Raw genomic sequence first — 144,179 nt, 5'->3', positions numbered from 1 at the left:
TGGAATTGGAGGGTTTTGTTGAGGGTTTGTACAATGAAAGTAAGATATTGTCAGACATAGGTTTGGACATACTTAACATAGGTTTACAGAATTTGATTGAGATGGGTCATGGCGTGTCTTAGCCATTTAGCTATGCTTTATGGCTTAAGGGGGAATAGTCACTCTTTGAGTGGGCTATGAGATGATGTTTATCGGATAGTTTCATGAAAGTTGAGGTATAGGTATTTATTTAATAATTTTAAGCAACATATATCACACCGTGGCCTATATTATCCATTAAATAAAGATTATTGAAACAATGAAAGTTCTAGTAATCCTTGAGTGCATATTTATATATTGTGGATAAGGAAGATACGGTTTGGAGTAAAGGAGTTTAAGACACCATGCTTAAATGGGCGGGCAATGCGGTGGTCACTGTTTTTAAAGGGGCAGGAACTGTGAAAGTCACTGTTAAAGGGGCGGTCACTGTGAAAGTCCCTGTTAAAAGGGCAGTTACTGTGAAAGTCACTTTTAAAAGGGCGGGCGCTAGGAAGGTCCCGGTTAAAGGGGCGGTCACTGTGAAAGTCACTGTTAAAGGGGCGGTCACTGTAAAAGTTTGCGTTAAAGGGGCGGTCAGTGTTAAAGGGGCGGTCACTGTGAAAGTCACTGTTAAAGGGTGGCCACTGTTAAAGGGGCAGTCACTGTAAAAGTCAAAGTCACTGTAAAAGGGGCGGTCACTGTGAAAGTCACTGTTAAAGGGGTGGCCACTGTTAAAGTCACTGTTAAAGGGGCGGTCACTGTTAAAGTCACTGTTAAAGGGGCATTCACTGTGAAAGTCACTGTTAAAGGGGCGGTCACTGTGAAATTCACTGTTAAAGGGGCGGTCACTGTGAAAGTCACTGTTAAAGGGGCGGTCACTGTGAAAGTCACTGTTAAAGGGGCAGTCACTGTAAAAGTCACTTTTAAAGAGGCAGGCACTGTGAAGGTCACTGTTAAAGGGGCAGGCCACTATGAAGGTCACTGTTAAATGGGTGGTCAATGCTAAAGGGATAGTCACTGTTAAAGGGGCGGGCACTGTGGAGGTCACTGATAAAGGGGCAGGCACTGAAGGTCATTGTTAAACGGGGGCACTGTGGAGGTCAATGTTAAAGGGGCAGCCACTGTGGAGATCATTGTTAAAGGGGCGGGTACTGTAAAGGTCACTGTTATGGGGGGAGCTCAATATCTTTTTATGACACACGGAAACATAAAATGAAATAGATGAAATATACCCATGCGAATCCGGGTCCTTCTGCTAGTATTATATAATAACCATACGGAATATACACACAAAATATCCCAAAATAATAACCCTAAATAGTGCTATCACTGGGTTGAATATATACCCTTACAGGCAATATCTAGAACTAACTATTGATATAAACTCCACAGCAAGTATAAAGATGTAGGGCAGAATAAGAAAATATAATGATCAATTACCCATATTGATACGTGGCCTGGTAGATACACCTGTGCAGTCTCTGTTCTGCAGGAATTCAGTGTGGGGCTATTCACATCTTGTCCCCTCTGGGTTTTCACCTTTTTATATTTTGTATTATGATGTGTCAATAAAATATTTCTATATATTTTACACAGTATTTTTTTATTTATTGAGTCAAGGCTACTAGTAAGTTTTATATTTAATGGAGTGCGCTTTAACCTTGTTATTAATGGCTATAAACTTGATAATTCTCACCTCAAATATTTATCCACTAGTAACTTATTAAGGGTGGCATGATTTTGTTAAAATCTGGAGTTTGACTCCTACCTTGACTCTCATGTCAATAGGCTTTTTTTTACAGTTCTGCTCCCATGAATCTGTATGCTTCGCTGCCTGACCGTTTCCTCTTTCATTATTATCTGATATGGTTTGAATAACAGCAATTATATTTTTGGGGTTTCTTTTGCACTGAATTTGACTTAAAGAATTGTATGCAGACAACTACCATTTCTATTGCCTTCTTGATTGATTGCTAGGGTCCATATTGCAGGTTAGGGTCAGTTTCTGTTAGTGTCATTTATTTCTGCCAACCACCTTTCATCCATTTCAAATTTGAATACCATCACCATTTTATTTCCATCAGCTAATCTATAGCCATTTGCACATAATTTATTTACTATCTTCATCTGTCAGTAAGTTTCTACTTTTGTATAATATACAAAATATTTTGCATAATAACTTTGCCTATTTTTGTTCCAGAAGCCAGGCAAAGAGGGGGTAAAGGGCATAGACTGAGAGCTCACCCATGTTAGCTCCCAAGATGGAGCAGAAACACAGGAGGGGGCTTGGCTTCAGACCCAATTAGATGTGTGAATAACTAAACACTTGTTTAAAGGGTTGCGACTACTGTGGTATGAGAAAATCTGTTAACTGCCTGAAGAGTTGTCGCTAAAACACACTTTATTAGAAATAAATTAAAACAAAATGTGATAGTTCATAATGGTACTTCAGGCTTGGCGTTGGATACACTGTGGCGCCAGAACAAACAAATAGCACTAACGCCACTATCAATCCCTACGCCATTGGTATAAACTCTGGTGTATGATCATTCACACCCGAGCTGCCGAACCCCACTCTATACACTTGGAACTCGGAACAAAAGATAATAAATACAGATTGTGCTCATGAGATGCCTAGATATTAGAGTTCAGCGAGCATGCTTGGCCGAATACCACTTCGGCTCAAGCATCGCTATGCTCGGCATATGGGGGTACCCAGCCGAGTACCACATGTGCTCGAGCGCAATACTCGAGTCTCCTCCCCGCATGTTTCACGACTGTTAAGTAGCTAAGAAACGTGCAGGAGCAGCCTATCAAGCATATACAAAGAGGAGTTCCAGAACGTCGTGCTGTCACAAATCAGACGTCTGACGGGCAGGTGCTGTCGACGTCTGATTTGTGACAGCACGACGCTCTGGAACTCCTCCTTGTATATGCTTGATAGGCTGCTCCAGCACGTTTCTTAGCTACTTAACAGTCGTGAAACATGCGGGGAGGAGACTCGAGTATTGCTTTCGAGCACATGTGGTACTCGGCTTGGTACCCCCATATGCCGAGCATAGCGATGCTTGAGCCGAAGTGGTATTTGGCCAAGCATGCTCGCTCAACACTAATATCTAGGCATCTCATGAGCACAATCTGTATTTATTATCTTTTGTTCCGAGTTCCATGTTGGCTAATGGCATTACAATGATTGGCTGGCCGAAACGTGTCATCTGGTGCTATATAACACCCGATTGTGCGTGTTTGGCTCATTCAAAGTCAGGGAGAGCTGAGCATAGGAAGGGACAGACTGTAGGGAGTGAAACTGAATATTATTTTGTTTCAGAGACCCAAAAGTCCTTGCAAGGACTATTGTGTGCGACAGCAGCAATATACACTCACCTAAAGAATTATTAGGATCACCTGTTCTATTTCTCAGGAATACGATAATCTAGTCAACTAATCACATGGCAGTTGCTTCAATGCATGTAGGGTTGTGGTCCTGGTCAAGACAATTTCCTGAACTCCAAACTGAATGTCAGAATGGAAAAGAAAGGTGATTTAAGCAATTTTGAGTGTGGCATGGTTGTTGGTGCCAGACGGGCCAGTCTGAGTATTTCACAATCTGCTCAGTTACTGGGATTTTCACGCACAACCATTTCTAGGGTTTACAAAGAATGGTGTGAAAAGGGAAAAACATCCAGTATGCGGCAGTCCTGTGGGCAAAAATGCTTGTTGAGGTCAGAGGAGAATGGGCCGACTGATTCAAGCTGATAGAAGAGCAACGTTGACTGAAATAACCACTCGTTACAACTGAGGTATGCAGCAAAGCATTTGTGAAGCCACAACATACACAACCTTGAGGCGGATGGGCTACAACAGCAGAAGACCCCACCGGGTACCACTCATCTCCACTACAAATAGGAAAAAGAGGCTACAATTTGCACGAGCTCACCAAAATTGGACTGTTGAAGACTGGAAAAATGTTGCCTGGTCTGATGAGTCTCGATTTCTGTTGAGACATTCAAATGGTAGAGTCCGAATTTTGTGTAAGGCTACTTTCACACTAGCGTTCGATCGGATCCGTTCTGAACGGATCCGATCATATTAATGCAGACGGAGGCTCCGTTCAGTACGGATCCGTCTGCATTAATAACTTAGAAAAAATTCAAAGTGTGAAAGTAGCCTGAGCGGATCCGTTCAGACTTTCAATGTAAAGTCAATGGGGGACGGATCCGCTTGAAGATTGAGCCATATGGTGACATCTTCAAGCGGATCCGTTCCCATTGACTTACATTGTAAGTCTGAACGGATCCGCTCGCCTCCACACGGCCAGGCGGACAGCTGAAAGCTGCAAGCAGCGTTCAGCTGTCCGCCTGTCCGTGCGGAGGCGAGCGGAGCAGAGGCTGAACGCCGCCAGACTGATGCTCCATTCAGACTGCATCAGGGCTGGGCGGAGGCGTTCGGGTCCGCTCGTGAGCTCCTTCAAACGGAGCTCACGAACGGACCTATGAACGCTAGTGTGAAAGTAGCCTAAACAGAATGAGAACATGTATCCATCATGCCTTGTTACCACTGTGCAGGCTGGTGGTGGTGGTGTAATAGCGTGGGGGATGTTTTCTGAGCACACTTTAGGCCCCTTAGTGCCAATTGGCCATCGTTTAAATGCCACGGGCTACCTGAGCATTGTTTCTGACCATGTCCATCCCTTCATGACCACCATGTACCCATCCTCTGATGGCTACTTCCAGCAGGATAATCCACCATGTCACAAAGCTCAAATAATTTCAAATTGCTTTCTTGAACATGACAATGAGTTCACTGTGCTAAAATGGCCCCACAGTCACCAGATCTCAACCCAATAAAGCATCTTCGGGATGTGGTGGAACGGGAGCTTCGTGCCCTGGATGTGCATCCCTCAAATCTCCATCAACTGCAAGATGCTATCCTATCAATATGGGCCAACATTTCTAATGCTATCAGCACCTTGTTGAATCAATGCCACGTAGAATTAAGGCAGTTCTGAAGGCAAAAGGGGGTCCAACACCGTATTAGTATGGTGTTCCTAATAATTCTTTAGGTGAGTGTATGTTGGTAGCGCCACCTGCGCTAAATTGCTCAGTGTTAGGGAGTAGTGTTGATCACGAATATTCAAATTTTAATCGCGAATATCGGCATTTCGAGAATTCGCTAATATTTAGAATATCACAAAATATATTCGTAATTGCGAATATTCAATTTTCTTTTTAAATACCAGTTCATGCAAATTTGTATGCAAATTTTCAGAATAAAGAGAATAATGGCTGAAGATCACAAATTCGCGAATGTTTTAAAATATGGCGAATATTCGCGAAATATCGCAAATTCGAATATTGCCCCTGCCGCTCATCACTATTAGGGATTAGAAATGGCCTTGCGGTTCGCCCGGTGGTCGTTTTGCTGCAAACTTTGCTCGCTCGCGGTTCGCCAAACAGGCGAGCATATGGCGATGTCCGCCTGCGCCATATTATTTTGCATTGTGCAGAACTTTGACCCATGACACATCCATCAGGTGGGTCAGGACAGCCAATGGAGATGTTTTAGCACATGGACACACCCCTACCCTATAAATAAACCTGATCTGGCAGCCATTTTACATTCTGTGTTTTGCCAGTGTAGGGAGAGGTTGCTGTGTGGAGCAGGGACACACTGTTAGGGACACCAAACGCTAGCTAATAGGGCCACAAAAGTCCTTTTAAGGACTGGTATAGGTGTGCTATCGATAGATGTGACATACTGAGGGGTGTTATAACATAGAAAGTATATTATAGTGCATTTGTATTGTGCAGCAGTTGTGTGCGGTTCTGTTGCGATACTGTAGCTAGATAGAGGGACAAAAGCTACTGGAATAACTAATTGCAACTGGTGTGATATACCTGTTTCCCCCCAAAAAAAAACTGATTGAGGGGTGTGATATACCTATAATATACCTTCTAACATAGAAAGTATATTATAGAGCATTTGTATTGTGCAGCAGTTGTGTGCGGTTCTGCTGAGATACTGCAGCTAGAGAGAGGGACAAAAGCTATTGGAATAACTAATTGCAAATGGTGTAATATACCTATTGCCCCCCCCCCCAAAAAAAAAAATTGATTGAGGGATGTGATATAGTTATAATATACCTTCTAACATGGATAGTATATTATAGTGCATTTGTATTGTGCAACAGTTGTGTGTGGTTCTGCTGAGATACCGCAGCTAGATAGAGGGATAAATTCTATTGGAATAACTAATTGCAAATGGTGTGATATACCTGTGGCCCTCACACAAAAAACTGATTGATCGGTGTGATACACCTATAATATAACTTCTAATATAGAAAGTATATTATAGTGCTATTGTATTGTGAAGTAGTTGTGTGTGGTTATGCTGAGATACTGCAGCTATATAGAGAGACAAACGCTATTGGAATAACTAATTGCAAATGGTGTGATATACCTGTTGCCCCCCCCCAAAAACTGATTAAGGTGTGCAATATACCTGCTTCCACAAAATACTGATTAAGGGGTTTGATATGTCTGCTGCCACAAAATACTGATTGAGGGGTGTGATACAGCATCTTCCACAAAATATTGATTGAGGGGTGTGATACACCGGCTTCCACAATATATTGATTGAGACCTGCAGTACACCGACTTCCACCAAATATTGATTATGGGGTTTGATATACCAGCTTCCAGCAAATACTCATTAAGGGGTTCTATATACCTGTTTCCACAAAATACTGATAGAGGGGATTGATATACTGGCTTCCACCAAATATTGATTGAGGCCTGCGATACACCTGCTTCAAGCAAATATTGATTAAGGGGTTTGATATACCTGCTTCCAGCAAATACTCATTAAGGGGTTCTATTGACCTGTTTCCGCAAAATACTGACAGAGGGGATTGATATACCGGCTTCCACCAAATATAGATTGAGGCCTGCCATACACCAGCTTCCACCAAATATTGAATAAGGGGTTTTATATACCAGCTTCCAGCAAATACTCATTGAGGGGTTCTATATACCTGTTTCCACAAAATACTAATAGAGGGGATTGATATACTGGCTTCCACCAAATATAGATTGAGGTCTGCGATACACTGGTTTCCACCAAATATTGATTAAGGGGTTTGATATACCAGCTTCCACCAAATATTGATTGAGACCTGCGATATACCTGCTTCCACAAATACTGCTCTTCTATAAGGAATTTGTCACAGGGTCATTTTGAAAATTACAGGCAGAGGAAGATGCAGGCCATTCTGCAGGGGTGGTAGAGGTCGGGCAGGTGCACCAGGCCGGATCCTAAGTAGGAAGTTGGAGAAGGTGCGTGTGATTACTCAAAGGACGCACAAGAGCTGGTTGAGTCAGCCTTTCGCTTCTGCACCCTCCTCATCCTCTGTATCTGCACCCTCCTCCCTCTCTGCTGTGTGCACCCCCAAAGACACCACCACCACCATAGCCCCTCCACTCTAGTCAGAGGAATTATTTTACCATCCATTTCCAGACCCTACTGATGCTCAGCCATTATTGGCATCGGATCAGTAAAAGAAGGTAGCAACGGCCGCCACCCAGCGGTCTGATGACAGTACCCAGATCAGCCCAAGGACAGAGGTCCCTAATGTTGCTGCCTACTCCTAGATCTCTAATGTCATTGGTGGGGAAGGTGACGATGATGAAGTGTCAATGGATGTCACGTGGGTGTCCACAGGAGAGGAAGAGGAGGGGAGTTCAGAGGGAGAGATAGAGCAGCAGACAGGGGGTGGGTAGAAGGAGGAGAAGCAGGAAGAACTCGAATTGCACAGGAGGAAAAAAGCAGACTGCAAATGTATCTGGAGCGAGCCATCCACCATGCACGGTCACATCTGGCACTCCCAGGAAGCCTGAACATGGCTCCGCAGTGTGGGCTTTTTTTTAACGTGTCACCTGCTGACAATAGTGTTGCCATCTGTAGCCTGTGCTGTCAACGCATAACTCGCGGTAAGACCAACTATCACCTCGGTACGACCGCCTTAAGAAGGCACCTGGCCTCCCATCATGGAGCCCAGTGGGAGCAACACTGTCAGAACCTGCAAAGCCACACTCCCAACGCTCCACGTCCTGCCTTTTCTCCTTCTCCTCTCTCCTCCTATTTGTCCTCCACTCCACCTTCTGCCATGCTGTTGTCACGTTCATCTTGCAAAAGGCAGGCTTCTGTGGCCCAAATGTTTGAACGTAAAAAGTTGATGACGCCGGATAACCCCCTTGCCCAACGGCTGACCGCTGGCTTGTACGAACTGCTTGCCCACCAACTACTGCCATATAAACTGGTGGACTTGGAGGCCTTTAGAAAATTTGTGGCCATTGGCACACCACAATGGAAGCTCCCCAGAAGGAAATATTTCTCCCAGAAGGGTATCCCAGAGCTATATGGCCATGTTTAGCGGCAAGTGAATGTATCTCTGGCACACAGTGTCGGTGCCAAGATACATCTGACCACAGACACGTGGTCTAACAAACACGGGCAGGGAAGGTACATAACTTATACTGCCCACTGGGTGAAACTTCTGCCGGCTGTAAAGCATGTAACCCGTGGCACCCGTGTAGATTTGGTGTTACCGCCACAGATTGCATGCAGGACTGCCTCTTCTTCTCTTCCTCCTACTCCATCCTACAGGGAGTGCAGAATTATTAGGCAAATTAGTATTTTGACCACATCATCCTCTTTATGCATGTTGTCTTACTCCAAGCTGTATAGGCTCGAAAGCCTACTACCAATTAAGCATATTAGGTGATGTGCATCTCTGTAATGAGAAGGGGTCTGGTCTAATGACATCAACACCCTATATCAGGTGTGCATAATTATTAGGCAACTTCCTTTCCTTTGGCAAAATGGGTCAAAAGAAGGACTTGACAGGCTCAGAAAAGTCAAAAATAGTGAGATATCTTGCAGAGGGATGCAGCACTCTTAAAATTGCAAAGCTTCTGAAGCGTGATCATCGAACAATCAAGCGTTTCATTCAAAATAGTCAACAGTGTCGCAAGAAGCATGTGGAAAAACCAAGGCGCAAAATAACTGCCCATGAACTGAGAAAAGTCAAGCGTGCAGCTGCCAAGATGCCACTTGCCACCAGTTTGGCCATATTTCAGAGCTGCAACATCACTGGAGTGCCCAAAAGCACAAGGTGTGCAATATTCAGAGACATGGCCAAGGTAAGAAAGGCTGAAAGACGACCACCACTGAACAAGACACACAAGCTGAATTGTCAAGACTGGGCCAAGAAATATCTCAAGACTGATTTTTCTAAGGTTTTATGGACTGATGAAATGAGAGTGAGTCTTGATGGGCCAGATGGATGGGCCCATGGCTGGATTGGTAAAGGGCAGAGAGCTCCAGTCCGACTCAGACGCCAGCAAGGTGGAGGTGGAGTACTGGTTTGGGCTGGTATCATCAAAGATGAGCTTGTGGGGCCTTTTCAGGTTGAGGATGGAGTCAAGCTCAACTCCCAGTCCTACTGCCAGTTTCTGGAAGACACCTTCTTCAAGCAGTGGTACAGGAAGAAGTCTGCATCCTTCAAGAAAAACATGATTTTCATGCAGGACAATGCTCCATCACACGCGTCCAAGTACTCCACAGCGTGGCTGGCAAGAAAGGGTATAAAAGAAGAAAATCTAATGACATGGCCTCCTTGTTCACCTGATCTGAACCCCATTGAGAACCTGTGGTCCATCATCAAATGTGAGATTTACAAGGAGGGAAAACAGTACACCTCTCTGAACAGTGTCTGGGAGGCTGTGGTTGCTGCTGCACGCAATGTTGATGGTGAACAGATCAAAACACTGACAGAATCCATGGATGGCAGGCTTTTGAGTGTCCTTGCAAAGAAAGGTGGCTATATTGGTCACTGATTTGTTTTTGTTTTGTTTTTGAATGTCAGAAATGTATATTTGTGAATGTTGAGATGTTATATTGGTTTCACTGGTAAAAATAAATAATTGAAATGGGTATACAGTATATTTGTTTTTTGTTAAGTTGCCTAATAATTATGCACAGTAATAGTCACCTGCACACACAGATATCCCCCTAAAATAGCTAAAACTAAAAACAAACTAAAAACTACTTCCAAAAATATTCAGCTTTGATATTAATGAGTTTTTTGGGGTCATTGAGAACATGGTTGTTGTTCAATAATAAAATTAATCCTCAAAAATACAACTTGCCTAATAATTCTGCACTCCCTGTATGTCTCCTCCTCGGCTGACTCCTCCTGTTTCATTGCTACCGCCTCTTCCACTGTGCCCCCAAGCTACCCAGAACCTATTCAACGTGCCCGGTGAGACATTGCCATGCTTTGCTGCAGCTGTTATTCCTGGAAGCCAAGACCCACACCGGTCCTGCACTGCTTTCAGCTCTGCGGTCACAGGTCGATCAGTGGCTAACCCCACTCATTTTAACAGTTGGTAAAGTGGTGTGCGATAACGGTGCCAGCTGAGCATGCTGAAACAGGGCAAAATGACACATGTGCCGTGCATGGCACACGTCCTTAACTTAGTCGTGCCTCGATTTGTTGGCAAATACCGGTCCAGGACGTCTTGCGTCAGGCTAGGAATATCTCTGGCCATTTTAGAAGATCTTACACGGCCATGGCTCGCCTTGCCGACGTACAGCGTCGACAGCACCTGCCCGTCAGACGTCTGATTTGTGACAGCATGACGCTCTGGAACTCCTCCTTGTATATGCTTGATAGGCTGCTCCAGCAGCAACATGCTGTTAATGACTACCTGTACGAACTCTGCGGCAGGACAGGTTCTGGGGAGCTGGATTTCTTTTTACCACGCCAGTGGCTGCTCATGCGCGACGCATGCAGACTTCTGCAGCCATTTGATGAGATCACCAAACTGGTCAGTCACGGCCAGGGCATCATCAGTGACATCGTACCTTGCGCCTTCTTTCTGGAGCGTGCATTGTGTCGTGTCATTGATCAAGCTGTTGAGGTGCAGGAGCTGGAAGATGAGGAAGTCGCATTGCTTAATGAATTCCCACGGGGGCTATTTATTCTTAGACAAGTTAGCAGGAGTCTGAAGAGGAGTCAGAGGAGGATGGTGGCTGGGGAGAGGAGGAGGAGCAAGAAGAGCAGGCTTTGAGGGGGTCTTCAAACTTTTCAGGGATCCATGGTGTTGTCCGTGGCTGGGGGGACAAGACCAAGGATGACATTCTCCTGGGCGATGAGCAGGAGCCAGGGTGCTCCACTGCTTCCAATTTAGTGCAAATGGGGGCCTTTATGCTCCAGTGTTTGAAGAGGGACCCCCGTATAAAAAGCATAAAGGGCAAATACCAGTACTGGGTGGCAACGTAGTTAGACCCCCGGTACAAACACAAAATGGCGGACATGTTACCAGCATCACAGAGGGCTGGCAGAATGGAGCATTTCCAGGCCTTGCTGCGAGAGATGCTGCATTCTGCTGTTGCGGGCGCTGGTAGAGGAATTTCCACCCACAGCTTAACAGGTGCGGGAACCAATCCTACAGCTTCTGCAAAAAGAGGGCAGTTTGAATTTGTGTTGGTCACTATGGATATGAGATCATTCTTGCAGTCAACCCATCGAAAGCCGCCCTCAGGATCCAGCCTCAGGGAACGCCTAGACCGTCAGGGGTCCGACTATATCAGGTTAACGGCCGATGTGGACGCTCTGAGAAGCGAGGAACCCCTGGACTACTGGGTGTGCAGGTTAAACCTGTGGCTAGAGCTGGCACAATTTGCCATGGAACTCTTAGCTTGCCCCTCGTCGAGTGTCCTGTCTGAAACGACATTCAGCACAGCTGGGGGGGATCATGACCGATAAGCGCACTCGCCTAGCTCACGACAGTGTGGACTACCTCACATTTCAAAAAATTCATGGGGCAAGGATCTTGGAGGAATCAACACCTATGACGACCACGTTTAATTGAATTTCCTCATGCCAGCCTACACATATCCGCCAACACCCAGAACAAAGAATGTTCCCTGTCTTATGTAAATACAGTGGCATAAAAGGCCTTTTCTGTCCGGTGAAGGCTACTTTCACAATGGCGTTTTGGTTTCCTTTTGTGAGATCCGTTTCAGGGCTCTCACAAGCGGTCCAAAACAGATCAGTTTTGCCCTAGTGCATTCTGAATGGATAAAGATCAGTTCAGAATGCATCAGTTTGCCTCCGTTCCGCCTCCATTCCGCTCTTGCAGCGTTTTGGTGTCCGCCTGACGATGCGGAGGCAAATGTCCTGACACACAATGTAAGTCAATGGGAACAAATCCGTTTTCACTGACACAATAGAAAACGGATCCGTTCCCCATTGAATTTTAATAGTGTTCAAGATGGATCCGTTTTGGCTATGTTACATATAATACATACGGAAGCGTTTGTACAGATCCATGACGGATCTGCACCAAACGCGAGTGTAAAAGTAGCCTAATGTTTGGGGCCTGTAGTCCACTGGCCTGCAGTAAAATTGACATCCAATGACCATCTAATATACCTCCAGCCACATAATCACTTGATCCTTTCTGTACACTGAATCCTGAGTTGTTGGGGCCTCGGAGGAATTCAACACCTGTGACGACCACTTGTTATCAAATTTCACCTATTATCATTTGGGGTTTATTCAAGAGGGGGGATTTCGTTAGCCATGTTTTTAATCCAATTTTATATTTTTAGTTCTTTTAAACATATGTATTTGACATGTATTTGTTCTGGCCTACAGTAAAATTTGTATCTAGCGACTGCCTAATGTACCTCCAGTCACATAATCACTTGATCTTTTCTGTCCGGTAAATGCCTAATGTTTGGGGCCTGTACTCCACTGACCTGCAGTGAAATTGTTATCCAATAACCATCTAAAATTCCTCCAGCCACATAATCACTTTATCTTTTCTGTCCGGTAAATGCCTAAGGTTTGGGGCCTGTACTCCACTGGCCTGCACTAAAATTGATATCCAATGACCATCTAATATACCTCCAGCCACATAATCACTTGATGTTTTCTGTCCCGTGAATGCCAAATGTTTTGGGTCTGTGCCCCACTGGCCTGCAGTAAAATTGATATCCAATGACCGTCTAATATACCTCCAGCCACATAATCACTTGATCTTTTCTGCACGGTGAATGCCTAATGTTTGGGGCCTGTACTCCGGTGGCCTACAGTTAAATTTTTAACCATTGACCGCATAATGTACCTCGAGCCACATAATCACAATTTATTTTATGCCAGGTGAATGCCAAATTTTTATGGCCTAAAATAAAAAAAAATTAGGCTCCAACAGGACACATTTTTGAGAATTTCCCTTTTTTTTTCAGTTTTAGTATCTTTATTATTTTTCTTAAATAGGAACAATATAAAACGGATATCTGGTCACAGAGAATGAGCACGTATGACAAGTACATTTAAAACAGTGTGTCGCTTCCGTACTAAACAGCATACATGTATACAAAAGCATCTATATCCAGGGTTACCCTAGCTTAATATCAATTCTCTGACACATATATCAAAACCCGAAAGCCCATCCCTCCCCCAAGGCACCAAATGCCCGCCCCCCCCTCATCATCCCCCCACCCATCACACCTGGCCTGGTGCGGACGCCACGAGGGGCGATAGGGCGCTCATGCCCCTCTCTTGGGTATTTCTCAAAACTTTTATAATATCGGATCCGCTTAGTGTGGAGAGTGCTAATAGTATTTATTATTTAAGGATGCGTAGCAATTTATTTGTTTATAATTGGGGCGTAGCCACAGCTAGTGGGAGGTCATCAGTTCCAGTCAGGATGTTTCTTCTCGCCATTTCCCCTCTCTATACGCCCATTTCTGTGGCATAACTCACCCCGCACCGTTTCATGCCCTCAAAGTCTGTTATTCTTGTCATTAAACTTTGCCATTCATTTATTGTTGGTGATCTATCTTTCACCCACTGTCTCAAGATTATCACCTTGGCCAATAGAAATCCCTTCAGCCAATACGCCTGTTCGTTTTTGGTAGTTTTTTTTTATACTCGGGGGGAAAAAGTCCAAGCACAGCTACTTGGATAGTTAAGGGGGGGCTATTCCTACTTTGTACCGCCATTGTCTGAAGTATGCTGCCCCAAAAAGTCTTAATAGCAGGGCAATCCCACAACATGTGTACAAGCCCTGCGGCTACGAGGGAGCATTTCAGACAGCTAAATTCTTGACCCTTGTTGCTATACATTTTGGATAAGAGACTCGGGGTAACATATAAGCGGTGTATTATTTTAAATTGTATCAGTCGGTGTTGTCGTGAGAGGGAAGCCTTCTTGATGTTTTGGTATATTTCCCGCCATTGTGAAGGGTTACATTCCCCTATATCCGCCTTCCATTTATCTACACTTTTAAATTTAGTGACAGTGCTTAGTTCCTCAATGAATCTCCTATATATTAGTGAAATCTTAACTTTATTCCCTACTATGTTATAGCAAAATAACAAAAACCTCTGAGTGGCTATTATCAAAGGTGTTTTTTTAAGCGTGCATACTAATGCGTGTTGTAATTGGCAGTATCTATAGTGTTCTAATGCAGTTATTGGTGTCTGTTGAATCAGTTCCCTTATTGATTTAATTTTCCCTTTCGTGTATATGTGTGAAACTAACGTGATACCTCTTCGGGTCCAATACTTATTTTCATTAAGTGTCAGGAATTCTGTTAACGCAGGATTATCCCATAACGGGGAGAAGTCCAGAATTTGAGGAGCCTGAATCAGTACCTAGATTTTATTCCAGGCCTTCTGTAGCGCGGCCCCAATGGGGCAGGAATAATCCGCGCGCTGGAGAAGCCCGGTTTCCAGTATACTGAATATATTATATATATGCTGTTGTCGTTGCCCTAAAATATGGGATAGTAGTGCTCCATCCCCAGTGTTAACGCACCATTGTAGTTGTGCACACAAATAGTAGATTTGAAAATGGGGTAGGCCTAGGCCTCCATTACTTGCCGCCATTCGCAAATATTGTAATTTAATACGGACCCTTTTTCTGCCCCATATCAGGTCATTTATCAAGCGATCAATCAGATTGAAAACACTATCATCAATCCAGGCAGGGCAAGAGCTAACCGTGTACAATATCCAAGGCAACAGAACCATTTTGATCAGCGCGATCCTATTAATCTGCGAGAGCGGAAGTTTCTGCCAAACCCTTATTTTTTCTTTTATCTTCCCAACTAAAGGGGTAATGTTTAGCTTATTATAATCCCTAATGGTATTGCTAATTTTTATCCCAAGATAGTCTAAATGATCTGTTGGAGCAATAATTCTGACCCTGAGATCGTTCAGGGGAGGCATCCGATTCAGGGGGAAGAGTACAGACTTTGCCCAGTTTATCTCGTATCCGGCAATTCTACCGAATTCCTCTGTTATCCGCATAACATCAGGGACGCTTCTCCATCCATCATTGAGATAGAGTAGTACGTCGTCTGCATATAGACAGATCTTATCATCCGTCCCTCTCCCCCCAAAGCCCACTATACAAGGTTCAGCCCGTATCCTGCAGGCGAAGGGTTCCATAAAAATTGAAAAGAGGAGTGGAGAGAGGGGGCATCCCTGACGTGTCCCCCGCTTTAGGGAAACGGCAGGGGTGAGCACCCCATTAACCTTAATTCTGGCCGTTGCTTCACTATATAGCAATTTGACCCATCCAATAAATTCCTGACCCAGATTCATCCTATGCATAACACGCCAGAGGAAGGACCACTCCACCCGATCGAACGCCTTAGCGGCGTCCAATGACAGGATGGAGCGGTCCTCCCCCCCTCCAATCTGAATATTAAGGATGGTCCGGCGTATATTGGTCTGTATCTGTCGCCCGGGGATAAACCCTGTCTGGTCTACATGGACTAGGCGGGTTATTACTTTTTTTAACCTCTTGGAGAGAACTTTTGCAATTACTTTATAGTCCGCGTTAAGCAGCGATATAGGGCGATAATCCTCAACTTTATTGCCATTTTTCCCTTTCTTAAGGATCAGTGTGACCGTTGCCTCAGTCAAAGACGGGGGCAGCTTTCCACATTTACTAGATTCATTCAGGACCTGCAACAGTCCGGGCAGGAGCACCCCCGCGTGGCACTTGTATATGCCAAACGGGAGTCCATCCGATCCGGGCACCGAGGAGCCCCGGGTCTCTTGCAAAGCCGCCTGTAGCTCTTCCAGAGAAATGGGGGCGCTCAAGGGGGCCGAGTCCGAGTCCGACAGCACCGGGATCTTAACCTGTTCTAGAAAGTCATCTATCTTGGTCCCTGTATTCACCACACCGGAGCGATATAAATTGTCAAAATATTTAAAAAACTCTCCCTCCATCTCCACTCCTCTTTCCAATCTGCGCCCATCACCTGTCAGTATTTGTCTAATTTTTTGAGGGGGCTTTTGATTCGCTATGATAGAAACCAATAGCTTACCCGGGGTGCCTCCCTCGCAGAAGTCTTTATAGCCCATAAAAAATAGTTGATTCTGAACTTTTTTCCTCATAAAGGTAGTATAGTGATCTTTAGTGGATTTTAACTTGGTGCGTGTACTCGCGTCATTCTGTACTCGGAAACAACCCTCCAGGTATGCAATGTTTACCTCCAACTTTTTTTGCTCCTCAAAAAAATCATTTTTTTTCTTTTTTATTCTGGAAAAATATAGCCCGCGCATAAATGCCTTCATGGCATCCCAAACATAGTGGACGTGTGCTGTGCCAATGTTCTCTTGCCAAAATTGTATAAGTTCTTTATCAATCCCTACAGAGTCATTTAATATGGTTAGCCAGTGTTCATTCAATCTGAACGATCTACTAATACCAGCTTGTTGTCCGGTCTTCATCACCAGTAAAATCGGTGAATGGTCGGAGATGCCATGGATCTCATATGTCATTTTTAAGATGGAGTCAAGCATCTCACCATTGGCCAAGGCAATATCAATCCTGGACATAGCACTATACGCTTTACTAAAGCAAGAGAACACCTGTTTGTTACCATAAAGCCATCGCCAGACATCTATTAATCCTACCTCCTCACAAAACCCTCGAAATAGGGTGTGTTTTCCCTGCGCACTTTTCCGGGCAACTGAAATTCTATCCAGCGCCGGGTCCAGCACGCAGTTAAAATCGCCACATATTAATACCGGAGACCGCTCTCTATTATGCATAAAAAGCGCCAGCTGCTTTAGGGCTGTCATTGTAAATGGTGGCGGGATGTACAAGAAAGCAAGGACGCACTTTCTGCCGTTCCATTGAGCATAGAGGAAGATGAATCTCCCGTCTCTATCAATCGACTGGTCCAGCAGGATAAAGTCAATGCTTTGATGTACATACACACTGATCTCTCGGGAGTATGACGAAAAGCCGGAATGGAACTGATGCCCTGCCCATCTCTTTATTAGATATTCTGGGATATTAGGTGTAGCGTGCGTTTCCAGTAGGGCAACTATTGCAGGGAGGTGTCGAATAATCAGATCAAAAGCCACTACCCGTTTCGTTCTATCAGCCAGTCCACGCACATTCCATATCATAACTCTATTATTGGTCATATTATGAGTTATAGAGGAGGCATCCATCGCCCCCCAAAGGCAACCGCAACCAGGCCAGGGTCCACCCCCGCCCACCACCCACCCCCACCCCCCCCCCCCCTTGGCCCCCACCCCATCGTATCCCCCTTACTGGTTCACTGATGCAAAGCATCGTTGTCAACCTCTTGCATTTCGCCCATCCGTCCATGGGCCGCCCCCGCTGTTCCCCCACCCCCTACATTGGGTCAGTCTCCTGCCACATCATCCGAAACCCGACATCTAATCCCTGACAGTATCTAACCATTCTAAGGTTTCTCTAGGTGAATGGAAAAACATTACAGTGTCTCTATACACCACTCTTAGCTTGGCAGGATATAACATAGAATATTTGATGTTTCCATCCCGTAATCTTTTCTTAATATCAAAATACTCCCTGCGCTTATTTTGGGTATCCTTGGAAAAGTCGGGGTATATCTGTATCAAATGGCCATCAAGGGTAGTCTCCGCTAGTTCCTTCTTGCGTCGGAGCACCCAATCTCTGTCACTAGAGGATAATATCCTAATTAAGAGGGCTCGAGGGGGGCCACCCGGCGGAGTCTTTTTTGCAGGGATTCTATGCGCTCTCTCCACACAGAGTGCAGGAGTATCTCCGCAGGATCCCAGCATTTCAATCAGCCATTTTTGCATAAACGCCACGGGGTTCCCCCCCTCTACCCCCTCTGGAAGACCCACTATTCTAAGATTGTTACGGCGTGCTCTATCCTCCATATCGGTTAATCTTGCATTAATCCGTTTATTTTCTTTGTCCAATTCATCTATTTTTTTTGTCATCTGTCGCTGTTCTATTTGGACCTTCGATAACCCGGTTTCTACAAGTGAGATGCCGGCCCTAATTTTGTTCATGTCATCTCTGATGTGAATAAGCTCAGTCTGCAGTGTCTGTGCGGTGGTGGAGACATCTAAAACTGATTGATTGGTGATCTGCACTACCGACAATATGTCCGCCAATTTATTCTCAATTGTGTCAAATCTCATACACTGTTCTGTCTGTACCGGTGGGTCTGCCTGTACTTCCACCGGCTCGGGTATTCCCCCCCCCCCCCCTCTGTTTGGGTGGAGGCGATTTCAGATATTTATCCATTCTCGACTGTAGACTATTACCATCACCCGACCTAGGGGATCCCGTACCCTCAGATCTCCTGTTATATTTAGGAGGCATATTTCAAATCTATCAAACGAGGATACACCGTATAGAGCAAGTGGGGGAGAAATAAGAAAGGTAGACTATTCCAGAGGCGAACGCTCTCGCAGTATCGCCCCCTGTCGCGAATATCCTAGCACCGTTTCAGCATCTGATTTTGTGCTTGTGTCTACCCAGTAACAGAGTGAAATTATATGCATACCCGGCATTGATTTGTCCAAACCCTTCTAGGAGGGATATAGCTATATCAACCTATTTGGGACATATGCATATACAAAAGCAACAGCAGTTATTTACATAGCATAAAAGTCGATAAGTGTCAAAGTCTTGCCCGGCAGCAACATGCGGAAACAAGTGTCAGCAGAGACTAGGCACCTATTCATATCAATGGTACAAGAGGAGTCGGTAATAAAAAAGGGTCGCGGACCCCTTCACCGCTCTCCACGTATACCCCGATTAGGCCTAATAACAGTTTGGACCCCAGATTGAAGTCAGCAGGTAGTGTCCTTCCCTGAGATTCCAGAGTAATGGGAGGTAGTCCCCAATAAAGGTTGTCGCGGGGGCAGTCCAGCCAATCCAGTAAAACTCGGCGCAACTGCATAAGGGGAACCTCTATTAGCTTATTATAGAGGAAAATATCAGGCAATGGACCCCTATAATCCCCTGTAGTTTCACTCTTCTGCAGCCACGTAATCAATGTGCATTCACCGTAGGGGAATATGTATAGGCTTCAGCCATTGAGGGATTAGATCGACAGGGAGTAAGAGAGTCACATAGAATCACATAGAGGCCGACCGCCCAGTTGGCTCACACCCCTGTATCAGAGAGATGTCAGGGTTCCAGCCCTCCTTCACCGACCATCAACTTCACAGGGGATTGTCGCAGGGTCGTCCCGTATTGCCATTTCAACAGAGTATACCGGAGTCATGCCCCCAGCCGACACGACAGCCAGTAGTCAACCAATAGTCAAAAACCGGATCAGGCGGGCGACAACCCTCCATACACGCAGGGTTAAAATGTGAGACGTTGGTTAGTAGGAAGGGGTGACAATGGGTAGCTTGACACAGGAGCGATCTCACCAGTTTTCAGCCAGCCGGCCGTCCATGTATGTCATCGCCTTGCGGTATATGACTCTCCGCCACCGGTCATCTGTAATCAGCAATCCCACCTTGCAGCGGGCGGCTTCCGATGATCTTTTTAGGTCTGTTCCCTCAGTTACGAGCAGGCATCAGACGGGCGTTGTTCCCAGGGCCACGTCAGTCCATAACACAATCTTACCAGGGGCACAACAGAGCTGCCGCCCGGTAGCTTGACAAGCTTTGATAGTTCCCAGCTTCGCAGTTTCAATAGACCGCGCTGGAGAAAGCAAGGCAGGTGAGAGGGCCAAGACGCCGAGACGCCGGGCCGAGGCAGATGAGTACGGGGGCGGTAGCCTACGCAGCTACTCCGCTACGTCATACCGCTACAGCTGTTTTAAGATTCCCTTTAAGATGCATAAAAATGGCCCCTGATTAAAATACTGTACATATTTTTTGTGGGAATTTTTGTCATTGATCCCCCTCTAGTATGTCACTGTCCATGTTGTGGGACTATTTATGCACTTCTAGTAAGTATTTGGTGGCTGCAAATATGACCCAAAGGTTTTTCAGGTTCGCCTGCCATTAAAGTGAATAGGGCCCGCCGCAAACTTGCGCTTCACGAATACTTGATCGCGTTTGTGCGATCACGTTCGCAAATCATCCCAGCCGATGTCCGACGATAACTATTAGGAAGAGCTATGCATAGGAAGGGACAGACAGTGTAGGGAGTGTAATAGGAAGATTTTTATACAAAAAACTTTTCAGAGACCCAAAAGTCCTTTTAAGGAATATTGTGTGTGACAGAAGCGATATATATATTTTTAGTGCATCCTGCGCAAAATACAGTGTAATAGGCCGCTGCGGACAGTTAAATTATCCGTGCCACATCTCCTGCTTAAAGTGTGCACATCCCTAAAATATCAGTGACATCCAGTGCACTTTTCCCGTAGATTGTGTCCCCTGAGAACAGTTAAATTATCCGCACCACATCTTTTGTTTATAGTGTGTGCATCCCTAAAATATCAGTGACATCCAGTGCACTTTTTCCGTAGACGGTTTTCCCTGCAGACAGTTAAGTTATCTGCGTCACATCTCCTGTTTAAAGTGTGCGCATCCCTAAGATATCAGTGACATCCAGTGCACTTTTTCCGTAGACGGTGTTCGCTGCGTACAGTTAAATTATCTGTGTCTCATCTCCTGTTTAAAGTGAGCGCATCCCTAAAATATCAGTGACATCCAGTGCACTTTTTCCATAGACGGCGTTTGCTGCAGACAATTAAATTATCCGCGCCACATCTCCTGTTTAAAGTGCGCGCATCCCTAAAATATCAGTTACATCCAGTATACTTTTTCCGTAGACATTTTTCCCTGCGGACAGTTAAATTATCCTCACCACATCTGCTGTTTAAAGTGTGCTCATCCCTAAGATATCAGTGACATCCAGTGCACTTTTTCTGTAGACGGTGTTCGCTGCAGACAGTTAAATTATCCGTGTCTCATCTCCTGTTTAAAGTGTGCGCATTGCTAAAATATTAGTGACATCCAGTGCACTTTTTTTCCGTAGACAGTTTTCCCTGCGGACACTTAAATTATCCGCGCCACATCTCCTGTTTAAAGTGTGCGCATCCCTAAAATATCAGTGACATCGAGTACACTTTTTCCGTAGACGGTGTCTGCTGTGGACAGTTAAATTATCCGCGCCACATCTCCTGTTTAAAGTGTGCGCATCCCTAAAATATCAGTGACATCTAGTACACTTTTTCCATAGACGGTGTCTGCTGCGGACAGTTAAATTATCCGCGCCACATCTCCTGTTTATAGTGTACACATCTCTAAAATATCAGGGACATCCTGTGCACTTTTTCTGTAGACGGTGTCCGCTGCGGACAGTTAAATTATCCGCACCACATCTCCTGTTTAAAGTATGCGCATCCCTAAAATATCAGTGACATCCAGTGCACTTTTTCTGTGGACACTGCGAACAGTGACATTACCTGTGGTACCTGTCCTGTATAACGTTTCCTCATCACAAATACTTTTGTAAAATTTTTTTGCACATACATCCAAATCCTACGCTACTGTACGTGTGACATACTTTTAAGCATATATCACATTTAAAATGAAGAAGGCGAGCAGTAAGGGACAGGGAAGGGGCTGTGATGCTGATGGTGCATGCAGAGGCCGTGGCCCTGGGCATGGAGAAACTGTGCCTGCTGCCAGAGCACAAGAAAAACAATCATCCAAGATACCTAGCTTCATGTCCCAGTTTGCAGGGCGGCACAGGACACCACTCAGACCATTGAAGTCAGACCATTGCGACCAGGTGGTCAATTGGATTGCAGCAGATAATGCTTCTAGTCGGTTAAGCACCACCCAGTCTTCCACCAAGTACAATCTCAGTAGCCAGCAGTCTGGTTAACACAATTCCCACCCGGATCCTCCTTCCTCCCATCATTTACAGTCTGGCCAAACAAGTGATCCCATACTCGGATATTACGAGGACCTCTTTTCATCGCCATTACTTGATTTGGCCCTCTCGCCAAGCACGCTTGAAGAGGGACATGAGATCTTGTGCCCTGATTCCCAACCTCTTGAGCATCCACAGTCACAAGAACATGACGATGGGGAACACCAATTAGTGTTTAATTAGGTGGATGATGATGAGACACAGTTGCCAATGAGTCAACCGCAATTACTGTCTCAAGAGGTTGATGAAGAGGATGAGACATAGCTGTCAATCACTGAGGTTGTGGATAGGTCAACAAATCATGAGGATGATCAGAGTAAGGAAGAAGAAGAGGAGGTGGTGGACAATAGGGTCACTGATCCAACCTGGGAAGGTGGAAAGCCGAGCAAGGACAATAGTACAGAGGGGGAGGGATCTGCAGCACCTCAGCAGGCTGGAAGAGGCAGTGGGTTGCCAAAAAGGAGAAGGCGGGCCACGCCAAACAGGCCCGCAACTGTTCCATGGAGTACCTCCTTGCGGAAATCTCCCTTGCTAAGGGGTAGAAGTTCTGCAGTATGGCGCTTTTTTGAGGAAAGTGCGGACGACAAAAGAATAGTAGTTTGCAACCTGTGCCATACAAAAATAAGCCGGGGCGTGAACACTAGCAACCTCACCACCACCAGCATGATCTGCCACATGGCATCCAAGCACGTAATAAGTGTAACGAATGCCTGAGTTCACAATCTGTGTCTGCTTGTCACACCACTGCCTCCTCTTCCCCTATGTTACGTTATATTAATCCCCTGTCGAAGGCGCAGGTCAGGATGCCTCCCTCCCTGCACCTGGACCTTTGCAAGCACCATAAGCGACCACATCCACTTCCGCGTCCCAGCACAGCATCAAAATGTCCTTACCCCAGGCCTTTAAACGCAAGTGAAAATACCCAGCCACCCTCCCACAGGCCATTACACTAAATGCGCAGCTTTCCAAATTACTGGCCCTGGAAATGTTGCCATTTAGGCTTGTGGACACTGAGGCCTTCCGCAGCCTGATGTTGGCGGCCGTCCTGTGTTACGAAGTCCCCAGCCGCCACTATTTTTCAAGGTGTGTCGAGCCTGCCTTACACCAACATGTGTCCCGTAACATCACACGTGCCCTGACCAATGCAGTTACTGGGAAGATGCACTTAACCATGGACACATGGACAAGTGCATTCAGCCAGGGACACTACATTTCCCTGACGGCACACTGGGTAAATGTTGTGAAGGCCAGGAGCGAGTTGTACCCTGGGATGCCACAGGTGCTAACGATGCCAAGGATTGCGGGCCCTACGTCGATCAGGGTTTCCACCAGCACCTACATTAGTGACTCCAGCCCCCACTTCTCCTCCGCCTCCACTTCCACCTCCAAATTATCCGCGTTCAGCACCAAATAGTCATCAGTCGGTAGCTGGAAGCAGTGTAGAACTGCAGTAGGAAGCTGATATACTTAGGGGACAAACAGCACACCGCCGCAGAGCTGTGGCAGAGGATAAGAGACCAGACTGAGCGGTGGCTCTCGCCACTCAACCTACAACCAGTCATGATTGTGTCTGATAATGGTTGTAACACATCCCATGCCTAGCCCACGTGTTCAAAATTGTGGTTCAGCGATTTCTCAAAACCTACCCCAATTTGCCTGAGCTACTAGTGAAGGTGCTCCGCATGTGTGCACATTTCCTTAAGTTATCGACAGCTTCAGCTGGTCTGTGAACGCTGCAGTGCAGCAGAGCTTGAAATTGCTAGCTCACCGGCTTCTGTGCAACGTGAGCAGGCGCTGGAACTCCACGTTCCACATGTTGGCCAGGCTTTGTGAGCAGCAGAGGGCAGTAGTGGAATACCATCTGCAACATGATCGTCGCCTTTCCAGTCAGCTTCTGCTATTTACAAGCAAGGAGTGGGCATGGATGTCTGACCTCTGTAAGGGTTTAAGAAACTTTAAGGTATCAACACAGATGGCGAGCCTATGACAGTTTCATGACACCCCGCCAGCACCCTTACCATGATGCATGGCCTACTGTCACAAGGAGGGAAACATTTTGGAAGATGGTGAAGGAGTACATATCAGACTGTGTCAGCGCCCTCAATGATCCCTCAGTGCCTTACAACTACTGGGTGTCCAAGATGGACATGTGGCACGAGTTGGTGCTCTACACCTTGGAGGTGCTAGCCTGCCCTGCCACCAGCGTTTTGTCTGAGCGGGTATTTAGTGCTGCTGGTGGCATTATAACAGATAAGCGAATTCTCCTGTCAACTGGAAATGCTGACAGGTTGAGTCTTATAAAAATGAACATGGATTGACCATGACTTCTCAACCACCAGAGGAAAGCTGATGAACATAAAGGCATTTTAAATGTACCGGTTATAATGTACTGAATACACTGTATTCCCATGCACCCCTTCCACCACAAACATCCTCCTTCTCCTCTTCCATCATATCAACACATGCTTATTCGCTGCATATAAGGCCCTCGCATATATGCCCTTTGCATTTAATGTTTAATAGGGTCAGCTTAGCTGCAGACCCTCGTATATATTTTTTTTTTGGGTCAGCTCACTAGCAGGCCCTCACCTACAATGTTTTACAGAGTCAGCTCACCAGCAGGCCCTTGCATATCATTTTTTAAAGGGTCAGCTCACCAGCAGGCCCTCACCTACAACCTTTTAGAGAGTCAGCTCACCAGCAGGCCCTCGCATATAATTTTTTTGGGTCAGCTCACCAGCAGCCCCTCACATATAATGTTTTACAGGGTCAGCTCACCAGCAAGCCTTCACTTACAATATTTTCAGGGTCAGCTTACCTGAAGGCCTTTGCATATAATTTTTTTTAGGGTCAGCTCACCAGCAGGCCCTCACCTACAACCTTTTAGAGTGTTAGCTCATCATCAAGCCCTCGCATATAATTTTTTAAAGGGTCAGCTCACCAGCAGGCCCTCACATATAATGTTTTACAGGTTCAGCTCACCTAAAGGCCCTTGCATATGTTTTAGAGGGTCAGCTTACCTGCAGACCCTCACCTACACCCTTTTAGAGGGTCATCTCACCAGTAGGCCCGCACCTAAAATCTTTTACAGGGTCAGCTCACCAACAGGCCCGCACCTCAAACCTTTTACAGGGTCAGCTCACCTGAAGGCCTTTGCATATAATTTTTTTGAGGGTCAGCTCACCAGCAGGCCCTCACATATAATGTTTTACAGGGTCAGCTCACCAGCAGGCCCTCGCATATAATTTTTTGCAGGGTTAGCTCACCAGCCGGCCTTCACCTACAATCTTTTACTGGGTCAGATCACCAGCAAGCCCGCACCTAAAATCTTTTACAGGGTCAGCTCACCTGCAGGCCCACACCTAAAATATTTTACAGGGTCAGCTCACATGCAGGCCCATACCTAATTATACCCAGTAGGCAATTTGCGCGCATGATGCCTTGCTTGAATGTGGTAGCCGTAGCCGTTTCTCAGGCTCCCTCTCCGGAATCAAACCCTGATTCCCTGTTACCCGTAGTTACCATGTTATGCGCTGACAATAACATCGAAAGTCCATAGGCCAGACATCCGAATGTATCGTCGCCATCATGGGGACGTGCAATCGGCCCCAGTTTATCTAGAGTCACGAAAGCGGCAGCAAGCCCTCACCCATAATGTTTTAGATAGTCAGATCAACAAGCCCTTGCTCCAAATGTTTGAGGGTCACCAGCAGGCCATCAATCATAACTTTTCAAGGCTGTGTATGATGCCCTCCTTTCTGTGTAACAAAAGGTGTATTGTAGTGCCGGTTCTTTGTAATTTTTGGCAGGCCTTTCACTTAGTGCATAGGCTTTATGAGTGTAGGAGTCCCACTACCTGAACAATTGTACCACAATGTGAATAAGGCCCTCCTTTATGTGATATACAGGTTGTATCGGAGTGCCTCTTCCTTGTAATTTTTGGCAGCACTTGCACTTTATATACAAGTAAATATACAGGAAAGAATGTTTACTAACAATTTTTTCTCTAAAATTGATTTTATCTTCGGTTTTGTGCGTATTATTGTCAGTCTGTAAAATTGGCATACTAATCGGGCAACATCGTTCCCAGCAGAGACCTGGGAGTCCAAGATGCATCCAGACATCCTCCCCATGCTGTTCCCAAACCATTTTGGTATTGTTTCCATCAATTTCTGACCTTTTACTATAAACCAGGCACCCTCCCCTCTTCAGAGCAGGGAGTGCCTGGTTTAATGCTCGGGTTCTACCTTTGACTTCCATTATACTCTGGTGCCATTCTACCATTGACTTTCATTATACTCGGGTGCCATTCCTGTTGGAGAGTTTATTAGAGCTAGAAGGTATTGTACTCATGATGACCTGTTCTCTAGGGAATGTAAAATAATTTTGATGCATTTTATAAATAAAGGGTATCCGCAATGGATGATCACAAGGGCAGAGAAAATAGCTTGTAATAAAAATCACAAAAAGCTACTGTTTGGTGACACCCTTAATAACAGCAGTAATAAAAAGGTCTCTAAAGAACTTCCCACACTGGTTTTAACATACAGCAAACAATTTGAACAGATTCAGCAGGCCATTTCCAATTGTATTTCCATCCTCTACGAGGACAATATTTTGTATGATTTACTTAGAAATGGACATAGGGTAGTTTCTAGACGATCTCCCCACCTTGGCAAACATGCTGTCTCCCTCGTCATTCATCACCTTTCCTAAGGGCAATAAACAAAGCATGTGGTTGAAATACATGGGATTCACACGTTGCGGTAGTCACCCCTTTAGAACATTCAATTTTGTAGTACCAACCAAAACATTTCATGACTCAGACCATACTAACAGTTTTTCTATCAAGACCTATATAAACTGCAATATTACAGGGGTTACTTATATAATAACATGTACACAATGCGACTTACTATACGTCGGTAATACAACGAGAAAACAAAAAAACAGAATCCTGTAACATCTTAATTATGTTACCAATGTATCTTGTACCAATATTTCCAATGCAGCCCGACACTTTATCAATAAACATAATAGGAACTTTCCGTGCATATGGAATCGAAAAGGTGTTCTTCCCCACAAGGGAAGGTGACTTCAAGAGATTAATATTACAAAGAGAGGCAGATTGAAAACCAGATATCCAGCTGGCCTCAATCTGAGAAAAGAGTTGATGTATTTTTATTAGATCTTCTGGATTTGTCATGTTTGATTTTTCATTATTGGTTATGTTCAACCTACTTCATGTCCTATGTGCATATGCTATAGTTATTGCTATTTTCAGGGTAGTGTGCAGACGGTGTGTTTTTTATTGCGTATTTGATTTCTGCCTTTTTAAGGCAAGACAACCGCAACCACATATTTTTCTTATATGGTTAGATTTATATATATTTTTCCAGTCTCACAATTACCCTGAATACTTAACACAGTATTTTTATAAGACGTATTTTGTCTCTATTTTGATTTGTATGTCTGTTATAAGGCTAGCTTTACGGGTGATGCCCGGATCAGCCTAATTAGAGCCTGCACCTGAACTTTTTCCCCTCCCCTTGAAGGGAGGTATAAGATTTTACTCTTTAAGTTCAGTTGTTCGGGCATCTCCTGTTTGTCATGAGTAAGAACAGTTTTGTTCAAAACTCGTAGATCTGGTTGATTACAAGACTATGATGTAGACGCTGCATGAATTTTAGCGCTGAATAAAGGAATGAATAACTCACGATTATCGCTTTGGTGCTGGATCCATCTTCACTTTGCTACATTTATGGAGGTCTTACCTTTGTTATCTATGCACTCAGGAGATAGAAATTAAGGATAAAAAAGCAGGTAAGCTGGACTGCTAATTACTGTTTGCAATCTTGCGGGAACCAATGAAAACGGAGGTGTGTCAGACAGGACACTTCCCCTCCCGCTTTAATACATTGCATGGCGTGCAGGAGGTAAGTATAACATCTTGTACTGTGATCAATCGGTGGTGCCAATAACTCAGTGAAAATATTACTAGACCATTGCTGAGGAGATATCCAGAAATGATCCCCTCTTGTACAGGTGAAACTCTAAAAATTTGAATATCGTACAAATATGTCTGTGAAGGTTCTCATTTATCCAGGTCATGGTATATCTTGATTTATTCTTTACAGATAATATCTTGCAAAGTTAATTTATTTTAATAATGCAACTTAAAAGGTGAAACTAACATATGAGAGAGACTCATTACATGCAAAGCAATATATTTCAAGCCTTCATTTGTTATAATTTGGATGATTACGGCTTATAGCTTATGAAACTTCAAAGTCACAATTTTGAGGTACCCTTTGCTCAGGGGATATGGCTTAATTAGCTGACTAGAGTATGACACTTTGAGCCTAGAATATTCAACCTTTTCACAAAATTCTAATTTTAAGCTGCATTAATGCAATTCCTTTTAATTTGCATTACTGAAATATATGGACTTTTGCACAATAATCAGATTTTTCAATTTTCCCCTGTATATAAAAAGAAGAGGATTCACGAAGCCCTCACATAAATATCTAAGATGACATCATAGATTGATGCCGTGTCCAGACCTGTTAATGTAGATACATCAAGAATACCTCAACGGGGATATACTTCAAAGAAGGGTCTCCTTGTTTAGTGTTGTTAGGAAACCTTTCTAACAACCTTGAGGTATGTAACCTCAGTGACCCCTGACCTACATACACAGGTGAATCCAATTATGATAAAGGGTATTTAAGGGTATTCTAATTTTAAGCTGCATTAATGCAATTCCTTTTAATTTGCATTACTGAAATATATGGACTTTTGCACAATAATCAGATTTTTCAATTTTCCCCTGTATATAAAAAGAAGAGGATTCACGAAGCCCTCACATAAATATCTAAGATGACATCATAGATTGATGCCGTGTCCAGACCTGTTAATGTAGATACATCAAGAATACCTCAACGGGGATATACTTCAAAGAAGGGTCTCCTTGTTTAGTGTTGTTAGGAAACCTTTCTAACAACCTTGAGGTATGTAACCTTATTTACACCATAACAAGGCTCATACACAAACATACTTAGAGCTACTAGATACACGTGGATCCGGTATCCGGTGTTAAAAGTTGGCTAACTCAGCCTTACAATGACAAAACGTTACCCATATTAATGGTCTCAATACAAAAGCCCATTGAAACCATTGGGAAGTGCTTTAGCATAAGATGCTTAGAGATAGCGTGGCCGATTTTAGCACCTCATATGGAGGCCCCCAAATCAGTACCATCTCATTACTATGTTAAAACCGGCCCAGTAAGCTGACACAATTGAAGGGTGTCAATATGGTAGTCTATAGCATCTGTGCCCAATTAACTGGGTGTAGACAGTATCTATCTACAGTGGGATGCGAAAGTTTGGGAAACCTTGTTAATCGTCATGATTTTCCTGTATAAATCATTGGTTGTTACGATTAAAAATGTCAGTTAAATATATCATATAAGAGACACACACAGTGGTATTTGAGAAGTTAAATTAAGTTTATTGGATTTACAGAAAGTGTGCTATAATTGTTTAAACAAAATTAGGCAGGTGCATACATTTGGGCACTGTTGTTATTTTATTGATTCCAAAACCTTTAGAACTAATTATTGGAACTCAAATTGGCTTGGTAAGCTCAGTGACCCCTGACCTACATACACAGGTGAATCCAATTATGATAAAGGGTATTTAAGAGGGTCAATTGTAAGTTTCCCTCCTCTTTTAATTTTCTCTGAAGAGTAGCAACATGGGGGTCTCAAAACAACTCTCAAATAATCTGAAGACAAAGATTGTTCATCATCATGGTTTAGGGAAAGGATACAGAAAGCTGTCTCAGAGATTTCAGCTGTCTGTTTCCAGAGTTAGGAACATATTGAGGAAATAGAAGACCACAGGCTCAGTTCAAGTTAAGGCTCGAAGTGGCAGACCAAGAAAAATCTCGGATAGACAGAAGCAACGAATGGTGAGAACAGTCAGAGTCAACTCGCAGACCAGCACTAAAGACCTACAACATCATCTTGCTGCAGATGGAGTCACTGTGCATCGTTCAACCATTCGGCGCACTTTGCACAAGATGATGCTGTATGTGAGAGTGATGCAGAGGAAGCCTTTTCTCCGCCAACAGCACAAAAAGCGCCGCTTGAGGTGGGCTAAAGCACATTTGGACAAGCCAGCATCATTTTGGAATAAGGTGCTGTGGACTGATGAAACTAAAATTGAGTTATTTGGCCATAACAAGGGGCGTTATGCATGGAGGAAAAAGAACACAGCATTCCAAGAAAAACACCTGCTACCTACAGTAAACTATGGTGGTGGTTCCATCATGCTGTGGGGCTGTGTGGCCAGTGCAGGGACTGGAAATCTTGTCAAAGTTGAGGGACGCATGGATTCCACTCAGTATCAGCAGATTCTGGAGACCAATGTCCAGGAATCAGTGACAAAGCTGAAGCTGCGCCGGGGCTGGATCTTTCAACAAGACAACGACCCTAAACACTGCTCAAAATCCACTAAGGCATTTATGCAGAGGAACAAGTACAATGTTCTGAAATGGCCAGCTCAGTCCCCAGACCTGAATATAATTGAAAATCTGTGACTTAAAGAGAGCTGTCCATGCTTGGAAGCCATCAAAACTGAATGAACTAAAGATGTTTTTTTAAAGAGGAATGGTCCAAAATACCTTCAACCAGAATCCAGACTCTCATTGGAACCTACAGGAAGCGTTTAGAGGCTGTAATTTCTGCAAAAGTAGGATCTACTAAATATTGATTTCATTTCTTTTTTGTGGTGCCCAAATTTATTCACCTGCCTAATTTTGTTTAAACAATTATAGCACACTTTCAGAAAATCCAATAAACTTCATTTCACTTCTCAAATATCACTGTGTTTGTCTCCTATATGATATATTTAACTGACATTTTTTATCGTAACAACCAATGATTTATACAGGAAAATCATGACGATTAACAAGGTTGCCCAAACTTTTGCATCCCACTGTACATACACATATGCCCCGTGGCTACACATGTTTCACAGTAAAAGTAAGAAGCCTGGGAATGTGATATGACCCATAATGCTTTGCAGCCAGTCAATCAGCAGATAGCCATCCCATGTTATGTTGCAACCCTATAAAAGATTCATCCTGCGCCATCATTTCATGTGAACTGAGCATAGGGAGAGATCTTACAAGCTCTAGGGACAGTGTTTTATAAAGCTTTTAATTGTAGAATATTGGGTAGGGACAGTGCAGGGACAGTGTAGGGAGATCATAGGGGGAGCTTAGGGAGGTTGCAGGGACAGTGCAGGCTCAGTATAATTGCCCTGTGCATCTTGTTCACCTGCTGCGCCATTCATTCTTTTTTTTTTTTATATTTAAGTTTTATTGTTTTTTCAACAAGAAACAAAGGGTAACAGGGTACCAAGGTAGAAGCACGCAGGCCTTATCAGAGTCATAGACGGAGACGAGTACATTACATTACATTCCACTTAATAGTATCGCGTTAGTTCAGATTGCATGTTCAGGACAACCATAGGCATTACATTGTCAAGCGATGCAGCCTTATACTGAAGAGTGAGTAGCATATTATTAAATATTATCAACCTAGCTCGACCTGGCTTTGGGGTAACACCTTCGTTTTTGTTAAGGTATGTATAGCACAAAACAGATGGGGTTCAATGTACGGCAGAGGGGGGGAAAAGGGACCAATCCTATGCACGACATACTGACTCACTACATTGGCTCCCACCTCCCTCTGTAGCTAGATTAAAGACTTCCCAAAGGGGAGTCAATTAGTGTATAGGCTAGTCACCTAGATCTGTAGCAAGACGTCGTTGTGTGGGATAGTAGTTCATTTTTGTTCATTTTTGGGGGTTCCTGAAATCTGACCAGAGTACCCATTTCTTTAGGAAAGTGCAATGAGCACGCATTTCCCAAGAGGATAGTTCTTCAAACCTATGGATTTGATCTCATTTTTGGATCCAGTCTTCCACAGTTGGGATGTGGGATTGAAGCCAATGTTTGGGGAGCAAGAGGCGTGCCGCTATAAGCATTTGTGTAAACACATAAGGCAGTTTCCCCCTATGATCAGTTGAGGGGAGAGAAAGAAGAGCCAACTGTGGGGAAAGTTGAATGGAGGTCCCACAAATCTTGTTTGAATGGGCAAATATCTCCGTCCACCATTTGTGAATAATAGGGCAGGTCCACCATATGTGTAAGAATGTACCCCTCTCCCCATGGCACCTCCAGCATACGTCTGAGGCAGAATTGGAATATAAAGATGTTTTATCAGGCGTATTGTACCATCTGGTGAGAATCTTATAATTATTCTCTTGAATCCGAACGCAGCGGGAGGCCCCATGGGGAGAACTCAGGAGACCAGGAAGCCCGCCATACGGAATAACAATATCAAGATCCCTCTCCCATCCCATGATGAATGACGGTTTTACGAGCAAAGGTGGCGAGCGGATCTTACTATGAATCATCAATATAAGTTTCTTGGGAGGGGAGTGAGAAGAGATGATCGATTCAAACCACACTATGGGGCGATAAAGGTCCCCTATCTTTATATGCTGTTTTAGATAAGCTCTGAGGTACATGATGATAAAGGTATCACATGGGCGGGGATTTAGAAGGGCTTTCATCGAGTGATGATCTAACCACTCACCCGAAGGTAGTGTCAGAGCAATTACTTGTAGAGATGTGGATTTGAGCTCTTGAGAGGTAGCAGATCTTAAAGTAGAAGGGGCAGTGTCTATGATGTCCTTTACTGTCAGAAGCGGGGAAGGGAAAGGAACAGAGCTATGTGAGGACAAGAACCATTTCCAGGCCTCTAGCGCTGCTTTTATTAATGGGTAATGGGCAAAATGACTCGGGATAATCGTTTGAGAACCAAAAAGTAAAGCCCTGGGGGATCCTTGTAGAATATCTACTTCCGCTTCCACCAAGAGCGAGTGGGGGGGGGGGCCCGCAACCATGCCACTACTCGGGCTAGAAGGATAGCCCTACCATAATTTTCTGGATTTGGCAGGCCGATCCCTCCCTTATGTCTGGGTCTGGTAAGCAAAGAGTACGACAGCCTTGCCTTTTTGTTGTTCCAAATAAAGGCTCTAAACTTTTTGGCTATTTGCTCATAATAGTGTCTGGGGACCGTGATGGGCAATACCTGTTGTAGATAGGTTAGGCGTGGAAGAATCAGGGATGCGAGGAGGTTTTTGCGACTGAACCACGAGAGAGTTGGGTTGGATTGCGCCAGTTTATCTATAGCTTCGAATATAGACTTCCTTAAGGGGGTTTAGTTAAGGGAAAAAAGATCTTGAATATTAGGGCTGAGTTTGACTCCTAAATATGTGATCGTAGGTGAGGACCAATTAAAGGGTGAGCCTACCATTAGCTGATTCTTTGTAGATTGGGGCACCCCTACACAAAGGACTAGGGATTTGCTCGCGTTGATTTTAAAATCCGAAGCTGCGCTGAAGCAGTTTAGGTGATATTGAATACGTGGTAGGGAAGCTTTAGGGTTGTTTGTCATTATGAGAACATCATCCGCAAATGCAGCAACTTTTTGCTCCCTGCCTCCTAAACATAGACCTGATATCTCCTCATCTCTCCTCACAATAGCCAGAAGGGGTTCTAGCGCCAATATAAATAGGAGGGGTGAGAGGGGGCAACCTTGCCTTGTCCCATTGCTTATCAGGAAAGGGGCAGATAGGCTTCCATTTATTTGTACTCTCGCTGATGCTCGTTCATACATGGCAAAAGTTGCTTTAATGAAGGGACCAGGAAGGCCAAATCTCTGAAGAGTCTGCCGTAGATATTGCCAGTTCACCCTATCAAACGCTTTCTCCGCGTCAGTACTAAGGAGAAGCAAAGGGGAGGAAAGTCTCTTGGCGTGACAGATGACATCTATCACTCTGGACGTGTTATCTTTGCCCTCTCTTGCGCGGATAAAGCCAACCTGGTCTCCATGTATGAGGGTGGGGAGAAGGGAAGCTAGTCGGTTCGCTAACATCTTGGCTAGGAGCTTGAGGTCTATGTTTAGGAGGGATATGGGCCTGTAATTGGAGCAACATTTGGGATCTTTCCCCTCTTTTGGTATAAGGGTAATATGTGCCATGGTCATGTCTCTTGATAGTGGGTTTCCCAACAAGGATTGATTACAGACCTTCAACAGATGGGGTAGGAGAATTCCTTGAAGGGTCTTGTAATAAGTAAGAGGAAGCCCGTCCGGACCTGGGCTTTTTCCGGCTGGCATTTGTAGCATTGCGTTTTTAAGTTCTAAGATGGAAAAAGGGGCTTCTAGCTTTGATTTCTGGTCTGTTGAGATTTGTGGTATTTTGGATGCGTCTAGGAAGCTTCCAATGAGTGAAGTTCGTTTGTCAGTAGAGTCTGTAGGGGAAAGGTTATAGAGGTTACTATAATAATCTCGGAATTGCTCCGCAATTTGGGAAACTGAAAAGATCGACTTGCCATCCGGAGAAGAAAGCTGATGAACATAGTTCGAAGACCTCCTTCCCTTAATCCTGTTTATCAAGAATTTTGAAGCCTTGTCTCCATGAGCAAAAAATTTGTGTTGAGCACTCATAAAAAACTTTGCAGTTTTTGCTGATAGGAGGGATTGGAGTTTCGCCCTATATTCAGAGAGTTCTTTCAGCTGTGACCTTAAAAGGGTAGATTTGTGGCAGGACTCAAGGCTTTGTATCTTTTTAAGGACCTCATCTATTGCCTTCTCTTGCAGTTTCTTTCTAAAGGAGCCCACACTAATAAAGTGACCCCTTATAACTGGTTTATGGGCATCCCACAGTGTATTAACGGAAATATCTGTATTTTCATTCAGTGAGAAATAATCTGCTAAGTGCTTGGAAGCCTGGTCTATCAAGTCTTGGGAGCCCAATAAGGTCTCGTTAAGGCGCCATTTAAAACATGTAGGATTTTTAGAGGGAGCAAGTATCTTAATAAATATAGGGGAGTGGTCTTATATATGGATAGAGCCAATTGATGCTGAGTTGCAGAGGTGGAGGTGTTCTTTAGAGATGAACAGGTAGTCCAGCCTGTGATATGTGTCATGAGCCGGGGAGTAGAAAGAGTAATCAAGGGAGTTGGGATGGAGGGAGCGCCACGAGTCTACCAGGTGGAGATCCCACAGGCTTTTCCTTATGAACTTGAGAGATCTGCCTGAATGGGAAGATCTGCGTGACGACGTATCTAATAGAGGGAATAAGGCCACATTTAGGTCTCCCCCCATAATCACGATCCCTTCCTTGAAAGGGTTGACAATTGGGATAAGAGTAGCTACCCATTGGGGTTGGTTGGCGTTAGGACCATATAGGTTAATGAAGGTATATATTTGCTGGCCAATGGAACCTTAATCAGCAAATATCTCCCTTCTGGGTCCAAAACCTGGTCTAAGAGCTTAAACTGTATTTTCCTATTAAAGCCTATGCTAACCCCACATGAAGCTGAGGAGTTACCCCCTTGGCTTTCCTTAGAATGGCAAAGACCTGACTCCTTTTGGAAGGGGAGTGAAAGCCCTTGACATTATAAGAAGCAATGTGTAAGTCAGCCATACTGTGAAGTGTAGATGCAAGTACCTCTACGCTGGTGGTGCCTCCTCCAAGAGAGCAAAAAGGTGTCAAGCGTTCTCATCTCTAGATCAGCAGCAATCATCAAAGTGCAGCCTCGAACACATGCAGTGGATAGAAGTGTCTCGTACCTTGGGAGAAAAACAGGGTGAGAATACGGAACAAAACAGGAAAAAACAAACAGTAAGAAATTAAGCATACATGTATATGCTACAATCATGAGGGGGAAATGTGGTCTTGTGACCGAGTAAGAGGTCATATAACATCTCAGCTAGGGCCATTAATTTTTCAGAGAGGGAGAGTCTTCCTGAGCATTTCAACGGGAATAAACAGGAATACATAACTAAGCAGCCTTGCCTATAATAACAGGCCATTAAACAAGCGTTCCAGGACCTACTCAAGAGAGAAAAAAGCAATGGGAAAAACAAAAAGAGGTCCCAGACTTATTGAGAAGGAACTCCTGTGTCTTAGGTTAATGGTCCTGGGAAAGGCTTCTTGGAGTAAACTGCAATCCTCTCTTCCTGGATCTGGAATTCTTCGGAGTACGTGGGACCTCAAAAGGAACTACTTTGGGCAGTTCTGGAAGGTCCTTCAGATCTTGATAGAGTTCCCAGTTCTCAATCGGTAATGGGTCAATATTTAGGATGTCGTAGGTGGCGAACAAATCGGTGAAGGAAGCGATGAATACTTTTTTTTCCAGAGAAGGAGAATGAAAGCCCGAATGGATAAGACCAGCAAAAAAGGACTTTATTAGACCGGAGCCAATCGGTCAAGGGCTTCAGTGCTCGGCGTTTCCTCAAGGTAGAAGGGGCCAAATCTTGGTAAATTTCAAGTTTAGAGTCCCCATATGATAAATCTGTGGTGTTGCGGGCAGCCTCTAAAATGGCGGACTTGACCGGAAAATTCAGAAGCTTACAAATGATGTCCCTGGGTGGGTCAGATGGCTTGGGTTTCGGGCGGAGAGCCCTGTGCGCCCGTTCTATGATCACTTCGCGTGTATAATCAGGCCCCAGTAGAGAGCTGAAGATAGTGAGGACAGCTGCCGGTATGTCACCTGGTAGAATCGCTTCTGGTATCCCGCGGATCCTCAGGTTATTGCGGCGCCCTCTGTTTTCTTGATTCTCGATCATATTGTGAAGCCCGTTCAGGTAAGTCGAACACCGGCTTAGGGCATCTGTCGTTGCAGCTTGGTGGTTCAGTGACGCAGATTGGAGCGATTCCACGGCCTCCACCCGATCGCCGATGTGCTTTACCTCCTGCCTGAGCGCGGAGATTTCCAGTAAGGATGGGTTCCATAACCCTGCTCAGGGCTCGATCCAGATATTTTCTGGTGAGGGGAAGATCGGTACTAGCTTGCGGTTCTTCCGTATCACTTTCTCCCTCTGAAAGAGCCGGAGCGCGCTTCTGCGCCTTCGCTTGTGGTGTCGGCGCCATCTTGGCTTCCCTCTGAGTCACCGTAGCGGCAGCTTTTTTGAGGAATTTCTCCATTTCTCCAGGAGGGATTTGAGTTTTAGAAGTGGTGGAATGTTCACCTTGCTTTGAGTTGCCAATCTTGACCATTCTCGCTCAATAAAGCGTCTGGTAGCTGGAGTTATGAGCAAACCTCTCGGGAGAGCTGTGAACTATGCAGCCATCTCCATCCGGCGCTAGCTCCGCCCCCCCGCGCCATTCATTCTTAATATGGTCTGTTATACATAGATTTACTGTGGATCATACTAATTGTCAACTGAAGGTCTAAAATATAGGTGCGTTTATCTAGTTTATCTGCTGCTCTATTTATACTTAATCTGTTCTGTTATACATAAATTTACTGTGTATCAGATTCAGTCTCAACAGGCGATCTAATATATAGGCATGTTTATCTAGTACACTTGCTGCACCATTAATACTTAAATTTGTTCTGTTATACATAGACTTACTGTGCATCAGACTCATTGTCAACAGGCGGTCTAATATATAGGTATGTTTATCTAGTTTATCTGCTGCACCATTCATACTTAATTTGTTCTGTTATATATAGACTTACTGTGCATCAGACTTAGTTTCAACAGTCTGTCTAATATATAGGCGCGTTAATCTAGTACACTTGCTGCACCATTAATACCTAATCTGTCCTGTTATACATAGACTTACTGTGCATCAGACTCAGAATCAACAGGCAGTCTAATATATAGGTGCGTTTATCTAGTTCACCTGTTGCGCTATTCATACTTACAAATGCAGCCAAGCTAAATTTGATGGTTAATGTGTTAAGTAAAAAAATGGCACAAAATGGTCAATGTATTTCAATGACTTTTATTCTGAAGATGGCACAAGATAACACTGAAATGCTACCAGATTTATAACAATTATACAGTAGCTCGGCTACATCTGTAGTTACATATTTACATTACTGATTCAATTACTGTACACTATGGCCAACAAACAGTTACCTGGGCCTTTAAAAGTAATGGGCAATGGGAAAAATGTTGCTGCAGCTGGCACAAATAGCAGCAGCAGAAAGGGTGGTGATAGCAGCAGCCGCAGCAACAGGCCAGAGCTGCCACTGTCAGGAAGCAACTGGTGGTGCTTGGGTTTATAAACACAGCGGCTGGCAGTCAGCATGGAGTGATGGGGGGAAAATGCCATACTCAGCAGTGTGGGAATTTTTTTTTCAAGTGGAGGATGTTAGTTTGCAAGATATGTGGGCAGAAGGTGGAGAGTGGTCAGGGTGATAATGTTGGCACCACGGCCCTACATCAACACATGGAGAGTCACCATAAAATAGCCTGGTTAAACAGTGACACTAATGGAGTGGTTCAGCCTGATGCAGCAACCATTGCATCTCCCAGCGGCCCACACGTCTTCTCCAGCAGTCAGGGCTCCTCAACCTCAGCAGAAAGAAGCTGTCATCCCTTGCCTTCTTCTATTGCTCCTGATGCTCCTCCTCCTACTCCTCATCACATGTTTCTCCAACAATCACTAAGGTGATTGCAAAGAGACAACAGTACGCGTTCACTCATCCAGTAGCACAGAAGCTAAACAGTCAAGTTGATGGTACTACAGTCCCTTCTTTTCCATATCATGGACTCATTTCAGAGAATTTATGGCTTTTGCCCACTCAAGGTGGACAGTCCCAAGCCGTCTTTATCAGCCCTGCACACATATGTTGAGAAGAAGGTGGGCCAGTTTTTAAGCCTGTCAGTGTCTAGTACAGTTCATGCCAGTGCGGGTGTGTGGAGCTGCAACTTTGGTCAAGGACACTATATGTCCTTTAAAGCCCACAGGGTAAATGTGGCAATGTTCACTTCTGCCTCCTCATTTTTTACCTTGTCCGCTGTAGGCACAATTCAGAGTGGTCCTCTAGCATACCATCTATGCAAAGCACGGCGTGGTCATTTGGTTCTGCACCTGGTCAGCCTGGGCGAACTGAGTCACACCGGGGGAAAACTGTTCCACGTCATCAACCAAGAAATCAAATCTTGGCTATCTCCTTGCCAACTGGAGATAGGAACCATAGTCACCAATAACAGTAAGAAAATTCTGTCTGTGCTGCATCAGGGAGGGCTGACCCATGCGCTTTGTACGACATGTGTTTTCAATCTGGTTGTCACCCGGTTCCTGAAGTCTTCCAACCAACTGCAAGACATCTTGAAAATGGCAAGGAAACTGTGCATGCACTTTAGCCACTCTTACCGTGCAAAGCATGCCCTCCTTGAGCTGCAAAGGCAGAATGGTGTTCCCCAACATCACCTCATTTGTAACGTTTCCACACATTGGAACTCCACGCTTCACATGTTGGACTGACTGTATGAGCAGAGGAAACCTGTGACTGGTTTTTTTATTATGCAGACAGACAGGACTTCTTCGCAGTGTAACTTTGACATTAGACAGTGGAACCTCATGCAGGACATCTGACCTTTGCTCAGGCCTTTTAAGGAGGCCACTTTATTTGTCAGTCCCCAGGACTATGGTGTGAATGATGTCATTCCATTCCTTCACGTCCTTGAGGGGATGCTGATAAATCTGACTGGTGAGGGGACAGAATACATGGTGCCTATATCTCTTGGCAACCTGAGGCCTGTGGGGGATGAACTGTAACGGGAGGAGGAGGACATAAACGCCCCGAAATTCTATACAGAACTAGGTGGTTTATCTGCCCAAGCTACATTAGAGGAGCAGGAGAAGCATGAGGAGCTACATATTGATAATGAAGACAATGCAGATGACCCTGATAGACTGTCTTAGTATGCAGTGGAGATGGAGGTGGGGAGTTCCTTTGAGTCCCCTGTACAAAAGCCAGATGTATGGTGATTTGCTTGCATAGTGACAGCCGCATTATCACTATTGAGCAGAGGGATGACTTCCACAATTTTAGACTCTCTCTACCAGTCCAAAATGGGACTTTTTTACACCTTCTGAGAGGGATGAAAAACTCAACTACTATTGAGATATCCTTTGTAGTTGGTCGAGATATCCTTTTTTTGTTTACAGAAACTTCTGTATGCTTTTCTCTTGGTTCAGCTAGGGGTTAGCTAGGACTATTCACAACCAGAAAGGACTAGCTATGCATGTTGCTACAAGACAAACCGAGATACATTCTCCCTAAAGTTTAACTGCAGGCCAGGATAGACCTGAATAAATGCGTATTCGTAACTAAGCAAATTTCGTGGAGAAATTTGGCAAAGTGACTGAATCAAATTTTTAAAAACTTTGCTCCTCTCTAAATGTCACCTATGATATATGTTGATATGTGCTATATAATACTACCCTTGCAAGCAGGGGTGCTCCGACAGGGGTGTCTGGACTCTGGACTCCTAGAAGCAGTCTGATTTTTTTATTTTTTCCAGTCAGGGCCGCTCCGCAAATTAGTCAATGTAAGGCGATCACCTTGGGAGCCATGGCCCTGGAGATAAGTGTGTGGTGGTGGTGGTGGCAGGGCAGTAGGAGATGAGTGCTTCAATTGACAGCGATAAAGTTGGATGCTATGGTAGGGCAGATGAGAGGCATCTCCCTTCACCATTCCTTTGATAGGATGCAGGCACTAGTGTTTGCAGCCTATCAGAGACCGATGCAGGTGGCGCGATGACGTCATTATCATCGCGCCACCTGAGCCAGGCAGCATACAGTGTGGGACACAGGCCGAAAGAGGCCTGCATCGCATTGCTGACAGCCGCATGGAGGTAAGTTTAGTTTAGATTAGTGCTTTTTTGTTGTTTTTTTATTTTTATTTTTTAGTTGGCACAATGCAGGAGAGAAGAATTATGGGGGCAGCTAGGAGCTCTAAGAAGGGATATTTTATACTGTCACATTATGGGGGACACTATGAGGAAGGGGGAGAGAAGAACTATGGGGGCATCTGCTGGGGGCACTGAGAAAGGGGCATTTTACACTGCCACATTATGGGGAACACTATGGGGACATTAGCTCAACTGCGGGCACTAAAGTTTTTTTTTTGTACTAGTTCACATAATTAGGGGGGATTTTTTGCACTGGCACACATTTTAAGGGGGCATTTTAGTACTTTCTGCTGTCGCATTATAATGAGAATTATTACTACTAGAGGGCATTATGGTAAGCTTTACTACTACTGGGGGGCTATAGAGAACATGATGACTAGTATGGGCACTATGGGAGCATTATTACTAAGTGTGCTCTGGCAGAGAATTATTTCTATTGGTCGGATTTTGGGGAACACTATTACTGTTGGGGTCACCCTGTTACCTTATCAGCTTAGCACAATAATTTTTCGGGGACATTATGTTTATACTATTAGTGTCAAGGACACTCTTTGCTGGGCGCAATTATGTTTTTTAGGGCACTGTGTGCCAATAATTATTGAAGGGGCCACTATCTCTGTGGTACTAGTATTTTTAGGGGGACTGTTTCTGTGGTATAGTATTGGGGAGTAAAGCAGGCACAGTATTAGGGGTGGGAGGATGGGGTGTTCAGAAGATGTGAGGATGATGGAAAAGTGGGAAACTAATGTCTGTTTGTCAATCTCTGCAGAGACGAGAGATGGCTGAAAAATCATCATGCCAATCTGGTCTGAATGGAGAAGATGAGAAAATAGAAAGTCTACATCAAAGGTGACATCACTGGATATAAGAGATATGTGCTGCAATGTAGGAGATGCTCAGGCTCTTCCCCCTGTAATTTGCAGAAGGATGATTCAGAGTTGGGCAGCTATAAGCATGGTGCTGGCTGCAAATGAGGCAGGAGGATTCAGCATGGTGAGGATGGCCGAAAGGGTGCAGCAGGCCATGGGCATGTGATGGATGGTTGGGGGAACCACAGGTCGCCAGCAGGATCCAGGAAGGGAGGAGAAGTGAGGAGCTGCTGTTGTCTATTGTATAATGTAAAGCAGGCAGTGCAGCCAGGACAGGCCCTCCTCCATATATCATGCAGCATCTCCTCCACTCCTCTTTTGGTGCCTTCATGACTAGGAGGGAGCTAGTGAAGCTGTAACAGCTCCTGCCATGGGGCCACGTGGTGGGTAGTTTGTCAAACAGAACTGGATGGGGATTTATGTAAAAGGGAGGAAAAAATTATAGTTTGAGTACAGTAGCTTTATTTTGGGGCCCTGAGTATTAAATACAGTGTGTCTATGTAGGATGAGGGTGAGACTCTCACCTTCATCATCAACAATATAATTTCAGCTGTATGGTGTTTGTTGAGCGTGGCCTATTATATGCAGGAGAGGCTTATCACAATGGGCGGGGCCTAACATTTTGCACGGCACACTATGAGTGTATAGATCCGGGTGGAGGAGCCCAGCTCTATACATCATACAGAGAGGGGAAGGCCTGCCCTAGCTGCACTGCCTGCTTTACATTATACAATAGACAACAGCAGGCTACAGCCAGGAAGCTCCTCCCCTCTCCTCCCTCCCTGGACCTTGCTGGCAGCCTGTGGTTCCCCCCACCATCCACCACATGCCCGTGGTCTACTGCCCCTCTTGGCCATCCTCATCAGGCGGAAGACCTCCCTGCCCCCTTTTTTTGTACTCGGACCCCCTCTAGACAAAATTTCTGGGTGCACCCCTGTTTGTAACTATCTAGATGTCATAGAATTAGGACCTACTGTATGTCCTGGGGGGTATTAGAGTACCCGGAAGAACCATTAGTAACTGGGAAAGGTGACTGGTATAGCTGAAGTCAGTCCTGTGGTTTTGTGAACAACCAGCATACTTACAATTAATTGCGTACCCTTCAACTCACCACCTGGACAATAATTGCAGAAATTTAGAGGGAGAAGCAATGTGAAAATATCTGTAAAACTAAAGAATGCAAGTCATTAACCATTCTTTGACCTATAAGTTTCTTCATAGCCCAGGCATTGTTAAATTATATTTTTTTTTTACTCCTTTCAAACTACTAATACGTTTATAAGTTTCTAAAATTTCTTGAGTTCTTTGCTGATTCTATAACAATAAAAATAGCAGAGTGAGATGCACCATAAGTTTTTACATATTAAAACATAAGAATATAGTCTATTTAAATTTTTACAGGAAACCCAAATCATAGTTACATACATTCATTTTATGTATGAGGGGGATCTCTAATATACCACAAATGCCCTGGTCAATGGAATGCCAAATAATAAACATAAATTCTGCAATTTTGGTAAGCAGAGCTTAGTTTTCCAAGTGCTAAATTTGTAATTTGTTATATACAGTCGAGCTATCAAAGATCCATATTATGTTCATGGTGTGATTGCTAACTCATAGGTGTCCAAGTCTTTGGATGAGTTGCCTATTAATGGTGTATTTACACTGCCCAACTGTAGGGCAGATTATCAGGAACAAATGTTCCTACGAACGTTCTTTTCCAATATTCGTCCGTGTAAAGGTGTAGCCGAATATCAGATGAGAGAGCAAAATTCTTATTCACCGGATGAAATGGACACCTTATTTGCCATTTTTGGGCAAAAGATTGTGCTGTTTGAACAGCAATCATCTGCCCAGAAACAATGAGGACGAGCGATAGCTGTAGCCATCACTCATATCCATACAGTGGAGGTGATTGTTGCATATAAGTGCAGCTTTTCACCTCCACTGACAAGCAGGCAAGCAGCGACCAGACACTTGTTTGTGATTTAGCACACATGGTTATTTAATGGTCCTATTTTTATTTCCAAATATTTGTTTAACTGCATTTTTTTCCCATTATTATTATTGATTTGTGGAAAAAAATGTTAAAAAGTCAATTTTTCCCATCTATAGCTTCTTATTCTTTAAATATTTAAACTGACAACAAAAATCAATTATTAAAATTATTAAATTTTGTGATGGTTGTTTTGATATACAGTATAATATGTATAGCTTCTCATAAACTGATGGATAATAGTGAAGGTTTTGTTTTGTATGGGTGTTTTTATTTGTATTTTATTATATTTGTTATTTATTTATTTATTTACTTATTTTTGGCATATATATCCCAAGAGGCCATTAAAAGACCTTTGGGGAACACTGAACATTTTTTGTATTTTGCAGTTTGTTTCCGTTCCGCCTCTATTCCGCTCAGGAGGCGGACACCCAAACGCAGCTTGCAGCGTTTTGGTGTCCGCCTGGCCGTGCGGAGCCAAACAGATCCGTCCTGACTTACAATGTAGGTCAATGGGGATGGATCCGTTTGACGTTGACACAATATGGTGCAATTGCAAATGGATCCGTCCCCCATTGACTTTCAATGTAAAGTCAGGAGTCCCTATTAATATACCATCGGATCAGAGTTTTCTCCAATCCGATGGTATATTTTAACTTAAAGCGTCCTCATCACCATGGGAACGCCTCTATGTTAGAATATACCATCGGATTTTAGTTAGAGCGTGAAAACTCAGATCCAACAGTATATTCTAACACAGAGGCGTTCCCATAGTGATGGGGACGCTTCAAGTTAGAATATACTAAGAACTGTGTAAATAACTGCCCTCTGCTGCCTGGCACCACCTGATCTCTTACAGGGGGCTGTGATCCGCACAATTAACCCCTCAGGTGCCGCACCTGAGGGGTTAGTTGTGCGGATCTCAGCCCCCTGATCGGGTGCTGCCAGGCAGCAGGGGCCAGACCCCCCTCCCTCCCCAGTATTAAAAGCATTGGTGGCTAGTGCGGACCCCCCTCCCTCCCTCGTATTAAAAGCAATGGTGGCCAGTGCGCCCCCCCCCTCCCTCCCTCGTATTAAAAGCATTGGTGGCCAGTGCGGCCCCCCCTCCCTCCCTCCCCAGTATTAAAAGCATTGGTGGCCAGTGCGGCCCCCCTCCCTCCCCAGTATTAAAAGCATTGGTGGCTAGTGCGGCCCCCCTCCCTCGTATTAAAAGCAATGGTGGCCAGTGCGGCCCCCCTCCCTCCCTCGTATTAAAAGCATTGGTGGCCAGTGCGCCCCCCCCTCCCTCCCTCCCCAGTATTAAAAGCATTGGTGGCAGTGGCCCCAGGCTAACAACCCCCCTCCCCCCCATCATTGGTGGCAGCAGAGCGGCATTTACGATCGCCGGCGCTCCTCCTACTGGTAAGTGACAGGTCTATGCGGCGCATCGCTCAGACCTGTCACTTACCAGTAGGAGAAGCGCCGGCCGGCCACAGACAGCGCAGGTAAGTATCAGCTAAGTAACCATGGCAGCCAGGACTGCAGTAGCATCCTGGCTGCCATGGTAACCGATCGGAGCCCCAGCGATTAAACTGGGACTCTGATCGGAAATGCCGCTCCGCTGCCACAAATGATGGGGGGGAGGGGGGTTGTTAGCCTGTGGCCACTGCCACCAATGCTTTTAATACTGGGGAGGGAGGGGAGGGCCGCATTGGCCACCAATGCTTTTAATACTGGGGCGGGCGGGAGGGAGGGGGGGCCGCACTGGCCACCAATGCTTTTAATACTGGGGAGGGAGGGGGGTCTGGCCCCTGCTGCCTGGCAGCACCCGATCAGGTGATTAATCGTGCTCCGTACATGCAAGATTAAAGCCAAGCAGGGTGCCTGGTCGGTATCAAGTTAAGTCATCCATTATCCATCATCCATTCCATAGCTATTATTTGGTTTAGGACTCCAATGTCTCATGAAACAAATCCCAAAATTAGATTTTTTTTTTTCAAAGCTGGCCTTCTTACATCACACATTATGAAAGATACTGAACTAAAAGAAAATGTAAAGCTGGTCCTCTTGCATCACGCATGCTGAAATATGTGCAGCCAAGAGTTTATGTAAAGAAGGACACATCTGAAAACTCATTATATGAATGTGGATGGGTAAATGAACAGTTACAAACCTGAGCTCGGGGGATAACATGATACATCATTGGTCTTATGTTCATATGTGTCCCCATTGCTGAGAAAAATGAAGTTTTAATATATGTAAATTAGCCTCTAGGATGCAATAGGGGCGTTGCTGTTACAGCTAGAGGTTTTTCTCCCTGTATAACTGCAACACCTTCTGCACTTTGACTTTAGGAGAAGTCAGGGCCGGAAGTGAACACGTTTAGGGCTCTTTCAGACGGCTGTATGTTCCTTTCTGCATCTGATCTGCAATTTTGCGGATTAGATGCAGACCCAATCACTTCTATGGGGCCCTTTTCCACGGCTCCACAAAACAAATAAAACATGTCTTATACTTGTCAGTGAAAATCAGGATGTGGCCCTATTGAAGTCTACGGGTCCGCAAAAATGTTTTTTTGCAGACATGCTGAACTGTCCACAAAAACAGATCAGCATTTTTGCTGACAGTATCTGAATGAGCCCTTACACTGTCTGGTTCTTTCCATCAAAGTGCAGAGGACACACCATTGGCAGAGAGAGCTGAGTCTTTAGAAGTAAATAAGATCATAGCCATCATAATCATAAAGCTACTATTTTTTTTTTTCCATAAACTTTGTTAAAGGGCTTCTGTCACTTCACTAAACTCATTATAATTTTTTTTGTCTCCTTAAAATCCTTAAGCTGTGATTTCTCAATATATAGGGCTATTACTCCGTTTGGTTCAGTAGTTATATAAAAAAACGGACTTTTATAATATGCAAATTACCTCTCTAGCAGCAGGTAGGGCGGCTACCTGCTGCTAGCAGCCGCATCCTTCATTCATAATGACGCCCCCTCCTCATGTTGATTGACAGGGCCAGCGGACGCGCTCATTCTCTGACTGGCCCTGTCTGCGTTTTAAATCTCGCGCTGGTCTTCAGTTGGCGCAGGCGCACTCAGTGGAGGATGCTCGCTCGCTCGGTCGCTCCATCCTCAGTGCGCCGATGACGTCACATGTACACCCGGCGCAGGCGCACTGAGGATGGAGCGGCCGAGCGAGCGTCCTCCACTGAGTGCGCCTGCGCCAACTGAAGACCGGCACGAGATTTAAAACGCAGACAGGGCCAGTCAGAGAACAAGCGCGTCCGCTGGCCCTGTCAATCAACATGAGGAGGGGGCGTCTTTATGAATGGTAGATGCGGCTGCTACCAGCAAGTAGCCGCCCTACCTGCTGCTAGAGAGGTAATTTGCATATTATAAAAGTCATTTTTTTTATATAACTACTTAACCAAACAGAGTAATAGCCCTATATATTGAGAAATCGCAGCATAATCGCAGGATTTTAAGGAGACAAAAAAATAATAATAAGTTTAGTGGAGTGACAGAAGCCCTTTAAAGGATTATCCATATCCAGAAAAATAATTATATTATAACAATTATAGAAAAAGTACCGTCAGAATAAGTACTGTACAAAACATAGGTTTTTGTGATTATATGCAGACTATTCTAAGAAAAAAAGACCCTTTAGTTCATGGTGGACAACAATGATTAGTCATATGTTCTTTTATGGTGGTAAAAAATAACACAATGTGGTTTTTGAGCCAAAAACAGGAATGGAGCCAGTAGGAAGAAGTACAGTATATACCTTGCTTTATATATCCTATTCTTTCTCAACCCACTTACGAGTTTGGGGAACATTTTTCCGAAAAACGCTCCCCAAAGTCCCCAAACTTTACCTAATTTTTAAATATTTGTATTTTCTATATGTATCTGGTTAAAAGACAGTGAAGATGTTGGCTAACATGTTCAACATGTTGGTTAATTGATGATCCACAACTAATGTGAAAAGGAGATTCTATTAGCTGACTCCATCATTAATCAGCAAACCTCCATGAAGTTCAAAGAAATAATGGTATATTTCACTTCATTTGCCAGATGGAACCTAAAGGGATTCTGACAGCATCACAGACATAACATATGGGCAACATTCATATATATATATATATATATATATATATATATATACAGTGGAGGAAATAATTATTTGACCCCTCACTGATTTTGTAAGTTTGTCCAATGACAAAAAAATGAAAAGTCTCAGAACAGTATCATTTCAATGGTAGGTTTATTGTAACAGTGGCAGATAGCACATCAAAAGGAAAATCGAAAAAATAACTTTAAATAAAAGATAGCAACTGATTTGCATTTCATTGAGTGAAATAAGTATTTGAACCCTCTAACAAAAAAAGACTTAATACTTGGTGGAAAAACCCTTGTTTGCAAGCACAGAGGTCAAACGTTTCTTGTAATTGATGACCAAGTTTGCGCACATTTTAGGAGGAATGTTGGTCCACTCCTCTTTGCAGATCATCTCTAAATCCCTAAGGTTTCGAGGCTGTCTCTGTGCAACTCTGAGCTTGAGCTCCCTCCATAGGTTTTCGATTGGATTAAGGTCCGGAGACTGACTAGGCCACTCCATGACCTTAATGTGCTTCTTCTTGAGCCACTCCTTTGTTGCCTTTGCTGTATGTTTTGGGTCATTGTCGTGCTGGAACACCCATCCACGACCCATTTTCAGTTTCCTGGCAGAGGGAAGGAGGTTGTCGCTCAGGATTTCACGATACATGGCTCCGTCCATTTTCCCGTTTATGCGAATAAGTTGTCCTGTGCCCTTAGCAGAAAAACACCCCCAAAGCAAAATGTTTCCACCCCCATGCTTGACGGTGGGGACGGTGTTTTGGGGGTCATAGGCAGCATTTTTCTTTCTCCAAACACAGCGAGTTGAGTTAATGCCAAAGAGCTCTATTTTGGTCTCATCAGACCACAGCACCTTCTCCCAGTCACTCTCTGAATCATTCAGGTGTTCATTGGCAAACTTCAGACGGGCCTGCACATGTGCCTTCCTGAGCAGGGGGACCTTGCGAGCCCTGCAGGATTTTAATCCATTGCGGTGTAATGTGTTTCCAATGGTTTTCTTGGTGACTGTGGTCCCTGCTAATTTGAGGTCATTAACTAACTCCTCCCGTGTAGTTCTAGGATGCTTTTTCACCTTTCTCAGAACCATTGACACCCCACGAGGTGAGATCTTGCGTGGAGCCCCAGAGCGAGGTCGATTGATGGTCATTTTGTGCTCCTTCCATTTTCGAACAATCGCACCAACAGTTGTCACCTTCTCTCCCAGCTTCTTGCTAATGGTTTTGTAGCCCATTCCAGCCTTGTGCAGGTCTACAATTTTGTCTCTGACATCCTTGGACAGCTCTTTGGTCTTTCCCATGTTGGAGAGTTTGGAGTCTGCTTGATTGATTGATTCTGTGGACAGGTGTCTTTTATACAGGTGACTAGTTAAGACAGGTGTCCTTAATGAGGGTGACTAATTGAGTAGAAGTGTCTAACCACTCTGTGGGAGCCAGAACTCTTAATGGTTGGTAGGGGTTCAAATACTTATTTCACTCAATGAAATGCAAATCAGTTGCTATCTTTTATTTAAAGTTATTTTTTCGATTTTCCTTTTGATGTGCTATCTGCCACTGTTACAATAAACCTACCATTGAAATGATACTGTTCTGAGACTTTTCATTTCTTTGTCATTGGACAAACTTACAAAATCAGTGAGGGGTCAAATAATTATTTCCGCCACTGTATATATATATATACACACAGGTGAAACTCGAAAAATTTGAATATCGTGCAAAATTCCATTTATTTCAGTAATGTAAATTAAAAGGAATTGCATTAATGCAGCTTAAAATTAGAATTTTGTGAAAAGGTTCAATATTCTAGGCTCAAAGTGTCACACTCTAGTCAGCTAATTAATCCATACCCCCTGAGCAAATGGGGCCTCAAAATTGAGACTTTGGGGTTTCATAAGCGGTAAGCCATAATCATCCAAATTATAAAAAATAAAGGCTTGAAATATCTCGCTTTGCATGTAATGAGTCTCTCATATGTTAGTTTCACCTTTTAAGTTGCATTACTGAAATAAATGAACTTTGCACGATATTCACCTGTATATTCATATATATATATATATATATATATATATATATATATTATCGTAAACAAATCATGCTGAAAAGCATGATAAATGATAATAATGTGTATATTATGTATATGATATAGTTTAGATTTATAAGTGATTAAGCTACATTAAATTATATTATTGTGGTAACAAATTTGTAGATCAACATAGATTTTTTTATGCCGTCAAACAATCAAAAAGTGTCACATTTAATTATTAATGCGTTTTAACTTACTGCTATGTACAGATCAGTGATTTGATTCTAAACAAATCAAATTTGTTACTCATTTATCAAAATTTCAAGTTCCAAACAAAGCTGAAGTTTAGGGGATTCGATTCCTGTCGACAGGACTATTTTTTCAGTCATGTATAACAGAAACAAATGGAACTGTTATGTGCCCCCATAGATATGTATTAGAACGGAGCAAAACGGAATGCCTCTTAAAGGCTTCTGTTTTGCATTCCATCCTAGAATTCCATTATATTCCGTTATAACTCTGTTATAATGGATCCTATAACGGAATTCAATAACGCACATGTGAACCCGCCCTAATTTTTACAGCTGCTCTCCTAGGATATTGTATTTACCCCAGACACTTTGAATATTTGCCTATTTTAGCTCTTTGATCTGAACTTTGTGTCTGTAGGAGTTAATCAGACTCCTCTGTATTACCTACTGTAGACCAAGCTATACAATCTATTGGGCAAGATGATGATCCCACTCTTTTGGATGTGATTAAGGCCATTGATGAAAGCCAATCAGTCCTTACCAGGAAAATCAATGCTCTTCAGTCAGACTTCTGCCTGCTCCAGGCTTATGAACAAGCTTTGAGACAGTGTACCACTAGTGCAGAATCTTGCATATCCGATTTAGAGAATGTGGTGACATCACTTAGGGCTCAGTTGCAGGCTCAAGATACTATTTCTACTGGGTAGCAGAAGAAAATTGATGAGATAGAGAGTGGCCTGCAAAGATGGTATATCAGACTATTAGGCCTACCAGAGGAGTCAGAGGGGAGTGATCCTTGCTCATTTCTTGAGAATCTCCTTAAAACAGCCTATGGAACTAATTATTTCTCCATGCAGGAGTGTTAAGCGCTGACATCAGATTCCTGACAGGGCCTCTTGCTCATTTATCATCACCAGGATAGGATCCTAGAGCTCAACCATTGAGGAGATCCCATCATAACGAGAGTCAAGAGATCAAAATTCTCTTGATTTCTCAGTAGAGGAACTTTGAGTTACTCCACTGCTACTTGATGACCTTGAATTATCCATATGTTGATGTCTCTTCTGTTTACTGGGCTACATTAGAACAGTTTTTTCCCCCCTCTATGTGTTCCTGTACAAGGTAACTTATTGTTCATCGATGCTTCTTCTCGTTTACGTAATCTCAGGTTATGTTTCCGAAATATTGAAAAGCACCATGCTCTTTTCGCATAGGAGATTGGATCCTCATATATTAGAGGATTTTTCTTTCATTTTTCCTTTAGTAACTTGGGGGCCTTGGCCCCTCCTCTATCATTACTGTTATGGGATATAGATCTTTCTTAGATTGAGTGGGATGGGTAGAGTGGGTTGAGGTTCATTACCAATTGTTTGGTATGGTTTATTTTTATTTTTTTCATTCATTTTCTTTGAATATCAAAAGTTGTTGCAGTCTTCTATGCTTAGACTTAGCCCATGCCTAAGCACCATCTGTGAGGAATATAGAGTATGATTTCATTCCTGCCATTTGCTCCAGGAGTGGCAGAGGAAATCAAACTCCACAGGGGGGCTCTTCTTCAAAGCGCAGCCAGATAGCAGAAAACTCCTAGCAGGCCAAAATTGGTTACAATTTACAACTCCATTCAGAGAGCACCGATCCTGCAGGAAAACTTCTAAACCTGAGCATCACCTGCATGACCAGGCATCTAAATGCAAAGCACGAGCTGCAGTAGAGAACACACCTGAAAAACCACAAAAGATCTCAGTCTCCTCTTGCTCCCTCTTCTGCTGCGGTCTCGGCCTCTTCCTCCCCCTCTGGAGTGACAGTGGCACCTGCCACCCCGCAAACAGAGGATGTGGCAGTAACACCATCACCATGTCCGTCACCGTTACCCAGCATGTCCTCACTGTATCCTGGGAAGCGTTCATCTGTCCATCCCCTAAACACTGGAGAGAAAGAGGAAGTACCCCCCACCCACTCACGATTCCTGGCCCTAAATGCCAGCATTTTAAAATTCCTGGCCTTTGAAATGCTGTCATTCCTTCTGGTGGAGACAGAGACTTTTAAAAACCTTATGGCGGTTGCTGTCCCACAGTATGTGGTTCCCAGCCGCCACTACTTTTCCAGACGAGCCATCCCTGCCCTGCTAAACCAAGTGGCGGACAAAATCAGGTGTGCAACGCCTCTGTGGCAAGGTCCACATAACTACTGATATGTCGACCAGTAAGCACAGGCAGGGACGTTATATCTCCCTAACTGCACAATGGGTAAATGCAGTGCGGCTGGGACTGGTTTGGATATCAGCTTAGCTAATGTCCTACCGCCACCGAGAATCGCAGGACATTTCTCGTTGCCTCCTGTTGCCTCCTCCTACTCCGCTTCGTCCTCTACCACCTCCTCATCTGGTCAGCGTAACATCTTCACCACCAACTTCAGCACAGCCAGGGGGAAACGACAGCAGGCTGTTTTGAATATTATCTGTTTGTGGGAAAAACCCCACACCGTGCAGGAGCAGTGGATGGGCATGGAATAACAGACCAATGAGTGGTTGGCGCCACTGAGCCTCAAGCCTGGCCTGGTGGTGTGCGATAACGGGTGAAATCTCATAGCAGTTCTGGGGCCAGCCAGTTTGACGCACATCCCTTGCCCGGCGCATGTGCTAAATTTGGTGATGCAGAGGTTCCTGAAAAATTACCCCAATGTGTCAGAGCTGCTGCAGACACTGCGAGCCGTCTGTGCACGCTTTCGGCGTTCTCACCCTGCTGCTGCTAGCCTGTCTGCGCTTTAGCGTAACTTCGGCCTTCCCGCTCACCGCCTCATATGCGACATACCCACAATGTCGAACTGCAGCTTGCACATACTAGAGAGATAGTGGAGTTTCATCTGCAGCACGCACGGATGAGTTGCTCTGCGGAACAGCGCCACATCACCACCAATGAGTGGGCCTCCATGCCGTGTCTCGCTGTTTTCGAGTACTCCACCAACATGGTCTGTGCCGATGACGCAGTCCTCAGCGTTACTATCCCATTTTTATGTGTCCTTGGAAAATTACTTTGGGCGATTATGGAAGAGGATGTGGCACAGGAGGAAAGAGGAGGAAGAGGGATCATTTCCATGGTTATCAGGCCAGTTATTCACAAGTGGCTCGGAGGGTGGTTTCCTGCACCAACAGAGGCCCTACACAACTGTACAGCCAGGGCACAGTTCTGAAGGATGAGGAGGAGGAGGATGATGATACACAGACAATACACCTCCCACAGAGGACAGCTTGCCTTTGCCTCTGGGCAGCCTGGCACACTTGAGCGACTACATGCTGCAGTGCCGAGTTGCCCACATTCTAACCAGTGCTGATTACTTGGTGGACACCCTGCTGGATCCCCGCTACAAGGGCAATGTGCTGTCCTTAATTCCGTCACTGGAGCATGATCGAAAGATACAGGAGTACAAGCGCAGGCTGCTGATGGCATTCACACCTGACAGCGGGGGCTCAGTGGAAGCACAAGGTAAAGGCAGAGTAGGAGGAGGAAGAAGTCGCCAACGCAGCTGGGGCACCACCAGCACCTCAGAAGGGAGGGTTAGCATGGCTGAAATGTGGAAAAGCTTTGTCAGCATGCCACAACAACCATCACCACCAGCTGATATGGAACGTCTTTGCATTTCAGCAACATGGTGGAACACTACTTGTGCACATGCCTATATGTACTAACTGATGGGTCTGCCCCATTCAACTTCTGGGTCTCCAAATTGTGTACATGGTCTGAGCTTTCCCTTTACGCCTTGGAGGTACTGTCCTGCCCTGCACCAAGTGTATTGTCCGAACATGTGTTTAGCATGGAAGGGGGTGGGGGTAATTATAGACAAGCGCAGCATCATGTCCACAGCCAATGTGGACAAGCTCACGTTCATTATAATGAACCAGGCATGGATCCCACAGGACTTGTTCGTACCTTATGCTAAATTGTCACCGCCAGTTCTGTGAGAAGGTCTGGCAGACGTTCTTCTCTACCTCTTGCATGACGTTCTTTGTTTTGGTTTCACTTTGTTATCTCCTTTCCTTCTCCCAGGTGTCACCTATTTAGACTAATTGTCTCTCTTTATATTCCCTCCCATACTGCCTCACTTTGTGGTTTATACTACTTCCTGGATGAGGTGTTCACTGCTGGAGGCTGCTGCTGCTGTTTCCTCAGATAAGTATTTTTCCTTTATTTGTGTTTCCTTGCAGGCTTGATTCTAGGTGACCCTGACTCTGTCAGTATTAAGTGCAGGGAGCCGGTGGTCGTGTCCCCTCACTATTATAGGGTTTTCAGGTGTCACACAGTATTAGGTACATGGGCATGCAATCGTCTACCATAGAGACCCTTGCATGGGCATAGCAGTCAGGGAGAGCTCTAGGGGTTTTAAAGGGCTCCTTAGTTTGGGATCAAGCCAGTTGGATGTTTCAACTGGCTTGTTTCTCATAAGTTCCAGCTTTCTGCGACATCATCCGTGACATTATAAACTGCCATAACCATCTTAAGCATGGATCCGGTTTCAGCCTTGATTGACCGCATGCAAGGTCTTTCGCTAGAGGTAGCAGATCTCCGTAAAACTGTTTCTCAGTTTCAGGTGACCGGTTCTGCTGGCGTTCATGGAGTTTGTTCCGAGCCTAAGATCTCGCTTCCGGATACGTTCTCCGGGGGTAGTGAGAATTTTGTTCGCTTTAGAGAGGCTTGCAAACTCCATTTTCGCCTACTTCCCCATTCCTCTGGTGATGAGGAGCAGAGGGTGGGGATCATCACCTCGCTGCTCAGGGATAACGCTCAGTCTTGGGCCTTTTCACTGCTGGTGGGGGGGGGGGGGGTTGGCCCCTCCGATCGGTGGATGAATTTTTTGTAGCCCTGGGGCAGATATATGATGACCCGGATCGTATTAATCTGGCTGAATCTAAACTGCGTCTTTTATGCCAGGGTAAACAGTCTGGGATATATTGTTCTGAATTTCAGAGATGGGCAGCTGATACTGGTTGTAATGATGCTGCACTCCGAAGTCAATTTTGCCATGGTCTTTCGGAAAGATTGAAAGGTGCATTTGCTTTTCATGAGAGACCAGCCTTGTTAGAGTCTGCCATGTCTCTACCTGTTCATATTGACAGGCATCTTAGAGAGAGAGAGGAGATTACTCCTTCCTGTCATATTCAGCCCAAGGACAGTAGGGCTGTCTCATGCAGTGCGCAGGGGTCTCAGTCTCTCTCAATCCCCTCTGAGGAGGAGGCCATGCAGCTGGGTTTGCTTGCTTCTGATAGAGGATTCAGCTCTCAGAGGAGGGTTTGTTTCTGTTGTGGGGGTATAAAACATTTGGCTAATGTTTGCCCCTCTAGGAGATTCATGGAATTTTCTGAGGGTAATAAAAGAAAAACAAAAAGAAAAAAAACCCTCTAAAAACGTTCCATTTGCTACTATTGACAAGGTTGATGCAGAAATTGAAGGTTCCTTGACGAAGAGTGCCGTAGCACTCGAAACGTGTAGGAAGGTTTTTTGGTGCTTACAGCAGCCCGTAGCTCAACAGGTGACGTCACCAGCTCTACTTGTGAGCGTGAGCGTAAGTACAAACGGAGTTTCGCTACCGGCCGGGGCGAACTCCATACAGCCTATTTCTACCTGCCATTTGCCTCTGTGCAGAAGAAAACGTGCATACTGGAACACCCGAGAAGGTGGTCCCCTAATCCCACACATCAGAACCAAGGTAATCCTGCTATTCAAAAACTGAGGTGGATAGGTTTTACACGATCGGAACCAGAGGTTAATAAGGGTCAGGTGAATTAGGCTCAGCGCGGTGTCTCTTCCTTTTATAAATTATGTGTATAACCCTTTCATAACAGCTATTGCAGAGCTGTTTCTGACACTGCTGCTTTAAAACAGTAATCTGCGCCGATGGTATATCTTTGTATTGCTAAGTTTTCCTAAATTTATTAAAAAAATAAATAAAAAAACAACAAAAATAGTGTTGGCTTCCTCCTCCTCCTCCACCGCCGCGTCCACCTACACCGCCACGTCCACCGCCTACTCAACCTCCTACTCCACTTTGACCTCCGCCTCCTAGTTCAAGATTATTATTTTACTTTTTTTTTCTATTCTATGTTATTTTAAGTCAGTTCCCTCTCCACATTTGTTTGCAGGGCAATTGTCCTGCTCTTACCCCCATTTTTGTTTCCATTTGCAGCCCTCTAGCCCTTACTACAACTATTTTACAGCCATTTTAGTGTGCCAACGTTCAGATCCCCATTGACTTCAATGGGGTTCGGGTACGAGTTTGGGGCCGAACCTGAACATTGACCCAAAGTTCGGCTGAACCCAGCGAACCCGAGCATCCACGAGTCCGCTCATTCCTATGCTCTCTATTTTTAATTTATTTGAATCCTTTTCTATTATGGTTAAATGGGACAAAACTTATTTCCTAGTTGTTGATTATGTGTTTTTTTTAGGGTACTTTCACACTAGTGTTTTTCTTTTCCGGCACTGAGTTCCGTCATAGGGGCTCAATACCAGAAAAGAGCTGATTAGTTTTATCACCATGCATTCTGAATGGAGAGAAATCCATTCAGGATGCATCAGGATGTCATCAGTTCAGTCACTGAATGGCGTTTTGGACAGAGGAAATACTGCAGCATGCAGGAATGTATTAGTGCCGGATCCAGCATGAAAAATACTGCAATGCCGGATCTGTCCTTCTGTGCAGACCGGTAATAATGTAAAAACAATATATAACGGATCAGTTTCTCCGGATGACACCTGGAGAGACGGATCCGTCCTTGCATGGCATTTGTAAGACGGATCCGCATCCAGATCCGTCTATAAATGCTGTCCGTTTGCATGCAGATTGCCGAATTCGGCAGGCAGTTCCGGCGACGGAACTGCTCTCCGGATCACTCTGCCGCAATTGTGAAAGTAGCCTTATAAAAATTATTTATGAATGATATATACTGTATTTCTTGATACTGCTAAATGTATCATGTAGCTTTCAAATATATAACATATTCCATACTAAGCTGGAACCAGTGTTGTGTTTAAAGAGCTCAGTATATTCTTTATGTACATTTACATTATGTCTTTTATATACACTTATTATTCATGTTTTGTTGATTTTTCACTACATGATATATATTACTTACATGGCCAAGTTTACTTTATTTTCTTTACATAGGAACTATTGCTACCACATGTAGAATGTCTGCGCCATTTAATGTTTCTGGTTTTACTTTTCTTTAGCAAGTAGTGCTAATTTTGCCTTTATTATAAGTACAAACATATTGCATTGAATATCTTCTCTAATCAAAAATCCATACAAGGACAGGACAATTACCTATAAATGTTTCAAAGTAAACCATCTATATCCACAAAAAAAACAGGTCCCTCACTTTAAACCATCTCATCAGATTATAATGTTTATATTATAATATGTATTACTCTCTTCCTTTAACCCCTTTAGGACCCTGACACCGGGATTTTGTGTATAGAGCTTGCACATCGGCAATACCCAGTACCCATAGCTCTGTGTGCTTTTGCTGTTAAAAAAAAATAAAATATTTGATACATATTTTTATTTATTATACACACTTATATAGCGCTACTAATTCCGCAGCGCTTTACAGACATTATCATCCAACTGTCCCCAATGGGGCTCACAATCTAAGTTCCCTATCAGTATGTCTTTGGAGTGTGGGAGGAAACCGGAGTACCTGGAGGAAACCCACGCAAACACGGGGAGAACATACAAACTCTATGCAGATGTTGCCCTTGGTCGGATTCGAACCTAGGACCCCAGCGCTGCAAGGCACCAGTGCTAACCACTGAGCCACCGTGCTGCCCATACATATGCAAATTAACCTGAGATGAGTCCTGTCCCTGACTCATCTCAGGGACAGGACTCATCTCAGGTTAATTTGCATATGAATCTAATTGTTTTTTCCCCACAATAAAAGCACACAGAGCTATGGGGACTGGGTATTGCGGATGTGCTAGCGGCCATCTAGCAACCCATATCCTCAACTCTATACACAAAATCCAGGTGACAGGTTCCCTTTAAGGATCTGGCCGTTTGGAAATCTGACATGTGTCACTTTATGTGGTAATAACTTTGGAATGCTTTTACTTATCCAAGCCATTCTGAGACTGTTTTCTCGTGGCACATTGTACTTCATGATATTGGTAAATTTCTGTCAATATTTTTCATTTCTATTAAAAAAATAAAAAAAATTACAAAAAATGGGAAAAATTTGCAACTTTCCAAATTTAAATTTCTCTGCTTTTAAAACAGATAGTGATACTTCATATAATAGTTATTACTTTACATTTCCCATATGTCTACTTTATGTCTGGATCATTTTGTGAATGCCATTTTATTTTTTGGTGACGTTAGAAGGCTTAGAATTTAGAAGCAAATCTTGACATTTTTCAGAACATTTCCGAAACCCACTTTTTCAGGACCAGTTCGGGTCGGAAGTCATTTTGTGAGGCTCACATGATAGAAACCACCAAAAAATGACCCCATTTCACAAACTACACCCCTCAAGGTATTCAAAACTGATTTTACAAACTTTGTTAACTCTTTAGGTGTTCCACAAGAATGAAAGGAAAATGTATTTCACGTTTTTGGCAGATTTTCCATTTTAATCAATTTTTTCCAGTTTAAAAGCAAGGGTTAACAACCAAACAAAACTCAATATTTTTTACTCTGATTCTGTAGTTTACAGAAACACCCCATATGTAGTCGTAAACTGCTGTACGGGCACACGGCAGGGAGCAGAAGGAAAGGAATGCCATATGGTTTTTGGAGGGCAGATTTTACTGGGATAATTTTATGTTGCCATGTCACATTTGAAGATCCCCTGATGCACTCCCTGGAGTAGAAAATCCAAAAAAGTGACCACATTTTGGAAACTATGGGATAATGTGGCAGTTTTGTTAGTACTATTTTAGGGTACATATGATTTTTGGTTGCTCTATATTACACTTTTTGTGAGGCAAGGTAACAAAAAATAGCTGCTTTGGCACCATTTTTATTTTTTGTTATTTACAATGTTCATCTGACAGGTTATATCATGTGGTATTTTCATAGAGAAAGTTGTTACGGATGCGACAAAACCAAATATAACTACTTTTTTTGTTTGTTTGTTTGAGTTTTACATAATGAAGCATTTTTGAAAAAAAAAATATTTTGTGTCTCCATATTCTGAGAGCCATAGTTTTTTTTTATTTATTTTTGGTGACTTATGTAGGGGCTCATTTTTTTCAGTATGAGATGACGGTTTGACCGGTACTATTTTAGGGTGCATATGACTTTTTTTTTTTTACGGTGTTTACCTGAGGGGTTATTTCATGTGATATTTTTATACACAGGTTCTTACAGACGCAGTGATACTTAATATGTATACTTTTTTAATTAATTTTTTACACAATAACAGCATTTTTTTGTGTCTCCATAGTCTTAGAGCTGTATTTTTTTTAATTTTTTTGGCGATTGGGCTCATTTTTTGCCGGATGAGGTGACAGTTAGATTGGTACTATTTTGGGGGGCATATGACTTGTTAATCGCTTGCGATTACACTTTTTGTGATGTAAGTTGGCAAAAAATGTTTTTTTTTGCAGGTTTTTTTATGGCCATTACGCCTGTCGTTGCGGCGATACCAAATATGTCTGTTTTTCTATATATTTTTTTTACAATTTTATGTATTTTATTTTGGGAAAGGGTTTTTTTTGTCTTTTACTTGAAACTTTTTTTTAAAATGTTTATTATGGAAAACACCGTTTTTTTTATTTTTATTTTTGTCCCACTCTGGGACTTTACCTTCTGGGGGTGTGATCCCCTTTACAATGCATTACAATACTGTATTGTACTGCATTTTCTGTAAGTGTAATACCACTCTAATACACTTACAGCTTCCTGCCTGTGAGATTCAGGGGGCTGGATCTCACAAGCTCTCACGAAAGGTAGCCACGATGCCTAAGGAAGGCATCGGGCTGCCTTCCCTGCCATCTGGTCCCCATTACAACACTGCTGGGACCTGATGGACACCCTGCACCCGGCAGGATACCGCACGTGCCACGGTCAGCGCTGACCGCGGCAGTGCAAGGGTTAATGCGCCGGCATCTGTGTTTTCACCAATGCCAGCATATACAGCAGGGACCCGGCTGTCAGTGACTGCCGGATCCGTACATCTGATCAGGTGGGCGCAGCTCCTGCAGCCGCCAGATAATCATGACGTACATGTATGTCACTGGACCTTAAGTCACGTCCAGATATGACGTTCATGTACGTCAAGGGTCCTTAAGGGGTTAAAGAACATCTGTCAGCATGATCAACCCTATTAAATCAGGCACACTGTGTGGTAGGGTTAATAATTCTGACTAAAATGATACCTTTTTTATGCTTGAACAATGCAACGTTCCAAAGAAAGATGTAATTTTAATAATATGCTAATTAGCTAGTTTGAACACCGAGGAGCCTAAACAAGACCTTTCAGCCTTTGACACTTCCCCCTTCCCCTGGATTGACAGGGCTGGATATCCCAGGAGAAGGGGGAGATTGGATAAGGCTGCAAAAGGGTCCATACACTGGTGCTCCAAGGGATCTGGCCAGCCCCTTAGTGTTTCAACTAGCCAATTAGCATATTATAAAAAATGTAGTTTTCTCTGGAACGGTGCATCATACAGAGATAAGCGCATGATCAACCCTACCATGTAGTGTGCCTGCTATAATAGAGTTTATCGTGATGACAGATGCTATTTAAAATTTGAGTACTTCAGGTTAAAACCACCACTTCACTTGCATTCATATGAAAATCAGGGTAGTAACTTTTTCTATTTTTCTTTGTAAAACTTTGATACCTCTAGTACCAGTCTTTCGCACACATCAAAGTTCTTGTCTACCCATTGGGGTTAGTGTGTCAGTTGTTTGTAGGTTGTACAAATGAGGCACTGTGGTTGATTCTTTTTATATAACAGGTTGCAATTGCACAACAAAATTTGGGGTGAATTTTGTACATAAAGGTCAATTGCTAAGTAAGTGAGTGTCTTAAATGGGAAAAGTAACAACATTTGCAATATATTTTAGTTAAGTCCCTGCCAATGATCCCAGGTAGTCTTCACCACCCTTGTAGTCTTCCAGCAAATTGATGAGGCATGATGACATAACATATTATCATAATGACCAATACCAAGCTGAAGCAATGACCTTCACAGGCAGGTGAGCACAAAGACGCCTTGTCTGTCTGTCAATCATTTTGATGCAGAGACTAAAGACCACCAGCAGGGCCCACAATGTGGGAGCTGGCTAGTAAGTTAAGACAGGTAATGGCATAATGGCATTATGTGGGCACTTCTAACATTGAGAGCTGTAATGTGGTTCACCCTTTCAGCTACCCATAATACCATGACATTTTTTTTTTTTAAACCTAGGATTAATAGCATTAGAAGCAACTGCAAGAGAACATGGTCTTTATTTTGTAACACACACAAAAATAAGAATAATTTAAACATTTAAAAAAATCAATTATATATGTTTTGGGAATAGATCAAATGTGTGTTTGAATGAGTGTGTGAGCCATGTGCACAGGTATATTTGTGTGAATACTAGCACTTAAAATCTGTTTTATATAAACTACAGAGAAAAGTCCTAAAATGATCTGCTATTTGATACCATTGTGAAACGCTCTGATGTAATCTGCATGCTTTTAAACTGCAATCGTTTTCATTCTAGAGCAATTGTTTGCAGTCAGTCATAATCACAACAATAAGCATCCTATAAATCACCCAGCTATATAATCCATCAGGACATAACATTCTCTAAGTTTAGATGATTATTTTGCTTTTATGGAATGTTTAGGGGACTACAAAGCAACGCTTCTTTAATGTTTTAGCAGTCATTCATTATGTTTCATGATGAAATGGAACGTAGCAGGTTTGCCTCCTCTTATCTAAATATTTTTACCTGGACCCATGTTAAAACGCTAGCTTTACTTTTGCATACGCATATGTATTCTATGATTAATAGACTCCAATTTGTCGATATTAGGTAACAAAGGAATAAAGTATTTGGCCTCAGAATGGTGTAAAGAGTTATAGTTGTAGAGCACCACATGGAAATTGCTGGAAAATGAGCACATACAGTGTACATACATTGCAGCAGATACATTTATATTAATTGGAATACAAATAGAGGCTCTTCTCTTTCTGCAACTGCCGCGTCCTCTGCACTTTGATTGACAGGACCTGGCAGTGTAAACATCATCACTCCTAGACCTGTCAATCAAAGAGCAGAGGACGCTGCAGTTTAGAGAGAGCAGAGCCTGTACGTGTAACGGTAACGCTCCCGTTGCTCCTAGAGTCCCATTTGCATATATTAATATATTATTTTTCTCAGCAATGGGGACACATATTAACATGGGAGCAACGCAGATGCCTTCAGCTGCCAAGTGCACATGTAACAGGTCAAGACACTTAGATCCTATCTGCGACCCAGGATATATTCAATTGCACAACATCCAAAAGCCAAAGGCTTTCCAATTCCTGTTTCAGGTCATTTTACTTGTACTTGCCATAAAACTTAACATTTAATATAAAATCAATGTATGTTACCCACAATAACTGACTTGATAAAAACTATAAGTGACCACCTGAGTGTGATTTTTTCTTTTTTTCTAATACTTTGTTCAAGCAGCTGTGAGGGAACCACTGGGATATTACATGTAACAGGTCATCCCATTTCATAGGTACAAATCTGCTGACAGATGCCCATTAAATGAATGATAGTCCATCTGGAGCGATCATACTTAACTTCGAGGACAATGTGTGAGGTGTGTTCTGAAATTTATCCGGACCATGGACTTCAGTCTCGTAGAGTTCTTAAACTAAATGATCTAGAGAAGGATCATAATTTCCAACTTAATATGGCAGACATGTCCTAAAAGGTCACCTGCACACTTTGCAGATTAAGCCCATTTTTTCTGTGCAGATTCTCATGCAGAAACACTGCAGCACAATACAGTACCAGCAAAGTGTTTAAGATTAGCCAAATTTCAGGTATACTTTTATTTATGTGGAAATTAATCTGTCATTTGTAGTGTTGAGCGAATCCGAACTGTAAAGTTCAGATTCGTACCGAACTTTAGGATTTTTGGACCCCGGACCCGAACACCATCATTTCAGTAAAAGTTCGGGTTCGGGTTCGTTGTTCGGCGATTTCTTGGAGAGCAGCCAATCAACAAGCGTTTAACTCTGTGCCCTTAGGAGCCATCACAGTGATGCCTACTAATGGCATGGCTGTGATTGGCCAGTGCAGCATGTGACCCACCCTCTATATAAGCTGGAGTCACGTAGCGCTGCATGTCACTCTGCTGTGCTTAGTGTAGGGATAGGAGGCTGCTGCTGTGAGGGAGAGAATAGGACAGAATCTGTGATCAGAACTGCAATTGAACTCAGCGATCTACATAGATTTAGTTGTGTGGGTGCAGTGCAAAATCTTTTTACCCTGTCCTGAGCCCAGTGATAGAAAAAAATAACTTTTAGTCATCTGTTAGTTAGGTGGGCGGCGGCGGCCATTTTATGCAAGCTCAGTGCACCAGCACTGCATCTGAGCTTTTGTGACATTCAAGCTTGAAAAACTGCACTAATAATCAGTTTTTTTTAAAACACCCTTTTTTGGCAATATACAACATCTGGTGCCTTTGCAGGATTAGTCAGTGTGCAATTTAAGCTAGAAATACAGCCATAATTTTCTGGGTTTTTAAAAACATCCTTTTTCGGCAAAATACACAATTGCTGCATCAGCACATGTGAAATTCAAAGGTTACATACAGCTTTCATATTCTGTTAGTAAAAAAACACACTTTTTTGGCAATCTATAACATCTGGTGCCTTTGCAGGATTAGTCAGAGTGCAATTTAAGCTAGAAATACAGCCATAAATTTCTAGGTTTTAAAAAAACACCCTTTATGTGCAAAATACGCTATTTTACAGCCCTAGCTGCATCTGCACGTGTAAAATTCAATCGTTATATACAGCTTTCATATTCTGTTAGTAAAAAAACACCCTTTTTTTTGCAAAATACTTTATATTGCAGCCCTTGCTGCATCTGTGATTGTTAAAAACAAGTTTTAAAAAATGTAATAATTTTCTGGCTTTGAAAAAACACAAATTTTTGGCAATATCCAACATCTGGTGCCTTTGCAGGATTAGTCAGTGTGCAATTTAAGCTAGAAATACAGCCATAATTTTCTGTGTTTTTAAAAACAACCATTTTGGGCAAAAAACTTTAATTGCAGTCTAGTCTGGATCTGTACGTGTGAGATACACACTTTAGATACTGTGGTTATATTCGGTTATTTGAAAAACAGCCATTTTGGGCAAAAAACTAAAATTATGGCCTAGTCTGGATCTGTACGTGTGAGATACACACTTTAGATACTGTGGTTATATTCTTCTATTATTAAAACACCCTTTTTGGGAAAAATACACAATTTTACAGCCCTCTCTGCATCAGGACGTGTTAAATTCAAGGGTTATATACTGCTGTCATATTCAGTTATTAAACAAACACGCATTTTGGGCAAAAAACTAAATTTTGCAGCCTTTGCAGCATGTGCTGAATTTGATGGTGCAGAGATTCCTTAACAATTACCCTGATATGTCAGAGCTGCTGCATAAAGTGCACTCACACTTCTGCTACTCGCCAGTCAGCGCTGCAGCGTAACTTCGGCCTTCCCGCTCACTGCCTCATATGCGAGGTGCCCACAAGGTGGAACTCCACCTTGCACATGCTGGCAAGACTGTGCGAGCAGCAGCAGGTGATAGTGGAGTTTCAGCTGCAGCACGCATGGGTGAGTCGCTCTGCGGAACAGCACCACTTCACCACCAATGACTGGGTCTCCATGCGTGACCTGTGTTCCCTGCTGCGCTGTTTCGAGTACGCCACCAACATGGCCAGTGCCGATAACGCCGTTCTCAGCGTTACTATCCCACTTCTATGCCTCCTTGAAAAAACACTGCTGGCGATGATGGAAAAGGATGTGGCACAGGAGGAGGAGGAGGAGGAAGAGGGATCATTTTGTAGGGTTTCTGGCCAGCCATTCACAAGTGGCTCAGAGGGTGGGTTCCTTCACCCACAAATGCCAGGTACACTATTGTCCAGCCAGGGCACAGTTCTGGAGGTTGATGAGGTGGAGGATAATGAGGAGGAGATGGAGGAGGAGGGACCATGTTCACAGCAGGGTGGCACCCAGACCAGCTCATGGCCATCACTGGTGCATGGCTGGGGGAATACAGAGGACACAGATAATACACCTCCCCCAAAGGACAGCTTTTTGTTGCCTCTGGGCTGCCTGGCACACATGAGCGATTACATGCTGCGGTGTCTCCGCAACGACCGCCGAGTTGCCCACATTCTTACTTGTGCTGATTACTGGGTGTGCATGCTGCTGGATCCCCATTACAAGGACAAAGTACCGTCCTTAATTCCCTCACTGGAGAGTGATCGTAAGATGCGCGAGTACAAGCGCACGCTGATAGATGCGCTGCTGGTGGCATTCCCACCTGACAGTGGGGGCACAATGGAAGCACAAGGCGAAGGCAGAGGAAGAGGTCGCCAACGCCGCTGGGGCACCGCCAGCACCTCAGAAGGCAGGGTTAGCATGGCCAAAATGTGGAAAAGCTTTGCCAGCACACATTCCTACACGTACTGAATGACGCGTCTGCCCCCTTCAACTTTTGGGTCTCTAAATTGGGCACATGGCCTGAGCTTGCACTTTACACCTTGGAGGTGCTGGCCTGCCCTGCAGCCAGTGTGATATCTGAACTTGTGTTTAGCACGGCAGGGGGAGTCATCACAGACAAGCGCAGCCGCCTGTTCACAGCCAATGTGGAGAAGCTCACGTTCATTAATATTAAGCAGGCATTGATTTCACAGGACTTGTCCATATGTTGTGCAGAATAGACATGTATACCGGCCTTAACCAGCCATTGTTATACTGCAGCACAATTGCTCATTCTTGTATTTTGGATATTTCACACTCTTTTGGAGTGTACCCTAATTTTAAAAAATAAAATTAAAATTAAAACCAAAAACCAGTGTTGGCTACCTCGTCCTCCTCCAACGCTGCTTCCACCTACACCGCTAAGTCCACCGCCTTCTCAAACTCCTACTCCATATGGACATCCCCCTCATAAATCAATTCTTTTATTTTTTATTTTACTTCTTTTTTTTTTATGTCATTTCACTACTTTGCCTGTTGAATTTTCGGGTGAGATTCACCAATTGTTGGGTGTGATATACCACTGCTATATCTAGTAGACAGGTTAAAAAAAAATCACAAATTTGTCTGTTACATGTTTGGGTTAAATACACCAATTTTTGGGTGTGATGTACCACTGCTATACCTAGTAGACAGGTTAAAAAAATTCACAATTAGTTTGTTACATTTTCTCTGGTGAAATTAACAACTTTTTGGGTGTGATGTACCACTGCTATACCAAGTAGACAGGTTAATAAATTTCACACATTTTTCTGTTACATTTTTGGGTTAACATTTTACAATTTTGGACGTGAATAAACCCCTGCTCTGCATAGGTGACAGGGAATAAAATTTCAGAAATTATTTTTCAATTGATGCGCGCCAACTCCTTTTATTCAATGCTTAAACTTTAACAAGTTGTCCCACATTTGCGCTTTAATACTTTGTCATATATTTTCACTCTATTATATTTAATTTGAAACAATTCACCTCCCTTGGATGTGGTCCATCTTTCTCACGCTCCCTCTCCGGCTTGGAAGCCTGATTCGCCGATAACTGTGATCAACATGGTAGGCTGAGAAAAGAACATCGAAAGTTAATAGAGAAGATATCCAAATGGATGGTGGACGTCACGGGGGCACCTTTGTATAGGTAATAGGGGCATAAATTTCAAAAAATCGTCTGTTACATTGTCAGGTTACATTTGACCAATTTTGCCGGATTGAAACCCCTGCTCTGCATAGGTGACAGGGAATAAACTTTCCGAAATTCTTCTTTAATTGATGCTCGCCACCTCCTTTCATTCAATGCTTAAACTTTAACAAGTTGTCCCACATTTGTGCTTCAATACTTTGTCCCATATTTCCACTCTATCATATTTAATTTGAAACAATTAAACTCCCTTGGATGTGGTCTCTCTTTCTCACGATCCCTCTCTGGCGTGGAACCTAGATTCGCCGATAACTGTGATCAACATGGTATGCTCAGAAAAGAAAATCGAAAGAGGATAGAGAAGATATCCAAATGGATGGTGGACGTCACAGGGACGTGCGATTAGGCAGAAGTTATCTAGAGTCAATCAACAAAGCGGCAGCAGGGCCTCTCCTGGCTAACGTTTCCAAATCCAAAATACCACAGTGACATTCCCTATAATTTTTTATTTATCATTCCAATAACAGGGCATCTTAAGAGTCCTGTATTGTTATTTATCATCACTACCTTCCCGAGTCGGGAGTGGGTGATTGCCGCGCACCCCCTCCTTAACTTGGAAGCTTATGCTTCAATACTTTGTCCCACATTTCCGCTCGATTACATTTAATTTCATTCATTGACCTCCCTTGGATGTGGTATCCCTTTCTCAGGCTCTCTCTCCGGCCTGAAACCCTGAATCCCCGACACCCGTGATCACCATGGTAGGCGCATAAAATCAAATCAAAAGTTGATAGAGAAGATATCCAATTTGATCGTGGACATCATGGGGACTTTCAACATGGTGGAGCAGTATGTATGCACACGCCTACACGTACTGAATAATGGGTCTGCCCCCTTCAACTTCTGGGTCTCCAAATTAGGCACATAGCCTGAGCTTGCCCTTTACGCCTTGGAGTAGCTGGCCTGCCCTGCAGACAGTGTATTGTCTGAACGTGTGTTTAGCACGACTGGAGGGGTTTATCACAGGTTATATTTCCCAATGTTTTGGGGTGTACCCTAACTTTAAAAAATAAAAATAAATTTAAAACCAAAAAACTGTGTAGTCTACCTCCTCCTCCACCGCCGCTTCCACCTACACCGCCACATCCACCGCCTCCTCAACCTCATACTCCATATGGACCTCGTCCTCCTAGATTAAGATTATTATATTTTATTTTTACGTATTTTATGTTATTTAAATACATTTTCCTATCAACTTTTGTTTGTAGAGCACTTGCCATGCTCTTAACCACATTTTGCTGGCATTTGTAGCCCTCTAGCCCTTTCCATTACATTTTTACAGCCATTTTAGTGCTCAAAAGTTCGGGTCCCCATTGAGTTAAATGGGGTTCGGGGTCATGTTCGGGTCAAGTTCGCATCCTGAACTCAAACTTTTTTGTGAAGTTCGGCCGCACCCGTCGAACCCGAACATCCAGGTGTCCGCTCAACTCTAGTCATTTGCGATTTTTGGTGCAGATCTCACCCTTTTCAATTGAAGGGTGAGATCTGCATCAAAACCACATCAAATCCACACCAAAAACCACAAGTAACACGCCAGCTCCTGGTTGGTGTACATTTCAGTTTTCTTTCATGCCATAAAACTGGCATAAAAGAAGATAAATTTGAAAGGGCTGCTGGCCCCATCCCCTCCTTACCCTCAACAGTGGTGAGGCCAGCAGAGAAATGCCACTTGCACAAAAGATTTTGCACAAGTGACATTTAAAAGTGCATTTGGCGACTTTTTCACGCCACAAAAGTGGCATATTTAAATCATAAATCTGCCCCATATTGTTTCCCATGGATTAATAGCTCAATGCAGAAACCGTATTTATGTTTTTTTCTATTTTATACAGACATTTCAAATGATAAAATGATAAGAATAAAAGATGCTAAAAATCTTTACAAAGTTGCGCTAGTGTATGCACATTAATTGAATGATAAAATATTTTAACATGATTTTGGCTAGAGTTACAGTACATGGAAAATGTCTTGCTGCCATAATAAATGACACTGACTACACTGGCATAGAAGTCCAGAAGAGTTAGATTTCTGATGACTGTCAGGTTGAGGCACCTTATGTATCCCACGCATCCACTTTAACTATCACAAAGTGAGATCAAATAGCATGATATTGCAATATTATTCCACGTGATTGCATGCCACTATGTAGCCCTAGTCTTCTTTTGATGAATACCTTTAAACAAACTAAGTAATACGGAATGCAGCTTAACAGAAGAAATGAGTGTTGTGTTATTGGAAAGATTTACCACTTCAAATTAATTAGGCTTTAGTGTTAACACAGTGTCTAAACATGAAAAATGGTATACCATTCTTCAAAACTGTTGTATTTTTACAGATAAAAAGTGATTAGTAAAACCCTTAGAAAAATTACAAAAGGATTATGTAATCTGATTACATGCTCATGTTTCAAACATCTTATAAACAGTAAGGTGAAACATAGTATCATCTCAATCAACACATAGGTTAACTTCAATTTCATTAGAGGTTTCTCTTAGATCATGAAGGTGCAAAACTTTATAGAAACGCTAGTGAACTTCCATGGAAAATTACGTAGTTGACGCAGAGTCGTGTTTTAATCCATAAAGGGCACAAATCACCTAACATTCCTAAATTGTTTGGAATAACGTGCTTTAAAACATCCAGTGTTTGTATACGATCAGGTATGATGTTGTATCGATCAGGTAGTGCAAGGGTTACGCCCAGACCAAACTCTGACAGACCAAACTCCCCGTTTAACGCACCGCAAACAACCGCAAACAGTCCATTTGCACAACCGCAAACTCCCCATTTGCACAAGGTTGGATACCAAGCTAGCCATGTCCCGTTCCTTGTCCTCACTGACGTCATTGAAGGCCTCTTCCTCCACCCAGCCACGTACAACACCAAGGGTCCCTTAAGGTGACAACAAGCCGCCTGGGACGCCTGCTGTGGATAGTCTTCCACCTCCTCAAAGCCACCTTCCTCCTCTGACTCCTCTTTTTCAGACTCCCTTTTCTGCATTGCCGCAGGTCCCGCAATCGACGGCGACAAGGCTGCTTCTGGTGGTGATGGTGACCACAACTCTTCCTCTTCATGCTCCTCTACAGCCTGATCCAGCACTCTTCGCAGGGCACGCTCCAGAAAAGACGCATATGGGATGAGGTCGATGATGTTGCCTTGGGTTTGACTAACCAGGTTAAGGACGCATGAGCCTACAACCATTGTGCATGAGCGTTCAGTAACGCAGCCAAAAAATACCCAGCTCCGCAGAGGCTGTCCTCCTTTTTTTAAATAAAAAAAAAACTGTTCTTAACAGTTTAATCTCTGTTTTGTCCCCTATCAGGGGCCGGTGTAAAGAATAGATTTTAGGAACCGGGAGATGGAAAAAGATGCTTGGTCGGTCCTCTTACTTTCAATTTGGGGCACTGCGCGTACGGCTTGCAATGTACTGTGCCACCAGATATGAGTGGTGTGTTAAGTAGTACTATTCCTATCAGTTTAATCCCTGTTACGTCCCCTATCAGGGGACGTGTATGGAATAGATTTTAGACAACCGCAAAGAGTTGTTAATAGTTGACACACTCATGACATAAATTGTATTCCTCTATGCGTCAATCTTGGTGTAGTGATGACTGTGCTCGTGCGCACGTTTGGGAGATTGCAGGCGATGGGGGTTTTTCAAAGCCTATGGTCATGCTGAGGTAGTTCCGTGACAGTTAAGTGACCCAGAAAACAATGATTCTGCATTGTGGGCCCATTGTTGGCCTAGTAGGCTTTAATGATCACCTTAGATGATCACAAAGAAAATTAATGTTTTTTCAATGCAAAATTATCCAGCCGATCGCTTTTGGTCTGTTCACAATGAAGCAACGACCTTATGATCTGGGGTGTGCCAACATTGCCAACACACTCATAGAGGTGGTTGCTTCATTGTGATACGCAAGGCCCTTCACCACAACAAGGTAACGATCATGAAGGGGAATTCACACATGTATGTGCCTTTTTTTTTGTTTTGTTTTTGCAGCCACAGTGCAGCACCAGAGGCCAGAAAAATTAGGCATGTACACATGCCTGAAAAATTAGGTATTGTTGCAGCTGCTGCTGTAGCAGCGGCCAGAAAATTTGATGTTTTCCAGGCAGAAAGTGCCCTAAAACATTGTGGCTTGAACCCTAGTTGGTGGCGGATAAGTCACGCAAGTCATCCAGCATGCAGAGATAAAATACTCATGTCAGTCATCAGGCCTTTTTTAATCGAATGTATTGCCCACTGTCAGTCCCTTCGGGATCCATGCCTCATTCATCTTAATAAAGGTGAGGTAATCTAGACTTTTTTGAACTAAGCGACTTCTCTTCTCAGTGACAATACCTCCTGCTGCACTGAAGGTTCTTTCTGACAGGACACTTGAAGCGGGGCAGGCCAGAAGTTCTATCGCAAATTGGGATAGCTCAGGCCACAGCCTGCACACCCAGTAGTCAAGGGGTTCATCGCTCCTCAGAGTGTTGATATCTGCAGTTAAGGCGAGGTAGTCTGCTACCTGTCGGTCGAGTCGTTCTCTAAGGGTGGACCCCGAAGGGCTGTGGCGATGCGTAGGACTTAAAGCTCTGCATGTCCTCCATCAACAACACGTCTGTCAAGCGTCCTGTCCTTGCCGGCGTGGTCGTGGTAGGAGGAGGATTACTTTCACCTCTTCCCCTTTTAGATTCCTGATGTGCTGTGACATCACCCTTATACGCTGTGTAAAGCATACTTTTTAATTTATTTTGGAACTGCTGCATCCTTTCCGACTTCCGGTAATTCTGTAACATTTCAGGCACTTTCTGCTTATACCGGGGGTCTAGTAGCGTGGTCACCCAGTACAGGTCGTTCTCCTTCAGCCTTTTTATACGAGGGTCCCTCAACAGGCACGACAGCATGAAAGACCCCATTTGCACAAGGTTGAATGCCGAGCTACTCATGCCCCGTTCCTCGTCCTCACTAATCTCACTGAAGGTCTGTTCTTCCCCCCAGCCACGTACAACACCACGGGTACCAGATAGGTGACAACGAGCACCCTGGATGCCTGCTGTGGTTGGTCTTCCTCCTCCTCAAAGCCACATTCCTCCTCTTACTCCTTTTCCTCAGACTCCTCTTCCAGCGTTGCAGCAGGTCCAGCAAGCGATGCTGATAAGGTTGTTTCTGGTGGTGATGGTGACCAAAACTCTTCCTCTTCACGCTCATCTACGGCCTGATCCAGCACTCTTCGCAGGGCACGCTCCAGGAAGAAAATAAATGGGATGATGTCGCTGATGGTGCCTTCAGTGCGACTGACTAGGTTTGTCACCTCCTCAAAAGGGCGCATGAGCCTACAGGCATTGCGCATGAGCGTCCAGTAACGTGGCAAAAAAATTCCCAGCTCCGCAGAGGCTGTCCTAGCATCCTGGTCATACAAATACTCGTTTACGGCTTTTTCTTGTTGGAGCAGGTGGATTAGGAGTGTTGAATTCCAACTTGTGGCCTGTCGCAAATCAAGCGCCTCACTGGCATGTTGTTTCGCCGCTGAATATCTGAAAAGCGCATCATGGCCGTGTAGGAACGCCTGAAATGGCCACACACCTTCCTGGCCTGCTGGAGGAGTAAGCCAGGGTACTTATGCACAAAGCGTTGTACGATCAGATTACACACATGTGCCATGCACGGCACATGTGTCAACTTGCCCAAATTCAATGCCACCAACAAATTGCTTCCTTTGTCACACACCACTTTGCCGATCTCCAGTTGGTGCGGAGTCAGCCACTGATCCACCTGTGCGTTCAGGGTGGATAGGATTGCTGGTCCGGTGTGACTTTTTGCTTTCAGGCAAGTCAACCCCAAGACGGCATGACACTGTCGTATCCGGGATGTGGAATAGCCCCTGGGGAGCTGGGGGTGTGCAGTTGATGTGGAGCTAGACGCAGCAGCAGAAGAGGACTCAGCCGAGGAGGTTAGCGAAGAGGATGGAGTAGGAGGAGTAGAGGAGGTGGCAGCAGGCCTGCCTGCAAGTCGTGGCGGTATCACCAACTCCTCTGCAGATCCACGCATTCCATGCTTGGCAGCCGTCAGCAGGTTTACTCAATGCGCAGTGTAGGTAATATACCTGCCCTGACCGTGCTTTGCAGACCAGGTATCAGTGGTCAGATGGACCCTTGCCCCAACACTGTGTGCCAGACATGCCATGACTTCCTTTTGCACAATAGAGTACAGGTTGGGGATTGCCTTTTGTGAAAAGAAATTTTGGCCGAGTACCTTCCACTGCGGTGTCCCAACAGCTACAAATTTTTTGAAGGCCTCAGACTCCACCAGCTTGTATGGTAAAAGCTGGCGGGCTAAGAGTTCCGACAAGCCAGCTGTCAGACGCCGGGCAAGAGGGTGACTCTCTGACATTGGCTTCTTACGCTCAAACATGTCCTTGACAGACACCTGACTGTGGGCAGATGAGCAGGAACTGCTCAAGGTGAGAGGCGGAGTGGCGGTGGTTGAGAGGGGGCAAGGAGGACAGCAGTGGTTGACGTGGCTGAAGATGCTGGACCAGGAGGAGGATGGTGGCTTTGAGTTTGTGTGCTGCTTGTACTCATGTGTTGATCCCATAGGCGTTTGTGATGTGAGATCATGTGCCTTCACAAAGCAGTTGTACCTAGGTGGGTGTTGGACTTCCCACGACTCAGTTTCTTTTGGCACAGGTTGCAAATGGCATCGCTGTTATCAGAGGCAGACACAAAAAAAAATTCCACACTGCTGAGCTTTGCAGTGATGGCATTCTGGTGGTGGCAACAGCATGCGTTGATTGGCGTGCTGTCTGGCTGACCCCGGGTGCCGATACATGCTGTCTGACTGTGCCACTAGCTCCTTGCGACGACCTCTCCCTGCTTCCAACTCGTCTCCTCCTCCTCTCTGTCTCCCCATCTGAACTTTCCCCCTGTTCTTTTTCTCTTCGAGCGGGCACCCACGTGACATCCACGGACACATCGTCATCATCAACTGCTTCACTTGTATCTGACAACTCAGCAAATGAAGCAGTAGCGGGTACAACATCATCATCATCACACCGTACGTCCATGTGTGTAATGCTGCCTGACTGGGACATATCCCTGTTATCTACATCCTCTGGCAATAATGGTTGCAAATCACTTATTTCTTCCAACTGATGTGTAAATAACTCCTCTGACAAATCAAATTAAGCAGCTGTGGTGCTAGTGTTGGTGGTGGGGGCAGGCAGGGCGAGTGGTAACTTGAGAGGTGCCCGAAGCTGAGCTGGAGGAGGATGGTGCGTCAAGGTTCCGAGCGGAAGCTGTAGAAGATTGGGTGTCCTGTGTTAGCCAGTCAACTATGTCCTCAGAACTTTTCGAGTTCAGGGTACGTGGCCTCTGAACACTGGGCATTATTCTCTAGGGCCAAAGGGAATCACAGCACCACGACCACGACGGCCCCTGCGGGGTGGCCTGCCTCTGCCTGTCATTTTTTTTAGATTAGTTTAGTTGTACTATGCGTGCAAGCTACTGTGACACCAGATATGAGTGGCACTGTGCACTGGCAGTAGTTGGCAGAGTAGACGCTGTAGGCCTTAAACCAAACTAACTGCTATTATACTACAGTCAAAATTGTTGTTTATTTTATTTTTTTATGCAATCTACTGTGTGTGACACCAGATAGTTGTACTATGCGTGCAAGCTACTGTGACACCAGATATGAGTGGCACTGTGCACTGGCAGAAGTTGGCAGAGTAGATGCTGTAGGCCTAACACACACGCTTGCAGAAAACTAACTGCTATTATATTACAGTCAAAATCGTTTTTGTTTTTTTAAATGCAAGCTACTGTGTGTGACACCAGATATGAGTGGCACTGGAAGAAGTTGGCAGAGTAGACGCTGTAGGCCTAACACACACGCTTGCAGAAAACTAACTGCTATTATAATACAGTCAATTTTTTATTTTATTTTTAAAATGCAAGCTACTGTGTGTGACACCAGATATGAGTGGCACTGGAAGAAGTTGGCAGAGTAGACACTGTAGGCCTAACACACACGCTTGCAGAAGTTTCACTTGAGTTTGGTGTGAATGGAGACCATTCTAAAATCTCATTTAGCAAACATCCTAGCATGAGTATTATTTTAATATAGTCAGGATTTTTCTGTTTAAAACACACCCTCCTTGATTTAGGAAAGTAGGCAGTCTCTCAAAATAATCCTTTTATATTACTACTTAATTAACTGGTGATCTCTATGGATAATAATTCCCCCACTCTGAATGTAGAGTTGCGGTTCCTCTCAATAGCTTGCTATGAATTGGATTTTCAGTGCCACTATCGCTATTAGCACGCTCTGAAGGGGAAAATGACAGGCGCATAGTTTCTGATGCAATGTACTGCAGCTTCGCTCTCACAAACACTGCGCAGTGGAAGGAACCAGGTGCTTCCCGCTCAGTCTGCTGTATAATTTCTGGCTCTGGCAGCTGCCAGAAGCAACTAAACGGTGGGTGTGTGGGATGTCAGACCACCACTGATATGAGCGGGCTGCATAGCTGCCAGGTGCCTACTGTTTTAGAAAGCAGACCCCCAGAGATAATGTCTGTGATTGACATTAGCGCTGATCGAAGACATTTAACCCCTCAGATGCCATGGTCAATTGTGACCACAGCATCTGAGAGACTTTTCCCAATGAGCCTTCCCCACACAGTGATCAGGTGAGCCATTCATTCCCTGTGGATCCAAGGTTATCACAGCAACACTTCCTAAGATACCCTACCTGTGATAGGACTCCATAGGAACATAATGCATCTCCCATTGGCTGCAATGGTAATCCATTGCAGCCCTTTGGAGAAATGATCTAATGATTGCATGTTTAAGACCTTCTAATTCACAAAACCTCCTTCCCCATTTTGTGCTCCCTGTCTTCCCAGAGCTATAACTTTTTTTTTTTCTATTCACATAGCCGTATGAGGGCTTGTTTTTTTGCAAAACAAGTTGTACTTTCGAACTCCACCATTGCATATGATGTAGTGGGAAGCAGGAAAAAAATTCTAAATGGGGTGAAATTGGGAAAAAAGCAATTCCATCAAAGTTTTATGGGGTTTTATTTACGATGTTTGATAAAACTGACCAGTTACTTTCATTCTACAGGTCAGTACGAATCCAGAGATACCTTATATGTACAGTATAGTTTTTCTTGAGTTTTGATACTGATAAAATAATAAAAAATCAGTTGTTTTTTTTGTCCCCATATTCTGATCCCTATAACTTTTTTGTAATTATGTGTAAGGAGCTGTTTGAGGGCTCTTTTTTTGTGGGGCAATCTCTATTTTTCATTAATACTGTTCTAGGCTGTGTATGACTTACTGATCACTTTTTTTTTTCCATTTTACCATTTGCCATATGGGGAAGATATTTTTTTATAGTATGTGTGTTTTTGCATGTGATGATATCCATGATGCGTATTTTTTTACTTTTTTTATTTTTTTTATTTTGGGGATTCCCAAAAAGTTGGGACACTAAATAAATTGTGAATAAAAACTGAACGCAATGATGTGGAGATGGCAAATGTCAATATTTTATTTGTAATAGAACGTAGATGACAGATCAAACGTTTAATCCGAGTAAATGTATAATTTTAAAGGAAAAATACGTTGATTCAAATTTTCACGGTGTCAACAAATCCCAAAAAAGTTGGGACAAGTAGCAATAAGAGGCTGGAAAAAGTAAATTTGAGCATAACGAAGAGCTGGAAGACCAATTAACACTAATTAGGTCAATTGGCAACATGATTGGGTATAAAAAGAGCTTCTCAGAGTGGCAGTGTCTCTCAGAAGCCAAGATGGGTAGAGGATCACCAATTCCCACAATGTTGCGCAGAAAGATAGTGGAGCAATATCAGAAAGGTGTTACCCAGCGAACAATTGCAAAGACTTTGCATCTATCATCATCAACTGTGCATAACATCACCCGAAGATTCAGAGAATCTGGAACAATCTCTGTGCGTAAGGGTCAAGGCCGTAAAACCATACTGGATGCCCGTGATCTCTGGGCCCTTAAACGACACTGCACCACAAACAGGAATGCTACTGTAAAGGAAATCACAGAATGGGCTCAGGAATACTTCCAGAAACCATTGTCAGTGAACACAATCCACCGTGCCATCCACCGTTGCCAGCTGAAACTCTACAGTGCAAAGAAGAAGCCATTTCTAAGCAAGATCCACAAGCTCAGGCGTTTTTACTGGGCCAGGGATCATTTAAAATGGAGTGTGGCAAAATGGAAGACTGTTCTGTGGTCAGATGAGTCACGATTCTAAGTTCTTTTTGGAAATCTGGGACGCCATGTCATCCGGACCAAAGAGGACAAGGACAACCCAAGTTGTTATCAACGCTCAGTTCAGAAGCCTACATCTCTGATAGTATGGGGTTGCATGAGTGCGTGTGGAATGGGCAGCTTGCATGTCTGGAAAGGCACCATCAATGCAGAAAAATATATTCAGGTTCTAGAACAACATATGCTCCCATCCAGACGTCATCTCTTTCAGGGAAGACCCTGCATTTTTTATCAAGATAATGCCAGACCACATTCTGCATCAATCACAACATCATGGCTGCGTAGGAGAAGGATCCGGGTACTGAAATTGCCAGTCTGCAGTCCAGATCTTTCACCTATAGAGAACATTTGGCGCATCATAAAGAGGAAGGTGCAACAAAGAAGGCCCAAGACGATTGAACAGTAAGAGGCCTGTATTAGACAAGAATGGGAGAGCATTCCTATTTCTAAACTTGAGAAACTGGTCTCCTCGGTCCCCAGACATCTGTTGAGTGTTGTAAGAAGAAGGGGAGATGCCACACAGTGGTGAAAATGGCCTTGTCCCAACTTTTTGGGGATTTGTTGACACCATGAAATTCTGATTCAACATATTTTTCCCTTAAAATGGTACATTTTCTCAGTTTAAACTTTTGTTCCGTGATTTATGTTCTATTCTGAATAAAATATTAGAAGTTGGCACCTCCACATCATTGCATTCAGTTTTTATTCACGATTTGTATAGTGTCCCAACTTTTTTGGAATCCGGTTTGTATATAAAAAAAAACTTTTCTTTTTACACTTTTTTATTTTTCTCATAGGAAACTATAACAAGCAATCATTAGATTGTGATTCTCATAGGCATTAGCAGTAGAGTTGAGCGAACACCTGGATGTTCGGGTTCGAGAAGTTCGGCCGAACATCCCGGAAATGTTCGGGTTCGGGATCCGAACCCGATCCGAACTTCGTCCCGAACCCGAACCCCATTGAAGTCAATGGGGACCCGAACTTTTCGGCACTAAAAAGGCTGTAAAACAGCCCAGGAAAGAGCTAGAGGGCTGCAAAAGGCAGCAACATGTAGGTAAATCCCCTGCAAACAAATGTGGATAGGGAAATGAATTAAAATAAAAATTAAATAAATAAAAATTAACCAAAATCAATTGGAGAGAGGTTCCATAGCAGAGAATCTGGCTTCCCGTCACCCACCACTGGAACAGTCCATTCTCAGATATTTAGGCCCCGGCACCCAGGCAGAGGAGAGAGGTCCCGTAACAGAGAATCTGTCTTCATGTCAGCAGAGAATTAGTCTGCATGTCATAGCAGAGAATGAGGCTTCACGTCAGCCACCACTGCAACAGTCCATTGGCATATATTTAGGCCCAGCACCCAGGCAGAGGAGGGAGGTCCCGTAACAGAGAATCTGTCTTCATGTCAGCAGAGAATTAGTCTGCATGTCATAGCAGAGAATGAGGCTTCACGTCAGCCACCACTGCAACAGTCCATTGGCATATATTTAGGCCCAGCACCCAGGCAGAGGAGGGAGGTCCCGTAACAGAGAATCTGTCTTCATGTCAGCAGAGAATTAGTCTGCATGTCATAGCAGAGAATGAGGCTTCACGTCAGCCACCACTGCAACAGTCCATTGGCATATATTTAGGCCCAGCACACACACAGGCAGAGGAGAGAGGTCCCGTAACAGACAATCTGGCTTCATGTCAGCAGAGAATTAGTCTGCATGTCATAGCAGAGAATGAGGCTTCACGTCAGCCACCACTGCAACAGTCCATTGGCATATATTTAGGCCCAGCACACACACAGGCAGAGGAGAGAGGTCCCGTAACAGAGAATCTGTCTTCATGTCAGCAGAGAATTAGTCTGCATGTCATAGCAGAGAATGAGGCTTCACGTCAGCCACCACTGCAACAGTCCATTGGCATATATTTAGGCCCAGCACACACACAGGCAGAGGAGAGAGGTCCCGTAACAGAGAATCTGTCTTCATGTCAGCAGAGAATTAGTCTGCATGTCATAGCAGAGAATCAGGCTTCACGTCACCCACCACTGCAACAGTCCATTGGCATATATTTAGGCCCAGCACCCAGGCAGAGGAGGGAGGTCCCGTAACAGAGAATCTGTCTTCATGTCAGCAGAGAATTAGTCTGCATGTCATAGCAGAGAATGAGGCTTCACGTCACCCACCACTGCAACAGTCCATTGGCATATATTTAGGCCTAGCACACAGGCAGAGGAGAGGTTCATTCAACTTTGGGTAGCCTCGCAATATAATGGTAAAATGAAAATAAAAATAGGATTGAATGAGGAAGTGCCCTGGAGTCCAATAATATATGGTTATGGGGAGGTAGTTAATGTCTAATCTGGACAAGGGACGGACAGGTCCTGTGGGATCCATGCCTGGTTCATTTTTATGAACGTCAGCTTGTCCACATTGGCTGTAGACAGGCGGCTGCGTTTGTCTGTAATGACGCCCCCTGCCGTGCTGAATACACGTTCAGACAAAACGCTGGCTGCCGGGCAGGCCAGCACCTCCAAGGCATAAAAGGCTAGCTCTGGCCACGTGGACAATTTAGAGACCCAGAAGTTGAATGGGGCCGAACCATCAGTCAGTACGTGGAGGGGTGTGCACACGTACTGTTCCACCATGTTAGTGAAATGTTGCCTCCTGCTAACACGTTGCGTATCAGGTGGTGGTGCAGTTAGCTGTGGCGTGTTGACAAAAGTTTTCCACATCTCTGCCATGCTAACCCTGCCCTCAGAGGAGCTGGCCGTGACACAGCTGCCTTGGCGACCTCTTGCTCCTCCTCTGCCTTGGCCTTGGGCTTCCACTTGTTCCCCTGTGACATTTGGGAATGCTCTCAGTAGCGCGTCTACCAACGTGCGCTTGTACTCGCGCATCTTCCTATCACGCTCCAGTGCAGGAAGTAAGGTGGGCACATTGTCTTTGTAGCGTGGATCCAGCAGGGTGGCAACCCAGTAGTCCGCACAGGTTAAAATGTGGGCAACTCTGCTGTCGTTGCGCAGGCACTGCAGCATGTAGTCGCTCATGTGTGCCAGGCTGCCCAGGGGTAAGGACAAGCTGTCCTCTGTGGGAGGCGTATCGTCATCGTCCTGCCTTTCCCCCCAGCCACGCACCAGTGATGGACCCGAGCTGCGTTGGGTGCCACCCCGCTGTGACCATGCTTCATCCTCATCCTCCTCCACCTCCTCCTCATCCTCGTCCTCCTCGTCCTCCAGTAGTGGGCCCTGGCTGGCCACATTTGTACCTGGCCTCTGCTGTTGCCAAAAACCTCCCTCTGAGTCACTTCGAAGAGACTGGCCTGAAAGTGCTAAAAATGACCCCTCTTCCTCCTCCTCCTCCTCCTCCTGGGCCACCTCCTCTTCCATCATCGCCCTAAGTGTTTTCTCAAGGAGACATAGAAGTGGTATTGTAACGCTGATAACGGTGTCATCGCCACTGGCCATGTTGGTGGAGTACTCGAAACAGCGCAACAGGGCACACAGGTCTCGCATGGAGGCCCAGTCATTGGTGGTGAAGTGGTGCTGTTCTGTAGTGCGACTGACCCGTGCGTGCTGCAGCTGAAACTCCACTATGGCCTGCTGCTGCTCGCACAGTCTGTCCAGCATGTGCAAGGTGGAGTTCCACCTGGTGGGCACGTCGCATATGAGGCGGTGAGCGGGAAGGCCGAAGTTACGCTGTAGCGCAGACAGGCGAGCAGCAGCAGGATGTGAACGCCGGAAGCGCGAACAGACGGCCCGCACTTTATGCAGCAGCTCTGACATGTCGGGGTAGTTGTGAATGAACTTCTGCACCACCAAATTCAGCACATGCGCCAAGCAAGGGATGTGCGTCAAATTGGCTAGTCCCAGAGCTGCAACGAGATTTCGCCCATTATCACACACCACCAGGCCGGGCTTGAGGCTCACCGGCAGCAACCACTCGTCGGTCTGTTGTTCTATACCCCGCCACAACTCCTGTGCGGTGTGGGGCCTGTCCCCCAAACATATGAGTTTCAGAATGGCCTGCTGACGTTTACCCCGGGCTGTGCTGAAGTTGGTGGTGAAGGTGTGTGGCTGACTGGATGAGCAGGTGGAAGAAGAGGAGGAGGAAGCCGAGAAGGAGGAGGTGGCAACAGGAGGCAAAGAATGTTGCCCTGCGATCCTTGGCGGCGGAAGGACGTGCGCCAAACAGCTCTCCGCCTGGGGCCCAGCTGCCACTACATTTACCCAGTGTGCAGTTAGGGAGATATAGCGTCCCTGGCCGTGCTTACTGGTCCACGTATCTGTGGTTAGGTGGACCTTGCCACAGATGGCGTTGCGCAGTGCACACTTGATTTTATCGGATACTTGGTTGTGCAGGGAAGGCACGGCTCTCTTGGAGAAGTAGTGCCGGCTGGGAACAACATACTGTGGGACAGCAAGCGACATGAGCTGTTTGAAGCTGTCTGTGTCCACCAGCCTAAATGACAGCATTTCATAGGCCAGTAGTTTAGAAATGCTGGCATTCAGGGCCAGGGATCGAGGGTGGCTAGGTGGGAATTTACGCTTTCTATCAAATGTTTGTGAGATGGAGAGCTGAACGCTGGCGTGTGACATGGTTGAGACGCTTGGTGACGGAGGTGGTGGTGGTGGTGTTGGTGGTACATCCCCTGTTTGCTGGGCGGCAGGTGCCAACGTTCCTCCAGAGGCGGAGGAAGAGGCCGAGGCGGCAGCAGCAGAATAGGCCGAGGCGGCAGCAGCAGAAGAGGTAGCAGGGGGAGCCTGAGTGACTTCCTTGGTTTTAAGGTGTTTACTCCACTGCAGTTCATGCTTTGCATGCAGGTGCCTGGTCATGCAGGTTGTGCTCAGGTTCAGAACGTTAATGCCTCGCTTCAGGCTCTGATGGCACAGCGTGCAAACCACTCGGGTCTTGTCGTCAGCACATTGTTTGAAGAAGTGCCATGCCAGGGAACTCCTTGAAGCTGCCTTTGGGGTGCTCGGTCCCAGATGGCGGCGGTCAGTAGCAGGCGGAGTCTCTTGGCGGCGGGTGTTCTGCTTTTGCCCACTGCTCCCTCTTTTGCTACGCTGTTGGCTCGGTCTCACCACTGCCTCTTCCTCCGAACTGTGAAAGTCAGTGGCACGACCTTCATTCCATGTGGGGTCTAGGACCTCATCGTCCCCTGCATCGTCTTCCACCCAGTCTTGATCCCTGACCTCCTGTTCAGTCTGCACACTGCAGAAAGACGCAGCAGTTGGCACCTGTGTTTCGTCATCATCAGAGACATGCTGAGGTGGTATTCCCATGTCCTCATCATCAGGAAACATAAGTGGTTGTGCGTCAGTGCATTCTATGTCTTTCACCGCTGGGGAAGGGCTAGGTGGATGCCCTTGGGAAACCCTGCCAGCGGAGTCTTCAAACAGCATAAGAGACTGCTGCATAACTTGAGGCTGAGACAGTTTCCCTGGTATGCATGGGGGTGATGTGACAGACTGATGGGGTTGGTTTTCAGGCGCCATCTGTGCGCTTTCTGCAGAAGACTGGGTGGGAGATAATGTGAACGTGCTGGATCCACTGTCGGCCACCCAATTGACTAATGCCTGTACCTGCTCAGGCCTTACCATCCTTAGAACGGCATTGGGCCCCACCATATATCGCTGTAAATTCTGGCGGCTACTGGGACCTGAGGTAGTTGGTACACTAGGACGTGTGGATGTGGCAGAACGGCCACGTCCTCTCCCAGCACCAGAGGGTCCACTAACACCACCACGACCATGTCCACGTCCGCGTCCCTTACTAGATGTTTTTCTCATTGTTATGGTTCACCACAACAACAAATATATTATTTGGCCCAATGTATTGTATTCAAATTCAGCGGGATATAAATTTGAGGCCTAGTATTTAGGCGCTGGGTGACCGGTATGGATTTAGTGACAGAATTAGACTTGGAAATGCACAGAAGCGTGTGTGTGAAGTTATTCTGAATGACCCTATGTGCACCTTCAATATGATCTACCCTTTTAGGGATAGATTTCAAATAGCTCTGATATAGCAGAAACGACTAAATTATGAAATTGCTAAATTGGGAATTGTATTTCAACCCAGAACAAAAAATGTGCTTTGACGGACACTAAATAACTTTCCCAGCCACAACAGGACAGCGGTAACGAGAGATTTAGCGGGATATAAATTTGAGGCCTAGTATTTAGGCGCTGGGTGACAGGTATGGGTTTAGTGACAGAATTAGATTTGGAAATGCACAGTAGCGGGTGTGTGAAGTTATTCTGAATGACCCTATGTGCACCTTGAATATTATATACCCTTTTAGGGATAGATTTCAAATAGCTCTGATATAGCAGAAACCACTAAATTATGAAATTGCTAAATTGGGAATTGTATTTCAACCCAGAACAAGAAATGTGCTTGAACGGACACTAAATAACTCGCCCAGCTACAGCACTAGGGACAGATTTAGCGGGATATAAATTTGAGGCCTAGTATTTAGGCGCTGGGTGACAGGTATGGGTTTAGTGCCAGAATTAGACTTGGAAATACACAGTAGCGGGTGTGTGTGAAGTTATTCTGAATGACCCAATGTGCACCTTGAATATTATATACCCTTTTAGGGATAGATTTCAAATAGCTCTGATATAGCAGAAACCACTAAATTATGAAATTGCTAAATTGGGAATTGTATTTCAACCCAGAACAAGAAATGTGCTTGAACGGACACTAAATAACTCGCCCAGCTACAGCACTAGGGACAGATTTAGCGGGATATAAATTTGAGGCCTAGTATTTAGGCGCTGGGTGACAGGTATGGGTTTAGTGCCAGAATTAGACTTGGAAATACACAGTAGCGGGTGTGTGTGAAGTTATTCTGAATGACCCAATGTGCACCTTGAATATTATATACCCTTTTAGGGATAGATTTCAAATAGCTCTGATATAGCAGAAACCACTAAATTATGAAATTGCTAAATTGGGAATTGTATTTCAACCCAGAACAAGAAATGTGCTTGAACGGACACTAAATAACTCGCCCAGCTACAGCACTAGGGACAGATTTAGCTGGATATAAATTTGAGGCCTAGTATTTAGGCGCTGGGTGACAGGTATGGGTTTAGTGCCAGAATTAGACTTGGAAATACACAGTAGCGGGTGTGTGTGAAGTTATTCTGAATGACCCAATGTGCACCTTGAATATTATATACCCTTTTAGGGATAGATTTCAAATAGCTCTGATATAGCAGAAACCACTAAATTATGAAATTGCTAAATTGGGAATTGTATTTCAACCCAGAACAAGAAATGTGCTTGAACGGACACTAAATAACTCGCCCAGCTACAGCACTAAGGACAGATTTAGCGGGATATAAATTTGAGGCCTAGTATTTAGGCGCTGGGTGACAGGTATGGGTTTAGTGCCAGAATTAGACTTGGAAATACACAGTAGCGGGTGTGTGTGAAGTTATTCTGAATGACCCAATGTGCACCTTGAATATTATATACCCTTTTAGGGATAGATTTCAAATAGCTCTGATATAGCAGAAACCACTAAATTATGAAATTGCTAAATTGGGAATTGTATTTCAACCCAGAACAAGAAATGTGCTTGAACGGACACTAAATAACTCGCCCAGCTACAGCACTAGGGACAGATTTAGCTGGATATAAATTTGAGGCCTAGTATTTAGGCGCTGGGTGACAGGTATGGGTTTAGTGCCAGAATTAGACTTGGAAATACACAGTAGCGGGTGTGTGTGAAGTTATTCTGAATGACCCAATGTGCACCTTGAATATTATATACCCTTTTAGGGATAGATTTCAAATAGCTCTGATATAGCAGAAACCACTAAATTATGAAATTGCTAAATTGGGAATTGTATTTCAACCCAGAACAAGAAATGTGCTTGAACGGACACTAAATAACTCGCCCAGCTACAGCACTAAGGACAGATTTAGCGGGATATAAATTTGAGGCCTAGTATTTAGGCGCTGGGTGACCGGTATGGATTTAGTGACAGAATTAGACTGGGATATGGCCAAAAAATAAACAGACTATTGCTGGTTAAATGCACTTGGTGTGACAGCTTCACCCTGATGTAGGCTTTAGCCAAAAAACAACCACACCATTGAGGGTTAAATGCACTTGGTGACAGGCGCAGCTTGCCCCTGATTTAGTATATGGCCAAAAAATGAACAGACTATTGCTGGTTAAATGCACTTGGTGTGACAGCTTCACCCTGATGTAGGCTTTAGCCAAAAAACAACCACACCATTGAGGGTTAAATGCACTTGGTGACAGGCGCAGCTTGCCCCTGATTTTGTATATGGCCAAAAAATGAACAGACTATTGCTGGTTAAATGCACTTGGTGTGACAGCTTCACCCTGATGTAGGCTTTAGCCAAAAAACAACCACACCATTGAGGGTTAAATGCACTTGGTGACAGGCGCAGCTTGCCCCTGATTTTGTATATGGCCAAAAAATGAACAGACTATTGCTGGTTAAATGCACTTGGTGTGACAGCTTCACCCTGATGTAGGCTTTAGCCAAAAAACAACCACACCATTGAGGGTTAAATGCACTTGGTCGCAGCTTGTGCTGGCGCACCACAAGACACAAAATGGCCGCCGATCACCCCAGAAAAATGTGACTGACAAACGGTCTGGGCAGCCTAAAAACAGTGAGCAATTGAGGATCAGCAGCTCAATGATCCACAGCTGCAGATCGATCAGTTAATCAAGTCCTTTGGAGGAGTTAATCTGCCTAATCTCGCCCTACTGTCGCAGCCGCAACCTCTCCCTACGCTAATCAGAGCAGAGTGACGGGCGGCGCTATGTGACTCCAGCTTAAATAGAGGCTGGGTCACATGGTGCTCTGGCCAATCACAGCCATGCCAATAGTAGGCATGGCTGTGATGGCCTCTTGGGGCAAGTAGTATGACGCTTGTTGATTGGCTGCTTTGCAGCCTTTCAAAAAGCGCCAAGAAAGCGTCACAAAAGCGCGAAGAAAGCGACGAACACCGAACCCGAACCCGGACTTTTACGAAAATGTCCGGGTTCGGGTCCGTGTCACGGACACCCCAAAATTCGGTACGAACCCGAACTATACAGTTCGAGTTCGCTCATCCCTAATTAGCAGTGAATTCTATTAGAAATTTACTAGCTTCCTAAGGAGACAAGGGCTCCATAGGAAATACTGAGCAGCAGCCTTCTGTCATTCTGTAGACACATGCATGCTCCAGTTCCTCCTATCGCCATACGGGAGAGCCGGAGTATTACGCATGCGCTTCCGTTATTTAGCGGGCTTGGATGCCCGCTCATCTTAAGAGCGGGCACCATCTTTAAACACCTGGCCCGTGCCGTACTAGTATAGCGCTGGTCGGGAAGCGGTAAAAATATTAATATTTATTTAAGTATTTGTTCAGAGCAGTGAATGCCTTAATGTAAAGAAATGGCCAATTCAGTGTTTTTTCTTCATTTCACCCCCCCCCCCAAAAAAATACAAAAATTATAAAGTCATACACATTCCAAAATAGTTTTAATATCTGAATATATGTCCGCCTTTGAAGTAGTGTTTCACCATCTGAACTGTCAAAGCATAAAAACTCATATGCCTGCTCCGCAGTATTCACCCTTTGAGCATTTTTTAAAATAAAGCCCAGTAGATAAAAAAATCCACCCTGAAATAACACTTTTTCAAACTTATTAAATAAAAGGGTGTACAAATTAATGGTGTTATGGACGGTAACTGTTGCCCAGTGATGGACAATAACAGATGCTTAGTAACATATGCCATTGACCGACAGACAGAAATGGATGACCACTGACTGACAGTAATCCACTGACTGACAGTAACAGACAGACAGTAAAGAATTACAGTTGCTGCTAGCTCTGTGTGGAGTGCATAAGTATCTCCTGTCTGGCAGTTTTTCTCCTCACTGCTAGAAGACAAAAGCATTGACCTGTGCAAGATATTAAAATAACTCTAGGTGTTCAAACACAAACGTAGGCACCACAACTCTATTGCAGCACATGAAGTGGCATTACCTGATCCAGTGGGAAAATAGAAGTGGCCGCCAGCTAGCGCAACAAGAGTATCCTTCTTCCCATGGTCAAAGTTGCATCAGCCAGGCCATATCTACAGTATGTGCAGTACAGTGTCCTTGTCATCGTCATCATCAGTTACTGCTTCTTCTGCTCCTACTCCTCCATCATCGGCTATCGATAATGAAATGTGTGGCCTGGAAACAACTCTGTACACCCAGTTATCCACTGGTGCGCAAGCTTAAAGGGAACCTGTCATGTGGATATTGGATTATAATCTAACTAATTATATACAATCCTTAACTACTAAAAAGTGCCTTAGATGTATTCACTTACTGGTGTGACAGATGGTTACCTCATAATATACACACAAAGATGCCACATGCCGTATGCTAAAGCTGATTGGAGTCCAGAGTGATGTCATTGAGTCCAGCGTATATTTAATTCATAGCTATAGCTACTCCCCTGCCCAACTGCTGCTGATTCATATGGAAACAAACTGTCATTCAGCAGCAGGTGGGCGGGGAGAGTCAGGAGCTCATGAATATTCATGAGTCATCATTATCAGCTGGAGCTTTTCAATACAAGATGTTGGCAGATTGACTGGGTCAATTAAAGAAAGTGACCCAGCATTTTGAAGAGAATCAGTCACTTATTTATGTTGCCCTTAGTTAGGACACCATAAAACTGGTGACAGGTTCCCTTTAACTACTCCGTGGTCAAGATGCTGCTGATTCAGTCACTACTATACCACTTAGTGGATTCAGCTGCCTTTTGAGAGCACTTTAACTGTAAACTAGTTCAGTGTTTTTGTGGCAGCGGCTAGGCAGAACTGCAGCAAGAAGGCCAGGTCTTATTGACACCATAACGTTTGTGTCTGTCTGGTTCCCACACCAGGTGATTATCCAGCTCCTTCATGTTCTCTTTCGTGGACATACTCCTGTCTCCAACAGAAGCAGGGCAGAGTGTCTCTACCACTTCCCCTCCATCCTATCATATGTGTAAATTAAAGAGTTGTTATGCTGTGTTAGAGCTAATAGGCCAGGTAGAGAGTAGTCACACAGTAGCCATCAATTGGTAAAGTGCATCAAGAAGCAAAAATTCTGCTGGCTGTCTCCTCACCAACTCTAATCAGGCAAGGGGTTAGCGAAAATGGTAGGAACATTGTAGCCACACTGTATTTGAGGGAATAACACATGCTGTAACAGGCCCCATCTATCATTTGCCATTTATTAATACTGCTATCTTCTTACATAGCAGAGGGGGTAGTACATCACCTGCCAAAGACGTCTGCAAATGATGGTCTGGAGCAAATGGAGAAGAAAAGGAATGTAAACAACTAAAATCCGTGGAGACATATAAAATCCTTGCAATTACATTGGGTATACCCATGTCTGTTTCTTATAAAATGTGTTTACATCTCTTTATTAGAAAGTAGGGTCAGCGTGAATTGATTTGAGGGAGGTGGGGGGTGGAGTTTTGTACAATTTTCCTGCTCTGGGTAGGGCACCAAAATACCTTGTCCCAGGCCTAGGTATATATAAGACATCTGCAATCATGGTCTGTCTTGGAACAATATTTACGTTCTTTGTGTCTGATGTTATTTTTGTGGTCTTATTAAGCATACAATATTTAAGTATTTAGACTGAAAATGTAATTGGACATATAAAATGATGACATCTGTGTATTTGCTTTGGATTAGACTTAAATGTCCCCTGTCTCCTCAGGTTCGTGTTTTGAAATCTGTTTTGTATATTCAAAGAAGAAAATGAGCATCATTTACTCTACAACTCCACTCCAACTGTCATATAGTTATGCATCCTTTCTCATACATTAATGCAATAGCTAAGTTGTGCTGGAATAAAGATGCAAACTGAATGGCGTGGTATTAAACAAGAAGGAAGTGCTCAAACCCACATGCAGTTGTGCATATATACAGGGGAGCAAATCCTGCACTTGTGGCACGTTGCTAATGACAATCCCCAGCAAAAATGCATACAGTGGAGGATGCCCGCAGCGAACCACAAGTACCACAATAGACATACTACACAAGATAGCAATTATGTGGATGTGATAATCAATATAACAATATAAGAAAATAATAGCAAAGACAGGTGCACTCTGCGGTCTTACTAAACCCTCAAACTGATTTTAAAATTGAGAGATTAGCCAACATGTCCTACAGTGTAGGACATATCTGAGCCCGAGCACCGCGCCAAGGTTTCTCAAGTAGCTCAGGACCTAACACTCACCTACCTGTGCCATGTGGGCAATGCCAGAAGCCAGTGGTCAAATTACAGGAGCATGAGGCCGACTCACAAACAACTCACCAGTTACCTCCAGCATGTAACCATGATAGCAATGGGAGGAGGGAGGAGTCTGCAAGTCCTACTCAAGACTGGCTGATATGGCCCAGGCCTCGCAGGTGCACCTAAATGTAGCCTGTAGATGGAAAGCAGGCACATTTAAATTGGAGTTTATACACCGTAGGACATGTTGGCTAATCTCTCAATTTTAAAATCAGTTTGAGGGTTTAGTAAGACCACAGCGTGCACCTGTCTTTGCTATTATTTTGGAATAAAGATGGTTGAATATTTCTAGGCATCAACTATAGCTGGCAGATTTTTCTAAGGCAACGTGCTTAAACCCAATTAGTGTACTGTACACCCTCTGTCTGGTGTCATATGATATCTAAATTGTTGTATATGTCACAATGCTCAGAATAGAGCAGTATATGATTATCCACCTCTTCCTTGGCTCTTTGAGAAATAGCCTGGCCCATCTAGGCTTACAGCTGTACTATACTGTGGTTTGGTATTCTGTGCTGTAAATCAGTGCTTAATGAAATGACTTCCTGTTGGAAATATGTTGAACTTTTGTGTGTATAGCAGTCAATCTGAAGAGGCAAAGTGCAGAGGGTATGAGGTGGGGGCAGCAGCCTGGACCAACCATAAGAAAGAATATGTATTTTAGACTTACTCAGATTTACTGTGTGCACTGTAGTTACTATATGCTGTAGTTCTAGCTGTGCCCTAATAAATAACAGGTAAGCATCACCTATAGATACCTTAAAGGAGTAGTACTACTATAATGGTTTGTCCCCTAACCACAGATAGCGAGTGGTGATTATTAGTGTTGAGCGAATCGAAGTCAAACAAATTGACTTTGATCCAAATTTCAGTAAAAATTTGATTTGCCATGAAGCTGCACTTTGTTGTAACTAATCAATTTTCCCTGACATGGCGGCAAAAAACAAAAAAATACATACTCATCTCATCCATCTTGATTGAAGAATAAGATCTCTTGCGTGCTGACGCATGACGTTACCACGCCAGCCAGTGTGATTACGTCATTACGTCAACGCACGATATTTCTCGCAGTGTCTTCAGTCAAGACGGCCATGACGACGGCCTCTACACGATCAAATTGATAAGGTGAATTATTTTTTTTTACTCTGATTAACCCCTGTAAAGCCTCAATGGTAGCCTCAGATGCTGCATTCAGCGATAAACGTGGCATCTGAGGAGTTCAATGATAAGGGGATGATCGCCGTTCCCCGTAATTGCACCCGCTACATGCAAAGAAATATGCAGCCCATTGTAGAAATGCCTATAGAATAGGACACGTTATATTTTTTTGGCGGGGCCACGGAACGGAGCAACGGATGCATCTTTTGCGGCCCCATTGGGAATGGGTTCGCACCCGACCAGCAGAAACTGCGGCTTGGATGCGGACCAGAACAACGGTCGTGTGCATGAGGCCTTACAGGGATGTGGACTTCTCTGCTGGAAAGCAACCAGATCACTACCTATTAGGAGAGTCTCAGTATAGTTGGCAGCTTCAATCATTGGCAGCTCAGTATGCAGAAATCAAACCAAGAACAAAGGAAAACTGCATGATTGGTGTGAGCAGTCACTTGCGCTATAATGCTGGTTTTAAGGATCCAGACAGCATTCTAGTAGCATATATGAAGGTAGACACAGGAAAGGCTTGCAGACATGGTTGTAGTGAAGACACAGAAAAAGCAGCCCCCCCACCCCAAAGCTTTTGGCTGAAAATGTAATGGGACATATAAAATGATGACATCTGTGTATTTACTTTGGATTAGACTTAAATGTTGGCAGGCTGTAATGGAGCATGTAGGCCACAACCTGCAGAGGATGGGTCTGCCAACCTAACAGTAATCCCCCCTTATGCTCCCTCTTCTTAAAGCTAGATCTAAGTAGACAAGTCTTTACAAGAAGAGAAGCATCAATGTTCTCCACTGGTGCCCAAGACTTATTTTTTACTTCATGGGTATTCTTACAGCTGATGTAAGCCACAGTCACCATTTTTGCAGGATTACTGGCCTGTTGAGGTTTCTTCTCTTGGTCAGAATAATCTAATGATCTTTACAGGTATTTGCTTTAATTTTCTTCTTCTTCTTCTTCCTGAATAAAAATCTGTCACTGGCTGGGGAAGATAATTCTTGAATGGGCCTAGGGATCAATTCTCAAGGACAAAGAAGTGGCAGAGATTCTGCTGTCTTTTTATTAGAAACATCTGCAAAATGGCAGTATTCCACTGGTAGGTTTAGAAATACAGGTTGGGGTTTAGCAGGCTCAAAAGAAGCTAGACATTGGAAAAAACAATGCCAAACTAATAACTTGACCAGAACATTAATTCAGGACCAGATTATACTAACAGAGCCATTGCAGCCCCAAGATTAGAAGCATGAGTTGAGAGATCTTCTGTGAGTGAGCTACACCCACTTGCAGATCCAAAGGTACAGTGACAAACTGTATGGACTCAGATTGAGCCCCTCCAACAGCAGACATCACCAGCAAGTGTCTCTCCAAGATTCTAGTCCACCACGGCTTGATGCAAAAAACTACCTGCAAAACAGGAATCAAGCAGGGAAAAACCGAGTACAACCACAGGATAATGTCATTAGAAAAGACAAACATAGAGAGTCAGGTCTTCACCCAAGTTTGTCTCTCCTACCAACAGTACACAAGTCTTTCAATGTCCTCTAAGTGTCCTCTATAAACTGTGGTAATACAATACTAAATTGTTTGTTAAAGTGTAACTGTCATTCTTTTTTTAATGTGAAGGGCAAGTGATAAGAATTATTTTTGCAATATACTTTATTAGTTGATTTGTACATTCATATTAAAAACTGACTCTGAAGTGAGTATTTACAGTTCAGCACAGTGCTGAACAGTGAAGACACTCCATCCTTTAGGCCTCATTCAGACGACTGTATGACCATAGATCACAAACAGCAGACTAGAATTGGTCCACAATCTGCAAGATACAGCAAAATATAAGACATGTCCTATCTTTTGCAGTGCAGCAGCATGACTCAGAAGCCCAAAGAAACACTCAAAAGCCCTTTGGTAGGCTTTCGGGTCCATGCTGGAGATGAGCAAATTTTTCAAACATTCAATTTGCAGTTTCGCCAAATTTCTGGGAAAAATTTGGTTTGATAAATTTGCTGCGAATTACGTAAAAAAAAACGGCTATTTCCTGGCTGCAGAGAGCCTTTATAATGATGTAGAACACTGTGCTTTGCAGTAACACGCATAGGGAGTCTGCTTTGGTAGTGAAATAATACTGCAACTCCGCATGACATGCAGATGACAGGCGTCGCACTTAGAATCACTGCACACTTCACTTAGTTGGGCAGTCACTGGGACACAACTGACCAAATCAATCAAGCATAACCTCAGCCTTACAGCTCGATGTTAGCACCAAGAAGAAGCGCACTCCTTTTACACCGTCGTCAGCTGATTCCACATAGATGTCTACAGAACCTGTTTTATTAAACGCGTATACAAGTAGAGCCCCCCAAGTAGAGAGGGTGTCAGCAGTAAGTATGTTTTGACGTCACTGATTATTTTGCCCTTCCTCTAATCCATCAGAACAATAACCCACCAAAAACATATCCTGTCTGTGGAACATCCGCCTTCACTCAATTAGCATTTGGTCAGTAATCCATCAGTATTGCTAATGCCAAAAAAAACAGGAGTGGATCCAAAACAGAGATGACGCGTGAACTGAATAGTTGCATGTCTTCTGTGTTTTGTACCCACTCCTGCTTTTGGCTACCAAATCATAAGCTAATTATGATGGGGCCATACAGGCCTTACAGCTGCTACACAGACAGGATCAGTTGTGCATCTCATTTTTACTTCCTTCTGACAGATCAGAAGACGGGTTAAATAAATGATGATGTCAGCCAAGCCAAAAAGGCTAAATAGTGGCCCAGTCATGAAGTGGGGAGGGTGGAGCAGCATGAGGAGACCACAGAGTGGCACAACGACAGAGTGTTGAGGTGGCAGCAGCATGAGGAGGCCACAGAGTGGAACAATGACAGAGTCTGAATGTGGCGGCAGCATCAGGAGGCCACAGAGTGGCACACTGACAGAGTGTGGAGGTGGCAGCAGAATGAGAAGGCCACAGAGTGGCAAACTGACAGAGTCTGAATGTGGCGGCAGCATCAGAAGGCCAAAGAGTGGCACAATGACAGAGTCTGGAGGTGACGGCTGCATGAGGAGACCACAGAGTGGCCCAATGACAGAGTCTGAAGGTGGTGGCAGCATCAGGAAGCCACAGAGTGGCACAATGACAGAGTCTGGAGGTGGCGCCAGCATCAGGAGGCCACAGAGTGGCACGGTGACATAGTGTAGAGGTGGGTGGCAATACCAGTACCAGCTGAAGATGGTGGGTGAAAGAAGGAGCACTTGGCATCAAATGTGTGGCATCAGGCAGGGGGCGGCGTCATAATAGTAGCTGAGGCAGGTAGTCAGAAGAAATTGGTCTCTTTTGTCAAAATGTTGGTGTGGCACCATGGATGATCTAGTCTGATGCATCAGGTATTGGTGGGTGGAAATCCTGGTTGATCCATGCCTGATTCATCTTGACAAAGGTCAGTCTCTCCACATTTTGGGTGACAGGTGAGTTCTTCTTGGGTTAACTATGGCCCCCACCACACTAAACACCCGCTCTGATGCCACACTACTGGCCGGGCAGGACAGTTTTACCATGAGAAACTCTGCTAGTTGCGGCCACAAATCCAGTTTGGCTGCCCAGTAGTCCAGCGGATCTTCAATGTGGGTTGGCAGGGTGCTGTCCAAGTATGCCACTACCTACTGGTTTAGGTCCTGCTCCAGGTCTAGCTGCTTATGGTGAGTAGTTTCTTCACTATGCTGGTGAAGAAAGCTGCTCATCAGCAACTCTAGACTCAGGCTGCTGCTGATAGAGCTGGTACTGCTCTTGCCACCCCACCCCTCCACAGCAGCCATGGCAGTTGAACGTGAGCGCAGAAGGCCGCCTGGTCAGACCTGCGAGAGGATGGACGATGTTGCAGATAGGCAGCGACCAACTGACTACATAGGATGTCTCTATAGTAGTTCAGTTTGTCCTCCCTTTTGAGCAGGTGTAAAAAAAGGCCCCATTTTGGACCGGTAGCGAGGGTCCAACAAGGTGGAGATCCAGAAGTCAACCCTCTGCCGAAAGGTGACAATTCGGCTGTCATTACGCAAGCAAGTGAGCATGCATCAGACCTTTTGTGCAAGTGATTCGGAGGGATTCCCTGCCTCCATCTCCACTGCATACTGCAGCGGTGTGTCTGGATCCGCTGCCTCATCTTCCTCATTGCCCTGTAGCTCCTCCAGCTGATCCTGCTCCTCCTCTCCTGTCATCTGTGTAGAAAAATCACCCATTTCGCTACACATTGTTTGTGCTCCAATGTCCTCCTCCTTCTCCAGTTCAGCTTCCACAGGGCTCATGTTGTAGTGAGACCTAGGCGCCACGTCTCCAGTCCCCTGAGAAGCCAGATTTACCAGCATCTGTTCCAGGACATGAAGCAGTGGAAAGACGTTGTTCATCCCGTAGTCCTGGTGACTGACAAATAAAGTGGCATCCTCAAAGCAAACGGCAGGTGTCACGCATGAGCTGCCACTGACTGAGATTGAAGTTACACAGGGGAGTACTCCTGTCCGCTTGGATCATCAGGAAATCGTTGATGGCCTTTCTCTGTTCGTACAGTCAGTCCAACATATGGAGGGTGGAATTCCAACGGGTGGAAACATCGCATATCAGCCTAAGTTTGGGGATGCTGTTCTGCCGCTGCAGCTCAAGAAGGGTGTTCTTTGCGGTGTACGAGTGGCTGAAATGCATGCAAAGTTTCCTGGCCATTTTTATGATGTCTTTCAGATGGGTGGAAGACTTTAGGAAACGCTTAAAAACCAGATTGAACACGTATGCCATGTAGGGCACATTGCTCAGCCCTCATTGACGCAGTGTTGACACAATGTTCTTCCCCTTTTTGGTCACCATGGTTCCGATTTCGAGTTTTTGGGGAGAAAGCCAGAATTCGATTTCTTGCTGAAAGACAAGGAGCAGTTCCTCCCCTGTGTGACTCCGTTCGCCAAGGCAAACGAGGTCAAGAACAGCATGACACCGCCATGCCCTGCACATATGGTATGCTGGAGGGGCACTGTGAATTGTCCCTGAAGTAGAGGCTGAGGACATGGTGGAGGTTGAGGAGGCAGAGACGGACATTGTTGCTGGACCAATGGCAGGGCAACGTAGAGGCGGAAGCGACGTGACCTGGCCAAGTTGCTGGTGTGGTGTGGGTCGTAAAGGACATGTACTGTCCCTGACTGTAGTTAAAGCTCCATATGTTGGTGCTGCCATGCACTTTGGTAGACACTGACAAGCTCAAGGACTGGCCCACTTTCTGTTATACATATTTGTGCAGGGCTGGTACTGCCTTTTTGGCAAAGAAATGATGGCTTGGGACTCTCCACCTCGGCTCGGCACAAGCCATCAGTTCTCTGAAAGGTTTAAAGTCCACCACTTGGAAAGGGAGAAATTGCAGCACCACCAACTTGAGCAGGAGCGCATTCAGCTTCTGCGCCGTTGGATGAGGGCATGCATACTATTGTCTCTTGGAAATCGCTTCAGTGATCGATGCTAATGGAATGACTGAGGAGGAGTAGAAGGAGCAGGAGCATCTGGACCAGCAGATGATGGGAATGACAGACAGCTCCCTTTGGCTGAGGTGGTGGAGCCTTGACTGCCTTAAACCTTGTATGTGCCACTGGCTGATGCAGCGGTTGCTGCGGCAGGCTGGACCACCACATCGGAGCCACAGTTCTCCCAGGCCACTGCATGGCAACGCTGCATATGTTGATGCAGGGCCGTAGTGCCAACATTGGCACAGTGGCCACACTTCACCTTCTTCCCACAGATTCTACATATGGCCATGTTCACCTCCTCCGGTGGCTTAAGAAAAAACTGCCACACAACTGAGTAGGTGATTTTACCACCAACACTACGCACTGACTGAATGCTACCACCACTGCCTCCTTAAATCTGTGCACCACTACTTTCTGGGCAGTTAGGCTCCCGCAAAGTGGGTGGACTACCCCTGGCACATTTAGCTCCCACTGCTGCCACCCTTATAAGTCCCGCCCACGATAGCGACTTGCTGGCTCACGAGCAAGCTGCCACCCTGTTCTCCCGATGATGATGAAGCCCCTTCATCACCCAGCCCCCAAGTGCCATCAGCTACATCATCATCGAGTACTGTCTGCACGTCACTGATTTCCTTCTCAACGGTCTCTGGGTCAGGAGCCTGACTGCTCGCAACACTAGCTCCCGCGCCACTCTCCTCATCACTACTTGCCTGCCGAGCAGAGGAAATGGCGGATGTCTCCTCCAGATCTTGGCTGGACAGTAGCTGCTGACTGTCCTATAGTACGTCGTCCTCGCTGTATAGTGTAGCTGAGCCCACAGCATACAATACTTCTGTGTCTTTGGGAACAGAAAAGGACAGAGGCAGGTTTAGGACAGGTGAGAGCGCAGGGCCTGCTCCAGGGCCATGCCAACTAAGGGTTGTGTCTAACGAACCCAGTGACTCTTGGCTGGTGGTGTCTGATGTCACCTGTGACAAATTCAAAGATCGAGTCAACCACTCATGAAACCACTGGGTTGCTGGTCACGATACGACCTCTAGCTGAGATTGGGAGCTCAGGCCTCTCGAAGTGACCCCTGCTGCCATGGCCCCTTACTCTGATGCGACTTCTGCCTGCGCCAGAAACATTTAGGCCTCTGCCACTCCCCTGTGCAGGGCCTGTCACTTCTCTGCCTGAAATACTGTTACAGTAGGTCAAATAAATAAAAAGGAAATTAAAACACCCCACAAAAGCCTTTACTACAGATAACTGCACTGCTGAGCGGCAAATATATTTTTTCTTTTTATTCTAATACACGTGACAAAAGGTTTAACAAGAAATAACTGCACCGCAGAGCAGGAAAAGGTATTTTTTTTATTTTTGTGCTAATACATGTCACAAAAGGCTTTACAAAAAACCCCACCAAAGCCTTTGCTACAGTTAAGTGCACTGCAGAGCGCTAAATGTATTATTTTTTTTGCGCTAATACACATCACAAAAGGCTTTACAAGAAATAACTACACCGTTGAATGGCAAATATATTTTTTTCTTTTTGTGCTAATACACATTACAAAAGGCTTAACAAGAAATAACTGCTCCGCAGAGCAGGAAAAGGTATTTTTTCTTTTTGTGCTAATACATGTCACAAAAGGCTTTACAAGAAATAACTACACCGCTGGGCGGCAAATGTATAATTTTTTTGCGCTAAAACACCCCACCAAAGCCTTTGCTACAGTTAAGTGCACCACAGAGCGGTAAATGCATTTTTCCTTATTGCACTAACACACGACACAAAATGCTTTACAAGAAATAACTACACCACTGAGCGGCAAATATATTTTTTCTTTATCCATTAAAACACCCCACAAAAGCCTTTACTGTAGATAAGTGCACCGCACAAGGGCAAATAATGCATGGAAATATTTCCTTGTAATTACCCCTGTTAATACCAGTATCAAACAGCACTTGTATCCTAATAAGAATGGTTTGCTGGAATTACAGAGCTGTATAATGGCAATTTGGGTTTCCAGTCAGTGCTGCAATGGCTAATAGGAATGTTCCTATTACCCAGGCTGTCACCTCCCCGAATGAAACCTGTTCAACAGAAATGCACTGAAATTCTTCCTCCCTATCCTTTCCCTACACCTTGAATAATCTTTCCCTGCACTTGTAAATCTTTTTATTTTTGTAGAATGACGATTTTTCTATCACTGTCCTTAGCGCCTGCAGACACGTCTCTCCCTGCTCTTAGTAAGCTGGTGAATGGCAGAATCTAAGATAGCTGCCGTATTTATAGGGCTGTGACATCACAGGACTGGCTGGCTGCTGATTGGCTGCATGCATGTCAGTATGGGTGATCCCGCTTTCCCAGACTTCTTTTCTGCATGTCCTCACACGTGCAGCAGCCATTCTAGGAAAAATGTGATTCGTTACTACAAAGCGTGAGAAAATTTGCATTCGGTGCGAATAAAATGTTTCCTAAAATTTGTTGCAAATTCCACTTTGTCCGCTTCGATTCGCTCATCTCTAGTCCGTGCCTCTGCACTGCAAAATATAGAAAATGTCCTATCTTTTGCTGTATCTTGCAGATCACAGACCCATGTTGCAGCCTTGTGCTAAAATGAAATAAAAAAATCTAGTTTTCATCCATCTGCACTCAGTATTAAATAATGAGAAAGTAAAATGAGAATTTTTTGAAATATATGTAAATGTATTAAAAAAGGAAAAACTAAAATTTTGCATGGACATAAGTATTAAGACCCTTTGCTCTGACACTTGAAATTTAGCTCTGAGGGGCTCCCATTTCTCTATATCATCTTTGAGATGTTTCTGCACCTTGATCAGAATCCACCTATGGTAAATTCAGTTGAACATAATTTGGAAAGACACACTGCTGTATAAATTAACATCTCACAGCTGACAATGCATATCAGAGTGAAAACCAAGGCATGAGTAGAAAAGATCTGCTTGTAGAGGTCACAGACAGGATTGTGTGGAGACACAGATCTGGAGAAGGGTAAAACATTTTTTTGCTCCAATGAAAGGTCCCAAGAACACAGTGGCCTCCATATTTCTTAAATAGAAGACGTTTAGAACAACCAGGACTCTTTCTACAGCTGGCTACCCCTCGAAACTAAGTCGCTAAGGGCTAAAAAGCGCCTTGGTAAGAGAGGTGACCAAGAACCCAATGGTCACTTTGGCTGAGCTCCAAAAATCCTGTGTGCAGATACAAGAAACTTCCAGAAGGTCAACCATCACTGCAATATTCCAGCAATTTGTAGTTATGGCACAGTGGCCAGAAAGACGTCTCTCTTCATTAAAGGGCATATTAAATTTTGCAAAAAATTAAATTAAATAAAAACACATAATGGACTGAAAAATTCTCTGGTCTGATGAAACCAAGATTGAACTTTTTAGTCTCGATTCTAAATGTCATGTTTTGATAAAAACTGGCACTGCTCAGTACCATAATTACAGTGAAGCATGGTAGTGGCAGCCTCATGTTTTGGGCGTTTTTTTCTGCAGCTGGGATAGGGATAATGATTAGTGTTGATCACGAATATTCGAATTTCGAATTTTTATCGCGAATATAGGTACTTCGAAAATTCGCTAAAATTTCGAATATAGTTATATATATTCTTAATTTCGAATATTCGATTTTTTCCGATTTTTTTCCGATTTGTTCTGATATATTTTTTTTTTTTTTTTTAAATCAGTACACATGATCCCTTCCTGCTTCTAGCTTGTGGGCCAATAAGAAGGCTGCAATATACTTGACTTTAGGAGTAGTGATGAGTGGCAGGGGTCAAATTCGAAAATGCGCGATTTTTTTTCTTGAAAAAATCGGCAAGGTAATGATTGTGTAATATACGAATTTTCGTAATTCGAATTTTCGGATTCGAATTTTCGGATTCGAATTTTTTTTATTGCGAATTTTTCAACTTTTAGACAAAGAAGGTTATAGCACTATATTAGCTAAATTGCTCTATATTCATTTTTTTCGAATATTTGCTATATTGCTATATATTCTTGTTTTAGAATATTACAAATATTCGAAAAAACTAAGTTATAGCAATATAGCGAATATTAAAAAAAAACAAATATAGAGCAATTTAGCTAATATAGTGCTATAATCTTCTTTGTCTAATAGTTGTCATTTTTTTTTCATCTGAAGTTCAGATTGGAAAAAAATTACAACTATTAGACAAAGAAGATTATAGCACTATATTAGCTAAATTGCTCTATATTCGTTTTTTTCGAATATTCGCTATATTGCTATATATTACGAATATAAAAAAAACTGTTATAGCAATATAGCGAATATTCAAAAAATCGAATATAGAGCAATTTAGCTAATATAGTGCTATAATCTTCTTTGTCTAATAGTTGCAAGTTGAAAAATTCGCAATAAAAAATTAGAATCCGAAAATTCGAATTACGAAAATTCGCATATTACACAATCATTAACTTGACGATTTTTTTTCAAGAAAAAATAGTGAATTATCGAATTTTCGGCGAATATTCTAAAAAATATTCGCGAACTATCGCGAATTCGAATATGACCCCTGCCGCTCATCACTAATAATGATCAGGGTTGAGGAAAAGCTGAATGAAGCAAAGTAAGGATGAGCAAATCAATTCGTAACAAACCAAGTTTAACTATGAATTTGTTTGAGGCTTGTTTTGGGTGAAACCAGGAAAATTAAGCAAAGTGTCATTTTACTGCACATGTTAGTGGGCAAAACAAAAAGTGAGGAAGAAGAATGCTCACATGACTCTGGGAGAAAGTGGGGGGAGGGTTTGCCCTAATTGGCTCACAAGCAAACAGCCTGGATCAGTCAATCAGTGGAACAGCAGGCAGGGATACATCTGTGCAGAACTAACAGAATGTCATTGATGGGTGGATAGGTGACAACAGTGTCCAAGGCCGGCACCACCTGTAAGGCGACCTAGGCAGCCGCCTAGGGCGCAATTTAGCATGGGGCGCCGGAACCGTGTGGTTTAAAAAAATATATACGTTGGTTAAGTGGCGGACGGTCGGCGGCGCCCCTCAGGCTGCGCCACCTGAGAGGCTGAGCGCTCTAGTAATAATCCCTCAGGCGGCACAGCACTGAGCCGGCGGCAGGAGATGATGTACAGACAGTCCAGAGCCTCAGTGAAGCCGTGGGGGTGCAGCAGACCAGAGAGACTGACACCGCTGTCTCTCTGGTCTTACTGAGCTAACCTTCAGGCTGAGGGTGGAGGCGGAGCTCTGCCGACTTGGATGGAAGGCTGGGTAGCTCAAGGGCACACAATCGCGCACTGTGCACCCTGATCTCTACGTTTACCCCCCTGACCCCCCCCCCCCCACCCATGAGCACGCAGAGCAGAGAGGGGGTGGAGCAAAGAAGGAAGGGAAGGCCACTGAGCAGCCGAGCAGCCAGCCACCAGCAATTTCCTGGCTCCCAGTGTCTTCTGGGACAGAAGTGGGCTCCTGGATTGGAGTGCAGCTGCTTTCTTCTTCCCCAGGGCGTCATTGGTGTTTGTCTCCAGTCTCCAGAGTCCCCAGAGCCAGACCAAGAGCCAGACTGCATCCAGAGACCAGATCATCTTATTGTCCTGGTGGTCAGTAGACAATGCAATATATTTATAATTTAATTGTTTAGTTATTAATACTACATTGCAAACTAATTTACCTCACATTAAAAGGACACTATAGTCCCAGAACCACTAAAGTTTAATGTAGTGGTACTGGTGTCTATAGCCTGTTCCTGCAGAGAAAAGACACTGTGCAGTACTGGTGTTAAAGGAGCACTATAGTGCCAGGAAAACAAACTCATTTTCCTAGCACTATATAGTTGTTAGGAGTGGGGCACCCTCGTGTCCTCCTCCCACTGGGCTGAAGGGGTTAAAACCCCTTCAGCCACTTACCTTTCTGCAGCGCCGGCACTGGGAACTCTTCTCCCTGATCCTCCTCACTATGTTCCGCGTCTTTCCACTGTAATTTTCACAGTGAGAATCGCGGAAGCACCTCTAGCGGCTGTCAGGGAGACAGCTACAAGAAGCTTGATTAACCCTAAGGGAAACATAGCAGTTCTTTTAATTTAAATACTGAGAAAGGGGTGGAACATATGTGATGTCATGATATGGGCAGATCATCTGATAAGGGGGAGCGGCAATTTTTATCTTGCTTAGGGTGGCGAAAATCCTTGCACCGGCCCTGACAGTGTCTGACATAAAACAATTTTGGACAGTATACAGAGTCAAAATCTAGCATCTCTTCCATTGTAATGTTGATAGAGTAGTAAAAAATTAGAAAAAAATTATTATGTAGAATACCAGGGACTTCGATCAGGAAAAACAGTTTAACAGAGTGAGGAGGTGAGTGCCTGGGACACAGTGCTTAAAGGGGTTGTGAAAGAATGAGAGTTTTGGCAAACCAACCCATTTGTCCGGACCTGTAAAGGAAAGATGACTTACCTGCTTCCTGGTGCCAACTACCCACTCCTTTTCCTCCAGGTCTGCAATGCTACTCTGGACTTCCCCAATGTCAACATCCGGTTTGACATCTCCACAGCCAATCACTGGCTGTGGCAGTGACCGTTGCTCATTATGTCATGACAAATGGTCACAGGATGCAAGGGCATCTAGTCTCTGCAGTGGCCAGTGATTGACTGCGGCATTGTCAAACCTGATGTCGACATTGAGGAAGCTCAGTGGAGTATCACAGGCCTGGAGGAGAAGGAGTGGGGAGACAACACTAGGAAACAAGTAAGTCATCTCTCCTTTACATGTCCAACCAAATGGAGGGGGTGGGTTGCCATAATCCCCCATCTTGCACAGCACTTTCAATAACACAGCGGCTTCAGAATCTTATTCTTGTTCTGCCCTACAAAATCAGACAACTTTTTTCCCATCTGAACAGAAAGACAGCAGTTTTTTCCCCTAAAACTTAAAGTTTCTACATATTTCTATTGCTAGCACAGCACCCTGACTGCATTCTGCTGCTGAGCAATTGCAAATTTTTTTCAATGCATTATATATGTCCAGTGTTTGCATTGCATTATAGCAATGCATTAGAACATTTTAAGTCAATACCACCATTTCAATAACAGTGAAATTAAATACAAATTACACCATAGACAGAAATATTACCGCTTTTCATGCATCGTTTTATTGGTGGTATAGTGGAGGGAGGGAGGAGAATAATTGCATTACAAGTTTGCGAAGAGTATTTTACAATACAGAAAAGTCTTTTTTAGATCTAAAAAATACAGTAGTCAAATCTCACATTTGCCTTTCCTGCATTGTTATATTATTGTTGTGTGTTGGGGAGAGTTATCGCATTACAAGTTGGCAACATGTGTTTTACAGTATATAAAGATAATTTCTGAAACTGCATTTTATAATGCAAATAACATAGTATTCAAATCTTGCAATGGACTCTCCTGCATTGTTATAATGGTGTTGGGGGGGGGGGGGGGTAATCACAATACAAGTTTGCATTGTGTGTCTTTTTTTAAACGGCATTTTCAAATGAGAATAACTTTGTAGTAAAAACTTACTCTGACCTTTCCTGCATTGTTTTACTGGTGTTGTGGGAGATGGAGAGGGGGAAATCGCAACACAAGTTTGTAACGTGTTTTGCAATAGAGAAACTGCATTTTAAGCACAAATAAATAACACAGTAGGTAAAAGTATTACCAAGGCCATTACTGCATTACTCCCAAAATAAATTCTCAGTAGCAGCACTCACTGTGTTTGTAGAAGGGGAAGAACATTGTGCCTTTGTTTTCAAGTTATAGAAAACACTCTTTCAATTGCTATAACCATTCCATAATGTGTGTGACTGTGTACCAAACCCATAACTTTTCATTTAGGAAAATTGGAGATTTTCCTAGCTACTGTAACGGAAAATATAGATTTTATTGAAGACAGGAGGCGAGCATTGTGCATTAACTTTCTTTACTACTCCCATTAGCAGCAAGAATAAGTATTACAACAGTTGAAAGTTTTTTCAAAACAGGTAGTAAATATGTAAATGAGGAAGTCCAGGTAGCCAATCAGTGATCCTCTTAGTGTATAAATGATGGTGCTGGTATAGATTCTGCCTCTTTCTTGATGGCTTGAGATGTAGTAAGTAGAATTAAATGGATCTTGAGTATAAACGGAATGTAGAAGAAATCTGGAGGGAACAAAACCGGAGTAACAGGAACATTCGATGGTCGCTGAAGGATTGAGGAAATTGAAGATATTCTAGTATGCTATGAAAAACACAAAATATATACGATTAGGGTTGGGTCAATAGGGGGGGACAATGCTCGCCTCCTGTCTTCAATAAAATCTATATTTTCTGTTACAGTAGCTAGGAAAATCTCCAATTTTATTGCGACAGGAGGCTCCCATTGTGCAAGTTTAAAGCTAAAATGTATATCCGAAGTCACAATATATAGTTTATATGATAGACATGGATACATGAGAATCTGGTTTAAAATAAAAGGTTTTAAAAGTGGATTCTGAAGACCAATCCGCGGCCTTCAAAATCTCATAGAGGGAAGCTCCTTTTTGGAATGCTTTAGTGGAAACCGCCCCTCTAAGAGAATGTGGGCCAAAGATTGCTGTATCGATTCCTGCCATTTGCATGGTCAGTTTAATCCATCTCGCTAATGTAGGGGAAGATACTGGAAGATGTGGTTTGCAAAAGGAGATAAGGAGTTGGGACGATTGAGGAGAGCGTAAAGATTGGGTCATGGATTCGTATGTTTTTAAACAACGGACGATGCATAGTTTATTGTTAGAAGGAAAGGCCGGGTAAGAGACCGTATGGAGATTGGTTTTGGTTCTTCTGGTGATTTGGAAGGTTACACTGTTAGGGGTGAAGAATCTGTGAGAAATGTCTAAGGCTCTAACATCTGAAACCCTTTTAATGGATATGAGACATAAGAGGGTCGTGATTTTGAAAGAGAGTAATTTTAATGGGAGATGTTCATTATCTTCCCATGTGGAAAAAAGATTTAGGAGGGAGGTTACGCCCCAAGTGGAGTGATATCTAGGTCTCGGGGGGTTTCTAAAGCGAATACCTTTCATAAGTCTACAAACCAAGGGATGTTTGCCCACGGGGATTGAATTAATAGGGGCATGTTCCGATGATATTGCAGAACGATAGAGGTTTATGGTCCTATAAGCTTTCCCCATATTAAGAGATTCGGAAAGAAAATTTAATATGTGGGTAACAGGTGCATGAATGGGATCCAGATTCCGTTGAGTGCACCAATGAAGCCAAATTTTCCAGGCTGATCTATAAGCCTTTTTGGTACCCGGGGCCCATGCGTCGGATAGGATGTCAATAGCAGATTGTGAAAGGTCGTGATCGATTGTTTGTTGCCGGAAATCAGCCAAGCTATCAATGTTAGGTGTCCCGAAAGGATTAGAGGGTGTAGGTGACCCGAAGGGTCTCGGAGTAGATCTTGTAGAGAGGGAAGAATTCTCAGGATATCTATCGTCAGACTGAGTAGTGTGGGAAACCATGTTTGAGACGGCCACCATGGGGTGATGATCACTAGTGTGGATTTCTGAGTGATTGTCTGAAGTAGAACTCTGGAGATTAGTGCAAAGGGGGGAAAGGCGTAAAGGCGTCCTTGTGGCCAACTTTGGCGGAGAGCATCTAGGGCTAAGGCTTCTGGATCTGGGCGCCAACTGAAGAAGGTGGGAAGTTGGGGGTTCAGTCGTGATGCGAATAGATCTATGAGGAGGGGACCCCATAGATTGTTGATTTGTTTGAAGATGAGCGGGCTCAATTGCCAGTCGCTGGAATCCGTAAGGTATCGGGAATTCCAGTCGGCAACTGAGTTTATTAGACCTGGAAGGTATTCTGCTTTTAAAATGATATCCCTGTCTAGACAGAAGTGCCAAAATTCTTTGGCAATGTCGGTTAGTATCTTGGAGGTAGTGCCCCCTAAACGGTTGATGTATTGAACTGCCGCAATATTGTCCATACGTAGAAGGATGCAGCAGTGTGATTTGTCTTTCGCGAAACTTTTCATGGCGAAAAAGGCGGCTAGTAATTCCAGACAATTGATGTGTAGCTGGGATTCTGAACCTGACCATTTCCCTCCTGTGGAATAAGGACCACAGCGAGCGCCCCATCCCGAAAGGCTGGCGTCTGATTCCAGAATCAGATCTGGTAGGGAATTGAATATCATCTTCCCATTCCATATCTGAATGTGTTGAAGCCACCAAAGCAGTTCTTCTTTGGCTTCCGAGGATAGTGGGACTTTGTCCGAATATTGTAGGCCCTCCCTTAAATGTTGAGCTTTTAGACGTTGTAGGGCTCTGTAGTGTAGTGGGGCGGGGAAGATTGCTTGTATGGAGGCCGACAGGAGGCCCACAATCCGTGCAATGGTTTGTAGTGAGACTAGATGTTTGTTTAGTATTGAACGGATTTCTTTTCGAATCAAAGTGAGTTTTTTGGCAGGAAGACTCAGTAGAGCAGAGTCGGTGTTGATGTTGAATCCCGAAAATTCTACTTCTTTGGATGGGGATAGGATGGATTTTTTGTAATTGATTAGAAAACCTAGACTGGTTAGAAGAGAAATGGTCCATTGTGAATGGGTAAGAATTAAAGAGAGTGATTGTGCCATAATTAAGATATCGTCCAAATATATGATTAGACGTACCCCTCGGGATCTTAGGGATGATATCACTGGTTTCATTAATTTGGTGAAACACCAAGGGGCTGATGATAGGCCAAATGGAAGGCAAGTGAATTGCCATTTTTGGTTGTTCCAGAAAAATTGTAGAAAAGGTTGATGGAGAGGATGTATGGGTACGGTGAGGTACGCGTCCTTGAGATCTATTTTTATTAGCCAGTCTTGAGGGAGTAATAGGTCCCTGAGAAGGTGAATTCCCTCCATTTTGAAATGGTGATAAGTTACGAAATCGTTGAGGGTTTTCAAATTTATGACCGGTCTGTGACCTCCGTCTTTCTTTTTCACTAGGAAGATGTTGCTGATAAAGCCTTGGGATAGAGGGGGTACTTGAATGATAGCTCTCTTGTGGAAAAGATCTAGTATCTCTGACTCTATGAGGTCTTGATCTAGAGTGGAGAAATGTATTGGTTGAGGAATGTGGTTCTGTGAGGGAGAGGATTGGAAATCTATCTGATATCCTGAGATGGTGTTCAGGATCCATGAGTCTGAGGTTAGAGAAGACCATGTTTGGAAAAAATGTTTCAGTCTTCCCCCTAGAGGAATGTGGGGATAGTTTGGGGTAGAAGAGCTTACCTGATGATGGTCTGGATCTAGGGAAACCTCGTTGGCCTCGGGTTCTCCATGGGCGTCCTCTGATAGGGAAAAATGGTGTAGTGGATGGTGTGAAGGTAAAAGGTCTGTCTTGTTGGAAGGGAGCCTGTTGAATTTGTCTGAATTGTGTATTTCGGCTGGGAAAGCGGCCCCTGCCTTTCCCAGCCCTGCCAAAAATTTTGGGTTGACCCACTTTCTTTAAGGATGTCTTGGCCTTGTCAAGGGAGGAAAATACTCCTACAAATTTCCCTATCTCCTTGATAAGGGAATCTCCGAACAGGAGGCCCTCAGCCGACTCATCAGGGTCTGAATTGGCCAGATGAGAGAGTTGTGGGTCTAATTTCATTAGTATGTTGCGTTTTCTTTCCGCACTCAGGGCAGAGTTAGCATTTCCAAAGAAACAGATGGCTCTTTGGGGCCAGCCCCGAAGGACCGACGTGTCTATCGGTTGGCCTGTAATAGCGGATTGCTCTGATAGATCTAATATTTTTGTGAGGGGCCCCAATAAATCTAGAAGTTTATCTTGGCAAATTTTAAATGATCTGTCCAGACCTCTTTTGGGGTTTTTACCCGTTTTATTTAAGTATTTAAAAATGATAGGGTCTAGCTCAGGGGTTAGGGATTTTTTATGTGGTAGAGTTGGTCTTGGACATTCTGCTTTTAATTTGTTTTTAGAGGATCTATACAGGGATTTATTGACCCAGTGCATTAGAAATTTTGAAATTTGGGGTTGGGGAACCCATTCTCCAGATCTAGGGTGTTTTATCTGGTCGGGGTTAAAGAAAGGGATACCCTGACTATCTAAAATTAAAGATTCTGGTATTTGGCTGGTTGAAGGGGATTCTTCAGGGTCCTCGGGATAGTCATCCTCATAATAAAATGGGAGTTCATCTTTCAGTATTGAATCTGAATCATCTGATAATGCAGAGGACGATATATCTTTGTAAGAGATGAACTTAGCCCTCTTACTGGCTGTCATAACCCGGCTATTGTTAGTCTCCTCCCGGGTGGAGGGTCCTTTGTGGGGATTTTCGCCACCATTATCTTTTCCGCAGGTTTTGTGCGGACATTCCTTAAAATTTTGACCCTTTCCCAGTGTATAGGATTTTGGGTCTTCTGTAAATTTTTTCTCTTTTTGGCTGATTTGCCCGGTTGTTTAACACCTTTGGCCAGCTCCGTAATTGAATCTTCCGCCGAGAGGAAGTTGTCGGTTGGGGTAGATGGATAATTTTAAGGGGACCTTTGGTTCTCTACTAGGGAAAGGGATTTAGCAATGGAGTCCTGAATGGATACCATGGCTGATTGTATCGCCACAGATACAGATTTTGAGACGGATTGATCCACCATTTGTTGGATAGAATCCGAAATTAATACCTCATATCCAATGGGAATGGGTTGAATGGATTGGGTATTAGTTTGTTCCTCAGAAGGATTCATATTGCTAAATAAGTGTATATGAAATGGAAGAGAAAAATGGGAGAAAATCAGTGTTTTATATCTGTATGAACACAAGTACGCGCACTCAGGTACATATACTTAGTCAGCATAAATATATACAGACCAGTATAAGCCCCTGAATGCATGCACAGTAAAAATATTAATTATACTTACAATTAGATAGATGAAGTAGATATATGAAGGAATGTGTATATATATGTGTATATGTAATCGTTGTTTTATTGTGAGGAGGAGAAAACTGTACGGACGTGCTTTATCACTGTGAGGTGATTTAGCTGCGCTGAGGAGATTTGAAAAGCGCGCGCAATCACCTCACAGACCAGAGAGTGGAGCGCTCGAAGTCTCGCGATACACGAGACTTCGGCTAGAATAGAAGGAAGTGGTGTCTGGGGACTGAAGGAGGAAACGGAGGTGAGATTTGTGGGTACAGTAATGGGTGGACGGCCGGAATGTGTATGTCAGTCAGGAAAAAGCAATACCGCAATGACAAGCGGTGACTGAAGATACGGTACCTGACTGGGGAAATGCGGCAGTAAAGTACCGCATGTAAATATGGAAGATAAAGATAAAATTACATATTATGCATTTGAAAAACATAAATGGTACTAATACATATCTTTCCTTGGTTGGGAGCAGCAAGAAAGAGGCAGAATCTATACCAGCACCATCATTTATACACTAAGAGGATCACTGATTGGCTACCTGGACTTCCTCATTTACATATTTACTACCTGTTTTGAAAAAACTTTCAACTGTTGTAATACTTATTCTTGCTGCTAATGGGAGTAGTAAAGAAAGTTAATGCACAATGGGAGCCTCCTGTCGCAATAAAATTGTGATTATACATTAGGCCTCAAAATAAAATGTCTGGAATATGGAATGGTTCAAAATGAAAGGCCAAAAACCTGTCCTGCCAGAGAGTATGTGTAGTAGCAGAATCAGATATCTGGCCTGAAGTAATAATATTATTAGTAGTAGGCCAAAGTTCCCCTTGGCTTTGGAAAGGCGCAACATTATCATTTAGGCAAAAAAGTATGAGATTGTGGATTGGATGGCTCACTCCTCCTCTCAGTCACAGCAGGATGATGTGGAAGTCACTTCTGAGTCTGACATGGAGACCACTTTTGAGTCTGACACTGTGTCTTGAAACCAGGGTTCACAGCATTCCTCCTACTCCTCCTCCTTGTTGCACCAAAGAGGCCTTTCAGTGGCATCCTCTCAGTTTTTTTTTTCCTAAGAGGAAACAAAACCCCACCACCCACCCTGGCATATAGTTAAGAGAGTCTATGCTCAGACACATTGAAGGGGATTCAGGTGGAGTGGAGGGAAAGTGATAGCAACAGTGGCAAGGAATTGGAAGAAAGATCAAGGAGACCACAGTGAGATATAAAAGTCTAATAAAAGTCGTGGAGAGAGTGAAGACTATAACTATGATTGTGTGTTGTACAGTAGCAGAGAGTTGGATAGGGGTGCTGAGGAGGAGGAGACATCAGAGGAAAAGTGTGGTAGCCACTATATTGCCAAACCCTCCAAAAGAACTGACAGGGCCAGATCTGTTTCTGTTGTCAGGTCAGGAAGTGGTGAAAACACTGACACTGTGGGAGCAGGCTAAAAATCTGCCAGACCTAGGCCAAGCTTGGGTGCCTATAGCTCTGTTCGAGCAACTTTCGTATGGCGTTTTTTCTCCACAAGGTCAGCATACAAAACCACACCCATGTGCAAGATCTGCAAGATGAAAATAAGCCTTGGGCATTTAAACACAAACATAAGTATCAGGGTTCAGGGTTGAAGTATGAGTTGTGTAAGAAGGAACATGGGGCCGTCATTGACGGAAGATACGTGTCACCGAGGTTCCTGGCCTCAGTGAGGTAAGAACCAGGTTTTTCCCTGAAGTGTCAGTTTTGCAGTTGCAGTCTGACACTTCAGCTGTTAGTATGGCTGTAAAGCCGATCCGGGCCAGTTCTTATTGGGAGCAGCCAAAGACAAGGGTGGGTGGCTGTTCCCCACGGTTCCAGGCCGGGTTTTGGCTGGGATATAAAACCCAGCCAGCACGTTCAGCTGGTGTGGATTATCCTCCATGACAGAGAAGCTGTGGAGTCTGTGTCTTGAGAGCAGCAAGCTGGGGAAACAGGCCTCTAAAGTCTGCTGTGGACTGTGGGTAAAAAACTACTGACCAGGTGAAGGTTTTTTGCACTGGGGTCTTTGTGTGGTGTGAACAGGCACCAAAACTGAACACCGTTACTTTTGGCTTGTTTTTCTATTGTGTGACTAAAACACTGAACTTTGCTTTACAACCTTGTTTTTGCCTCTGTAATGCGTCTGCTTACCCTGCCTACCAGAGCGAATCGCCACAGGTGGCATCACCAGATCCTGTGGGAAAATAGAAGTCCCTAGCATTCTCAATCATAACAAGTCTATTCTCCTTTTGTTCCTCTTTGTGGCAGTCAACCTGCATCCCAAGCAATTGTCACCGCCAGTTCTGTGAGAAGCTCTGACAGACGTCCTTCTCTACCTTTTGCATGATGTTCTTTGTTTTGGTTTCACATTTTCATCTCATTTCCTTCTCCCAGGTGTCACCTATTTAGACTAATCCTCTTTCCTTTATATTCCCTCCCATACTGCCTCACTTTGCGGTTTATAGTACTTCCTGGATTGAAGTGTTCACTGCTGGAGGCTTCTGCTGCTGGTTGTTCAGATAAGTACTTTCCTGTATTGTGTTTCCTTGCTGGCTTGATTCTAGGTGATCCTGACTCCCTTCGTATAAGTGTGGGGAGCCGGTAGTCATGTCCCCTTACTATTATAGGGCTTTCAGGTGTCACACAGTCTTAGGTACGGGGGCATACAATCGTCTACCTTTGAGACCCTTGTATGTGCTTAGCAGTCAGGGTGAGCTCTTAGGGTTTTATAGGGGTCACCTATATGCTCCTTAGTTTGGGATCAAGCCAGTTGGATGTTTATTCATAACTTTCAGCTATCTGCAACATCATCCGTGACAGCAATGCAGTGTCCTTGTCATCATCATCATCAGCTGGCTCTTCTCCTGCTCAGACTTTTCCTCTGCTGTGTCCCCCACTCCATCATGAGAAAACTATTCTTGACCAGCAATTAGCTTATGTGCAAGCTAAATTCCAACCTGGCCAAGTTGTTGGCAGTTCACTTGCTGCCATACCACTTTATTGTGGTAAACATGGTGCACTTCTGCACCTTTGTCTAAATAAAATTTTTCTGACCTCTAGCCGGGCAGTGTGGTGGGACTCTTGGCATATGCATGTCATATGGGTAGGCATTCTGACCTCATTAAGGTATAATTTTTGGATGCTTGGTCCCCCAAGAAGCCACTTTTTTCCCCCTATAATACTATTTGTGTTTAAGCGCCATCTTCCCCTTATAAGGGACCATTTCTGGAAGCTTTGTAAATAATAGCATAACACATTTGATGGCACAGTTTTTTATTTTTTATTTTTATTTAATATTTTATTGTAGGTTATACAATATAACAAGAGGGACAAGTATCAAGGTGTAGGCTCGCAGGCCTCGACTTACAAGAGTAGGTACATGCCAAATACATGGAAGGATCATCATAAGCATAGTATACAAATATACAAGGCCGTCAACCACTATTAACAAAAGAGCAACATTTACTCTAAGTGAGGTCACAATAAAATCAATCAATTGATACCAAGAGAGATGATAAGACCCTGGTGATAAGACAGTTTGACGCCTATGCATGGGGTACATGTAATCAGGTTGACGTATAGGACATTTGGGCATCTATGTTCAGTAGCTATAGGGTCAGAGCCCCCAACGGATTCCATTGAGAAATCTAGGGTTTGGGGGATCTGAAAATTGCCCACAATGACCATTTTTTAAGGAAGACCAGATGTGTACGGGATTCCCACGAGGATAGCTCCTCAAATCTATGGATCTGATCAATTTTCTGCATCCACTGATCTAAAGTTGGGACCGTAGTCTGGAGCCAGAATTTGGGAAGCAGAAGGCGGGCCGCTAAGATCATCTGCGTAAATACAAATGGTGGTTTGGCCTTTCCGGTACCCCGAGGGAGTGAGAGAAGGGCAATTTGCGGGGAGGGTTGGAGCTTTGTTCCACAGACCTTATTTGCGGTAGCGAAAATGTCACTCCACCACTTCTGTATGGGGGGACAGGTCCACCAAACATGGAGGAAGGTACCCCTCTCCCCAAGGCATCTCCAGCATGCGTCAGAACCAGATCCAGCATATCTCGATGTCTTATCCGGAGTCTTGTACCACCTTGTGAGGATTTTATAACTGTTTTCCCGGATCCTAACACAGCGGGAGACACCATGGGGGGAGTCAAGAAGTCTGGGCAGAGACTCAAAGGGGATTGTGATACCTAGATCTAATTCCCATTGCTTGACAAAAGAGGGCTTAGCTAGCATAGGGGGTAGGCGTAGTTTGCTGTACAGCTGTGAGGTAAGCTTTCTGGGCAATGCTTGTGAGGCAGACAAGGCTTCAAACCAGACCAAGGGGCGAAGGAGGTCCCCTACCTTGATGTGTTGCTTTAAATAAGCCCTAAGGTAAGCTACCTGGATGAAATCCCGTGGGTGGGGATTAAGTAGAGCATTCGTGTCCCTAGAGTCCATCCATTCTCCAGTCGGGAGAGCTAAGGATATTAGTGGTATCGAAGAGGACAACAATCCTGGTGAAGTGGCCTTCCTTAACGCGAGGGGGGCCGTGTTCAGTGCGTCCGATACTGTCAGGGTGGGCGAGGGGAAAGGGATGGAGCAGTGTGTATGCGACAGCCATTTCCACGCTTCCAATGTGGCCCGGATAATCGGATATGCGGACGTATGGCCGGGAAGAGCGGTCTCCTGACCTAGTAAAAGCGCCCTAGCTGGTATGTTCAGTATGTCTATTTCTATCTGGGCCACTACAGAGTACTGGGGGGGGTTCAGCCAAGTTAGTGCTCGAGAGAGAAGAATAGCCTTCCCATATAGCTCAGGGCTTGGTAAGCCTATCCCTCCCGCATTTCTGGGCTTAATAAGAAGAGAGTGGGAGAGCCTCGCCTTCTTCCCATTCCAGATGAAAGAATTAAACTTCCTCATTATCGAGACATAGTAATGTTTGGGGATGGAGATGGGGAGAGCTTGTTGCAGGTATGTAAGTCTGGGAAGTATCAGGGAGGAGAGGAGGTTCTTTCGCCCAAACCAGGAGAGAGTTGGATTGGCTCGAGCCAGGTTATCAATAGAATCAAAGATAGACTTCCTCAAGGGAATATAGTTAAGGGAGAAAAGCTCCGTTATGTCTGGGCTAATTTTGATCCCTAAATACGTGATGTTAGGAGATGACCAGTTAAATGGGGAGTCCTTCATTAGTAGGAGACGGGTCGATTGGGGAATACCTAGGCAAAGGACTAAGGATTTATTGGCATTAATTTTAAAATCAGACATTAGGCTATACGCCTTAAGGTGGGTCTGGAGTCTAGGAAGGGATGTTTTTGGGTTAGTTGTCATTATGAGAACATCGTCCGCAAAGGCGGCAATCTTCTGTTCCCTGCCTCCCAAACATAGACCCCCGATCTCCCGGTCCAATCTTATGTTCGCCAAGAGAGGCTCCAAGGCCAGGATGAATAGGAGAGGCGATAGGGGGCAGCCCTGGCGTGTCCCGTTCCTAATGGCAAAAGAAGGTGATGTGGTGCCATTAACTAGGACTGAGGCTGTAGCTTTTTCATACATCGAGAAGACTGCCTTGATGTAGGGGTCAGGTAGGCCAAATCCCGCTAGAGTGTGTCTTAGGTATGACCAGTTGACTCTGTTAAATGCTTTTCCAGCATCCGTGCTGAGTAAAAGCAAGGGGGAGGAGAGTCGTTTAGCATGACAGAGGGTATTAATAACCCTTGAAGTGTTATCCTTCCCTTCTCTGTTGCGGATGAAGCCTACCTGATCTCCGTGGACAAGGTGAGGGAGGATGATAGCAAGTCTGTTGGCTAACATCTTGGCCAGGAGCTTGAGGTCTATGTTTAGGAGGGAGATGGGCCTGTAATTAGAGCACAATCTGGTGTCTTTCCCCTCTTTGGGAATGAGAGTGATATGTGCCACTGTCATATCTCTTGATAGTGGGATCCCCTTAAGAGTCTGATTACACACATCCAAGAGGTGAGGGAGGAGTATTGCCTGGAATGTTTTGTAATAGGCCAACGGTAGGCCGTCCGGACCTGGACTTTTCCCTGACGGCATTTGATTCATTGCATCCTTTAACTCAGTTAGGGAGAAGGGGGCTATTAGGCATGATTCCTGGTCAGGGTCAATCCTAGGGAGTTTAGCTGTTTCCAAAAAGGAAGAGATCACAGAGGTGCGATCTTCAGGGGCTGTTGATGAGGAAAGATTATATAAGTCATTGTAAAAGGAACAAAATTGGGCGGCAATCTGTTCGACTGAGAAGATGGGGGTCTCCTCCTGTGTTGAAAGTTGGTGAACAAAGTTTGTAGATCTCCTCCCCTTGATTCTGCTCATTACAAACTTGGTGGCCTTATCCCCATGGGCGAAAAATTTGTGCTGTGAGCTCATATGATATTTGGCGGCTCTAGTGGCTAACAGGGATCTGAGTTTTGCCCTATATTCAGATAGTTTCTGAAGAAGAACATCAGAGGATTGAGCTTTATGACTTGACTCAAGTATCTGGATATTTTTTAGGGTGTCATCTATTTCTCTTTCTCTCACTCTCTTGAGGTGCGTGCCCAAGCTAATAAAATGCCCTCTAACTACAGGCTTGTGTGCGTCCCAGAGTGTGTTGTCCGATACATCAGAACTCTTGTTGAGGGAAAAATATTCGTCAATTTGCTTGGAAATCCGGTCTACTGAATCATGAAATCCTAGTAACGTTTCATTTAAGCGCCAGTTGAAACACAAAGGTGTCGATCTGGGGGCCTTAACTGAGAGATAGATTGGGGAGTGGTCTGAGATGTGAATGGCACCTATGGATGCTTCTCTGCACAGATGTAAGTGTTCTTTAGAAATGAACAGGTAGTCTAGTCTGTGATAAGTTCTGTGTGTCGGAGAGAAGAATGTGAAATCTAGAGTATTTGGGTTAAGGGACCGCCAGGCATCAACCAGGTGTAGATCCCAAAGGGTATTCCTTACATTTTTTAGGAAATTTTTAGAGTGAGAGGATTTACGTGTGGAGATATCTAATTGGGGATAGAGAGCGACGTTTAGGTCACCTCCAACAATTACTATACCTTCCTTAAAAGCCTCTATGATGGGAAAGATGTCAGAAAACCAACGAGGTTGGCTGGTGTTGGGGGCATATAGGTTGACAAAGGTGTATACCTGTGGCCCTATAGAACCCTTAAGAAGGATATATCTGCCCTCTGGGTCCAAACTCTGGCTGACAAATTTGAAGGGGATTCTCCTCTGAAACCCTATACTAACTCCACAGGAGGCTGAGGAGTTACTCCCGCAGTGGTACCAGTTGGAGTACTGCGAAAACCGCATGTCTGGGTAGTGATTGAAACGTAAGTGCGTCTCCTGGAGAAACACCACCCCCGCCCCGGCTTTTCTCAGAATGGCAAAGACTTGGCTCCGTTTAGATGGGGAGTGAAAGCCCTTGACATTGTAAGAGGCCACTGAGATGTCAGCCATAGTGTGTTGTGTGTACGAATTTACCTCGGAGCCGTGGTGGCCTCCCCCCAGGAGACGCACTGGAACCACTGTGGACCCTTATCTCTTGCACCATAGGTGTCGCTCATGAGGCAGAGATGATCCTGTCTGATATATTAGTCGAGTACCTTGAGTTGGGGGGAAAAAAAGGGAATAAAACATAACATAGTAAACAAACATAGGATACGAGCATAGACATAGTACTTAATGTCTAGATCTAGTGGGGGTAACTTGGTCTGTAGACCGTTTAAGAGATCGTTTAACGCCCTAGAATACGCGACGATAGGACGGAATCAGGCCATAGTGCAATAAGGAACTATCGGAACCTTGAACGCCAAGATGTAGGCTAAAAGACATTACGCTAACAATGAAAGCATGAAAACCTAGCAATGAGGTAGGCAATTTAGAGAGACAGGATTACTTATAGCAACTATACTGTATACAAACAGGTCTCTCTAGTGGTCTTGTGAGAGACTTCTCGGTGTGAGATGATGACCCCTTTTCTTAGAACGGGATGACTTTGGCGTGCGTAGTAACTCAAATGGAGCCACTTTGGGTATCTCAGGTAAAGTGCCGAGGTCTTGAAAAAGTTCCCAATTCTCAATCCGCATTGGCGGCACGTTCAGGATCTCAAAGGCAGATGTGAGGTCTGTGTAAGACGAGATGTTCACTCTCTTTCCTGCGTATGAGAAGGATATACCAAAAGGGAAAGACCAACGATAGAGCACCTTTTTGGAGCGCAACCAATCCGTTAAGGGTTTAAGGGCTCTACGCTTCTTTAATGTAGACGGAGCTAAGTCCTGAAAAACTTCTATCTTGGATCCTTCAAATGCCAGATCAGGGTGGGCACGTGCGGCCTCCAGGACAGCTGATTTAACTTGAAAGTTCAGGTACTTACAAATAATGTCCCTGGGCGGCTCATCTGGCTTGGGCTTGGGTCTGAGGGCCCTGTGTGTCCCCGCTCTATGATTATCTCCTGTGAAGAATCAGGCCCCAGCAGCGATCTGCTGATTTCAGTAATGGACGCCGCGACCTCTCCTGGGGTGACCGACTCTGGTACAACCCTGAATCTGAGGTTGTTCCGGCGCCCCCTGTTCTCTTGGTCCTCCAGGGAGCAGTGGATGTCATTCAGGTAAAGGGCGCAGCGGCGGAAAGAGTCCGTTACAGCAGACTGGTGGTGCAGGATTTCTGCCTGATGATTCTCTAGACTCTCCACCCTATCCCCTATTTGTCTCACTTCGCTCCTGCAGGCCGATAGTTCCGCTAGTATCGGCTCCATCATTCTGCTCAGAGCGCGGTCTAGATATTTCCTTGTGACAGGGAGATCGGAGCTGGCCTGCGGTTCATCAGAATCACTCTCACCCTCCGATGGAGCAGGGGCGCGCTTCGGAGCTTTAGCCTGCGGCGTCGGCGCCATCTTGGGTTCTCTGGCGGCCACGGTAGCGGCGGCTTTCTTTAAAAATTTCTCCATTTCACCTCCTGCAATCTGAGTTTTAGGGAGAGCAGGGGTGTCCACATGCTTGTTGTTCCCGATCTTCACCATCTCCGTCTCTGTAAGCTAATGTTTGCAGGCGTCAGGGACGAATCTCTTCACAGAGCACGGAGCTATGCGACCATCTTCATCCGGCGCTAGCTCCGCCCCTGATGGCACAGTTTTTTTAAACACATTGTTTATTAAAGCCGTTAAACATGCATTATCAATGCCACGCTGACATTATTTGCAATTTAGTCCAGGGGGTAAGGGAGGAGAAAAAAAAAGCAAAAATTCATAAATAAATTAACAAAAAGTGAAAAAAAAATTGACAAACCTAAAACGAACTGAATCTCAAAAGGTTTGCTCATCTGCTAAGCCTGTCATCTGTGTAATGGATAGATTGATGGCTTGCTTATACCTGGCTTTTGGCATATAGCCTTTGTGAGGTTGTCTATTGTATGTCGTAGATAATAGGAGTCCAAGACGCATCTTCCATTGTGCTCGCGTGCTCGATGTGTTCGGCCAGAGCACACGAGCACTTTGGTGCTCGATCAACACTACCAGAGAGCAAACCACAGCATGCTGCGGTTTGCTTATCGTCCTGGTTATGACCCACAATGCAAATCAATGGGGATGGATCTGTTTAGCTCTGACACAATAGAAAATGGATCCGTCCCCTGTTGACTTTCCATGGAGTTCATGACGGATCCATCTTGGCTATGTTAAAGATAATACAATTGGATCCGTTCATAATGGATTCAGATGGTTGTATTATCAGTAACTGAAGCGTTTTTGCTGAACCCTGCCGGATCCAGAAAAAACTCTAGTGTGAAAGTAACCTTAGGGACAACTCTGTGAATGTCCTTGAGTGACCTAGCCAGAGCCCTTACTTGAACCCAATCAAACATCTCTGTGGAGACCTGCTACTCTGGTGGGCCAGTCTTACCATGTGCATATACACATTGTACCCTGTCTTGATGCTATGTCCACACTTTCATCGCTGACAGTGTATGTTCGCTGTTTATCCTGGGCACACTCGCAAACAAAGAAGCAGCAGGGAGAGGCCTGAGAGCTGGTAGTCTGCCCTTGCCATTGTGAAGGTGCAGTTTTACAGTATGTAGAGACAGTTACATAAATATGAGGCCATTTATATCTATATATACAAAAGAGGAAGTGGGGGAAGCAGCGTTTTTACTGTTCAGTACTGCCTATGCTGATCTGTGAAGACAGATTTTTCCATAGCAACTTGTCTCCAAAATACAACTTTAGGCTCCATTCACATGTCCGTAGAATGGGTCCAGATCCGTTCCGCAACGTTGCGGAAAGGATTTGGACCCATTCATTCTCTATGGGGCCAGAAGAGATGCGGACAGCACAGAGTGTGCTGTCCGCATCCGCATTTCCAGAGCGCGGCCCCGATCTTCCGGTCCGTGGCTCCCGAAAAAAAATAGAACATGTCTTATTCTTGTCCGCAGCCGGGTGTATTGCAATACACTACGGTCTTGTGAATGGACCCTTAGGGGCATTTTTTTTTACTGTATTGTAATATAATGACACTTACACTTGAAAATGTTATAACTTTGCGCTGATCTGCACATGTTTTATATTTTATAAGTCTACAAGTATATATAATATATTAAAAAGGAAATGTCCACTTGGCTGCTACAATGTATGAGGCAATATTTTCTAGACTTTTTCCTCCAGATATACGTCTATTGAGAAAATTGATAAATTATTTCTAAAACACTCATATATTTTCTAATCATCAAATGGAAATTTAGAATCAGAAGCACATTTTGGAGTTTTGTTCCCCAGTTACATAAAACAGACTTGAAAATGACAAAACCCAGAATATTGATGATAGAGATGAAAAGGTAGTCATACATTTGCTCTACTGTATGTTGCATGTGAGGAAAAGTTTCAAGTTATTACATTATGGAGAATACATGCTGAGCTGTTTTCCACAGAGTTGCAGCAACATGAGAAAGAGATTATTTTAATTAAAATACAGATGGCCCTAACATAGCTAGCGAACAGAAGTAGAGGAATGTTGTTCTTGTAAATAATCAGGATAAATGTTCCATAGTGCAGACAAGAAATTACACAGATCTATCTTTACAGAGACCTTTTGATCACAAACTATATTACAACCTTGAGAAGTATAGAGTTCTGGGAAAGAGAAGAGAGTGCTTTCAGTTTTGTACGGATTCAGGAAATCAATGGCAAGAAACATATGTCTTTTAAAATATGGTCACCACTTGGTAGGGGTACACTGAATTAATATTGGAAAAACATATGTTAAGAACAAATAGGTTACCACATTCTCGTTGAAATGCACTGGCACTCCCAAAGCCTTGGAAACAAAAGTACACTGTGATTCATTGCACGCTGTCCTTCTACATACTTTCAGCAAATAATGGACATACTGCTCATTGTCTAATGCAATTTTCCAAAATATTTTCTCCTTTAAGTTCTTATGGTTTTGAAAAGTAATGAGAACTTTCAATATTAAAAAAATTGGTAAACTTTCTAGTGTCCATTTATTAAGGTTTTCTCACCTAAAATATGTGATCATCACATGACCAAGAAAATGTTTTACCCCCTCATAATAAAAAATGTAGGTTCCTATTAAAAAAATATATATAATAACTAGAGATGTTTTAAACTGTAAGGAATTAAAGCACATTTGGTGTAACATTTTATTACATAAAAAATAACTTAATTGTAACAAGTAATTGTTGCTAAGGCTCAAAATGGACCACTTTACAGCTATTTTTATAATAAAAAAGTACTATTTCAGTAATTAAAGTTTATTACAAAAATGGTCAGTATTAATGCCCTTACACATTACAAAAATTAAACTGAATGACAGTTACACTTTAAGGTACATTTAGACAACAATGAAAAAAAAGTCTATCTTTTTTAATGGCTGTTTTGCATCCATTTTTACAAGCCATTAAAAAAGGCCATTAAAAACAGATAAATCTCATAAGCTTCTATTTTTTTATCCCAAACCCCACAGTGCATTCAGTACTTATAATGCCCCCCCCATTGTTCCCCGTAGGCATCACATGGCCACCATAGTGCCCCCTGTATGAATGTCGCCCATTAGTGCCTGTACTATATATAATGGCCCTCTTAATGCCCCCACTATATATAATGCCTCTATTAGTGCCCTCCAGTGTATACAATGCCCCTCTTAGTGCCCCCAGTTCAAATAAGTGCCTTCTTAGTGTCTCTATTATATATAATGATCCTCTTGGTGCCCTCCCTCAATATAATGTTGAGAAATTAAAACTCCTGACCACAGGGACTGCAGGTACACTGGCTCCTCACTCGATGCTGTAGGACCTGAGCTCGCATTGTGATCATATGACGTAATCATGCTGGGAGAGTCAGGCCCTGTTGTACCCAGAGAGAAGTGAGTGTTTCCATGCATTCAAGTTAATTAAGTGAGCAGTTTTCTTTTTTTATTTTAACCCCTAAAAGGCCCCTTGTAGCCATTTTAATGGCCATATATTGTGTGCCCTCCTGTCTATACGGCCATTAAAAAGGGACCCATTGATTTCAATGTGGTCCATCTCACCATGAAAATTGCCAAAAATAGGACATATTCTATATTTGTATGTCTGCTATTCACTGGCCATAAAAAAAAAAATTAAACTTGACCATGTGAATATCCCTATAGACTTAAATTAGTTCTAAAAACAGTCGTGTGATGGCTGTTACAAAAACGGCTGTCACACAGCCATTTTTCACTGTCGCATAAGTGAGACCTTAATGTAGTTTATGGTACGAAGGCAACTGTCAATGTTCATCTCAAAAGCATCCAAACCTCTACATTTAGAGATATTCATATGTTCCTATAGAATCACATCTGACTGCACCCTTTTAAATTTGAAAAACGCTGTGAAAAAATGCAGTTAAACGTTTATCTGTGTGTTCATCTGGCCTAATTTATATAACCTGGTAAACTGTTTGAATTAAGGTAACCTAACCTTTTACATGGACAGATTATCAGGCCAATTATCGGGCACGAACAATAAATAATGATATGGAATATTATCTTCAGGATATAAACTTATTATAATTATTTTAGGATAATGATTATACCAGATACAGAGTTATATTCAATCCATTTGCATTGAATCCAGTATTAAGATTTTTAGAAAGACATGAACTGTTCTTGAAAGAATCTATGTAAGGCCATCATTTGCTGGAAGCATTACACGGTACATTTTTGGACACGTATATATTTCACTAAAGTGGATTCACACTCTTTGAAAATCTGTGATGAATATACAGTAAATTATTAGAAAAATTTAGTTTCTATATGAACTTTACCACATATTTAGATTTTTTTTCTACACCATAGGGGTCATTTACTAACCTTCTATAACAGTTTTATTCTGGTGTAGAAAAGTCAAAAATGTTGTTGCAAGTGCTATTTTGCCACAAAATTGGTGATTTTTTTAACCATTTTTCTTACACAGTCACTACTGTGTAGTAGGGGTGTGCCACAGGCAGGAGAAATCTACTTCGGTTCCTTGCTGGACTAGAATTCTGTTCAGGCGCATTGGACATCAGATGTGACAAATGTATTAAGAAACATACAAGATTTATACTAAGATTGGATTGTGGAATGGCAGTCTTTAGTAAATGACTCCACATGAGTTTTCTTAACCTCATAAACATGCATTGCTCTGTACAGTAGTTGTTTGCAGATTTGGAGTACAGAAGAATTAGATTATATTATATTAGCACAATTTAATGTGTTGTAGAAATGAGCAAATACATTGTGCAAGTCCCAATAAGGAGGGTGGGCATACAAACGTATTCTAGGGTCTCAAAGCAGTAAAACATATAATCCGATATATACACAATGGGGGTCATTTATTAAGACCAGCGTTTTAGACGCTGGTCTTAATATCCCCTATAGGTAGCGGTGGATCTCCTAGAGTTATATAGAGGCCTCTACATAACTACAGTGCATCCACCGCTGCTCCTAAATGTAAGACAGCTTCCTAGCTGTCTTACTGTCTTACATTTAGACCATTTTCTACATCTAAACCAGGCATAGAAAATGCTAAATCAGTTGGGCCTATCAGCGTGTCCCTTTCCCCGCCCACTTCAACTTTTTTAGACTTGGCGTGAGCGGGGAAAGTCTCAGATTGCGTACAAAGGACCGTGAGTCAGCAGAACGTTGGTGACTTCTGTACATTATGTGCTTCAGCACTTGGTGACCCCACTCTGTAACTTTACATGGTCTGTAACTTCAAGGATCCATTACTGTGTTACTCAAACGCTTTTGCTTTGAAGTAATACCACTCCCAGTTGATGAAAATCTAGGACAGCAGAAATTTTACAAACTGACTTGTTACAACAGTGACATTCTATTGAGTACCATGCTCAAACTCAGTCAGCTCTTTAGACCAACCAGTTCTTACACAAATGTTTGTAAAGGCAGACTGCATGGTTAGGTGCTTGATCTTTTATACATGTGGTAATGAGAGCGTATCCCAATGCTTTTGTCCATATAACAAGATAAATAAATTCCAGTGCACAGAGTAATGTAACAGTGATGTCTTGCTCACCCACCACACCCAATACATATTATCAACCAATGAGTTTATCACCACTCAGACAGGCTTGAAAAAGTTGCATTGTGTTGGTGAATAAACCTTTGGATATTGAAGACTAGAGAGTGCTGCGGTTTCTTTACAAGTGTACCCATAGACTAAGCCATTGGTACAATGTGCATTCCTTCAAGATTTTTCACTTTGCATTTGGCTCTTATCTTAGCCCCTTCAGAACTGGACCAAAGCCATAACTTGTCAACTTGTTCACTTTACTGTTCACATAGCCATATAGGGTTGTCTTTTTGTGGGACAAGTTGTATTTTGTAATGGCACCATTTACTTTAACAAATTTTGTATTGTAAAATGGGATAAACATTGCTCCATTGTTTTAGTTTTGTTTAAAAAGGTTCTCATTCTCATGGCATATCACTAGCAAGTTAGAGCAATGGGATTTCTTGTACGTCTTCTTGAAAAGGTTTCACTAGTTATTTAACTGGCTTTCTCATAATGACTTGTACAAGAAATCTCACCATTAAATTGTTATGACTCATGTTTCAGTCATCATGATCTGTTTATCATAATCAAGGCCATCAAGGAGGTAAGATCTTGATTGCATATGTATGACTGGAGCTATTAGGTGAAATGAAACTGCCTCAGAAGAGATGCTAGAACAGCATTGTAAGTGGCAGACAATAAATGTTGAAAACCTCTACTCAAGCTGGTTTCTTCAATTTAACATAACTAGCTTTTTTCAAACCTCTTTTGAACCAGTCCTCCTCTGTTTCTAAGATATAAGCCTCACTGTCATCAAATAAGTGTCATTTGTCCTTAAGATATAACTACACAACTGAATCCTAACCTCCAGGTGTTGATGTAGCTGCTGTTTTGTTTCTGCAATATGGCCCTCTTTACCGCACTGGATCACATATACAATATTTCTCTTCTTGTCTGTTTGTTAGTTTTTTTTATGGTGTTCACTGTCTGCTAAAAATGACTTGATAGCCTTATTCTGCAGGTTGGTATAATGGCAATACAAAAATTATATCATTTTATTATGTTTTACTACATTAAAAAAACTTTTGAAAAATATATTTTTTATGCATCTCCATATTCTGCAACCCATAACTTAAAAAAAAAAAAAGCTATGAAGGCTTTTTTTTTTGCTGGGTGAACTGTATTTTCTCTTGGTACCATTTTGGGGTAAATATTACATTTTTTTTTCATTAACTTTTGGGGGCACAGTGTGGCTAGAAAACAGTAAATCATCTATTTTTTATCTCTTACGCTGCGCATGATAAATATTTTTATATTTTAGTAGGTAGGACATTTTTAGATACAGCAATAGCATTAAATATATATGTAACATTAGGAAGAGGAAGGGAGGTTATTAGAATTTTCAATATTTTGTTTTTTATTTTTTATAGGCAATTTTTAGTCTCCTAAGGGGACTTCAGCATGTGATCCTCTGATCCCTTTTACTATAGACTGCAACAGTAAACTACTACTGTCTATGGGAATTATCCACACAGCCTATTAAGCCCTGCTTAATAGGCTATGTGGGGAAATACATCATTAAATTAAATTCTAGCATGAAAATGTACACTGATGATAACTGATTGAGAGTAGAATATGCTCTCAAATTCTAAACTAAGCACACTGGTGAACTGTCTGCTTGGAAATAGAATCCCAGAACAATATATTGGCTCCAAGATTAATCCCCTAGACATCTAATAAAATCATCTCAAAATAGGGTTTACTAAATCTTTCATAATGGGCCCCTTTTAAAAACAAAATAAAGTCTATCTGTTTTGCATCATTTAACATAGGAGATCAAATGATCAGTTTTGGGAGTAAGATGGGCCAGATGTTAAGTATGGTATCATTGAGTGAAAAATATTTACATGAAATGGATTTGTATGTCACCAGATCATCATCTGCACCTCTATTCCTTACAATAGACTTTTGGACTGTTAGACTGTGCACTCTGTGTGTCCCACCTGTGGGTAGCTTGCTCATATATCATATTCAAGTTCTCTCACTATTATCTCCTTGTATGCAGAGATCCAAGGACTAACTGGTTAGCTGTAGAAAGAACTATTCTCATATCACAGTTTTACACCCACTTTGATTTTTTAAACCCACCAGTATGACATTGTACCCTCTTCTCTAGTCATCCTCTTCTTCCTAGTTACAGTTGCTAAAAAAATTATAGTATAATGTCTCATAATTTATTAATAAATAGTTTTATGGACAAAAAATAACCAGTCATCTATTATAATTCTCCCTGGGCAGTTGAATAGATTGACAGTGAGAACTCCATAATTGCCTGGTCAGTACTGTAATGGATAATATTATGAAGTGTAAATTTTATATTTGTTGTGAAGCAACACTAATGGTTTAGTTCTTGGCACATGAAAGTGGAAATGTGTTGCGGATGTCATAACTGGAAACATACATAAACATATGTGGCTGGAAGGGATGTGACAGGTTAAAGATTTCATCATTTTCAGATACTGTGATTAAGTGCAAATTGGTAAAGAAATCCAGCATTTCTAATTACAAAATAACATGTGAGACGCCATTCCAAACAACCCTTCAAGAAGGAATTCTGCATGTGTACAGTTATTCCAGATGTGCCTCTACATGAAATAAATGCAGTGATTGTTAGCAGATTGATAGCAGAAGCAAATGACTGGAACCAAATTCAGACATTAGATGAATATGGCACCTGCAGGCTCCAGGACTGTTTTGACTGCCCAAGGGATGAACACTTTTACATTCAGACCATCTATCACACATCTGTTACACAAAACCCTGAAACACCAGTGGCAAGAATGAAAAACATGGTTTTATCATTGAATAAGCTGGATGATTATGTCATAAATTAGACAAAGAATGGTCAATGCATCAAGAGAACTGAAAGTTTCCTTTCAGAGAATACAAGATTTAAAGGAAGTGACTTGCTAAAATGTCTTAGATTCAACCAAAAACCCTTTGCTAATGGGCAAAGCACCCAAGTAAGATATAGAACTAGTCACATCAGCCATGCTCTAGTTAATGCAGCAACAAAACTTGGTAAAGTATATAACGAGTCAGATGAGTTCCAAGTATAACAGTGTTAGCATGGTCTTGTTAGACTACATATCCTATTCTCGTAGATCATTTGTAAAGCAGCATGACTAGCGCTTAATATTACACAAATTAATCAAATTCATTACAAAGGTCCCAAAATTTTGGTTTCTACCAAATCTAAAAAGTTTGTATCTGTCCCACGCAAATCAAATGGCACAAAATGTTATCTGCTATTTAGCAGTTCAGAAGTCAGTGAAAAAGACATCTTCCACCAAAAAGGGATAATTTTCCATTAATTTTGAATGCACTGTGTTCTTGGACAGGCATTTTGCTACCACCAGTTGTAGCCATATATGTCACTGTCACTTTTACATTATTAATGATGTTGTGGTGTTAAAGAGCTTGAAATAGATTGGATACAGCCCTAGAAGACCTCAGAATAACATACACAACTTTTCAGGGCAATTTAGGGCACTTTCAGTTCAGAATGAATTTATTGAGACCAAATCGAACCTAAAAGCTGATTCAACTAAATCACACCAATATGAAATTTTGCAAAATTCGCTCATCTCTACCAAGTAATTTCTTTATAGCAAACCTGGAATACAGCTTAATGTAATAGCACGGCTTTTTCAAATTGGAATGAAACAAATGTATGCTGTTGAATTTAAAGAGTAACTAAAACTTTCTGTAAAATGTTAATAAGATGTATCTAATGCCCTAATAGTTTTTCAAATCTACTTTATTCATTAATTTTGTATTTTTATCATACTTTTTTCTTCCTAAAGTGCTCCATTCACTTAAAACTCGTGCACTTAAAACTCAGTTCTCTGTACACCGCTGACACCTCAGCAGTGTATGGAGTATGGGCTGTGAAATTTATGAATGGGGCCATATAAGCAGGGAGTATGGGCAAGGAGCGCATATTACTGCTCCTGCCCGTGCCACCCGGAGGTTTACTAACTCCTGGCATAGCACATGAGTACCCTGTACTCTTGTACTATGCCAGGATTAGCTGAGCGGAGTGGCTCCTGCTTCTGCCTGCTACGCTAATCTAAGAGAACTCCATATCAACTCTTAGCTTAGCAGAGCAGGCAGAAGCATTTTGTATAATGGATTTTGTATAAAAATACAAAATCCATTAATAAAGTATAATAGAAAAACTTTTATTAAGGCATTAGGGACATCTTATTAGTCCTTTCAGGACTGGGCCATTTTTCACCTTTCTGCCCAGTCCATTTTAAGCAAAACTGACATGTGTCACTTTATGTGGTAATAACTTTAAAACGCTTTTACTAATCCAAGCCATTCTGAGACTGTTTTCTCATCACATATTGTACTTCATGACAGTGGTAAAATTGAGTAAAAAATTTCTTTTTTATTTATAAAAAAAATCCTAATTTACCCAAAATTTTGAAAAATGTGAAAATTTCAATTTCTCTACTTTTATAATATATAGTAATACCTCCAAAAATTGGTATTACTTTACATTCCCCATATGTCTATTTCATGCTTGGATCATTTTGAAAATGAAATTTTATTTTTGGGGGACGTTAGAAGGCTTAGAAATTTAGAAGCAAATCTTAACATTTTTAAGAACATTTCCACACCCAAATTTTTTCAGGACCAGTTCAGTTATGAAGTCACTTTCTGGGGCTTACATATTAGAAACCACCCATAAACCACCCCATTTTAGAAACTACACCCCTAAAGCTATTCAAACTGGATTTTACGAACTTTGTTAACCCTTTAGGTGCCCCACGAGAATAAAAAAAAAATGGGAATGAAATTTAAAAATGTGATTTTTAAACGAAGAAATTTTAATCTATTTTTTTTTTTTTTTAAAACATCAAGGGTTAGCAGCCAAAAAAACTCAAAATCTATTGCCCTGAACCTGGAGTTTACATAAACACCCCATGTGTGCTCAAAAACTGATGTATGGGTGCACAGCAGGCTTCAGAGTGGAAGGAGCATCATATGGCATTAGGAGAGCGGATTTAGCTGGAATTGTAATTGGGAGCTATGTCGCATGTGAAGACTGAGGTGGCCCTACAGTGGAAACCCCCAAAAAGTGACCCCACTCTGGAAACTAAACCCCTCAAGGAATATTTCAAGGTGTGTAGTGAGCACTTTGACCCATCAGGCGTTTCACAGAATTAGGAAACGCTTGGCTGTGAAAATGAAAAAAAAAATTTTTTTCCAGAAAAAATTGCTTTACACATACATTTTTCACTTTTGTTCAAACAGGTGTCTCACAGAAGACAGAAATACTGGTGAAAGAATTTCAAAGCACAAATTTGTAAAAATGAAAAATTACTAGCAGACCCCAATTTTTCACTTTCACAAGGGGTTAAAGGAGAAAATGCACCCCAAGTTGTGTTCCCTATTTTCACCGAACATTTGAAGTGGTAGAAAGGGTACTTTTCAACAGGTGTCTTACAGAAGACAGAAATACTTGTGAAAGCATTTCAAACTACATATTTGTGGGGAAAAAAAAATTACTAGCAGACCCCAATTATTTTTTTCCACAGGGGGTTAAAGGAGAAAATGCACCCCAGGTTATGTTCCCCATTTTCTCCCCATTCAGGAAACATCCCATATGTGCTTGTAAATTGGCAGTCATGGATTTTAGGTGCCATGTCGCATTAAATAAATTCCTGAGGTCTCCAGAAATGAAAAACCCCAACAAGTGACCCAATTTCTGAAAGAGCACGCTCGTACAAACAGGTGTCTCACAGAAGGCAGAAATACTAGAGAAAGGATTTCAAAGCACACATTTCTAAAAATGGAAAATTACTAGCAGACCACAATTTTTCATTTTCACAAGGGGTTAAAGGAGAAAATGCACCCCAGTATATGTTCCCCATTTTCTCCCCTTTTTGCAAACACCCCATATGTGCTTGTAGCCTGCTTTATGGGCGCACAGCAGGGCTCTAGAGGCAAAGTGCAAAATATGATTTTTGAAGGCCTAAATAAACAGACATGGATTTTAGGTGCCATGTCACATTAAAACAATTCCCGAGGTCCTCATTAATTTAAAAATTTCAAGAAGTGACCCTTTTTGGAAAGTGCACCGTATGAATATTTTAAGGGGTGGAAAGAGCATGGTTGTCTCCCAGAAAAAAATCTGTAGTGGTTGTTGAAAAGTGGATATGCAAGCGACTAAATCAGAGATATAAAGTGGAAATATTAGAGGGAGCATAAAGGATAAAATTAAATTAATATTTCATGGATGTGTGGTAGATTTTGAAAAAATCCTGCATGCACAAGCCAGGTTTTTAAGGGCAGGTTTCACAGTGGTAAATGGTGTCTTTACTTATCCCCCTTTTGGAGCACACCCTGCATATTTTTTGGAACCTTCCCTTCCTTGCTGTCTGGGGGACTTGACCTAGAAAATATTGCCCTGGTACAACACGGGCACCGTAACTTCTTTAAGTAGTGGGACCCTCCCTGGCCTGGGTTTGAAAAATTAGGGCCTTGATTAACACCTCTTGGAACTGAAGGAAAGTTCCTCTGTGGCCTGCAGAATGAAATAGCACGTACACATTACACATTGCCATATATACAATGTGTACGGCCAGCTTTTTGTACCACACTTTTGTTTTTCGTGTGGCATCTAGGGAGGCCTCTCTGATTTTTGCGCACTGTGCTGCAAGTCACAGTACCTCTGGCATTTAGGGACCTGAATAGGGGTATGCTGGTATAATAGTTATCCACATAGAGGTGGTAACCCTTATCCAGAAGTGGGTGCAGTAACTGCCACACAATTTTTCCACTGACTCCTAGGATGGGGGTGCATTCTGGGGGTTCTATCCAGGAATCTCTGCCTTCATAAACACGGAATATGTGTGTGTACCCGGCACTACTCTCACAAAGTTTGTATATTTTTATGCCATACCTTGCCCGTTTGCTAGGCAGGTACTGGTGGGATCTAATTCTCCCTTTGAACAGTAATAGGGACTCATCTACACATACATTTTTATCGGGCTTGTACACCTCAGAAAACTTGGTGGCCTAACTTTGAACAGACAGTCAAATGCTGGGTCATTTTGGGGTGGGCACTGTGCATTGTCATTGTAGTGTAGGAATTTCCGAATTAAATCAAATCTATTCCGGGTCATGGCCTAATGTTTTTTTTTTTTTTTTTTACAATGGCCATATGTAGCACGAGTCCCAAAAATGTCATCATCTCTGCTGCACTTACTGGGGTGCAACCTAGGGGTCTAGCATATGGCGAAGTAGGGTTCTGGGAAATTAATTGCTGGGCATATAAATTTGTTTTGGTCACCAACAAATTTATAAAAGTCTTCTGAGAAAATAAAAAAATATATACAAATTTCTGTGAAGCCCATGCAGTCAATTTCCCACAAACTCTGGAATTTGGGGCTGATAATCGTCAGGGGGTGGGGTCCATAAGGGTTCACTCTGGGGGGCTGCCTCCTCTGCTACCCTGAAGCACCTTCTAGAGGATCCCTCATCAGAGGATGAGGATGATGATGAGGGGGTAGAGGAATAAAGAAAAGTGGCACCCTCTTCTCCCTCACTGGCAGACTCCGTATCGGAGGCAAGCATGGCGTATGCCTCTTCAGCTGAGTATACACGTTGGGATGGACGGGCCATTTTTATTTTATTGGGGTGTGATGTGTGAAATGTGTAAACCTTTATTTAGTGTGGGGTGTGTTTTCACACATGAAGGGGCTTGTAATACATTTGAAATTAAATTTAGAAAAAAAGTTGTAGTATCTTCTGCAAAAGAAAAGTATTTTCTGCACAAAAAATAGTGTTCTGCACAAAAAAAGTATTTGCTGCACAAAAAAAGTATTTGCTGCACAAAAAAGGTCTTTTCTGCAACAAAAAAAACACTTGCCGTGCAAACTGAGCAGACACAATCAGTAAAGCCTCTTTCACACGGGCGAGAATTCTGTGCGGGTGCAATGCGTGAGGTGAACGCATTGCACCCACACTGAATCCGGACCCATTTACTTCAATGGGGCTGTGCACATGAGCGGTGATTTTCACGCATCAATTGTGCGTTGCGTGAAACTCGCAGCAAGCTCTATATTGTGCGCTTTTTTACGCAACGCAGGCCCCATAGAAGTGAATGGACCATGTGATGAGTGCAGTGACGTCACCAAAGGTCCTTTTTCCCCAGGTTCTCATAGAAGAAGAAAGAAGACAAGCCGGGCTGCGCGAACAAGTGGATCAGGTGAGTTTAATTTGTATTTTTTTATTTTTTTAAGCCATCCATCCCTAATTTACTTAGCATTCTGTATTAAGAATGCTATTATTTTCCCTTATAAACATGTTATAAGGGAAAATATTAAAATCTACAGAATACCTAACCCGAACTTCAGTGAAGAAGTCCGGGTTTGGGTCTGGGTACCACATTCAGTTTTTTCTTACGCGCGTGCAAAATGCATTGCACTCGCGTGGAAAAAACTGTAGAACGCAACGCAGTCGCATACAAAACTCACCCCACTCGCAGGCAAAATCGAACGATTTTTCCGCGACGCACCCTATTCGGCCCTCACACGCGACGCCCGTGTAAAAGAGGCCTAATAGACACTACTGATTGGTGCTCAGTGGTTGCAAAATGCAAAAACCTAAACTCACACTAACTGAAATATATATATATATATATATATATATATATACTGTATATATAACTGCAGGTCTTTTTTCACACCAAATGCTACTAAGCAAACTACTGGTCGGTGCTCTGCAACACGCACGCACACAGATCGTGCATGCGTGCGTGCAAAAACTGTAGCATAAAAATTCACTACAGTGCACACTGGCTAAAAATGTTACTTATATCTATTGTGAGATAGTGACAGATCTCACAGAGGTGAGAGGCAAGGAAGGGGTGGATAGTGCGGTCCACACCCCTATTTCACCACAGGTGAGACCAGCTGGAGGTGCTCGGGCTGGCATAAAGCACCTCCCAGGGTGTCAGAAGAATGAAAGAAAACCGGCACTCCCAAAAAACTTTGCTGGTGATAGATTTATTGGTCACTCATATTAGGGTGACGCACGGCGTTTCGGCACTTGCAGGTGCCTTTTTCAAACAAGAAGTGAGCAGCAGTCAAAACAAAAATCGATTTTTGATAACTTTGCTCATTTTTGATAATAGCCAAAAAACTGGTGCAAAATGACATGATAAATTCTCCGCTTTGTAACACTTAAAGGGCTTCTGTCACCCCACTAAACCTTATATTTTTTTTTTTGCTTACTTATAATCCCTACACTGCGATTTATGGCTACATGATCAAATTAATCATTTTGGTCCTGTAGATTTAGTTTAAAACAAGCTTTTAAAATATGCTAATTACCTTGCTACCAGCAAGTAGGGCGGCTACTTGCTGGTAGCAGCCGCATCCTCCGATCGTAAAGACGCCCCCTCCACATTGTGATTGACAGGGCCAGGGAACGGGATCGATCTCTGCTGGCCCTGCCTGTTTGCATTTAAAATCTTGCGCCGCGGCCGTACCTGTCTTCAATTGGCGCAGGCGCACTGAGAGGCGGCCGCTCGCTCAGCCGCTCTATCATCAATGCGCCTGCGCCGATGATGTCACATCTACACCCGGCGCAGGCGCATTGAGGATGGAGCGGCCGCCTCTCAGTGCGCCTGCGCCAATTGAAGACAGGTACGGCCGCGGCGCAGGCGCAAGATTTTAAATGCAAACAGGCAGGGCCAGCAGAGATCGATCCCGTTCCCTGGCCCTGTCAATCACAATGTGGAGGGGGCGTCTTTACGATGGGAGGATGCGGCTGCTACCAGCAAGTAGCCGCCCTACTTGTTGGTAGCAAGGTAATTACAGGACCAAAATGATTAATTTGATCATGTAGCCATAAATCGCAGTGTAGGGATTATAAGTAAGCAAAAAAAAATAAAAAAAAGGTTTAGTGGGGTGACAGAAGCCCTTTAACGATTCTTACATTGCGCTTACGTACATCATTCTTATTTTTCTAAATGCTTAGAAGCTGAATGAATGAAATGCACTTGTTGTTCTATTAAGCATACTAATTTCTAGTTAAAGTACATCTTGTTTCAACCTTTGACATTCAGTTGGTAATGTACTTGGTAGAATGTACTTAATAAAGAAAACAGCAACAGCAAAAGAAAACAAATTAATGGAAAAATCCAAATACATTACAATCACATGTTCCTAATTTTATAGATTTGTTACGCTTTTCCGTAACTCCTGTTCCTTAAATGCTGCCAAATGTTATTTGTCTTTTAAGGTTATTTTAAACAAAATAAATTAGTTGATGTTATTTATTTTAATTAGAACCTTGGCTTTATAGATGGCCTCTTTTTAATATCTCTCCCCTTCAGAACCAGTGTCAGTCCAGTCTAGACTCCTTCACATGTTTAGGACAGTGTCCAGCTTGAGTTCTCTATTTCACTCTGTACATCCATTAAGGAAACAAGTTATTTTCTCTATACTTGGCAGAGATTAAAAGCTCAATGCAGTACACCACTTGGCAGTTATTTTAGGCCCCCCAAACAGAAATAGGAATAACGTCTGTAGTACTTTTTTTTCATAGAACAAGTATAGCCAACGCAAGCAAATAGCACATCATTGCCACATGGATTTACAATTATTGTCAGGTGACCTGCATGTATGTATATTGATGGTGGTGAAATCTACTAGTATCCTAATTTAAATGAGTCAATGTTTCATTTAGTCATTTCGGATTCTTTGCGCCAGGGAATATTGCATTCACTATGTCATTCTGACTGCACACAATAAAAGTTTAGTTTAAATCCATAATAATCTATGCACATGGGCACTCCATAAAAAACTATAAAGCAGGATAGTGTTTCAGTCTACTTATATAACTCCAGCCCTATGTTTGTTTTTTGGCTTTTACCTAAGTAATCATTGATTACAAAAGTAACACTTCTCTGGTTTAATTATAGTTATGTTCTTGAATGTCCACACAAAGGTACAAAGTGGCATTAGTCAAATGAGGCTAGCTTTTTACATATATAATACTTCTATAATATCAAATATATAATGCAACTATTTAGCACTCTGTGCCTTTGGCATCCTGGAGAGTTGATCTGGAGAAAAGCCTAATCCTACTGGCCCACTGAGTAATTTACCATGGCTCTTATGTTCTTTATTGGCTATATATGAGACCACCAACCATCTCACAGATTATTTGAATACAGTTTTTTTTTTCACCTTGGTGGTTATGAAAACTCTCCAGATGTCATCATCTTTGTAGTTAGGTGCTAGTTTTCTTCTAGAATTTAATAGGTAGACCCAGTAGTAAATTGTACAATGTCACACATTTCCATATCTTATTTTTCACATTTCCTATGGTCTACTTAAAACTCTCACAGAACTGTCTAGATTACACCAGTTTATGTGATTAATGTTGACTTCCATATTAGTCTCTACAAAGGGATTGTCCAAGATACTCTAATTTATAATGTCAGACATGCCCCTGAATGGTCTAAAATAAAAATGAATGGCATACTTACAGCTTTCTCGAGCACCATTCTCTGTACAGCCTGGTATACCTCTGAGGACAATGCTTGGCTACAGAAGTCACGTGACTTTTAGTCCAAGATTGTTAGTAGTATGAAGCTCCAGACCTAGTGTGTCATGTGTGTGCTTAGACACTCCTCTGAAGTGTCTTCTGACACTTTACTCTCCGGTAACATACTGTATGCTCAAAGAGATTGGATTAGAAATTAATTTTCATACACAGTACCCTATTGGGAAATTCTAGGAATTCATAGGGATCATTCTCATTTCCATTTTCACAAAGGAAGGAATGTCCCATCCGGTGTTAATACATAGGCAACCCATTGACTTGAAAATGCAGTGCATGATGCTTATAAAAGACTTATCATCTCTCCTGACTTGTCTATTTCAGTTAATACTTTTATTCCCTATAATACTGTATAACAATTCTGGTGCATCTTATCTGATAACTCCATATTGTTCCTCCCAAAAATTATGAACACACTGACAACAGAGTGTTAAGCCTGTGTTACACCTGCAGATTTTTTCGACAGATGATCGCTAACAAGCGTTCGTATGAAAGTTCATTAGTGATCATCTTGCAGTGTAATACTTCTGCCAATTGCCCAATGAATGAGCAAATGCTGAATCATCGGGCAATCCAAATTTTTTGACATCTTAAATAATGATTGTTTGCAGGCGGCAGAATCGTAGTGTCTAACCATGATCTGCCACCGGCAAACCAGTAGACAGTATGAGGACAAGCAATGGCCTAACGATCGCTCCTCCCAATGCTGCAGAGTAGATTGCTGCACGTAGTAGCAGAAGTCTCCCCCGAAGTGAGCAGGCGATTGCCAAGAGGGAAGGCTTTCCTCAAGACAATCGTCTTCCACATTGGGCTGTGTAATACAGCCTTTAGCAATTGGTGGTTTGTATCTACATGTTCTCACACTGTCTAATTAGATCTGCCAGTGTCAGACTGTATAGGGACACTCTCCTATAACAATAATTGACAATTGATAATAAATATGATCCAGGATTCTAATCTCCTGTGTAATACAAGTCCAGATGTAGCAGTTACACACACTTGGGAGTTATCACTTCTAGTTAACACCTTATGACTGTTTACTCTGCTACATGTGTATTTAAGCAAAACTAAAATTTCCTGCTCCAAAATAATCACTATGCAGGTATGCAGTCTCACTCACAATATCACAAATATTGTGATAGTTAGACCAGCGGTGACATTTCCCCAGAGTGTCCTATACCTCTTGACTAAGGCACGGACCACTGTCCTTCCTGATACTACTTGCCCAGGACTTTGACTTTTGTCATATTTGCACCTGCATAATTTAATACTTAAAGCACATTCTCCACTTATATATTCCCTGAGGAGTCCCCCATAGGGACGAAACATGGCATGTTGGGATAGAGAGATATAGGAATTTAAGCCTATCTAGGGACAGGTTACGGACGGGGTTGCCCCTATCGGGGCGGGTGCTCTATATTGTTAGGCAGGGACTACTAGCCCCCCACCCAATTTTGTAGGTAGGGTCTTCATCTAGGGGATTGTAGTCCATGTCCCCGGAGAAATAACCAAGATACAAGCACTCGAATCCCCAACACTTTTAAAGGACGATACTACATAAAGACACGTTACTGTCCGTGCTTCTAAATCTGGTAAGACTATTCCATTTTCCTGGGAGTATCATCCATAGGCAATTATGGTATATTTTATATTTTCACTGCAACTCTTTATACTATTTTAATGGGTTTTGGTAAAAGTTATATTTTAATAATCATCCAGGTCTTGTTTAGAGATTTGTGATACATGTGTATCTACAAAAATATTCATGTCAGGAGTGGTGACAGGTCCTTTTTAATTTCTTCTGTGGTGGTGCTGTAGAATGTTGGATGCTTCATGACAGGTTTCCCCACTGATAATAGCTGATCATGGGAGTTCATAATAGAGGGACACTTTGTGATCAGTTTACAGTCAAAGGAGAGTAAAAAGCAGGGATTGAAGACAGTAGATAATCCCTTTAATCCTAGGAAAATCTTTTAGAAGGCTAGAAGAATTTTGCCACTGCCCTAGCCTCCATGCACCATGAGCAGGTTGAAGTGGGAGCTACATATATTAAGCTTGCGGCTCTCACATCAGATAAGAAGGTGAGGGGGCAGCAAGGAATGAACAGGCAGAATGCAGGGAGATGGGAGATCACAGATCCAACTTCTATCCCTGTATGGCTAGACATCATCCATAGGGGATGGATGCCAAGAATTTTTGTTCTTGCTATTGTAACACCCCGGAGTGGTGTTACCATTCCAACACCTTGCTACTGTCTCTAATGGTCTAACATAAATGCCATCTTAAGTATTTATTTCCAGGTCCTTTACATTGTGCAGTAATATGATTGTTATGCAACTGTTTATTACATGTGATATGCCTGGTTCACCAGCAGGTGGCAAATGCAAATGGCAGAACTATAGGTAAAGAGAATGAAACTCACCATTCCATTCTCCCCCTCTGGGAAGAAGTGGGCCAGTCCTGCTTCCTACCAGTAGGGAGGAGAAGCAATCACACTTAGTTTGAGTCAGAGTCTAGTCTGGACAGTAGTGGAGTAAGGTGTGGCACGCTCACAGCCTGACGTGCTTATGTCAGCCAGAGCAGCCTAAGCTCTGCTAACCATGGAAGTAGATGTCTCATGAAATTGTAATGACACAGGGACCAGAGGAAATCGTTCTTCACTTGCCATAAGAGAAATCAGCAAGAGGAATAGTTCTTCAGCTGAAGATAAGTTTTTACTGAATGTCAGGAGGGGAATAACAGTTGATTGGACCCCATTCAAAGATACCAGGACAGTCCTAAAGTACAGAAACCAGACTTAAGCAAAGTTTACTGTAGCACAGAGCAAGAAAGAAAAGTATTTAAGCAAGCCTGTCAGTATAGCAGAGAAAGAGAGAAAGCAGAGTTATTAAGTTTGCCTGCCAGTTTATGCCAAAGCCTGCTGGAACCAAGACAAAGCCTGCAAATCGTTTTGATGAAATTTTATTCAAGTAAAGTGGCCGTTAAATTTCACTCCAAGGTCTGGACTCAAGTTATTTTTCCTTCATCCCTCAATTATTCCCCTTTTAATGCTACGGACCCTAAGCCTGGGTTCCCGCTGTATTCAGGTAGGAGGACCGTGACACACATATAGGCCACACCACACCACTTGGCATTTCCTACTAAACCTGGGATGTGATAGGGCCCTGGGATAAGGCTCATTGCACTATTGCCCCCCCCCCCCTCTTGCCAGTCAGAGAACACACATCTGTCTTTCAGAAAAGACTCCTCTGTGCCTAGTTAGGCTGTTCATAGACAAAGTGGTCATTTAACCCCTCAAATGCAGCCGTCAATACCGACGGCAGCACCTACAGTAAATGATTTTAAAGAAAAAAAATGTGTAAAAGCTTTTCCCTTGCCCTAATGCAATGTTTAGTTATTGAAAATAAAATATAAAAACTGCACATAATTTGTATCACTACATCCATAACAACCTTGACTATGACATAATGTTGTTTATCCATTGTGGCCCAGTCGACAGAAATATAAAATTATCTTTTACATATTTTTCATATTGGTCTGGGAATGCAGCAACACAGAGACAAAACATATTGAAAAGGAAAAAAAAGAAAATTGATTTTTATTTGTGAAATTGTTGTTTTCTTCCACACCCCAAAAAAATCTATAAGAACATTATTTAATAGAGTATATGAATCTCAAAATGGTTTAGATAAAAACAATGACTCTTTCCACAAAATATATGGTCTTATACAGGTATATGAAGAACAAACAAACAAAAATTATGATTGGTTATGACTGGTTACTGGTCCTTAAGGCTAAAACTAGTTATGTTTAACCCCTTGGTGACCTCCCCTATACTTTAAAGATAGTGGGGGTTTCTGCTGTTTCAAACAGCAGAGACCCGCTGTGGATGTATGCGATCAGCCCTATGGCTGATTGCAGGGCCAGTTTTAGACAAAATGTGGCCCTGGGCGAAATTAAAAGTGGGGCTACAAATTCTGAAGTACTGTATAAACGGTCACATTTATTCACTTGATGCAAGAGGAGTAGTCATCGCTGTGGCCCACGATTGGTTGCAGGCAGCGTCAAAATGGATGATGACATCCAGGGACCTGAGCAGAGGTCGCAGAGCACTGGAGTCGAAAGTCAGTGTCAGGAAGCAGGTAAGGCCCAGTTCACACTTCAGTTATTTCGTCAGTTATTTCCATCAGTTATTGTGAGCCCAAACCAGTAGTGAAGCCTACTCAGAGATAAGGTATAACGGAATGATTTCCTCCTGTTCTCTGTTTTTGACCTGCATCTGGTTTTGGCTCATAATAATTGACGGAAATAACTAAGTGTGAACTCAGCCTAAGGGCTTATGTAGACGGCCATTGCTCGTCTGCCATATATGGGCAACGACTGTGTGCTCACTATATCACGAGTGCGGACCCATTCACTTGAAAAAAAAATGCATTTAATACTGTATTACAAAAACAATTGATGTCATTTTAGTTGCATTTGGTTCTTTAAAAAGTCCTTGTAAGATTTCATTCTGAACACAATTACACATGTACACTAAATTCCCTAAAACTCTTTACAGCATTGGGGGTTGAATAATTTTGAACACAACTGTAAGTGTGATATCGCATCTCACTGTGAAATTACAGCACAAAAGCCATTGATAAAGTAAAGAGAGAGTTTCTTGCTGTTGTTTACTTAAAGCTTTAAGAATCAAGATGCGGCTCGCTACATCTAAATGTCCCTGGTGGCCCTTGTGGAGCATAGCATGTATGTCTCATGCAATTTCAGCTATGTGCTGAGGTGGTGGAAATATATTGATGACACTTTTGTCATTAGAACAAAATACCAAGGACAACATGATTAATTTTTTGCTTACTTGAATAGCATCCACTGTGTCATTACAATTTCATGAGACTTTTAGGCATAGGAATGGAGACAAACTTATTTCAAATTTATTATTAAAACCAATAAACTGCAATAATTTTTTATAGTTAGATAGCAATCACCCCAGAGTGATGGCGGAGCCATTCCTCAAACACCAGACTTGATAAATACCAGACTCGTAAAGATCCAAGTAGACTGTTAATGAGACAGTTGCAGAAAATGGAGAATTAGGATAGATATAAGCTTTTGACTGAAACAGACAAGATGTTACCTTGTATACCTGAATTGACAGGGCTCCCATGAATGGCTTCTAGATGTCATCAAATTCTTAGGCACTCGCTTGTTCATGCAGGTATGGACCCTACATTAAGGGGGGATTTATCAAACTGGTGTAAAGTAGAACTGGCTTAGTTGCCCAAAGCAACTAATCAGATTCCACCTTTCATTTTCCAAAGGAGCTGTGAAAAATGAACAGTAGAATCTGATTGGTTGCTATGGACAACTAAGGCTACTTTCACACTAGCGTTCGGGCGGATCCGTTCTGAACGGATCCGCTCATAATAATGCAGACGGAGGCTCCGTTCAGAACGGATCCGTCTGCATTATATTAGCAAAAAAAAGCTAAGTGTGAAAATAGCCTGGGACGGATCCGTCCAGACTTTCAATGTAAAGTCAATGGGGGACGGATCCGCTTGAAGATTGAGCCACATTGTGGCATCTTCAAACGGATCCGTCCCCATTGACTTACATTGAAAGTCTGGACGGATCCGCACGGATCCGCACGCCTCCGAACGGCCAGGCGGACACCCGAACGCTGCAAGCAGCGTTCAGCTGTCCGCCTGTCCGTGCGGAGGCGAGCGGAGCGGAGGCTGAACGCCGCCAGACTGATGCAGTCTGAGCGGATCCGCCTCCATTCAGACTGCATCAGGGCTGGACGGCTGCGTTCGGGTCCGCTCGTGAGCTCCTTCAAACGGAGCTCACGAACGGAAACCCGAACGCTAGTGTGAAAGTAGCCTAAGCTAGTTCTACTTAACACCAGTTTGGTAAATCACCCCCTAAATGTTTTAGGCACCCCAAAATGTGGGTGTTATCCATACCTACAGTAAGTTGAGAACATTGTAGTAAAAATTTGAATAAAGTCAACAGGGAAAATAATTTTTAAGTCATGCACTTCAGACTTTTGGCTTCAAAAAGTTGCAAAATAGAGCTTGGTGCTATTTTGGGTTCACTTGCACAAACATTTTGCAATTCTATGCATTTTTATACCACTCACTCCAGTTTTGAAAAGTTAGTGGGAACATAGAAATGGTTAATTATGTTTATTAGATTCCCTTCAGATTTTTCACTGAGACTTTTTTTAAAAAAGAGTCACAATTATTTTTTTACTAAATTACCATAGAGGGGACGGGGGGGCGGGGGGTGGCATTTCTAGACAAAAGTGTTAGCTTTATGTGTGCCAAATGTAACAAATGTGCAATGTTTGATTCATTTTGCTCAATTTACTCCAAGTCATGAGTATCAACCTCCGGATAAATTCCCTCTAATGTGTACATATAATAACAGGAGTGAGTTATAAAACCAGGCATTTTCTAATATGATATTTTGACCATGAGGTTATGTTATATGATATATATGTACATTGCTCTTTGTTGGGGAGACAACATTAGAAGTAGAATAAGGATTAGAGTTCAGCGGACACCTAGATGTTTGGGTTCGAGGGGTTCGGCGGAACTTGAGAAAAAAGTTCGAGTTCGGGACACGAATTTGACCCGAACTTGACCCCGAACCCAAACCCCAACCCCATTGAAGTCAATGGGGCCCCAAACTTTTGAGCACTAAAATGGCTGTAAAAATGTAATAGAAAGGGCTAGAGGGCTGCAAATGGCGTCAAAATGTGGATAAGAGCATGGCAAGTGCTCTGCAAACTAATATGCATAGGGAAATGACTTAAAATAACATAAAATACATAAAAATAAAAAATAATAATCTTGATCTAGAAAGACCAGGTCCATATGGAGTAGGAGGTTGAGGAGGCGGTGGATGTGGCTGTGTAGGTGGAAGTGGCGGTGGAGGAGGAGGAGGTAGCCTACACTGCTTCTTGATTTAACATTTATTTTTTATTTTTTTAAATTAGGGTACACCCCAAAACATTGGGTAAAGGGCAAGCTCAGGCCATGTGCCAAATTTGGAGACCCAGAAGTTGCAGGGGCTGACCCCTGTCAGTCAGTTCGTGTAGGCGTGTACACACTTACTGCCCCACCATGTCGCACGTCCCCGTGATGTTCACGATCCAATTTGATATCTGCTCTATCAACTTTCGATGTTCTTTTATGTGCCTACCATGGTGATCACGGGTGGCGGGGAATCAGGGTTCCAGACCAGAGAGGGAGCGTGAGAAAGAGAGACCACATCCAAGGGATGATTCATTTTTTTAAATTTGAATTATATAGTTGAAATATGGGAGAAATTATTAAAGCTTAAAAGTGTGAAAAAAAAAAGTTTAAGCATTGAATGAAAGGATGTGGTGTGCATTAATTACTGAATAATATATTACATTTTATTCCCTGTCACCTATGCATAGCTGATGTTTATTCACGTCTAAAATTGTATAATGTCAACCCAAGAATGTAACAGAAAAATTATTGAAATTAATTAAGCTGTCAACTAGGTAGAGGAGGGGTATATTACACTCAAAAATTGCTGAATTTCACCCAAAAATGTAACTGACAAATGTTTTTTTTTTAAAAACCTGTCTACTAGGTATAGCAGGGGTACATCACACAAAAAAAAAATGTGAATTTCACCAGAATATATAACTGACAATTTTTTTTTGTTTGTTTAACCTGTCTACTAGGTATAGCAGTGGTACTATACACACAAAAATTTGTTAATTTCGCCAGAAAATGTAACTGACAATTTATTTATATTTTTTTACCGGTCTACTAGGTAAAGCAGTGGTACTATACACCCAAAAATTGGTGAATTTCACCCGAAAATGTAAATGACAATTTTTTTTAACCTGTCTACTAGGTATAGCAGTGGTACTATACACACAGAAATTGGTGAAATTCACCCGAAAATGTTAATGACAATTATTTTTATTTTTTTTTAAACGGCCTACTAGGTATAGCAGTGGTACTATACACCCAAAAATTGGTGAATTTCACCCGAAAATGTAAATGACAAAGTAGTGAAATGATAAAAAATTAAATACGTACAAATAAAAAAAAATTAAAAATTGATTTATGAGGTGGAGTTCCATATGGAGTAGGAGTTTGAGGAGACTGTGGACGTGGCAGTGTAGGTGGAAACGGCGGTTGAGGAGGACGAGGTAGCCAACACAGGTTTTTGGTTTAAATATTTTTTTTTATTAGGGTACACTCTAAAAGAGTGTGAAATATCCAAAATACAAGAATAAGCAATTGTGCTGCAGTATAATAATGGCTGGATAGTGGCGGTATACATGTCTATTCTGCACAAGGTACGGCCAAGTCCTGAGGGATCCATGCCTGGTTAATTTTAATGAACGTGAGCTTGTCCACATTGGATTAAATATTTATTTGCCCAAAATGGCTGTATTTCAAATGCCTGAATCAAACCCCTGTATGTAGAGGGTGTGTCTCACACTGTCTGAACCATTGTAGGCCTGAATTAAATATTTCTTTGCCCAAAATGGCTGTATTTCAAATGGCTGTATTTCAAATGCCTGAATAAAACCCCTGTATGTAG

The sequence above is a fragment of the Bufo gargarizans genome, chromosome 1 (assembly GCF_014858855.1).
Source record: "Bufo gargarizans isolate SCDJY-AF-19 chromosome 1, ASM1485885v1, whole genome shotgun sequence".
NCBI classification, from domain to species: domain Eukaryota; kingdom Metazoa; phylum Chordata; class Amphibia; order Anura; family Bufonidae; genus Bufo; species Bufo gargarizans.
Note: the sequence above shows the minus strand (reverse complement) of the source record.